This window comes from Mastigoproctus giganteus, chromosome 7, assembly GCF_048544385.1.
Source record: "Mastigoproctus giganteus isolate SK-2022 chromosome 7, ASM4854438v1, whole genome shotgun sequence".
NCBI classification, from domain to species: domain Eukaryota; kingdom Metazoa; phylum Arthropoda; class Arachnida; order Uropygi; family Thelyphonidae; genus Mastigoproctus; species Mastigoproctus giganteus.
Genome location: NC_143581.1, coordinates 11,552,918 through 11,697,096, shown reverse-complemented (window position 1 = coordinate 11,697,096; position 144,179 = coordinate 11,552,918). Strand labels below are relative to the sequence as shown.

The 144,179-nt window shown below is 36.8% G+C and overlaps 1 protein-coding gene across 1 annotated transcript; it reads right to left on the bottom strand.

Annotated features, from left to right (window-relative positions):
* Positions 1–51,181: 51,181 nt before the first annotated feature.
* Positions 51,182–116,702, bottom strand: LOC150082517 (uncharacterized). The gene is made up of 4 exons (XM_090377818.1): positions 116,436–116,702; positions 106,308–106,398; positions 72,330–72,505; positions 51,182–52,099 (listed from the first exon to the last, which is right to left on the bottom strand). The coding sequence occupies exons 1-4, from the start codon at positions 116,700–116,702 to the stop codon at positions 51,539–51,541; spliced, it is 1,095 nt and encodes a 364-aa protein (XP_090233944.1). The 3' UTR covers positions 51,182–51,538.
* Between the last annotated feature and the right edge of the window lie 27,477 nt (positions 116,703–144,179).

Sequence of the window (144,179 nt, the reverse complement as noted above, 5' to 3'; positions counted from 1 at the left end):
CTTGTTTTGTTGTTGTTTTTTTATGAAAACCCCAAACACGAGAGGTATCAGAACCTATAGTGCTTATTACTGTGCTTGGGTTGGAGGGTGAGAAGACAAAAGAAGATATTTGTTGACATTGGACTTGAACTTCTGTAGACTGTAATTTTCAGGAAATACGTATGAAGGAAGGTTGTTCCAGAAAACAGAAGTTGAATGAATAAACGAGGCAGATGAAAAGTTGGTTCTGTGAGTTTGAAGTTGGACAGTAAATGGATGTTGGCTGGTGGAGGCACGTGTTCGGACTGTTTTGAAAGAGAGAGCGGGAATTATAGAAGCCAATTCAGAAGAACAGTGCCCATGGAAGTATCTGTAGAAGAGGCATGCAGCAGAAACAGTACGTCTATGAGAAAGCGAGTGGAGAGACTCTGTTAGAGATGAATCATTAATTAACCTAACTGCCCTCTTCTGAATGGAATCAAGAAGCCTGAGAGAGGTTTTGGGTGCACCGCCCCAGATGTGAAAACAATATTCCATGGTAGGGCAGATTTGCGATTTGTACAGAGTGAGCAGCTGTTTGGAAGAAAAGTAACGCCGAGAGCGAAAGAGAAAACCAAGTTTTTTAGATGCAGAGGAAACAATATTGGTAATGTGCTTGTGCCAAGAGAGATTAGAAGTCAGGGTAATCCCCAAAAGAGATATATCATTTTGCCTAGAAATCGGAGTGTCATTAAAGATAAACATAGCAGACGAAGAATCCTTTTTGCGAGATATAAGACAAGACTCAGTTTTAGAACGGTTGAAATCAACTAAAGTTGTCTTTGCCCCACTGGAAAATTACCTGAAAATCGGCATTTAAGGAATTGGTAGCAGATTTTCGAGAAGTTGAAGCTGATCGAGCAGGACAAGGTTTCTCAAAATGGAAAGTGGAATGCGATGTGCTATCATCGGTAAAACTATGGATATGATTTCCAGTCAATGGAAGAAGGTCATTAATATACAAGAGGAAAAGAGTGGGGGAAAGAACTGAACCTTGGGGGACACCGGCATTAGTGGAGAAGTTAGAAGACAAGGAGCCATCTACCATCACCCTCAGTGAGCGATCAGAGAGAAAACTGGATAACTAATTACAAAAAGCAGATGGCAAACAATAAGATGGAAGCGTGTTTAGAAGACCTTTATGCCAAACACAATCGAAAGCCTTTGAGATATCGAGAGGAACTGCTTGTGTTTCACCGAACTTTTCCATCGAATTTGTCAATAAATGGGTAACATAAGCCAGAATATCACCAGTGGATCGACACTGAAGAAATTTATATTGGCGAACGTTGATCAGACGGAAAGTTTCTAGGTAGTTTAAGAGTTGGCGGTTAATTGATTTCTCCATTACTTTAGAAAGAGTAGAAGTAATTGCAATGGGACGATAATTGGATGGGAGGGATTTGTCACCCTTTTTAGAAACTGGCTGGATATGAGCAAATTTCCAAGCAGAAGGAAAAACATCTTTGGAATAAGAAAGTGAAAAAGACGGCAAAGAATAGGAGTAAGTTCAGGAGCACAGGTTTTGAGAACAAGTGGAGAAAAACCATCAGGACCTGAAGCTTTCTGAGCATCAAGTTTCTCAAAATCCTTTTGGCAGATGACTACAGGAGGCATTGAATGGAGTGTGTTGGGAATGGTGGAAGGTGTTTTACCAAGATCATTAATACATGACTTTGAAGAAAAATCGGACGCTAGCAGGTCAGCTTTATCCTTGGCTGAAGTGACAACAGAACGATATGGTTTGGACAGAGGTGGGAGCAGAGATGGGCAAAAGTTGCGGCCAATAGCTTTGGCAAGAGACCAGAATGCTCGGCTACCATTAGGGCAAGAAGCAAGTTTTCCAGCCTGTTCAAAATCTAGTTTGGACTGATTAATAACTGCTTTACAATTGTTGCAAGCTTTGGGTTTAGGCAGAAAATGAAACTGAAGAATTGGAAACAAGCCAATTAACGTTCTTCTCTTGAACAGCCTTAGCACATCTATTGAAAAACCAAGGTTTAGATAAAGGACGAGATTTTAAAGTTGGGTTTGCAATAAAGGATTCCATTCCTACAAAAATAATTTCACTGACACGATCTGAACAAATATTGACATCAGAAGGTTTGAAACAGTAATCCGACCAAGGAAAAGAAGAAAAGAAATCTCGCTGGTCATTTTGCATCATTGTAATGTCAAACAATACGAGGTTGGGAATAGTCATGAGATAAAGGCTCTATTGGAGAAGAGACAATCACCAAGTTGTGATCTGAGATGCCTAAAGGACCACTCACTTCGACCGTGTACTTAGAAGGGTTGTTTGTGAGAAAAATATCAAGCATGTTGGCTGTATAGTTAGGAATGTCCGGTATACTGGTAGGTAAATGAACAATCTGTGCAAGGTCATTAGTAATTGCAAAAGCCTCAGCATCTCGACCAGCTGGGTCTGCGTGACCAGAAAATGGAAGACAGCTGGAGTTGTGAACATTAAAATCACCAAGAAAAATTAGCTCACTGTTAGAAACGTTGGACTGGAGAAAGTCAAGTTGCAAAGAGAGGAAGTCAAAGAGCTCCAAGTGATTAGTGGAGTTAGGAGAACGGTAGAGAGAACAGATGAATTTGACACAATGAGGTAGAGAGATTTTAAGCCAGAGAAGATCGAAGAGAGGAGATTCCAAATTATCTGGCAGGAATATTGGAACGGACATATATACAAGTACCACTCTTGAGGGGAAAAAAGAATCATACAGCGAATAATTCATAGTATATGGAAATAAGAATGTAGTTGCTAGAATGAGTACAGAGAAGAGTAACAAGATTGGTTAGGGTAACAAAGGGGCACTCTTATCAAGAAATGCTTAAGTTCTGCAAATTGCAGCGTCTGGAGACTAGGCACCTGCGAGGTGATCTGATTGAGGTGCCAAGGCCTTGAATGGTTTGAGCAGGCTCAATGCTGATGGGATTCTTCCTCTTGCTCAGATTATGAACCTGAGGGGGCATAAATTCAAATTGAGAAAAGACAGTTGTGTAATAGATGTGTGGAAATTTGCCTTTAGCCAGCGGGTGATTGATTGCTGGAATATACTTCCATCTGTTGTTGTGGAAGTTGATAGCTTAAATAAATTCAAGAGAGAACTAAACAAATTTTGGAGCAAATGGATGGGTGAAATGGGAAGTTTTTTTTTTTTTTTTTTTTGGCCGATGCTGTATAAGCTTGCTTTCTTGCATCATATGCCTTTACTAATGCTATACTGAAATAAAAACAGAAAATACAGTATAACCTTTTAGAGAATATTGGTGGGGAAATGTGCATGGGATTTTATTTTATTTACAGATTTAAAAAAATGGCAAACCTTCAGGTGACTTGCTAGCAAATTAAGGTTAAATGCAGCCCTATGCTGCCACAGAACTTGTATTTTACTTTATGAGATTACCATCTCCCATACTGTAGTCAAGTCATAACTGGGATGTTAGCTCCTAGAGCTAGATGCCTATTTGCTCATTGATGATGACAATGGTACTTGGGGACTTTGTTCCAGGTGCCCAGCTAAAGGGGATAAAAATTTCTTTTCATTTATTAAAAGAAAATCTTTCATATTTTTGTTAATCTGTCGAAGAATTATTAGTACTAACAGGCAATACTGAATAATCAAGGGATGTTAGGGAAGGTGGCTAAAGCCCATTCCAGATGGATACACTGCAGCTATGAAGAGACACTTGATCAGAAAATTTCTGATAACCTGTGACATCCAAAAGTTGCCCTGCTGGTATGAAGGGAAACTTTTGGATGCCACTGAATCAAGTAGAAACAGTACGTGAACGATTTCCTTCACGTGTGCATCTCAGAAACATTCCTGACACTGTTACATTGCAACAACCATCCTGCACTTTTGTGACTGCATCATAGTATCCAATCAAATTGGTCAGGCAAGACTTTCCCCTAACAAACCATGCTGTGTCCGAGCTGTAACTGAAGTCTTGTCTAGATGATCGTGCAGTGCTTCTTTAACCAGTGCCTCCATTAATTTTCCAGGAACAGAAGTTAAACTCACAGGTCTATAATTACTTGTGTCAGTATTTAATCCTCCTTTGTGAATTGGGGTCAGATTTGCACATCTCCAGTCTATGGGTACCTTCCCTGAGTCCAAAGGAGCTCTCATAATTATGGCTAAGGGTTTGCTTACTTCCTTTGCTGCCTCCTTTAATATAACTGAATAGATCCCATCCACCCCAGGTGCTTTTTTATGTTTATCCTCAACAATTTCTCCTCCACTTTCCTCTCAGTTATTACAAAATCATCTAGCTCACTGCCAGAGTTTACTTCACCTCTGGCATTCCCCTTCCTGAATCCCCTCATGTGTGAAGGTAGATGCAAAATACTCGTTTAGTTTGTTAGCCACCTGAGCAGGATCCTCACCTATTGAACCATCAATATCCAGTGGACCAATCTGATTCATCCCTTTTCTTCTAGAGTTTACATAGGTAAAAAACTCTTTTCTGTTTTTCTTTGCATCCTTTGCCAAGGATTTCTCGTAATCTGCCTTTGCCTGCCTAGTCTCCTTTGTGACTTGGTTACCTACCTATCATAGGCTTCCATGTCACCCATTAATTTATATGTATCCTGTTCCACAGGCTTTCCCGTTATTGTGTGTGTGCTTGCTGGGCAACGCTCAATGAAACGATACGGTTTACGTGCAAGCTTAGACACTAATATAGGTGTCCACGAGAGCAGGGTTTCTCATAATCGACTAGTGGTTTAACATTGTGAGGAGTACAGTCTCGTGTCCTCAAATCTTATCCTGAAACATGGAGGATAGATCCGCGAAAACAAGAAGGCACTGTGATTTCCACTCTGGTCCCTTTTCAGATGATTAGACCCCAGAGCGGCCGCAAATGGTGGTTCTTTTACAATAACTTATTCAGTGACTTATGTGTAACTAGAGAATGGTCAAGAAGCAGGAGTAAACCAACAAAACATGATTTATTAAACATAAACACATATTACACTAAATGAATATAAGGAATGACTTATTGCATCTTCATGTTAAAAGAGTATAACTCTATACCTTCGTCACTATATACTGGAGGTTACACAATGTACTAAGGTTTAAAATATAAATGGTACATGTATATCAGTTGGTCTGCGTTCTTCGCGTGACATTTGTAAACAGCTACTGCTCGTACTCTCAGGAACTGACAAACATCTTGCTGTTCAAATTTTGGGGTGCTAGTGTCTAATTAGCATGTGAGTTCAACAATGATTAACAATATTACATTTAATAATGGGTCGCATTAATAATACATTTTAAGGTTCAAGTGCTATTAAACTCAACATTCGTCATAGTGTATACCCAGGAGGAGAAATGTCTGTTAGGGACTTAATATTTAAGTAAAGTGTAGGACTTGATGTTGGTATGGTATGCGATCAAGCAGCGAGGGACAACTTACCGAAAACCTTCTGCCTCTTATCAGAGATTTTAGATTCCTCACAACGATCCATCGGATATTCCTCTTCTTCTTTCATACAATATGCCTTTCTCTCCCTAAAACTTCGCTACCGCTTTTCCACAACCGCTCTAAGACATCAAAATATGCAGCCAACCACACCCTTTTCTTTGTCTTCCTCAATATTAAATTAAAATTAAATTTTCTGTTTATACTCCGGGACGACCAAACGGTCAGGAGAGTTCACAAGATGACAGAATACAAGAAACAGCATATATATATATATAAGTCCCCCCTTTTCTAATTTTGAATCCTCGTATTGGTCAAAAGGCTAATTCGTGGGGAAAAGCAATTCCCAGAGACTACTGTGCCGGAAATCTGACACAATCAAAATGGAATTCATGAGGGGCATAGGGGAACTTCATATTTGTATCGCGTTGTATCTCTAAACTGTCTAGCGGACACGTAACGGTGGTGTAATGTTTCACGACTCTTTCTCGTGCGGTGTCAATTGTACGAGTGAAAACGTAAAACACAGCCTTCTCCCGATCTTTTACACATACAGCCAGTGACACAAATATGGGGCGTCTGCTCTCACTCTAAAGGTGAACCAAACTAGGTAAAAATGAAGACATTTTCACAATCCCATGCATTTCTTCTCTGCCATATGTCTCATTAGTTCATCTGACATCCATTTAGGCCTAAACCTTGAACAACATTTCTTAGTTGTTATGTAAAGCCTAGTAGCTTCCAAGATAAGTTCTTTGAATGCTTCCCATTTTGAATTTGCTGTTGGTAACATCATCAGTTGGTCCCACTGTATAGAATTTAAATACTGTCTCAGACCATCGTAGTCACCTTTGCGAAAGCAAAAACCCTCCCCTTTACCCCTGATGGTAGTTACCTCTTTGAGTAAATCCCACTTCAGTACACTGTGATCACTGCCACCTAGTGGTTCATTTACCTGCAGATTCTTAATGCATGAAGAATCACTACTGATAATCAAATCAAGAGTATTACTCCCTCTAGTTGCCTCCCGAACATGCTGATGTAGAAAACAATCATCCAATAAATCCACAAATTTCTTGCTAGTGTGTGAGTGACCACCCCACAAATTCCAGTCAATATCTGGGAAATTAAAATACCCCATTACAAGACTGATTTACTGGCCCACTCTATATCCCTGTACAGTTTCTTATTATACTCATCAGAGTCATTAGGCCTATAGCACACTCCTACTCTCAATTTTGATCTCCCAATGCTTATGTCACACCAAACTGACTGGACACTGCACTGTCCAGCGATGTCAACTGGCTTCACTTCCTTGATTTAATGTTTCTTAACTCATAGCATAACCCCTCCTCCCTTCCTATCCTGTCTGTCCTTTCTGTACACATTGTACTCACCAAATTCCAGTTCTGCATTCCTTATATCTGTGTGACACCACGTCTCTGATATCCCAACAATATCTGCCTTTGATGTTTTGAGCAATACCTCAAATTCATCAAATTTATTTACCAAACTCCTAGCATTGGTGTACACGCAAGTATACATGCACCTATTCTTTTTCTTAGCTACCCTAACACAACCCATGTGTTTACTTGTACGACAATGACTCCCAGCAATCTCTGAAATATTCTGCATCTTGTTTTCCAGGCTCCTCATTCCAATAGAAGCAGTGTAAGAATCACTTTCACCTCTGCCAGTTTCTGACCCACCTAACACTGCCTCGATAGCATCAGCAAATATTCTTGCACCCTTTCTATTTAAGTGTATCCCATCCCTGTAGAAGCAGTCTCTCCTGTTAACAAGTCACTGAAAAATTCTACCCCTTGAGCTTTGCACAATCTTTCCAGGACCGAATTGATCGACAAGGCTCTCATCATATTCTCCCTCCTATCGTGTCTGGACAGAATTGCAGACACTTTCAAATTCAACCCTAATTCACGGCTTTTTTTCAACAGTGACCTGTACTTGTTAAGTAATTCAGCCGGTCTCCTATCTTAATATCATTAGTGCCAACGTGTACAACTATATCACCTTTTGTGCCCTAAAAGATTATATCCGCTCTACAACGTCATGAACCCCTGGCAGACATACCACGGTCCTGTTCCACCTATCCTTTTTACAAAGCATGTTCCCCGTTTCCCTGACAGTAGAGTCACCAACAACTACTAGTTCCTGTGGGACCAGCGCATTCTGCCTTGGGGGTTGCCGCTGTGTTGCGTGATGACCAAGTGCAAGCTCTGGCATTGATGTGGGCAGCTGAGAGTTTGATGGGCCCCTCAATTTAGATCCTTCGATCCTTCCACACATACAGCATCCCTACGCATCTGCCAACCTGATATATACTGTGCTGCCACTTTATTAGGTACACCCCTGCTGTGCACACAAATGGGTTGTCCCACAACGTTGCAAGTCACGTGTCTACAGTTGTAGATATAAATGCAGCAGAACCGTTCTAGTATCAGTTTAGCATACAAACGTAGCAAGAATGGGGAAAGGAGACATCTAACGGACTTCGAACGTGGCGTGGTAGCAGGTCCAAGACGTGCTGGACAAAACATCTCTGAAATGAGTTCTCCTGAACTTTTCGTGCACCACCATTTCAAGGGTGTATCGAGAATGGTGCAACGAACAGAAACCATTCTCTCAACGGCACTCCTGTGAAAGAAAATCGGTTGTTGATGAGAGAGATCAGAGGATGGCTAGAATTGTGCAAGCAAACAGATTGGCCACATTGTCGCACATCATGTCAAAATACAACCTTGGTGCGCAGAACTAAAATATCACAACGGACCACTAATCGCACTTTGTCGCGAATGGGCTACAACAGCCGACGGCTACATCGCATACTTTTGTTATCAATGAAGAACAAGAGAGCACACCTCCTGTGGGCACAGCAACACCAGCACTGGACTATCGAGGATTGGAAAACAGTTGCTTGGTCTGACGAGTCGAAGTTCCTCTGGTAACATGTTGATGGTTCAGAATTTGGCGAAAACAACATGAAGCCATGGACCCATCATGTCTGTTGGCTACTGTGCAAGGTGGTGGGGCAGTGTTATGGTGTTGGGAATGTTTTCTTGGCACATGTTGGGTCCATTGATACCATGTCTGATACCATAGATTCATGTCTGAATGCCACATCGTACCTAAACATCATTGCTGACCAAGTGCATCCATTCATGTTGACAGATGGATACTTCAAGCAGGATAATGCGCCAGTGCACAAAGCCTGAATCACTATGGAATGGTTTCAGGAACATGACAATGACTTTACTTTACTACAGTGGCCCGCTCAATCTCTGATTCTCAATCCTATTGAACATCTTCGGGATGAGCTGGAGAGGGCTGTTCGCTGCAGGACTACACCTCCATCGAATCTCAAGGAACTGCGTGACACACTCATGTCTGCACGGTACTCAATTCCTGCGCAATGTTTTCAGCATCTTGTTCAATCCCTGCCTAGACGAATTCAGGCTGTTTTGAAGGCTAAAGGATTCTCAACACGCTACTAGGTAGGTGTATCTAATAAAGTGGCAGCACAGTGTATATTGCATAGTATGAACATGTGATTCACTGAAGTACAGTACTGAAGGAGTGCTCTATTTCATGAGCATTCCATAAAATGGCCATTCATATATGCATCTATGTACAAAGTGATGCTATGTGTGACAGTTGTTCAGTGCCAATTGTTTATGCATATTCCATTTTTGTTTTCTTAATTAGTATACTGTTCTTGTCACCCGGTAATTTCTTACATATACCCATATTTGTGTTTGTAAATTACGTGTATTCTCTGGTCGATTTGCTTGTTTTGCTGGACAAAAAAAAACCCGTTTCTGTGGGAGAAAAAAACCTTGCTATCTACACCTGACACTGACTAACTCAGCCACGGAGTGAAAAAAAGCCCATTAAAGTTCTTCGTGTCATCGATGGGATTTGAATCCGGGCCTTTTCCAACCTATGTTCTTGTAAATTTAATTAAATTTTTACCGTAGTATCAGGTGCAATGGTACTACTTTCTTTAGGATTACACCACTGCTCAAATGGGAAGACCAAAGTAAGACTGGAGCAGAGTTTTCGAAAGTTGGTGTCAGGCTGTGTTCCAAAGGATGTCAATTAATTTTGGCAACATACAGTATTATTTTTACTTTGATACCCTTTTACCGCATATGTCGATGTAACTGACTAAGTAAAATACCAAGTTTTTTATTTATTCAGTAAATAAAAAACTTAAAAACTTATTACATTTGTTTCTCGACATGCTTCACACTTGGTGGCTGGGAGCTCTGAACACATTCTTATTAACTGGTGCAGTCGATTTCTGATCCCCACTTTCTTATTTTTGATTGCTTTTTTGCCTCATAAAATAATTAAAGCAATTTAAAGATATGGAACAAAAGGGGTGGAGTGTCAAATGATTACAACAGGTGCCAAATTATTTTTGGTATATACATAGTAGTAGTAGTAATAGCAAAAGATGCAAGAAAGCAAGCTTATATAGCATTGGCCAAAAAAAAAAAAAAACAGTTCACCTATCTGTACCCTCCAACAATTTGTCTAGTTCTCCCATGAGTTTATTCAACCTATTCACTTCCACAACATATAGAAACCTGTTCCAACAATCAACCACCTGCTGGCTGAAGGCAAACTTCCACACATCTATCCTGCAACTATCCTTCAACTTGAATTTATGCCCCCTTCCATGTCTCTGCAAGTGGAAGAATACCATTAACATTCAGCTTACTCAATCCATTCAAGGCTTTTAAACACCTCAATTAGATCTCCCCACAGGTGCCTGGTCTTGAGACGCTGCAATTTGCAGAACTGAAGCCTTTCTTGGTAAGAGCGCACTTTTGTTTCCTTCACCAATTTGAATGCCCTTCTCTGCACCTGTCCCAGAAGTTCTACATACATCCTAAAGTGAGGTCTGAAGACCTGTATAGAGTACTCAAGATGCAGCCTAACCATGGCCTTATACAAAGGGCCATGGTTAGGGCCTTATACAAAATCCAAAGAAATGGGCTCTAGGATCGTGACCATGCACCTGCACAGGTCCATTTTGATTTGTACAGCTCTCACTAAAGTTTGAAATCAGTGGCATGTTTTGTATAAGCTTGCTTCCTTGTATTATTTAGTAGTACTACTACTAATAATATCATCATATGGTGGTTGCACTGGGTCTAATACAATGCAACGTACATGGCAATATGACATTGATGCTGTGTACAAGAGTGGGTTTCATTATGTAATCAAGTTGTTCCTTGTTATCTATTTATTACTACTGCAAATTACTACTTTTAGAAACAATGCCACAATACAGAAGTGTATTTTTTATAAGAAAATGACAATCTTGAAAGTTTACTTTCGAAACTTTACAGTATTACTGTTTAAAACCAATGATTATTTTCTGAAGAAAAATTTTGCCAAAAATAGTTACCAGCACGGTTTTGTTCACATTTGTAAGGTTAGACAGACGAAGCTGTTGCCTTATACGATTTTTCAGAACTTGAAAAATTGGCTTGTATTATGTAATATATGGCGCCTGTGTAGCCAGGTGGGAAGGAGCAGCAGTGCGTAGGACATGCTTCTTGATTAGACCGGGGTTCGAGCCCGTCACCACCAAATACGGAGGATGCGGAAAGGTCAAGGAATGACCACCGCATATCCCGGAGCAATATGGCCTGAGTTGCTAATGCTCCTAAAATCCAAATAACAAACAAACATGTAATATATATGTATAAAACATGTCAAATATATGATTTTAAGGTATAGGTTTTGTATCCTGCACATAAGTTGGTCTATGGTTTTAGAGGTCATTTTTTGACCTCCAAAGTCAATTTAATACATTGTTTTTTTTCAAAATTGCAAATGATAAGAGGCTACAAATTACCATTGCACACAATGCTGCAAATATTCGCGTTACCCTATTTTGGGGCCAAATTTATGACGGGAAAAGTTAGAGGAATGTGTAGGATCCATAATTTAGCAGGTCCATGACACTCCCTGGTCCAGATTCTATCGCATTAATTACATTACAACAAAGAACCTGCTACAGTCAGTTACACCTTTTTTAAAACAAAAAAAATCTCATATTAGTGTTTCTATTATTTCCATTTGAAAAATACTCCAATCCCCTCTGCAAGTCTCTATACAGCTGTTCAGCTAAGGCCCATCTATGGATATTCTGTCTGTGGTCTATAAATTTATAAATGCATGCCAGGCTGTTAATAACATTACATTTAGAGTTTAGAGAAACCCACAGGAAAGGCCACAGAGCACTGCTTTGCACCCACTGGGGATGCAGTGGATGAAAAAGCAACTGGAACTCAACACAGAAGTGGTTCCTAAATGGTTGTTGTCACAGTTCAGAACCAATTCTGTACCTATACTCATGACACCAAGTGAAAAGCATTTGAAGGAGACCAGAACCACATTAGTTACTGTTCTCACTCATTCTGGTGAAACTTCACAGTAAAATCTGATGCCTTCCAAATTTGTCTATTGTCCGATAGATAAATTGAAAATGTTGCTAAAGGTTGTCAAATACAAATTGGCTTGTTTATTTGGGGGAGGGACATGTATTGTGGCTTATGTGGGGAAACTTCTGAACATTGAACATTAATTCAACTTCGGCATGATATTCTGCAATGACACAGACCAGGCCTATAACAGGCCAGGAATGGGTGTAGTGCATTGTTGTTTAGTTGTTTCTAGCCACTTGTAAGCAGCAAGAAAAAGGTGACCGGTACCCATCCATGCCATGGGGAAGTGGGCCACAACTATGTATGAACCGTCAATATCTGGATAGTACTTTCGGGTAAGGGAAGCGCATAGGATGATAGGTTTAATTTCCTTTTTATTTTATTTATTAATTATTATTATTTAGTTATTTATTTTTTGTTTTTATCATTGTTTTGTTCAGATTTTTTTTTTTTTTTTTTGGCTGGTGCAGCATAAGCCATAGGCTTTCTTGCACCATGCAGCCGTTACTAATACTAATAGGGAGGCAAGTCAGAAATACATGTACTGACCCTTCCCATAAACACTGAAGCAAACACAGAGAATCAATTCATCGCAATAATAGCATGCTTCATTTCACATTATTGAAAGCTGACACTCAAAAACATTCAAATGGAAAGTCGGAACAGCCAACACAGTACAGATCAATTGCCCTATGAATTCTCAGTGTCTGGAGAATTTAATTGAAGTCTGAAGGGTTACAAGTTGAACTCAAATGATGAGGAGAAGGATGCAGTTACGGAAATACTTTCTGCAATGATCAAAATCTTCTGAACAGAGCATGAAAAAGCTGGTGAAAAAAAAAGTTGTATATCATCTGGACAACATCGTTTTTATTTATATTGTGCATATGTATGTGTGCTTAAGTAAATAAAATTCCTAAAAAATGCCAATTTCTTTATTCAGCATGTACAGGGGTATAGACTACAGATAGTATCCCACTCTGCCCACAGATTATTAGCCAGAGGCATTATTAAAAAAAAAAAAAACAAAATGTATGGAATGAAAATCTTCAAGTATGGAACAGGTGGCTGCTCACAGTCACAGTGTCTGTGACTGAAGTGCAACCAGATAGCAAACATGCCCTGTCATTTATTTAATTACAATCATTTTTCTTACTATCCATAAAATTAACAAGCTTCACTAATATATATATATTTTATTGTATTTTTTTTTTCACCAACACCCCTAAACAATAACGAAAACATCTAAGCATTTTTTGATCCATGCAACTAAATTTTTTTTCATATATATATATTTTTTAAATAAACGTAGTAACATGAATTCCTAGTAACTGTACAAAGCTGAGTCCAGTTTTAGGCACAGTTCTATTTTACTATTTAAGAGTGTCAGTAGTGCCCATACATTTTTTTTTATAAACACATTGTTTACCATGTATTTTTTACCATATGAACACCAGATGAATTACAAATTTAAGGTTTATTCCAATCTGTAACAGGCATTTAAACTAACAGTGGAAATGTCTGATTTTCAGAGTATGATGAATAAGAATTTTACAAATGACAATATTTCACAGGAAGCAAATAAATTCACAAAACAATAACTCCTAATTTCGGTTAAAAAAAAAAATGTTGATACGAAAATCAAAGTGAATAGCTTAATACATAAATATATATTTACTATTTAAGTGTTAAGTGGGTTTGCATATACCCACATCAAGGCTGCAGTAATACATGATGCAACTGCCTTCAGGTGCAGTTTTTAGAGGGGCACATTTTTCATACACAAAATAAAGTCTAAAGAGGGTGAGGAGTGCTAAATTCAAGGTTCGTCTTATGTGCCGACATCAGTGCTTCATATATCACTGCAGTTCTGATCCATATACATATTTATAGGTGAAAATAACTGTTACACTCATCAACACAAATTAAGTAACAGTGATTCTATAAAAAATTTAGACCACTACGCCTAAATGCTTCAGGTTCCTTAAAATTAGGCAAGAGGAATAACAAACAAGATAAGCAGATGCTACAGCAAAATATAATGAAAAATGTGATGTGAGAGGCTGATTGATAATACATTATTTATTACTATTTGTAATAAATGTTAACAGGCAAGGGATCGTGCAGAATGCATTCTGCATAAGATGAGATTATCTGTGTTTCTGATGGACATGTAGTACTATTATTTCTCTTTTTTTTTTTTTTTTTGTTTTTTAAATATGAATTTGAGTGGGATAAAATATTACTACACTTGTATTTCTATAAAATAATTCTGTATGCCAGGGTATAAAAACTTTCATGCAGAGTTTATTATTTAATATAATCGGTATGTGAGCTTCCTTATAATTTTGGATACCAACCTAAGCAGAACTGAATTCATTTAGTGAAAGGAAAACTGGCTGCTTTTATTTTAAAAAAGATCTGAAGCAACGAAAAAAATCACAAAGCTTGAATCAAGAGTGGCAGACAGGCTGAAAGATAGTAGAGCTAAAATTTCTTTCAGTGTCACCTCAGGTGGTCAAGTTTTGGTAAATAATATTCCAGAGACCTCCCGACATGTTAATATTTCTATGCAGTTTGGTAGCTGAACTGTTTATATTATTTCTATTACCAATTGACAAAAGTACAAAAGGAGTACTTTGAAGTGCATACATATTGTATATATCCTATTAAAAAGTGCTGCGGATTCAACAAATGTTGAAACTGATAGAGTATGTTTTTATGGAATTACTCTTAAAAAATTTAATGCTTCTCTTTGTGGATGGAAAGTTGGAGGAAACTTGTTGACATACAACTTGAATTTTGGTCATGAGAATGTCATGCTTTGCATTAGCAGGGGCATACGATGCAAGAAAGCAAGCTTATACAGCATCAAAAAAAATATAAAAAACCCCTTCTCATTTCACCCATCCATTCAATCCAAATGTCTATTTCTGCCTTGAATTTATTTAAGCTGTAAACTTCCACAATGACAGATGGAAGTTTGTTCCAGCAATCAACCACACGCTGGCTAAAGGCAAATTTCCGCACATCTATTCTACAACTTTCTGTTTATAGCATATCAAACTTATTTCAGTATTTTAGCCATAATAAACATCTGTAAATTCATTTAAACACATTCTTTGTGAGTGGAAGTAACTTGTAGATAAATGACTATTGTGAAAAAAAATTTTATACACTTTATCTCACACAGGCCTTCAAAAATTTTTTGTTTTTATTTCAATTATCCCTCATCCCTAGCCTTTCTAACAAATATAAAATAAATAAATATACAAATCAGGCCTTATTTATCACTCCTGGCATTACTTTTCTTCTAAACAACAACCCATTCCAAACAAATTTCAAATGTGCCCTACTGTGGAATATTGCATCCATATCTCAAGTTGCTTGACTCCATTCAAAAGAGGGCAGTAAGGTTAATTAATGACCTGCCTCTAACAAAATCTCTCCACTCTGTATCACAGACATTCAGTTTCTGCTGCATGCCTTTTCTGTAGATACTTCCATGGTCACTATTCTGCTTTGGTATCTGTAATACATCTACTGCAACACTTGCTGCAAGCAGTCAGCACCCATTCACTGTCCAACTCAAAACTTGCAGAATCCTCTTCTTTTTCTAGTTCCCAAAAGCTACATTGGTCAGGCGCGCGGGTGCATAAGTACATGTGCCTTGAGTGACCGGGGTTCTAGCCCATGACTGCTGAATACGGTGCTGTTTCTTGTATTCTGGCTATCTTGGAACTCCTCTGACCGTTTGGTCGTCCCGGAGTATAAACAGAAAATTTATTTATTTTAATTTACATTCCAGAAAGCAGATGTAGAAAGGATAATTTTCAGAAACTACATGCCACATGTAGTTCCTGAAAATTACAGTCAACACAAATTTAAATCTAATCTAATTTAAGTCAACAATCTTCCACCTTCTCAGCCTTCAACCCATGCACGGTATTAAGTATTATAGGTTTTAATACTTTCGTGTTTGAGGTTTTTATAAAAAAAAAAGAAAAGGAAAAAAAAGTGGTTTTAACATATTCAAATTAGTCTTTGGTCCCATAAACAGTCTATTCACTTGACAAATTGCTAATTAACCCCAAAGTACAACAGTGATACAATTCATACTGTGATTTTAGTGTTTTGCACCAACCTTGCGTAGAAGTAGAAATAAAACACCAGGGAAACTAAACTTTTGATAACTGTATTTATAATAAATCAAAATACCCGCATCTACAATAAATTTAACTTTATAATAAACTCTACATATAAATTATTACAATCTGCTACATTACAATTAATAAAATGCATAAAATATAGATTAAAACGATAAAAACCCGTAGCTTTCAAAGGCTCAGCCTTCTTCTTCAGCGGTAAATCTTGCTATGCAGTACAACTTTAAATATCAGCAGGCTAACGGAAAAGGTATGTGGATGATACGTTTTCAATCATTCGAAAGGGGAGTGAGGATCAAGTGTTGAACAGCTTAAATGGCTTCTCCCCATTCATACAATTTACATCGGAGGTGGAAGAAGGAGGAGTTTTGCCGTTCCTAGATGTGTTGGTCTGTAGAGAAGGTCGACAGCTGAGGACTAGGGTATATAGGAAGTCCATGTGTAAAGGGCAGTATTCGCATTACAGCTCAGCCCAATCCAACCATCATAGGAACAGTGTGGTAAGAGCTTTAGTTGAGAGAGCAAAATCACATTGCAGTGCCTCCGATGATAGAAAATTAGAGTATGAACGGGTCGCGACGGATCTTGCAAAATGTGGTTACCCCCGGAGGATTATAGAGAAATATGTTAAAGGAAATCAGAGGAGAGGCGAGCCATTTACACCGATAGCCACTGCATACATTCCCTACTATCCGGGTTTGACTGATCATATAGCTAGAATACTAAGAAAGTACCAGACGCGGTGTGTGCAGCTTCCAGGACGGAGGCTGCGCACAATCGTGTCTCAGGTTAAAGACCCCATTGAAAAAGAGAACACTAGTGGGGTCGTATATAGCATTAGATGCCCGGATTGTGGGGAGTGTTATGTAGGGGAAACGAAACGCCGTCTTAAAGATCGTCTGGGGGAACACACTAAGGCAATAAGAAATGCGGAATATGGCAAGTCCGCCGTGGCCGAGCATTTTTGGGAGAAACAACACCAGATCTCTCCGGACGATGCTATCATCACCGATCGGGCGCATAAGTTCTGGGACCGTAAGTGGCTCGAGAGTTTGCGGATTTGTTCTACCATTAACATAAATAGGGATAGAGGTACGCGGATTCATCCCATCTTTGAGTCCACTATCCTCAAAAGGGATGAACGATTCCGTGTGGCTTCCACTCGAGCCACTTCCAGTTCCACAACGCGAGAGAACGAAGCACACGAGAATGGAAACACGTGAGGAGTACCGTTAGCCTGCTGATATTTAAAGTTGTACTGCATAGCAAGATTTACCGCTGAAGAAGAAGGCTGAGCCTTTGAAAGCTACGGGTTTTTATCGTTTTAATCTATATTTTATGCATTTTATTAATTGTAATGTAGCAGATTGTAATAATTTATATGTAGAGTTTATTATAAAGTTAAATTTATTGTAGATGCGGGTATTTTGATTTATTATAAATACAGTTATCAAAAGTTTAGTTTCCCTGGTGTTTTATTTCTACTTCTACGCAAGGTTGGTGCAAAACACTAAAATCACAGTATGGATATACCCAACCTCAGAGGCCTGTTTGAAGAAGTGATACAATTCATTCTGCTTACTCTTTATTATATTTCTTTGGGGATTGAAGGAAAAGTATTAAGTGGATCATTAACTATTCATCACCCTACCGCAAGCAATATTTCTTCAAGGAGAAACATGCTGGTACACAGAAAGCAATTAGTTTAAATTTCCAAGTTGAGTTTATGCCTCTTATGGTTCAATAATGCACATACCATAGGTACAATGATGTGGGTTTCAATTTGTCAAGAAATTAAACGATTGTTGAGAATGTACTGCAAATCACATTAAATATGCTCCTTCCATTTATTTGTACTTTTAACAGTTTGTACTTTCGTCATATGTATGCCACATCACAAAAATTTCTAAAGTTACATTTACTTCAATTTCAATAAAGAAATATCGTTGCTTTATTCATAAACATTTCCATGTGAGGATAAAAACATTAAATAAAAGCAGTCTCAAAGTATTAAAATGCACTATAAGTTAATAAATTTAAAAAGTATTCAGATTTTGTCACTGAATGTGGTTATCCCATACCACATACTTTCCCCCCACCTAATTCTCAATGTGATTTGAGTTATCAAAGGTCCTCAATATGCTCCTATCATGCACAGTGCAGTTTTTGATTACTTTAGTTTTCACTAAAGGTTACTGGCTATGATCATAGCACAAAATGTCTTTGAATTATGAGGCACTGCAGTGTAATTTTTTTATGTGATGCGAGGCTAGCGGTAGCCAACTGTTTCAACTTGTACTTAAAGTTGCATCTGTTAATATAATAATCTACATGCTTGGAATTCCTCCGCTCCAATCGAAAGGTATATAATCAATCAATAAGTGCATACTGTTACTCCTTTGTCTGAAGAGTGCAGTTAGTTTGGCAGTGTAGTTTTTCAATCAAAACAAGCTTTATTCATAATGCCCTTAGTGACACATGAGCATCATTAATACTACAATAAAAAAGACATTTGTCACACAGGATATCTACAGTAAATGTAGCATTGATTTATATCAAAATAGCAGTGAAAGACAGTTCAAAACTGAATGTCTAGAAAGATCAAGCTATTCATACTTTCATATTTTAAGTAGTTCAAAGATTTTGTGATCTATAGGAAAAATAATGAAATTTTAACTCATCTGACAATAGCACATAAAGCCAATCAAATAACAGAAAAATGTATACATATTTATAAACAATTTCCATTTCTATTTATTTCAAATTCATTTTATCTCAACAAGAAACATGATTACTTAAAAAAAATCATGCAATGATTGTAACTAAACAGAAACTCCATGCTATAAAAAACTTAAGGCTACTAAGTTAATTAATCTACTATATGTACTTTATGGGATGATTTTCAATGCTGACATTCAGCAATCGGCACAAATATATAAAGCTGGAACAGCTTCTAGCATTGTTACATCATTTCTAACCGTATTTTGAAAGCAGACTGCTAATGCTAGCAAATGAGTATATGACGACAAGGTTCGGTGTGGAGTGAGATGCGTGGCCCTTACACGGAGCATATTATTTACAGGACAGGGCCAAATATCAGGCAGATCACAGACTAATTGGGGGCAGAGAGTCAGTTCTGTAGACATGACCCTCCATCACTGAAACAACAGGGATGGAACAAAGACCAGTAGCAAGCCACATTATCTATAGTAGCAGACTGGGATCATAATGGAAGAATGTGCAAATTTTGGCATGTTTGAAGACCTCCAAAAACCGGAAAGTCAACTGTGGACCATGTGGATAGGGATCAGTGATGACAATTTTTTTTCTTTTCTTTCTTTTTTATTATAGTTATTATTATTATTATTTTTTTTTGATTCGCACATTTTGGAATTCCCAAACACTCAAAACTATAAACAATGAGATCAAATAATTCTAACAAGTGGCAGCAAAAGAGCCAATTCATCTTGTGTTTCTGACTTATATATTATTACAGCATATTACATCCATTTAGTATTTTGAATATCTTAAACTGTATATCATTATATTTTACAAACAACTTTTTTTATTTTCCCTACACCTAATGTAGGAATAGATTAATTATAATTTCTGCTTAAAGATGGTAGGTAGTCAATTAATGATTAACATTCCCTCCCTCCTCCCAAACTAACCACAAAATTATAGTATACATTCCAATGTAATTTTATTTTTTGACTTAAATTTAAAATGTCTCTAAAATGCAATTTGAGCATGATATGCAAGACTTTAAAATGTTTTAATTTTTTCTTGCTTAATACAGGAAGTTATGTAAAAATACACTAATTACATTTAATAATTTCATAAGGACAGAAAGTTATCTACATGAAGAGAGATGATTTTATAATCTTACAGAGAAAAAAAAAAAAAAACAAGAAAAATGTATATCAAAAATATAAAAGCCATTATAAGATGAATATCTGACGGGGTGTTACTTGAGCATAATATTACAGCAAGTCTAACGTTTAGTGACTTGCAAACGTTTTCAGTTTAAGCATAACATACATTATGGATACCACATCCATTCATGAATGAGCTGTTCTAGTAATTTTACTATTAGATGTTATTGCATTGCAGAAATAAAATCCTTACACATATAGTAAACTCTTGATTTAATGGACAGCATTGAATGAACCAAGCTTTTTGCTAGTACAGGACCCAGCTGACATTACTAACTCTCTGCTAAGTTGGGAGTTAGTTATGTCAGTAAGTTAGCAACAACAACAACAACTCAGGCAACTATATGCATTTCTCTAACAGCCAATCAGATTTAGTGAAAGGCCAAAAATCCAATTGAAAGTCCCCTTAAAAGTCCAATAAAGCAAGGTTTTATTGGATTTTAATAATATTCAGAGGTTGAAGTTACTTGGTTTAATTGTTTTAACTTTTAATTTACCAAAGAATGCCAATCTAATATAGATACATGAAAACCACACACACACAAGGTGTTAAATAATTAGATTTCAGAACAACAGAGGTTCAGTTAGTCCATTCTGAGGTGAATCTGCTGTTCTAGAAGCAGAGGTCCTAGCAATACTAGAAAGATATTTAATAAAACTATCGACTGCAGTATTTCTCAAACTTTTATAACATATCCCACTCAAATGTTACTACTAATGGACAATGCACAATTATTATGGTGATTTTCACCTCACTTAAAATTGTGAGATGTCTTCAGCCCTGACAATTTGAGAAGCATTGGTCTACTGAGCGTACTAGTTCCTAAAATGTTTATTTATCTTTTGTGTTATAACCCTTTAATGAAAGGGAATAATGGCAGTTTACAGGATAAGAAAATCATATATTAATTAATCTTTCTAAAAATTTTACTAATGCTTAAAAAGGGTTGGAGTTTTCCTTTTTTTTGTTGCAAGAGAGAAAACTAAAGAAATAATAAGAATTGGATCCATAAACACAGATTTCTGTGCAACCTTGAAACAGGGGAGGAGGAGGAGGGGAGACAGAAATTATAGCAGATCTTACAATTATTCATTCAATATAAAATTTACTAATATCAAGAAAAACTATTCAAACACTTTATACACCATGATAAATAATTTTAATAAACAAGCAACATGTTACAAACCCTTTACCAGGTCCTTGTTTACATCTCAATGAAAAAGAATATATCTAATTTAAAGATGTGATTAAAGCTAAAATTTATGAATAATAAATTCTTCTTTATAGCTTCTTTCTTATGAGAGCAGAATTTATTGCCTAACAGACAACTGAATGCTAGGTTTTCCCATATAGAAATTACCTATCAAATTATTTTGGATAATAAATAAAATGGTAGAATTACTTTTTAAGATTTTTTTCAAAGGGCTGCCCGTTATACTTATTGAATTCTACAATCAAAAATACAACCCTGCTAGAAAACTGCCTTGAAAATAGCTTTTAATTTACAAAAGAATATATATAGTGTTCTCATTAAACTGTGAATAAAAAATTTAAAAATTCCATCCATCCCCACAAAACTGGTCATTAAAAATGCTTGTTTATATACTATGGAAAAATATTATCAAATGGGATCCAGTAGCAAAATTTAAAAATTTTCATGACGTAAGAAAAAGAAAAAACTAGAAGTTGCAGACTGAATACTCAATGGGTATTCAGTCTGTAATCTTATTCAGTACCATTGCCAAATGGACTAGCCTCATTTGGCATTATTTCAGAATAATGCCAAATACTTACTTTTAATATTTAAACCTAAATAACAACTATGTATTAAAAAATTTAAGAAATAAATGTATTATTTGCTTTTAAATTCAATTGTATTCCTTTCTAAAAAAAAGGGTATAGGGCTGAAAGCCTCAGGCTATGGGGAAATTTACTAAACAAACAAGTTAGTGCAAAGCATCATTTTAATTCGTAGTAAATCACTGAAGTAGGTGAAAATGGCATTACTTTTATTACATCTCATATTGTGAATGTTTCACAGTTACCGTGATATTGCACTATCTCGAATAAGCAATGCTTCGCCAGTAGAGAAGACTAATATTACTTATTCTCAGAGGATACTTATCCTTATTTATTCTCAGTGGTATCTGCCGAGAATAACTGACATTAGTCTTTTCTACTGGCAAAGTGTTGCTTATTAGAGGTAGTGCAATATCACGGCAACTTGTTGTGAAGGCATTCACACTATGAGATGTAACAAAAACGATGTTATTTGACCTACTTTGATGATTTACTACGAACTAAAATGATGCTTTGCACTAACTTGTTCATTTATATTTCTTTCTTATTATAAAACCATTTCTAAATAAGCATAATCTGAACAACATTTTTCTATTTAATGGTATTTATTAAAATTTGTTCAATTATGTATTTGGGGTTTATATACCTGGAACTATGTTGTCTTGATTAAAATGTTTGCATAGGTATAGTCAAATATATATATATATATATATATAACTAATATATATATTTAATAGCATTTTTACACTTTGAAATGCTAATGTGGCAGTTTTTATAACATAAATCTCTCTGGTTGCAAGATTACCCAGAGTATAAAAATGAAATAAATTATATTAAAAACTTTGTACTTTTATAAAGTATCCATAACAAATTGACAATTTATATTAACATTAATATTTCCAGAATTGTTACCTTGAAGTTCGAGCTTTCATATAGACTATATCATCTTGTACTATCACTGTTAAGGTTTCCAGCAACACTGCAATTTGTTTTCTCTATGAATACTCTTCTGAATTTGCCTTAATGAAACTTAATGCATATTTTAACATTTTGACACAAAATCTATCATGTTAGCCAGAACCATCTGTCAAAATGTCTCGCTAATTCAACAGAGAAAATACATATAAATAGATAACAGAAAGATGAATTATTCCTCTATTATAAATTGTAGATGAACATTATATATAGCAAATTCTTAATGTTTTCCTGGTTCAAGTGGGAATTTCTATAAGATATTATTCTTTGTGTGTGTTCTGTGGTCCCAAAATATACCAGCATTATGAAATCGGAATAATTTTCTGCAATTTTGGGATTAAAAAAAGTATCATAATGTACTGTGTGGAAATAATGACAGGTTTCTGAGTATAATTCTGTTTCATGGTAAGGCTTGTTGCATAAGAATTGAGAGATAATCAGAGAGGTTTTCAAATAAAACCCTTGCTTCATTTTCAGGTTAATTTGTTATGTGATATTTTCTATGTATATTTTTATGTTGCATTATTGTAAAATGGCACAAAGTGAATAGAAAATTTTTGTTTCTGGCACCATATAAAGGGTTAGAAACAAACAGAAGCATATCAGAGGTGTATCTGCCAAGACCACAATAATCAAGACAAAGAGTGACTTACAGAAAACAGCACAGGAGATTGTTAATATTCTAACGCACAAAAATTACCACGACAAAACTCAAATCTAATTTTTAGTGGGTGCACAAAAAACCATAATAGCAGGCACATGGTGCCTGCTGTTATGGTTTTTTCTTATTACCCCCCACCCCAAAAATCAGTCGGGGTGGGGGGGAGGGGGTAATAAGATAAAAAAAAAAAAAAAAAAAAAAAAAAACAGCCCTGTCACCAAAAACAAAACAAATAAAAAAAATTACTGAACAAATCTAGGGATGGTAGAAAGAGGTCAAATAAAGAAACTGAAAATCTGTGGAAATTTATCATAGTAACAGTGGTTAATGATGGATATCAAAGGTGAATATCATGCTGGAAGAAGAATAAACTTCATAATGATGTAATTCTTTTAACAGATATTTAAATTTATTAAGTTTCATTGATTTTGGTATATCAAATACACGCCCAAAGCATGCCAGCTAGATAAATGGAGATTTTAGCAATGCATTTAAAGCCAAAGCATGATTTCTGATTATAATAATTCAATTATTCATTCGAATAATTGTGTGGTACATATTATGTGGAGAGACAACTTCCTTTAAACTCTGACTGAATCAATTTAATAATGAAAAGTACACATGCCATAATTAATTATCAGCCTAAAAATTTACAATGTAATTTTAAATGGTTAATTTGAAACTTAATTTAGCCTTTCTCATATAGATTTACTGTAACTTCAAACAGAATTTTTTAGATACATTTTCCATGTTATCTGTTAACAGCCAATTGTTAATCTTTCCCAAATTCTTGTTCACTTTAAATCATTTTGTACACATCCAGTATTTCCAAAATACTGTTTTCTTTTCAGTACTAACTTTTATTCATCCGTGGAATGAATAAATGTTAAAATTTGTTCAAATGCTAATTTTTTTATATCCTGTTCAAGCAAGCAACAGAACTTCTTAATACAGCAGATGGATGTTGTTATGCAGTTGTAGCCCAAACATCTGCAACACTTGATTGGACTACAATTAGGGGCAGTCCCATGATTTTCTAAAGAGGGAGGGTTTTAAAGCAGTGTTCTGATGAATCATTAAACTGTAATCATCATGTAGCAGCAAAAAAAAAAAAAAAAAATCCATCCACATTACTTTGATCATTATGGAGGGAGGGGCTATAGAAAAATCACATGTATTCACATAAACTGGTCATTCTTTGGGTTGGGTAAAATATTCCTTTTGTCATATAGTGTATTCACTTCAAATTTAAGCCACAAAACAATTTTTCTACTAGACTCAAGGAATTATAAAATTAGCACTCAACTGCAGAGCAGAAGTAGATGACAAAATACTGAAATTATGATCCAAAACAAAAAAAAAAAAAAAGGTGATGTTTTAGCACATCTCTGCCAGTAATCAACAGTAAAACGATTTTAGGTTGGTCTTAAAATCAGTTCTTTGTACAGATCACATGTGAATGTTTTAACTCAGCAGTGGTGGCAGGACACCCCTCCAAAATAATTTTCCCATGATCAATGATAAAAATTTGAATTTTTTTTTCTACCTTCCTAAATGTAATCAAACTTTTACTACAGCAGTTTCTGAAGTGATTTTCTTGCAAACTTGAGTGCAAGAACCTATCAGGTTCCTGTCATCACTATTGGAACTATTTGGATTTTGTTTGAAGAATGGAATGGTGCCAGAGAAGCTAATGCTGTGTTTGTTTAAAGTTTCAGGTTACTTGTTTTTCCTCTTCCACTAGGCCAATAAACATCTACCATTTAAACTAGTTCTTTTTGAAAGAACTATTATTGTTTTCACAGCATAAAGATAATAACACAAAACCTGTATCCTGTCAAAATGGCTGCTACTTTTTTTTGGAAGCAATATATGTAATTTCAAATTTTGTGTGCTATGAAGAGTGGCAAATTTTAAATAAATTTTGAAATAATCCTCCGAAATGGAAGTAACTGATAGTATTGAATATAGATACGTTTTTTATATATATATTTTAATGATATTTATAAATGTACAAATCAGAAATATATTTGTAAGAGCAGTATGAAATTTCATGCATTTAAGTCTTTGATAATTGGAAAATGGAAGAGACTACACAAAAAGCATTGCAATCCATTAAGAAAAGTTGAAATAATGGTATTGTTCAAGCAGAAATTTAAAAAAATGGGCACTTGTTAGGTACTAACAAGTGCCCATTAACAGTACCATACTACTGTTTTTACTAAAAATGGAGGGCATCACTACTGCTGGGGTAAGATCATATATCTCAAAACATAAAATCTGTTTTGCTTCATAATATCAGACCTTAGTCTGATTTTATGAAGAAAAAGAAGTATGTTGCTATTTATTTGTAAATGAGCACCATTACTCAGATAGCCATTTGGTGCTTACTGTCACCTCATTAGTGGGTAATAGGCACAGTTAGTACGGCATTTGACAATGGTCATGTAGATAAATGGATTATGTAAGCAGTAACAGCAATAAATAAAAATAAAATAAATTTCTGCATATTTCTGTGATAAAGTATGCACATCCAGTGAGTATAGGCTTGGCACACCCAGGGTCTGAGCTGGACATCATTTTTCTCTTTCTTGGTGATTCCCTTCTGCCTCTTGTTTTCTTTCTTTTTCTCTCTCTCTTTCTCTCACACTCACTCACTCAAAAGCCTCAGGCTTCTTTGCACCATGTGGCTAATAATAATAATAATAATAATAACTATAGCCAGAATAGTTTATATATTGTACCATATTAATGGCAACAACGATTTTCTGTTGCTAGAATCCACAATGAGTCATGCAATATTCATGGCCAGCATATGGGTTTGAACCCACAGCCTGCTTACTTGTGGCATGCGTGCTAATCATTGGACTGTGGCTAACCCATGGTCCAGTCGATGATAATTATAAGTTAGTTTAATTAATGAACAGTTAATTCCAAAACAAACTAGTTTTTCAATGCAGAGAAGTACAGTATTTTTTCATTATACATTAGCTTACCAAATCATGCCCTTTATGACTATATTAAAAAAACAGCAGTAAGCAAACTTGATTGTTTGTTTATTATTTGGTTTTTAGGAGCATTAGCAACTAAGGCCATATTGCTCTGGGGATATGCAATGGTCATTCCCTGACCTTTCCGCATCCTCCGTATTTGGTGGTCACAGGCTTGAACCCCGATCCAATCAAGAAGCGTGTACTATGCAATGCTGCTCCTGCCCACCTGGCTACAGAGGTGCCTAAGCAAACTTGAAGTCAGTCCTATAGTTATTTCGAATTTTGGCAATTGGAATTATGATATTTTCATCCTTGCTTAACCCAGCAGTCATGATACAAACCACAGCTGCAAAGACAGTGTATTTGGTGGTCACAGGCTTGAACCCCGATCCAATCAAGAAGCGTGTACTATGCAATGCTGCTCCTGCCCACCTGGCTACAGAGGTGCCTAAGCAAACTTGAAGTCAGTCCTATAGTTATTTCGAATTTTGGCAATTGGAATTATGATATTTTCATCCTTGCTTAACCCAGCAGTCATGATACAAACCACAGCTGCAAAGACAGTGACATGGCACCTGACAGGCACTGATTTTTCTTTTTAATTTCTGGAAAACATTTTGGGTTGCCTTGACATTACCAATACTTCATCTTTTCTGAAAGGTCTGCAATACTTATTGTATGTAACATTTTTCATTTTTTTTAATAAAAAATTAAATATTTAATAAATGCTGTTTTTATTGTTATTTTCAAAAAATATTAATTCTACTGAAAATTAAAAAAAAAGGAAGCATTTTAGATAAAATATAAACATGAATCTAGCAGTCCTATTTTCCAGTTGAAAAGATTAATAAGTGCCTGAAATTTTAAACAGGTGCATGCATGTGCACATATATTTCTGCTTATATCTACAAATACTTCTAAAATAAATGTAAAAATATGTGTATATATTAGATACACTTCTCAAAAGAAGTGAATACTTTTATTCACTTTTTTAAAATTTTATTTCAAATTTATGCCAAATTGAAACGCAAACTATTGCCTTTCTTTGCTGAATATTGTGTATTTAATTTTACTGTCTTTATTTATGCAAAAGCAATAACAAATCTTTCAATGATGAAGCATGGGAAACTGTAGATGTCTACTTAACTCACAGAATGCAGTAACCTTAGACTGTGAGCAAACATGTAATTTGAAACTTCACTTCATAGTTATGTTGGCATCTATCAAGTCCCCCATTAAGAAAATAGTTTCAAGAAAACAATTGCAAAAACAGTGGTGTGACACCTGACAAGCAACAGCATTTATCTACTGTGCGACAAACCATAAAAACAAAAAAATTCAGGTACTTTTGCGTAAAAGTTTGCCTATATTTAGGAAGCCAGAAAAAATTAATAAGGAGAAACACAAGTACATTATTTTTGAAAGGCATCTATCAGATCCCATGCCACCACTGCAGGATTAAAGATGTGCTTCCTCTGTAAGCAAGCAATATGAAATAACTTAGTGATCAATGAATGTATGTAGCAGAACAATATAAATCATATAGTTTTGTATGATGCATCTTACAGTTTATGAACTGTCACAACATAACTGAACATTAATTACAGACTATAATTACAAAGATACATATACCATAAAAGCCTTTTTTTATTTTTTTAATAAATCCTGTCTACTTACCTACCTAAAAAGGCCAAGATGAAAATTTCATCTATTTCTAAATAAGATTATACCCTGATCTGTGGGTATACCCACTGATGAGGAGCCAATAAGCTCCGAAATGGTGCCATATGGGTGATGGTATCCACTGAGAATAAGTAATAATAGTCTACTATAGTGAAGCGTTACTTATTCGAGGTAGTGCAATATCATGGCAACTCGTTGTGAAGGTATTCACAATATGAGATATACTTAATGATGCCAATTTATAACTACTTAAGTAGTTGGCTATGTACTGAAACGATGTAATTGCACTAACTTATACATTATACTCTGCTTAATACTTATACTAAAACATAGAGGAAACAATGCCTACTAATAATACAAATGCTGAAATTCTTTTTTCAATGCACGCGGAAGGCACTGTTGTAATTATTACTTACCATTATAAACTATTTACAATACTAATATATGGATAGATTACAATAATGTGTTATGAGAACATGAAAAAGAGTTACATATATAAAAAAGGTACTTTATTTCTGAATCAAGATTTCAAATCCTAACAATGAACACAATTTTTGTTGTAAAGTCATTAAATGTCAGTTATCCTATCTATTATTTAACAAAAAAAATCACAAAAGTGAAATTTTTTAACAAAAAACAGTGTACTGAATGTGAGTTTTTTTTAAAACCTCTGACTTTGAACTTTGCATTTTAATACAAATTTTTATATTAATTTTAATAAAATTTTGTAACCGTAAGGAAATGATGTAACTATTAACTGCCTTTATATCCAGTAGACAGTAAGAAAGGAATAAATCTATACTATTTTTGATTTTCTGAATAAGTAGTTTAGATTTTACATTATGATGGATATGAGGGAGTATTGAAAAGTTTGTAGATTCATACAGAAGTAATGACAACAACACTGTAAACAATCCTGTTACATTATGGTCCTTCATGTAAACAAATGCAAAAATAGATTCCGATTTAATGTTCTGTTGGAGATTTCACTAAACTAAATGCCATCGTAAGAGTACCTGTGGAAGAAGAGTTTAATGCCAAAAGAAATCCATGATGCTCCATCATATGCCAAGGTGAGAAAACAGGCAGTAGAATGCAAACATTGGAGGGATGGGGGCATCAGAGATGACACTCACAGTAAAAATACACAATATTATGATGACAGACAAGTCATTATCAATACACAAAATAGTGCAGACTATAAGGTATCTAACATGAACAAGTAAGAAATTTGATAAACCTGGTTTCTGACAAGAAATTAGGTTTATCAAAAGTTTCTGCAAGATGGAACCCACAGCTTCTGACCTGATTAAAAATATGGTCAGCACAAGTCTTCTGCAGAATTGTTTGTGCATTAAAAAGCAGAACTGGAAATTTTTTTTGGCAAGATGAGTAACTGTGGATGGAATTAATGGAAATATTTTGAGTTTTTCACTTCAAAAAAGGGCAAAAACAGTTTCTAGTGGTTGGAAAGGCAATAACCTTTTTGGATTCCAAACAAATAATAATGGTGGACTGTGTTCTAACAGGTAAAACTGTAAAAAGAATATACTATGGTAATCTGTTACACCAATAACAAGGTGATATCAAGTCTGAAAGAAAAGGAATTCTGATATAAAGGTTTTGTTTCACTAAGACAATGCTCCAGCTCACACATCAGCAATAGCAACGCCCAAAATAAATCAGTGAGTACAAATTACTACCATGCCCACCTTATTCATCAGATCTAGCCCCATCAGCCTTCCTTCTGTTTTGTAAATAATAAATGATTTAAATTTCACTTGGATGGATAAATTTCAAAAAAATTAAGTGGTTACATCAGCTGTGGAGTCATATTTTTCAGGCTCTGACATATAATTCTACAGAGTTGGATTACAGCACTGCTGGAATATATTGAAAAGTGGTGCAAATCCAGTGCTTTCAGAGAAGCTATGAACTTTTCAGTTACTCCCTCCCCCATCCAAAGTATTTTTTTCAATGGAATTACAGAAATGTGTCTAATTTTTCCTTAACCTTCAAAATCCTAGCATAATGAGTTTTGCAGAGCAAATTATAGTTAAGTAAAGTTTGTAGCTGAAAACACGTTTTTTTATATATGAGATTAAAAACATAAATGGGTAAACATATGTACCTTTTATGAAATGCAGCCAATATTCAAACCCACACTTTGGAATTACTGATAAATTAGAGCCATAAATAAATAGAATGATTATCACAATAAATTAATAATCACTACAGGTTATCTGGTTACTCCCAATTACACCAAAATTATTTGGACAATTGATAATAATAAAAACTCAATGTGTAAATTTACGATTTCTTCAATTAATTTATACAGCATACATAAACTGCATTAGAATAACCAATAAACAGTACATTCTCAAAAAGAATGTTGAATCTCCCTCCCCATCTTTAGCTAGGGAAGCAAGTAGAAATAAAAGTGTTATAGTATAAAAGTACAAGTTTCAAAGAACACTGAAATATCAGCAGTAGCCAATATGAATCATGTATAAAGTTTATGGAGTTTCAAAAAAGTCTGATTGTCCAATGCCATACCAGTCATTTGTCACTATATGTTACTGTAATTTAAATGAACTGTCAAGTAAAATGCAATCGAGCGAGAGATGATATAACAGTCACGAAATAATCTGGTAGACACCAAGAAAACCTATGAAGGCAATTCCTGAAAAGGGGGAGGCTGTATCATTCCAATAACTGTCTGTGTAAACAATAAAGTCCAACACATCAACAGAGGTAGTTGTGAATGTATCTAGGATGCAGAATAGCCTTAGTTTCCAGAGTAGAACTACAGCACAACAATAATACCAATGAAAGGATACCAACTGGACTGATGAAAAATTTGTTATTCTTTGACTTGAAATGATGGAAAGAGGTCCAATCAAGAAACAAGTCACATGAGAGAGAAAGACACTATTCAGGTCATACAGCCAAGTGTTCTAGAGAGAGAGAAAGAACATTATTTACCAGGATGCATCATACCAATATCGAAAACTGGAGGAGGAGGTATGATTATATAATGCTGCTTGTTTGGATTAAAGCCATTGGTTACAGTACCTAGAAATCTCATGGCCATGTCCAAAATTGCTCTTCATAGTATACTGATACTATGGCAATCCTGTGTAAATTAATTCTTTATGCACTAAATAATAATGTTCTGGACCAGTGTGGTTTCTGGTTTGAGAAAACAAAGGTTGTAGAATATGGTTAGTGGGCAGAGTCCCAACTTGGATCCTATGAATATTTTTGAGATGAATGTAAATAGTGGAATAACCAATTCAGCTCCCCCCCCCCCATCTTTGACTATGCACAACTGATTACTGTTTGGAATTGGGAATAAAGCAAAATATTAGCTGCCAACTACAAGCAAACTGATTTCGATATTCCTGGAAGGCCTAAGGCTGTCAGTGGTACCAAATATGGGTGCACATATTGATTTCCTGGATGAACTTTCATTTTCTTTAAAAATGCTGTTATTCAGATACTATTCAGCCTTATTAGTTGAGAAAAACAACTTATACTATTGCATTTAAAAATTCTAAACTACAAGGAAAGTTTCATTTTTCAACATTTATTAAATCAGATGCAAGTTGTAAGGGAGGCCCTCCTTTTTCCCCTCCCCAAAGTTCACTGTACAGTGGCACAGATTTGCACTGCAATTTTAATATTTTCCAAAACTATATTAATATTATGGATAACCTTAAGTTCTGAGGCTGAAATGACAACAGTGATTTTGTATAGTGAAACCTTTATGACGTGCATTGAGTAAGGTGCACTTTCCTCTGTGCAATTTAATTTTAAAAAGTTTTTAATACCCACACCTCTTTTTAATTAATTTCATTCATCGACATACAAGCAGCTGGGAGGTAAGTTCCGAAAATTTAAGTATTCCGATTCTTTTTACTTGTATTTTCCTAAATAAAATTCCTGGAATTGATACAATGCAACAATATTTCAAAATGATATCAGGTATACAGCCACACTAAAACAATCATGATATTTAACCATCACGTACCAATCAAAGAGTAAGTATATTATGTGTATCTCTTGCAACATAGCAGAGCCAACATTTAACAACAAAACTGAATCATTATCTCTTGAGCCAAGTTTTATACTCAGCACTTCAAAAGTAACACTTTTTTTTGTGTGATCACCAATAAATACAGATATTGTTTTATACCTCATGTAATATTTTGTTAGATTAATTCAATTTTAATTTTTGTGCTAACCTTTGAACCAATCCAACCCCACTTTAAAAAATGCCTGTGTCCTCCTTGAATTTCTCATACTGTACATATAGAGGAGATGCCAATGGCCACTTTGAAAAATAAAATACTAATATATATATATACACTGGTGATAACAAAATCCAAAACAGGAATGAATATGGTTCACAAACAGAAAAGCTCTGGAATAAAATGTCTAAATAATAACTATTGAAAGGTACAACTAAGTACAAAAGAAAATATTATTTACTATCTCAAGGGCAACGAAAATTCAAAGCCCTAGATAAAGTGACACAGTCATCTTTGATGAGCGGTATTACTAAGCACCTACAGACTTGCACAAGTACCTCTGAATAATAACATTAACAAAGAATTGAATAAAGCTTGTAGCTAGTTTTGATTTTTTTGAAACATATTCTCCATAAAATCAATTCTGTGGTACTTCCATAATAGAACCTGCTCATTTTATAAAATATGATGTGCAGCGAGCAAGCCACAACTTGCATAAAAAAGGGATGAAAAACACAAGTCTAATAGATTTTTTTTTTTTTCTCAAACCATGGAGTTCAAAATAGGTTCACTAATTTAAATGATCCACACTTAACATTTGTTAATATGGAAAAGCAGAGATATATAGTGTTTAACATTCCATCACTCATGCTCTCAATTTAACAAGGACGTTTGGGTGGCATCTGTGAGATGTCCCTTTTTGTTTTAATCATATAAAATCAATTTTTATTTGTTCCCCTTCTCCCCAATTCAAAATGGCAATTATTAATTATAATCTGCTAAACTCACTTAAAAAAACATCAAATAAAAATAAACAAGGAAACGAATAATAATAAAAAAAGGTTATATTTTTTTAGAATTTGTCACGCTCATCCAGCCATCCCTCCCTAATTGAAACACAAATGCTCACATGGCATCTGGCAGATGCAACGTGATATCTGTATTTTTGTCAGCTGTTCACATTTACCCAGTAAAACCAAAGCTCTATGATAAGATTAAACACCTGTTGCTGGTGGTGTCTCATAGATGCCACATGGGAAGAGAAGTCGCTTGGAAGAGAGATAGATGCTTTGCTCACCTGGCATCAGTTAAACACCAAAAAAAATTTAATGTCTTGTAATTCATAGTATATCGAAATTAAGCAGAAAATATTGTATAATCCAATTAGAGAATGTTGGTGGGCAAAGGCACAGGGGAGGATTTGATTTCATTTACAAATTTAAAAAAATAACAGAAACATTTAAAAAATGTTGTTTGTAGGACATCATACTAGAAGCGGAAAGTTAAAATAAAAAAATGAAATTTATATGAACAGTGGTTTAATCCATCCCACTTTGCCATTTTTTTTTTTTTTTTTACAGGGTTAAAATAGTAGAGGAATGGAAAAATCCTGCTATTACCCTTGAATTCATACTCTTTATTTATTTTCATTGGCGGTATTTCAAGTCGAAATATGAAATAGCATCAGTTAAGTTGGCTTTTCTTAAAAATTGTGAAAGACCACAAATTTGTGGTAATTTGATATTTCACAAGTTGTATGTAAGGAAGATAACACAAAATTAAGAAAAATATTGACTATACTAGAAGAATTTGCATATAATAAACTGACTTCTACCTTCAAATTTTGATAAATAAAGAGCAAGCACATGTTAACATTCCTGCTGTACCAATAAATGATTCACTGGTAATATAAGCTGTATGTAGGAACAAAAAAGGAAAAACACAAGTCCAACAACCCATTTTTTTCTTTAAATATGGAGTTCAAAACAAGTTTACCGACTTAGGTGTAAGGCAAAGACACTGATAATCATTTTTTTCATGTAAATCCTTTCACATTCTATTATTTTAAGTTTTATATCTTTTCTATACATAATTTTACAGAATGTATACTATGAAAATAATGAATGCACAACTGCTTGTAAAATAAAAGTCTTTGATCATTTGAATTTAAAACAATTCTATATCACTAAAACTGAAGTTCACCCCATCTTTTAAAATAATTCTTATCCTTTATGAAAACCTCTTATTTTTTTAAACAGTAGCAATCTTCATATTTAGGGTTTTGAGCAGGTGAATGAATAAATAATTTTGCATCAGGCAGATAAAATTTCTGTGTGTAATATCCGAAGTTAAAACAAAGTTTTATAGCATGAAAACCAAAACACTTTCAGTGGATGTAACTGCCTATATAAAAGCATTTATATCCACTAGAAAACTTTTGCCTTGCAGTGTTAAAAGTTCAGAAAACATTTTAATCTAGCTAATATACGGAGCAAAAACATTTTTGTTCAGATGTACACAATTTGGCAAACTCCAGCATTATTAATGATCAATATCACACATTGAATACACTACTCTGCATTTTGAAAAAAAAATTCACTGATGTTTTCTGAGAAAAGGGTGTTTCTGAAACATTTTCTAATGCTGATTTCAAAAATGACCCATTTGTTTCCATCACGTCTGGTTTCTTCAAAAATCACAAAAGAAAATTTGATTTTTCACAAGTTTTTATTAATTTTGGCAGAATTTGTAGACTGAAATTATAACTAAATGCTATTTTTACCAGACTTTTATATTTAAATATATGTTTAAAACACTATTAAAAAGGATAGTGTGGTAAAACGTCCACTAAACATTCACCTTAACATTTTAAAAACTGATCTAAGATGGGTCAAATTTTTTTCTTTGATTTTCTTGCAGATACTTTACAGTCCCTCTTCATCATCCAGCAATAATCAGCCATCCTGCTGACATTTCACCTCCCTTGGTACCTCATCTCCATGTCTTTAACATCCTGGTGAAACCTCTTGCCCTGTTCTTCAGGGTGAGAGGTTTCACCGGGTAAAGCTTCCTAGACTTTCTGAGAAGTAGTCAATGTGGGATTGTAAGAAATTTACCTTGACACTCATGTTGCAGCCCAGCTTCTTGAAGTTTGCCAACATATTTTTTAACTATATTCTTGTAGTCTGGATCCTTGTTGTTCCCTAAGAAGACCTTCCCTAACCTTCCCTTGTTGCTCCCTAACAACAGACTTGCAGCTAATCCATGCTTGTTTATCTTTCTCTTTTATTTACCGTTCCCTCAATTAGTATATAAATTTGAGGTCCAAAAATACCTTGTTTTAGCTTCTCTTGTGTAATCAATGGAAATTTAATATAAAGGCAGTTGAAGCAGAAATCTTCCTGAGGTAAAGCTTTTACAAACTGTTTTATCAAACACAGTCTGATAAAGTGCAAGGAGGACAGTTTTGGGGTCTACCAGTGGTTTATGAACTATGTTCTTTGATCCAGGCAACAACCTGCTCCTCTTTGGCCAGACCTCTACATCCCAGCGCTTACTCCTTGTCCAACTGTCCCACTTGCACAAAAAGCAAGGCATTTTTATGTAGCCAGATTGCTGTCCAAGTAACATGCCTATCACTTTAAAGTCAGCAAAGACCAACCAACCATGTTCTTTATACTTAATATTTGTCAACAACTTCTTCAAGTTCTCATATGTTTCTTTCAAATGCACAGAGTGAGTTTTCCCCATTTTTATTTCCATTGTAGAGCAACACACCTTTGAGACTACTCTTTGATGAGTCAATAAAAAGTTTCCACTGTGTAGGATTGTAACTAATCCCAGAACAGTTCATTAAGCCATTTATATTACTGCAAGAAACCATAGAACTGCCCTCAGAAAAGTAGGGGACTAGTTCCCATTCTCAGTCTGTATCACGAGGAAACCATTCCAAGTGTTATAAGATTTTTTGACTTAAGTTTAGAACCAAGGAGTTCTACAGATTCCTTTGGTAAATTTAAATCACTTACCAGACTGTTCAGTTCGTGCTGTGAAAACAGTTGAGGGCTGGACTCATATTTAATGTCTCCAAGCGTGTAGACTTCAGTTTCATCTTCAGAAGCTTCACTTTCAGCACTCTCTGCTGCTACGTTCTCCAATATAAGTGGAGGGCATGGAATTGGCAGGATATTTCCATGTGGCATTAGTGCAATGGCAGATGGAATATTAGGATACACAATACCCTTCTTACTCTTTGCATTGTATCCCTCTACATTAACTAAGCAAAAGTAAGTCATCACAGTACTTTGTACACTCCAGCCAAATCCTTGGAATCGATCATGGCATAGCCTTCTTTTTACAATTCTTCCACAATCTCAATGCTTCAACACAGGTTCGGCAAACTTTATGTGGAGCCCATTGTTTATCTTGGTCACTGAGTTTACAATACACATTTTCTACAAAAGTCTGTTATGGCTTGTCTTTCTTTAGGGCTACATAACTTCCACAAATATAACAAAATAAGTTTGGACTGGTCTTCACTTGTGTGAAGACATTTTACTCACATTTCAGCACAAGTTACAATAACCTCAAAAATAAACTGAGTTCACACTGATAAACACTGCTGAATGGAGCTCCCAAATAACTGAAGGCAGTGTTGCCAAAATGTGAAGATTTAGTTTACAAATTCCCAGCATTTACTCCTAACTTAATACATTCTATGATCCAACTCATGGCATCAACTTAAGTGATTTGTGGAAAAAAAAAAGAAAAAAAGAGAATCAAATTTCTGAAATCAGCATATAAAATTGAGTTAAAAATAACTATTAGTTTACAAACATCGAAAACCATGCAGAGTGGTGTAATCAGTAAGATCATTATGATAAAAAAATTGCCTGCAAATTTCACTTCCATGCTTTGACATAAGATTTTCATGTAAATTTACACCCAAAGTGGAAAGCTTTTAGAATAGTAAATTATTATTAGTGTTTCATCTGAAAGATGATTTCATCATGTAGACAGAAGCCTCAAGAATTTGGCTCTAAAATCACATTGTAAGAAAGGGTCTCATTCTGGGAAGTGCAAGGTAAAAATTAATCATACTGATAAAATGTCAGGAATGTGACAGAGTACTTATTAAACTGAGAGCTTAATTCAAACCTATGTATGAGGGCATCAATACAATGTTTTCCTTTTTTTTAATTCCAAAATTCTTCACTTGTCTAATAAAAAAAAAAAAAAAAAAATCAAAACTAGCTACCTCTTTTACTCTGTAATCATCCTGAATGAGATATATTTGAAACTAAAATAAGTAGACTGTAGAGGGAAAGCAACTCTGGTACTGCTATCCATTTATACATGATTACCCTGGAATCTCTGATATCACAAATGTTAAGTGTCATATGATAAGCAATCTAAATAAATATTGAACACATCCATAAAATAGCTACTTAACCAGGCAACAGTGGCGGGGCACCCCACAAGTGCCCCTCAAAAATAATGTTCCCACATTAACTGTTGATTAATCAATGGTTAAAAATCTGAAACTTTTTTTACCTTCCTAAATAGAGTCAAACTTTTACTGCAGTAGTTTCTGAAGTAATTTTCCTATGGTTTTCGGGAAATTGGGCATGAGAACCTGTCAGGTTTCCTGCCACTGCTTTTACAACTATTGTATTTTGCTTGAAAAGCACAGTTCTGAACAAGTGCCAATGCTGCATTTGTTTAAAGTTTTTCCTCTCCCACTAAGTCAATACACATCTACAGTTTTACCCTAGTTGTTTTTGAAAGCATTACTATTGTTTTTACAGCATAAAAATGATAACCTGAAATCCAGTATGCTCTCAAAATGGCTGCTACTCTGTGGGAAGCAACATATATAATTTCGATCATAGATGATACCATTCACGCGTGAATGGTATCTTCTAAAAAAAATCTGAAAGAAGTTGAAAATGGAGAAGTAGCAAATAGTATCAATTGTACATAACAAATTTAAAAAAATATAATAATAATTTAATATTTATTTACACAATAAAAAGAAATGTATGTGTATGTGCAATTTGAAATTTCACACGATTACCAGGTTTTTAAATTGGAAAATAAAAGAGGCTGATGCTTCTACTTTATGTCTAATATGTTTTTTTGGAATTTTAAGAAAAAATTATTTTTTTTTAAAACTTAAACGGTTACGAATCATAAGCATTGCAATTCATTATGAAAAGACGAAATATTGCAACTGTTTCAAGCAGTATTCAAAAAAATCCCAAAATGTCTTTCAAAAATTAAAAAAGAACTGTGTCCTGCCACTGTTTTTGCTACAAATGGGGTGTCACCAATGCTCGGTTAAGAGAAATATTTACTATTTTTCTATGATTAAAATTTCGATTTGATTAAATATCACATGAAATAAAGATATTTCCTTATTTTCTAAAGTTTTACTCAACATCTACACCAATATGAATTTTGACTTCAAATGAAGCAAATTACTTTAATGTACTATTCTTGTACAAAGGCATATTTAATGAAATGCTTGCCTAATTCTGAGGATTAAAGCTTTGACATGCACTGTTTCATGGCTTTATCATTTGTCTGTTGAATTAACCTTACGATTTCTACCAATCAAAATGGACGCTCAAGTGTTTTGATAACTAAAAACAGAGTTCAAGAAGCTAAATAATATTAACCTACTAAATAGGACAAAATATGAAAATTTACCCATAAATCATTGATGATTAAAAGAACCAAGATAATGAATTATCTCAACAGAAAATAAAGATGGTTCCCAATTTTCTAAAAGTTTTACTGTAAAAGCTATATATGCAAGCATTACTGTTTTAAGAACATTCCAGCTGTCCTCTCCTCAGTTATGGCATATGCAAACCCCAATTTTTTTCTCTTTTAGCTTAATAACTATTATTTGCTTTTGTAGACTAGCAAAACGTGGAATACAGATCAAAATAAAATTACTAGATAATGTACTCTAAGTAAATAACATGGCTATCTCCGAATGCACTAAATATACATGCATATATAAACATATGTGCCTTGACTTATAAATATCAAATTAAACTGTCTGAGCATATGTAACACATTTACCAATTCTTGGTAAAGTTTGTTATTAACTTTCTTTAGTGGCAGTGAATATCTAATGAACAGCATATTGAACAAATAACCATATAAAATTAGTTTTGTCTATTTTGGAGAACAAGGGGATCATCTTGATGACTGGGATGTTACTATATTGCATGGTCACAAATTATTTGGAAATTTGAAAAGGGGATGGAGAAAAGACCTCATATAAATAATCGACTAAACTGGGAGTCTGCTTATATTTGTTAAGAAATTTAAATGTTGTGGTGTCTGTGAGTAATGCTAACAGATACTAATTATCCAGACCTAATTCTAATATATATGTATTTTTTTTATTACCAGAAGTATGACTAAATGTGAAATAATTATAATTTTGGAAGCCCAATTTAGAGTTGACCTAATGGTGAAATACAATTATGATAAACATATACATGAGCACCACTGAAAATACTAATACATCTACATTAGGGAAGAAGTCTTCAGTCTGCTAATCACAGTTTACCAGCTGATGATGGAAATGTATCGTAAAGTATATAATTTCTACAATTATTTTATTTTACAACTCATAAGAACTTGATATTAAAACTGTTAATAAATTGAGATAACAAAAAGACTGATGATTTGGTTCTGAGATTAGACTTTTCTTACAGAATCCTAGAATTTCTTAGATGAGTCTTAGGAATATTCATCATCTTAACCAACATACACAATACTATTGTTAGGTGAATTTTTGAGGAATTAACTGCCATAAATGATTGAAATGGTGAAACATTAGTCTGTATATTTAGTACCAGAAAATCAAAAGGTTGGAACTTCCCAATACATGCCAAATTATCATTTTGTACAAATACTGCTTATATATTGGGGGGGGGGGGGAAATCAAATCATAATAACTAGCTGTAATTCACAGATGTAACTACATTATTGTAATTTCAAACAAATACAACAACATATGATAGCATTTAACAAAACTGTTCTTGATTTTTTCCCCCTATTTCTCACTATTTGACAGAGGTACTAATATAAAACAACTCACCCAAGCATTACAAATACAACAAAATATCCAAAATATTTATAGGGAGGGTTTTTCTTGAGGTCTACACAAAGAGCCAACTATGTTCTGGAGGCAGGTGACTGTGCTCAGTCAGCTCCAGAGATAGTGCAATGCAGGCTAGGCAAAATTTTTGCAGTTAAAAGAAGACAGTAATGCCAACTGACATTACTGTCTTCTTTTAACTGCAAATTAGAAAAAACTTCATTAACTTAGTCCCATTTTTCTAAACTAACCAGATGTAACAGTTTCATTTATATAATGAAGGAAAATGGACAACTCTGTGGCAACATCAGTAGTGAAAATCAGGTGTCTGCCAGGTCCTTTGGAAAATTCAGTACAGAGTCTAGCTTTCTTTAATATTATTTTTGTTTGATAAAAATGTGTTTGCAACAGTATTGAAGCTAGGCAGAGTGTATGTTATTGCTATTCCTCCCATTTTAACTCAAATGGGAATAATAGATTGCCACTTATTGCTAGTTTCACAACTAATGGTAAACTCAGCATCCTGGAACTTCATTTTCATATATAATTTGTGATCCCCCCCCCCCCGATATTAAGAAGCATCCTTTTGGCAAGAGTTTCAAATATGTTCTAAAAGCCACTGACTGAACTCCCTATTCATATTCAGAGCCAGATCATCAACTTTCAGCAAGCTGTATATATTCTTTTTGAATATGCAGCTAAAAGAGGCAACTCCCAACTGTCAATCACAATTAATGAATACCAATGGATGCTAAAATCAGCTATAACCAATCACATGAGTGCCAGTAGCTATGTAAGAAGCTTTTTACCATAAAAGAAGGTAAACACATCTCATATCTTGCCAGATCTAAGTGTGTGTGTGTGTGTGTGTGTGTGCGCGCGCGCACACACACATACAAAAAGCCTGCCCTGTATGATAGTAATATGTATGCAAATGCAATATAGTAATTTTTTTATATGAAGGGGAGCCCGTGTGTGTGTGTGTGTGTGTGTGTGTGTGTGTGTGTGTGTGTGTGTGTGTGTTATTATTTGATACAGCTGAACTGAGTTAAATGAAATCAATTTTCTACAGGAAATATCACCACTATATATATCCTTTTTAAAAATTAGAAAAAAAACAAATGATTCACTACTCACTTAACCAGTTAAAAACCAACTACTGTGGAGAAATTTCAAAACAACCCTCACTAGCCCTTCTTTAAAAATAATAAAAGTAAAATCCTCTTCTTTTCCATTAATACAATGAGTTCTAGAGTGATAGATTTCATCATCTGCAGATCAGACAATACACAATTGTCATCAGTTTGCAACAAAGTTGCTAGTGTGATAATACTGATATAGTGAATAGTAACATACAATAGAATGTAATCTAGATTGTTCTTAGTCAGCAAGTTTGACAGATTAAAATTTGGAAACATATTTTTCAGGTAGGTCTAAACCACCTATGACTTTCATACTAACAACACAAGAGTAATGATTACAAGTTTTTATTATAATAAATTCTAGATGTTCAAGAATACATGCAGTTTCGGGCACAAAATAATGATGCCTCACAGCCATAGTTTAAATATATACGAACTTTTTAAATAGTTTTTTTTTAGTTTAGATTTGTTAAATATTAATTAATTTGAATTAATATTTAACTATTTCCTGTTGAGTAATGTATCTCACTATAAGTGAGAAGGTAAGCGAATCTCTCCCCCTCCATTTCTTAGAAGCTATTTTTCATCAATATTTTGGTAGACAATATTGATTTTTATAATACTGATTGATTTTTAAACGTTTTTTTTATTCCCACATGTACAAAAGCTGTTTACAAATGTACTATGCTTACTTTTTTGAAGTCAATCATTCTGTGCTTAAAAAGAATAAAAATTTTTAAAAAAATATTTTATTAAATTAAACATATTTTGGCTATTACTGTATAAATGTGACAAACGAAGTATTAATATAACAATAAAGCTATATTTAATGAAATTTATTGATGCCATACTGAACACATACACACACAAAAGACAATTACTGAACCAGCAAGGAAAGCAGACACGCAATGCTGAATTTAAAAAAGCTAAGGAAAGTGTTCAAAGGTAATGATGAATAGCTAGACACTAAGTTGTAAAGAGTAACCTATCTATCTTCAAAGCTTCGAGTTAAATAGGAAATAAATGTCACTGGCACCAGGAATGACTTGTACAAAGTAAACAAAACTGCACAATTAATGATTCCTAGAATTTAATCTCTATCAATCTTCTCCCAAAGTAAAAAATCTGGAGATTTGTTCTCCGAGATCACCAAAACATGTATTTCCTGATACTCTGTTTAAAATAAATAAATAAATAAAATAACAGCAGGCATGCCTTTTCTTAAGTGTTACAAGTATGTTTCGAGAGGCAGATTAAATGACAGTATTAGACAATAGCCAACTAATCCAAGAGAATTTGTGAGCATTTAAGTTTAATAGCATTAGTTTAAATAGTTAATAATCTCTAGCCATCTTAAAAAAGCAGAGAGTGATTTTTAAAGATGAGGTTTATTCAGATATAAATACTATAAAATATCTGGTGTATTACTAACCTAAACATAAATCAAAGCTATTATAAAATAGCTTATCATCCAGGTACTGGATTGTACTTTCCTTTTGTTTTCAAACAAAATATACAGACCAATGTTTAACTGCACTCCAATCAATACTAAAATGGTTAAAAGCTCTACTATATAAAAATAAATTTAAAAATTATTTGTTTATGTAATTTCAATCATTGCATGAAATGATACTACAAAAAATAATAATAAAAAAGACAAATTGTAGGTTTAAAAATTCCAATAAATTTGATTTCAGCAAAAAATCATCTTCATTTGCTCAAGGGCTGAAAGTTGTGTTTCTTCTTTTAAACAGAAATTATCTTCGGCTACGATTATTTCGACACATACAGCAGTACTTTGTAAATATACTATCCAGAGGGAGGCTTTGCCATTTGTTTAGTGAGCAACAAGGTTTGTAGCCACAAGGGGTGAAATGTACATGGGGGAAAAAGGACAAGGGAAATTAAGGAAAACAATATGACTTGCATTCAAAATTTTGTGGCTTTTTTTTTTTTTTTTTTTCTTTGCAAAAATATTTACAAATCTATGGTATCACTGTCACATTTCTTGTAATTTACAAGCTATACATTATGGAATTTCAATAAACTATCAAACGTCTTAAATAGTATGTATATATATATTGATATATATATATATATATTTATTTATATATATTTTTTCCTTTATGGCTTACTCTCAACACTGTGAAAAGCTATAGTAAAGGCTAACGTAAAACATTTGATATCTTTATAGTTTGAATTGGTATATACAGTGAAAACTTGTTATTCTGACAAGTTTTTGGATGCAAAAATTAACACAAAAAGCTGGAAGGGTAGGGGGAACTAAAGTTAATTTTTCACCAAATAATAAAATAATTCCTCTGCATATTAAGATGCAACAAAAATATTATATTACATTATTATTAAAATAACTAGAAATAATTCAAGTTTTTTTAGATTTTTCAACAAGTTGGCAAAGTCACCAATTCTGAATCCTTCTATGAATGCAGAGGTTCCCAACAGTCAATCCAATGGAAAATAAATCATAATTATAAAAAGGTGATTATATGTTATTAGGCAGAGATACAGAAACCCACAGCAAGTATAAATTAGCTTGCATTCTAGTCATGAAGAGGATTGGGCTAGCTAAGGCAGATTACGAGAAGTCTATGGCAAAGAAAAGTACTTTTCTTTGCATTCTTTCTAGTTAACACTAGAAGGAAAGGGATGAATCACATTGGTCCACCAGATATTATTATTATTATTATTATTAGCCATGTGGTGCAAGGAAGCCTAAGGCTTTTGCTGCACCAGCCAAAAAAAAAAAAAAAATTTCTGAGTTACCCCCTGAGAAAGAGAGAGAGACAGAGTCAGAAATAGAAGGAAATCACCAAGAAAGAGAAGAATGATGATATCCAGCTCAGGACCCTGGGTGTGCCAAGCCCATACTCACCAGATGTGAGCCTCTGGGAGGGTAAACTGAGATTCCCTTCAGACAGGAATGCTAGACAGGTATCAAACTAACAGGGAGCTAAATGATTCTGTGATAACTGAGCAGAAAGTGGAAAAGAAATTGTTGAAGCTGAAAGTAAATAAGGCACCCGGGCAGATGAGATATATCCAATTATATTAGGAGATGCTATAAAAGAGGTAAGCAAACCTTTAGTCATAATTATGAGGGCATTGTTGGATTCAAGGATGGGGGAAGGTCCTTATGAACTGGAGATGTACAAATGTCTCTCCAATTAACAAAGGAGATCAAAGAGTGAAGTAAGTAATTACAGATCTGTAAACTTGACTTTTGTTTCAGGGAAAATAATGGTGTCCGTGATTAAAGAAGTAATTCAAGACCATCTAGACAAGACTTCAGTTATAGCTCAGACATAGCATGGTTTTGTTAAGGGGAAGTCTTGCTTGACCAACTTGATTGGATACTATGATGCAGTCACAAAAGAACTGGATGCAGGGAATAACTTTGATATTATATACTTGGATCTTAGAAAAGCTTTTGATACTGTTGCACATGGAAGACTGCTACACAAATTGGAGCAGTGTGACATTGGAGGCAAATTGCTGCTATGGATGAAGGGGTGGTTGAGGGGGAGAAGACAGAGAGTGGTAATCAATGGACACTGCTCATCGTGGACTGATGTTATTAGTGGAGTCCCTCAGGGCTCAGTGTTGGGTCCATTATTGTTTTCTGTATTTTTATAAATGATATTGATGATGGTATAGCGGGCTTAATGTCCAAGTTTGCAGACGATACAAAGGTTGGCAGGGTTGTCAAGGACACTACTGACACTATGCTGCTGCAACAGGATCTGGAAAGGTTGAGCAGATGGGCTGAGAGGTGGCAAATGAAGTTTAACATTGACAAATGTAAAGTTCTACACATGGGAAACAGCAACCCCAGAGCAACGTATCAACTCTGTGGTACTACACTGACAGTGGTAGAGAATGAAAGGGACTTGGGGGTGGTTGTGCAGGCAGATATGAAGTTCTCTGAGCAGTGCAGACGGGCTGCAAGAGTAGCTCATGGAGTATTGTCAATGATATACAGGAATTTTTCCAGCAGGGATAAGGAGGTGATTATTCCATTGTATAAGGCGATGGTCAGGCCACACCTAGAGTACTGTATACAGGTCTGGAGCCCTCATTTCAAGGATGTAGAGCTGCTGGAACGAGTACAGAGAAGGGCAACAAGATTGGTGAATGGAACAAAGGGGTGCTCTTACGAAGAAAGGCTTAAGTTTTGCAAATTACAGTGTCTGTAGACTAGGCACCAGTGAGGTGATCTGATAGAGGTGTATAAAGCCTTGAATGGTTTAAGCATGCTCAATGCTGATGGGATTCTTCCTCTAGCTCAGAAAAATCACCTGAGAGGGCATAAATTCAAATTGAGGAAAGACAGATGTAGGATAGACGTGCGGAAATTTGCCTTTAGCCAGCGGATGGTTGGTTGGTGGAACAGACTTCCATCCCTTGTGGTGGAGGTTGATAGCCTAAATAAGTTTAAGGCTCAGCTGGACAGGTATTTTGAACGAACAGAGGGGTGAAGTGGAAGTGGGTTTTTTTTTTTTTTTGGCTGATGCTGCATAAGCTTGTTTTCTTGCATCAAATGCCTCTACTAATGCTAATGCTAAAAATAATGGTGTCCGTGATTAAAGAAGTAATTGAAGACCATCTAGATAGGAATGCAATTATATAGCAATTACAGCATGGGGAGATCTTGTCTGACCACTCTGATGTAGCAAAGGAACTGGATGCAAAAAATAATTCTGATATTATATAATTCAATAAAGCTTTTGATACTGTTCCACATGAGAGACTACTATACAAAGTGGAGCAACATGGCATTAGGGGCAAGTTACTACTATGGATAAAGGGATGGTTAAGTGAAAGAAGGCATAAGGTGGTTATAAATGGGCACTGCTCTTCTTGGTCTTATGGTATGAGTGGAATCCCTTAGGGTTCACTGCTAGATCCCTTACTGTTTTCAATATTTATTAATGATGCTGATGAAGGCATATCAAGTTTAACGTTGCAGTCTGGTGATGATACAAAGGTTGGTATGGTGACTGATGGCAGGAATCAGGATATGTTCCTGCAAGGAGACCTACAGAAATTAGAAACATGGACTGAGAGTGGCAATTCGTTTTAACAACTGGGTTGCAATAATCACAGAATAACATACCAATTGGGTGGTACACTTATGGTAGCAGAAAAAAGTTTTGGCGATAATTGTATAGTTTTACATGACACTCACTGAGCAGTGCAGAATGGCTGGTCAGACAGCATACGGTTCTATCCATGATATATAAGAATTTTTCCAGTGGGGTCAAAAAAGTGATTATCCCATTGTACAAGGCAACAGTTAGGCTACATCTTGAGTACTGCAAACATCTGGAAGCCTCATTTTAGAAAGGATGTCAATCTGTGCAACAAAAAGTGTAAAGTGCAACAAGAGTAGTCATAGGCATAAATTGTATTCTTAGCAATAAAGATTTGATAACTGCAGAAGTTGAAAACTCTTTACCTAAGAAGAGATTTAACTGAAGTGTTTAATGCTTTAAACAGACTGAGTAAACTACATACTGATAACAATCCTTACTCTTTCTTGGATGAAACATATATAAGGGGACATAAATTACAATTGAAAAAGAATGGCTGCAGGACAGATATGTAAAAATTTGCTTTCGGCTGGAGAGTAACCAACTGTCAGAACAAATTCCCAAGTGGTGTTGTGGAAGTGGGTAGTGCTAATAAATTTAAAGGATCAGATAAATTATTAGTGCAGATTTGCAAATGTGGGTTTTGTTGGATGATACTGTATAAGCTTGCTTCCTCTCATTATTTGTTGCTACTAATAATAAACAGTCTACCGATTTTAATAAAATGCTCCAATAACCATATCAAAAGAAAGTTCACCACGTGAAAAAGCAATCAAAAAGGAACTCAGTTTTAAAAGTAGTCTATCATGGGTGAAACTATTTAATTCATAAAAAATAAACATTAAATACGCTGAAATGAATCTCAACCCTCTTATCTTTTTATAATACAGCTCAATAATGAAATTTCACATAAAACCTATTTGTGTTCATATAGGCTTTATGTGAAAGCATTAGCCTTATCAAGATGACTCATCTTTTTCACAATGGATAAACTACCCAGAAAGATTGAAAATTGTTTCATGTTATAAGTTTTAACTACAAATTATAGCATTCATTCATTTTAACTAATTTTTCACAATGGTGAAGGTCATAAAGTTTTCCTACAGTTATAGCAACTCATCCTGTACAGTTCAATACATTCAATTTACACAGCAAAATATAATTTAAGAAATTATATCATTTAGCATCCGTTTGTATTAGAGAGAGAGAATCACCAAAAGAGAGAAGAATGATGATATCCAGCTCATGTTGTCTGAGCTCATACTTTGATAACCGTTTTGGAATATGCCTTCAGCACATTGAAATAAGAAATATTTTTGCTTCTAGTAACATCCTGATACAAGTTGATGTTCACAGTTAATTTGAGCACTGTGATGATTGCCACATACTGAGGCTTTTTTAACAGTTGGCATTCACAGAGAGCAGACATGTCTCTCAAAGTTCTATCATTTGGTGGATTATATTCTAGAGGATCATAAGTTTGGGTAACGAATTCAATAAATTAATTTTTTGCTTTTCCTTAATATCTTGTAAATTTAATTTTTGTAATTTTATAAACATAATATTTTGCAATTTTTTAAATTATTTTCTGTGATATTTTATAAACTTAATTCTTATCGCAATAATGGTTAGTTGCTAGAAGATCCACTTCGAACACTTCATTTGAAGATGTCATGATTCAGGTGGGAATAGCTGTGGGTGTTTCACATGTGGGTGAGAAGTTCATGAATTGTATAGCCCGTGGCATATGTATTCCAAGGTCAATCTAATCCTAGCTCAATGATCATTCTTTTCTTTATTCCTGATATAAGGAATGTACTATTCCTAAATTACAATTTGGTGCATTACTAGATGAAATTCTGTCACTGAAGAAATGGGCAGTGCCTTGGGCCATATAAAACTGGGGCCTTGTTGGGGACTGAAATGCCTGGTGACTTGACAGGTGATGCTACTCTGCCTTCCCCAATTCAGCCCTCAGAACAGCATACTACTCTGGTTCAAGAGGATTTAGTTTTATTGCAAGATTCCCTTGTCATTGAAATGGGTTATTTTATTATTTTTTTTTTTTTGCAATAAGACCAAAGTATGTTTGCCACAAGCAACAATTTGACCAAAAGAATGTCAACTTTTAAGATGGATAAAGAGAGCATTATTATTCATGTGGGGACTAATGATATTAAACGTACACAAATTGATGTGCCAATGATCAGCACCAAGCAAAACTTCAGGATGACTTAGACAGGATTAAAGGATTGTCAGAAAAGTGGCAGCTACGTTTGATGCAGCAAAATGCAGGATCTTACACTTGGAGAATATCAACCCCAAAATAATTAGAGAACCTTAGAGGATCTGTAACTGAGGCCAATAAGTCTCCAAGAGAATATATTAAAATGAATGAAGGTAAATTTTCACTGTTATAAATGATTCCAGAAGTAAAGGTCAAATTCAAAGCATCTTATGGAAGAGGTTCAAGTGGACTGTAAGAAGTTTTATTTTAGCCAGTGAGTTGTTAATTATTGGAATAAGTTACTTCTGTTAGTAGTTGAGACTAATAGCTTGAAGAAATTTAAAGGTCAGCTGGATAGGTACATATGTGAGGAGGGAGAAACACATGGGTAGTTTTTTTATTTTTATTTATTATTTATTTTTGGCTGGTGTAACAAAAGCCTGTGGCTTCCTTGCACCTTATGGCTATTATTAATAATGAAGTCAGATTTCCCCAATTATTATGATTTTACAAGGAGATGGCAAATAATTTTAAACCTGTTTTACACCATTCCTATTTTTAAGAGGGCTATCCTCTCCTTGACCTCACAAAATCCTAAACACCAAGAAACAAAAAGTAAATAACCTGAGGGCAATAAAATCTTAAACAAATGATAAAATTATATTGCTCATCGAGAAAGCACTCTTCATAACCCCCGTTTTTTACTACATTTATCTATATTCTTTTTCACACTCCTTCACATGATGTTTTCAAAATTTTGTTTTAAAATACGATTCATCAAATAACTGATTTTATGCATTTTACTAGCTGATTTATCTCGCTTCTTCCTCCTTATGCAGCTGTTAACTTTATTTCAAAATTTTTGTTTAATCCAATGAAGAAGTGGGAGACTATACCACTAAAATCACCAAAATTAATTTATAGCACCCAATTTTATGATAACAAGTTTTCACTGTATATATTTTAATTTACCACACTTGGCAGAGATGCTTTAATATTAAATTACCATATGAAACTTCTCTGATACAATGCATGATTTCTAAATATATCATCACAATATACAATTCAGATTATCTATAAGCACCATTGCTCTCTCTATCTTCGTGTGTATGTTTATGTGTATAGTGAATTATGTCAAAATACCAAACAAACATCCTACCACACGAGCAGCAAGGTAAGAATTCAAATTTACATAAAAGATATTATTTAAAATATAATTTAAGTTTGAAAATACTAGAAGCTAAAGGGCAAAAAAAAAAAAAAAAAAAAAAAAAAAAAAAAATTTTTTTTTTGTTTTTTTTTTTTTTAAATGTGCATCACACTAAAATGATCTAGCAAACTACAAATATAAAAATTATGAAAAAATATGGATTGTTCACAGGAGTTGCAAGCATCTTCACATTGCACTGGCCACATTTAACTTTATAATTCACTGAAACACTATGAATAAATGAATAAAGTTCATTGAGACTAAGTGGTTTGCCTAACAGTTATGAAACATTCACCACTATTAAACTGTGGTTCCAAACATTTTGGATGCCATTATCACAACTTGAAATAATACTTTAAAATTCCCTTTTAAAATTAATCTATGGAAATTTATATAATCTACAGTCATAAATGAAATAAAGACTTCTTGATTTCATTTATGACCAATTTATTTCATAATATACAGTTAAAATATCAAAACAACTATATTTGCATATATGGGACAAATTAAACTGATTTCATTCATTTTATGACATTTAAACATTTCCATGATCTTAACTGTTTATGACTGTAACCCTGTTATCAAATTACTGGGAATCAAATTACATATTTGCTATGTTTAAAGCCACATGTAACTAAGGAATTTCGAATATAGCATATTAGCAGATTATATGAATGTTTTCATTCAAAAGCATTAATACTTAGCAATAAATTTTCATGGTGAATTTTAGAATTTTTTTTAAAATTAATTTAAAGTAACATATAAATCATATTTTCTATATATAAATATAAAACTAAATATGCAAATTTTATGAAGCCATACTGCTGCATGTGGCTAAGCAATGCAAAAAAATTTTAAAAAATCTTTCAATTAAAAACAGGGCAGACAGTTTTTTAAACTAGGATAAAAAAAGTTATCTTAACATAAAATTTTTAAATTGAAATTTAACATATTAACTTCTTTACCATGAAATATATAAAAGAAACAGCTGTAAAGTATGATTCTAAATAAATAAATTTCTATAATTTTATAGAGACTGATTTAACTATTGAAATTCAAAAATAGTCACTCCTTTTGGTTCTTTATAGCCAAGAACAAAAAGAGCAAGCCGTTACATAAATGAGATCTTGTCACACTCTGAAATGAGTTCTTACCCATCATTGACTATAATCTCCCTCAAGGCCCAAGTTACACTTTTATTTATGTCCAGATATCACAAGTGTCTTTGACACTAGGGCTGCAAACAAAACACACAGGGAAGCAGACAGAAATTATCACAGGCTCCAAGTACATCCAGACTGATGGCAGCTCAAACTGATATATAAAACATCATCAAACAAACCAATCACATATAAACAGGTATTTGCAACAAATTCCGAGGCACTGTGATCATGGGCCACCCATGCCTAGATCACTACCACCATTAACACGACTAGGTGGGAGCATAACTTTTTAAAGTGGCACCAGCACCTGCCCCTCTCATACCAAGGGTTATCACAATCCATCTAGAAGGAAGTGAAAGACATTTGTTAGCTGAAGTGCTAGTCAAACTCCACTATGATGTCCATTCTCTGCAACAGCAGCAACGTCTCTACCACGGATTACATCATCATATGGAGGAGGCGGTTCATAATGGTTGATTTTACTATCAGACACTTTTGGCAGTCTACCTGATGTTCCTTTGCAGTTGACAGATAGGAGAGGAGTAGAGTGGGGAGGTAGAACACACTGGGAAGAGCTTGTGCTATGTGATCGAATGACTAGTGGAGCGCCATCAGAGGTCCGCACAAAACTGAGTGGTGTGTAAGGTTTATGAAGCAGATCTGAAGATCCAGATCTGTATGGGATAGGTGCCTCCCATTTAAGAACTGTCCGGTTTGGAGGTGGTTTAATGCAAGCCCGGCAAATTTCATTTTCTTGATCTGAATTCCTCAAATGAACAGCCTTCATACTTCCATATGGTTGCTCTTCACCATCTGGTAATGTAACAGATGCTGGGAGACCCAATTCTAGGTCCCTCTGAACAGAATGCATTCTTACTTGTCGATCGTGATAAGCAACTGCTTCTAACCTCTGCCACTGCACACTTGAAGGAGTGTATAATGCCTGTTAAAAGAAGAAAAACATAGCATTTATAAACTACTTAAGTTAAAATGGAGAGAACTCCATTTAACAAATTAGTTAATGTTTGTTACATTTCAGATACATTAGCAAATAGTAATAATAGTAATTTTATTTTTACATATCTGCCATATTACTCATTCATTCCTCCAATCAGCACACAGCAACAAACAATATCCAGTGCTCCAGCTACAATCTAAGGGTTATATATGAAAAAAAAATAATAATTTCCACATTCCTATTGGCCCAATTTTTTACCAGTGAAATTTGGAAAGGTTTGACAAATTTCTAATAGCACCAAATATAAAATCACTACTGAGAATTTAGCTATTGCACAGATGGAGGGAAAAAGAAATAATAATTGCCAGATTTGTACTGATCCAATTTCTGATGAAATTTGGGATCATTTGGCAAGTCTGTTTAAGAGAGCTAAATGTAAAATTTCATCAAAATGCATCTACTGGGTGTCGAGTTATTATATGCAGATGGACAGATAAAGAATAATAATTGCTGAATTTCTATCTGTCTGGTTTCAATAAAAATTGGGATGCCTCAACAAATCTTTCTTCACCAAATATAGAATTTTATGAAAATCAATCCATTAGGAGTTGGGTTATTACACATGGGTGAGTGGACAGAAAAACATGCAGTCTGCCAGTATAGCAAATGGTATTTCCCATATTTTATCTCTGATGTAGAGGAATTTTGCTGGCGGGGGGAAGTAATTGTTTCATTATATAAAGGCACTGGCTTGGCCAGTTTGAAAGGCACTGGCCAAACCAGTGCCTTTCAAACTGTTTTTTTTTTCCCATGGAACCCTTCTGCAAATATAAATCTTCCACAGAACCCTTTCGCAAATCATAATCTTCCATAGAACCCATTTGCAATTCCCTTTCCTCCTTCCAACATTCACATATGTGATAAACTCTTTATTTTATAAAGCACAGTAAAATGATATAAGGAAGAAAGGAAGAAAAAGAATAGGTGTCTGGAATATTTCCTTATACTAAAGGAAAAATTCCAGACACCTATTCTAACAATTATCCTATTTCAATACAAATCTATGTCTCCCTGTTTACATCACATGACTACGCATAAAGATGCCCTCAGTGTTTAGTTTACTCGATCCCTTTAAAGGCCTCAACATTTCAATCAGATTGCCTCAGTTTCCAAACACTGTTACTTATAGCAGCGAAGTCTCTTTTGATAAGAACACCTCTTCATGCCCTTAACCAACCTTGCTACTTTCTATGTATCTTTTCTAAGCCCATGTCTTTCCAAAATGGGATTTTTAAAGCTTGTATGCAATATTTAAGATGTGGACTAACCACTCCTTTATGTAACGGAATGAGATGGAATTCCAAGAATTAATCTATCATCAAGATGTATTTGTCAAAGTTTTTATTGTCTCCTAATAATTTACACTCATTTGATGCAGCTTTCTTTTCTGCTACTAACTTCTTCAGTTCGGTGATCATCCACTCTGATCTAGTCCTTGAAGAATAACTTAACCTGTTAAAAAGGTATAAATAGACCCTCAGCTTCTAAAATGATTTCTTTCAAGATTTCTCATGCAGCACGGTACTTGTTTGATTCACAAAGCATTCTGATTAAACAGAACTCAATGTCTTAGGATAATAATAATAATAATAATAAAGAAAAGATCAGGTAAGCAAAGAGGTGTGGCATATGCAACAAATAATGACCATCCCGATCATCATGTTAATCACTGGTATGGTGCCAAAGACCCTACATAGCAGCAATAGGTCTCCCAGGGAACACCTACAAGAAACTTCAGAAAGTTGCAATCTGGAACACCTGCAGAATAGTCAGAGAGTTCCTCGACCAACAGTAACACCAGACATAACTGCATGGTTGGAAGAGGCTGACATAATTACCTATGGGAGGAGGGAAACGCATAGGTTATTTATTTCCTTTTCTCTTATAAATTATTTATTATTTTATTTTTTTATTGTTTTACTCTTTTTTGGCTGGTGCATCACAAGCCATAGGCTTCCTTGCACCATGTGGCCATTGCTAATACTAATACTACCCTGTGCATTTGGTAGCAGTACCGGTCACAGGGTGGAACCCCCCCCCCCACAAGGGAGAAATAATATTATAATAATAATAACAATTGTCAAAAAGAACCTGATAGCTCCTGCAATCTTGGAAAAAAATCAAACAGGATGTGAGTGACCAACTACAAAAAATAACAAATACAGACACAATGGAACCTAAACTAGAGGAGGAACAGCAAGTACAAGAACTACACCCGGAGCAGCTGATGTGGAAACAGATAAGACTGCAATATCCAGAAGAGAAGAGAGGAAGACAGCCCTAGCAGAATTCGAGGGAATGGACCCCCATGAAGGCAAACACCATACCGAAGTAGAGACTCAACAGAATCCTGCAGCAAGTTAGGCCACTTCAATAAGAGAATAATACCAGATTATCTCAACAACAGCAAAGTAACACTAGACACTATCTGCACAGCCACTTACTGTGCTCCTGTAGCAGCCAGCAGGATTAATGGAAGGAAAAACCAGAGACCAACATAACACAAAATGGAAAGACAAGGAACCACCAGCCTGGGAAAGAAGGCTACAGCAGAAGATAGAAGAGAGGCCAACTGACCCAACACCAATGGGGTAACAGAAGTAAGAAGCTGATCAGAAAAGTGAAGGCCATTCTCAAGAAAGACAACACCCATGGCAAACACAAGACCTATAATCAGAGGATCAAAGAATATCTTGACACCCTCAAGCAGAAACTCCTGGCACTCAGCAAGAGACTTCGCTGTTATAGGGAGTATGCCCAGAGGAAAACAGACAACAGGGCATTTGATGAAAACCAGAGGGCCTTCTACAGGAAAATTGGGCAAGAGGAGAAGGAAAGCAATGGATCCCCCCCCCCCAACCAGAAGGAACTCGAGGAGTTCTGGGGTGAAGTGAAGTGAAGAAGTGAAGTTAGCCATAACGACCATGCTTCCTGGATGGATCTAGAAAGGGAGAAAATCAAGAATGTACAAGAGATGGAAGAATGGGAGGGATATGTACAACAGTTGATCAGGAACTCCCACAATTGGCAAACCCCAGGAATAGATTACATCCACAACGACTAGTGCAAGAAGTTCAGTTGCACACAGAGGCACATAGCAGAGCAGTTCATCCAGATAATAATGCACCCTGACACAATCCCTGAGTCTCTGACTCAAGGAATCACCTACGTGAAGGCTAAGGACAGAGGCAACACAAGCCCAGCAAAGCAAAAACCAATCACCTGTCTGCCAACAATGTATAAGATCCTGACAAACTGCATAACTAAGAAGATATCAGAACTCTTGGAGAGCCAGGACACCATGGCCGAGTAGCAGAAGGGATGTAAGCAGATGAGCTGAGGATAAAAAGAGCAATTGACCACTGATGCTGCAGTTATGGAGCACACCTACAATAAGCACCGCAACCTGTAAAAAGCCTACATTGACTGCCGCAAGGTCTTCGACTCCATAGCTGGTTGATAGAGACACTGAAGATCTACAAAGTCAATCCAATGTTGACACACTTCCTAGAAGCAACCATGGCAAAACAAAGGGCCACCATCAAGTTCAAAAACATCATAACAAGACCAATGCCCATCAGAAAAGGTATCTTCCAGGTAGATGCCCCGAGCCCACATGGTTATGTCTAGCACTCAGCCCACTGTCTACCATGCTCAATAACAGCAAGTACAGATATACCCTAAAATAAGGGAGGAAGAACCTGTACACCCTCTCTCTCACTTGATGTACATGGATGACATCAAACTCTATGCTGCAACCGATAATCAACTCCATCAGCTACTCTGGATCACTGAAGAGTTCAGAGCACACATCAGGATGCAATTCGGCCTAAACAAATGCAAGACCCATGGACTGCATAGAGGACATCCAGCGGAATGAAACTACCAGCTGAATACCAGTGAAGAGATTGAAGCCATGACAGAGGGAGAGAGACATACAAATATCAGGGAATGATGATGCAGGCCCACCAGTTAGAACACAAGGAGATCAAACCCCTTCTCACTGAGAAATACTTAAGAGACTAGAAAACCCACTAAAATTAAAGCAGAATGGCAGGAACATGGTCACAGCCATAAACACTTATGTAGACCCAGTACTAACGTACTCCTTGGAATCATAGATTGGACCAACAGTGAGCTGGAGCTGATTATGAGATTGACCAGGATAATGATGACCAAGAGGCACCAACACCACCCAAAGTCAGTTATTGAGAGACCAACCACAGCCCATAAAGAAGGAGGAAGAGAATTGACTGACCTCACTGAACAAGAAAAGAAGGTGATTAAGAATCTGTGGGATTACTTCCAGGAAAATGCAGGACCAATCTACCAACCCATAAAAAAGATAGACAAATGCCACAATACAACCTAAACAAGGGGACTACACTCACACAGAAGAAACAAAGAAAGAAAGAGAGGCAAAGAAGACACTACATGGCAGACACTACAATGACCTTCATCAAGACTAAGTAGATAAGATGACTTTCAACATCCAAGAGCAGGTAATCAACAGAAGGAACTACATCACCAGAGGCCCCAGAGTAACAGATGACACATGTCAATGATGCCACCTAGCCCCAGAAAAAATCCAGTACATCAGCGCAGGATGCAGTGTGATCACCCAGACAGTGTACACTCACAGATCCGACCAGATGGCCAGGATAATACATCAGAAGCTAGCTCAAAAATACCAGCTAATCTGATCAAAGAAAGTTTACTATATTATAAGTACAAGACTCAAGCCACACTAGAGACTTCTACTCATAGACTATACTGGGATCGTGCCATCATAACGGACAAGATGATCCCTCACAATAGACCAGACATAACCCTCATTGAAAAGAATGAAATGGCTACCTATCTGATTGATAGCAGTGCCCAACACTAGCAACTTTCAGAAAACATATGAGGAAGAGACCAAGAAGTACTCAGACCTAAGACAGGAAGTCAAAGATATGTGGCATATGAAACAAGTAATAACCATCCTGATCATCGTGACAACCGACGAAATGGTGCCAAAGAGCCTCCATAAGAACCTAGCAACAATAGACGTCCCAGAGAACACTTATATGGAACTATAGAAAGCCACGATCCTGAGCACTTGTAGGATAGTAAGAGAGTTTCTGTAACAATAGTAACAATAATAATAATCAGACTCAACCACCCCATGCACTCAATCCATCATGCGGCAGAAAAATCCCATAAAAAGGAGAACGGGTTTTTTTTTTTTTTTTTTTAAATAATAATAATTACAAGTAAGAACCTTAACCATACTAGAGACCCCTACTCACAAATTATACTGGGACCAAGTCTTAATAATGGACAAGGTGATCTGCACAACAGACCAGACAATCTTCATTGACAAGGAACCTACCTACCTGATCAACATAGTGCTGCCCAACACCAGACTTGCAGAAAACCAATGAGAAAAAGATCAGGAAGTCAAAGAAATATAGCATATGGAAGAAGTAATAATGATCATCCTAATCACCATGGCAACCACCGGCATGGTGCTAAAGGGACTCCACAAGTACCTAGCAGCAATTGCCTCTCAGAGAACACATGGAACTCCAGAAAGTTGTGATCCTGAAATCTGTAGGTTAATAAGAGAGTTCCCTGACCAACAGTAATAATAATAATAGTAACTGGACACAACTAGCCACCCCCCTGGTAGCAGGACTTGCCACATGGTGGAAAAAGTCCCATAAAGGAGAAAAAAGTTAAATAATGATATTAATAATATAATAAAATGTTGATTTTTTGTTTGTTTTAAATCATAAATGTAAGGCTATGGAGCAGATAATGCATAAAATATAACCCCCATTTCTAAATAATTAAAACAAGATTTATTATATGGATATAGATAATTAGCATTAGCAAAGGCACATGATGCAAGAAAGCAAGCTTATATAGCATCAGCCAAACACACACACACGGTGCCTCCGTAGCCAGGAGCAGCAGTGCGTAGCACACGCTTCTTGATTAGACCGGGTTTGGGCCCGTCACCACCAAATACGGAAAGGTCAGGAAATGACCACCGCATATCCCAGAGCAATATGGCCTTGGTTGCTAATGCTCCTAAAAACCAAATAACTAACTAAATAACACTCACTCACTCTCTCTCCCCCCCCCCACCCATCCACTTGCTCCAAATGTTTGTTTAGTTCTGCCTTCAATCTATTTAAGACAGACGGAGGTTTGTTCCAGCAATCAATCACCTGCTGGCTAAAGGCAAACTTCTGCACATCTATCCTACAACTGCCTTTCCTCAATTTGAGTTTATGTCCTCCCAGGCAATTATACTGAGCAAGAGGAAGAATCCCATTAGCACTGAGCATGCTCAAACCATTCAAGGCTTTATACACCTCAATCAGATCACCTTGCAGGTGCCTAGTCTCCAGACACGGTAATTTGCAAAACTGAAGCCTTTCTTCATAAGATCAACCCTTTGTTCCATTCACTAATCTTGTTGCCCTTCTTTGTACTTGTTCCAACAGCTCTATGTCCTTCCTAAAATGAGGCTTCCAGACCTGTATACAGTACTCAAGGTGTGGCCTGACCATTACCTTATACAAGGGGATAATCACCTCCTTATCCCTGCTAGAAAAATTCCTGTATATCATTGACAAGACACCATGAGCTACTACTCTTGCAGATCGTCTGCACTGCCAGAAAACTTCATATCTGCCTGCACAATTACCCCCAGGTCCTTTCAATATCTACTACTGTCAGTGTAGTACCACACAGTTGAAATGTTACTCTGAGGTTACTGCTGTACTTTACATTTGTCAATGTTAAACTTCAGTTGCCACTTCTCAGCCCACCTGCTCAACTTTTCTAGATCCTGGTGCAGCAGCATACTGTCATAAGTGTTGTTAACAACCCTGCTGACCTTCGTATCATCTGCAAACTTGGACATTAAGCCTGATATACCATCATCAATAAATACAGAAAACAACAATGGATCCAACACTGAACCCTGGGGGACTCCACTAATAAAATTAGTCCACGAAGAGCAGTGTCCATTGATTACCACTCTCTGTCTTCTCTCACTCAACCATCTCTTTATCCATAGTAGCAATTTGCCTCCAATGCCACACTGCTCCAATTTGTGCAGCAGTCTTCCATGTGCAACAGTATCAAAAGCCTTAAGATCCAAATATATGATATTAAAATTATTCTTTGCATCCAGTTCCATTGTGACCACATCATAGTATCCAATCAAATTGGTCAGACAAGACTTCCCCTTAACAAACCCATGCTGTGTCCAAGCTATAACTGAAGTCTTGTCTACATGATCCTGCAATACTTCTTTAACCAGTGCCTCCATTAATTTCCCTGGAACAGAAGTTAAACTAACAGGTGTGTAATTACTTGTGTCTCCCTTTGATCCTCCTTTGTGGATTGGGGTCACATTTGCACATCTCCAGTCCATGGGTATCTCCCCCGAGTCCAAGGAAGCTCTCGTAATTATAGCTAAGGGTTTGCTTACTTTATTTGCTGCCTCCTTTAATATAACTGATAGACCAGGCACCTTTCTTATGTTTATCTTCAACAATTTCTCCTCCACTTTACTCTGTTATTACAAGATTATCTAGCTTACTGTCAGAGTTTAATACACCTCTGGCATTGCCCTCCCTGAATAATTCCTCATGTGTGAATGAAGATGCAAAATACTCATTTAGTTTGTTAGCCACCTGAGCAGGATCATCAGCAGTTGAACAACTGATATCAAGTGGACCAATCTGATTCAACCCCTTCCTTCTAGAATTTACAGAAGTCTTTACATAAGTAAAAACTCTTTGCTGTTTTTCTTTGCATCCTTTGCAAAGATTCTCATAATCTGCCTAACCTTCTTTGTGACTTGATTACGGACCAGCTTAAATCTATTACAGGCTAATGTGTCACATGTTAATTTATATGTATCCCATGCATTTTCTTCTCTGCTACATGTCTAATTAGTTAATCTGACATCCATTTAGGCCTAAAACTTGAACAATATTTCTTAGTTGGTATGAAAAGCCTAGTAGCTTCCAAGATTAATTCTTTGAATGCTTTCCATATTGAATTTGCTGTTGGTAACATCATCAGTTGGTCCCACCATATAGAATTTAAATACTGTCTCAGACACCGTAGTCACGTTTACAAGCAAAAACTGTTGCCTTTACCCCTGATGTTAGTTACCTCTTTGAGTAAATTCCACTTCAGCACACTGTGATCACTGCCACCTAGTTGTTCCTTTATCTGCAGATTCTTAATGCATGAAGAATCACTACTGATAATCAGATCAAGAGTATTACTCCCTCTAGTTGCCTCCCGAACATGCTGCTGTAAAAAAACAATCATCCAATAAATCCACAAAAGTCTTGCTAGTGTGCGAGTGACCAACCCACAAATTCCAGTCAATATCTGGGAAATTATTGGTTTTTTTTTTTAGGAGCATTAGCAACTAAGGCTATATTGCTCCGGGAATATGCGGTGGTCATTCCCTGACCTTTCCGCATCCTCCATATTTGGTGGTGATGGGCTCAAACCCCGGTCTAATCAAGAAGCGTGTGCTATGCACTGCTGCTCCTTCCCACCTGGCTATGGAGGTGTGCAGATCTGGGAAATTAAAATCCCAAATTATAAGACACTCTGATTTACTGGCCCACTCTATTTCTCTGTACAGTTGTTTATTATACTCATCACTGTTATTAGGCCTATAATACACTCCTACTTTCAATTTTGCTTTCGCAGTGCTTATGTCACACCAAACTGACTCGACATTGCACTGTCCAGCCATGTCGACTGGCTGTACTTCCTTGGATTTTATGTTTCTTAACCTCTCCTCCCTTCCTATCCTGTCTATCCTTTCTGTGCAAATTGTACTCTCCAAATTCCAGTTCTGCATTCCTTATATCTGTGCGATACCACGTCTCTGTTATCCCAACAATATTGCCTTTGAAGTTTTGACCAGCATCTCAAATTCATCAAATTTTTGTTCACCAAACTCCTAGCATTGGTACCACAAGTATACATGCACCTGTTGCTATTCTTAGCTATTCTAACACAGCCCATCTATTTACTTGTTCCGCAATGACTCCCAGCAGTCTCTGGAATCCCCTGCACCTTGTTTTCCAGACTGTTGCTCATTTGAATAGAAGCAGTGCAAGAATCACTTTCACCTCTGCCAGTAGCTACTGTTAACCTATTAGTCCGTGTATCCCCCCCCCCAAATCTAGCAGTTTTCTGACCCACTAACTCTGCCTCGATAGCATCAGCAAATATTCTTGCACCCCTTCTATTTAAGTGTATCCCATCCCTGTAGAAGCAGTCTCTCCTGTTAACAAGCACAGACCAGGCTGAGAAAAATTCTACCCCTTGAGCCTTGCACAATCTCTCAAGGGCCGAATTGATTGACAAGGCTCACATGATATATTCCCCCCTATCATGTCTGGGCAGAATTGCAGACACTTTCAAATTCTACCCCTTGAGCCTTGCACAATCTCTCAAGGGCCGAATTGATTGACAAGGCTCTCATGATATATTCCCCCCTATCATGTCTGGGCAGAATTGCAGACACTTTCAAATTCAACCCTAACTCACGGCTTTTTTTCAACATTGACCTGTACTTGTTAAGTAAATCTGCCGGTCTCCAACTCTTAATATCATTACTGTCAACGTGTACAACAATACCACCTTTTGTGCCTTTAAAAGATGATATCTGCTCTACAATATTATCAACCTTTGCCTCTTGCAGATATATCCTGGTCCTGTTTCACCTATCCTTTTTGCTGGCCCCAAAGGAACTAACCGTTGTCGGTGACAATAGAGTCAACGACAACAATTAGTTCCTTTGGGACCAGTATATTCTGCCTTTGGGGGGTTGCCACTGTGTTGCGTGATGTTCGAGTGCAAGTTCTGGCATTGATGTGAGCAGCTGAGAGCTTGATGGGCCCTTAATTTAAATCCTTTGAGGGCATTCACCCTGTCCTTCAAGCTCTCATATAGGCCCATAACAACGCCGAGTTGGCACCTGATTTCCTCCGTTTTCTGCTTGATGCAGATAATGCTCAAATGCACTATCTATATCCATACTAATAAATAAATAAAGATAAATAAAAACAGTAATTACTTTACTGTTCATTGAAAGAATTACAAATGAGAAAAATAAACTTGCTGAGAAAGAAAATTTTTAACCCCAACCAAGCGCATGGGATCATCGGTATCTAGCACGATTTCAGTGATGTCATGCTTGTCTTAGTAAAATGAATGAAATCAGAATTTCCACTGCTATAAAGAATTCCAGAACTAGGGGCCATAAATTCAAATTACAGGGGAAGAGGTTTTAGAAGTAGATTGTAGAAAGTTTTCTTTTAGCCAGTGAGTTGTTGGTTACTGAAATAAGCTGCCTTTGCAGGTAGTTGAGGCCGACAGTTTGAAGAAATTCATATGGTCAGCTGGACAGTTACCTATGAGAGAACAGAGGTGTATAATTTGAATTGTCTTATCTACTTCTTTTTTTTTTTTTTTTTTTGCCATTGCAGCAAAAGCTATATGGCTAATGTATTAGCATTAGCCACTATATGGCTAATGCTAATACTAATGTACTCAGTCCACACAACAGTCCAACACAACTCCCAACAGCTTTCTTTAATTTCTCATTTAAAATTCCAGAAATCGGATAGGTATCATGAAGCAAGAAAAAATTCAGGATGAAGTTAAGCTTAATTATATGCACATATATAAGTGTTGAGTGGCACTCAACACTTATATATAATTAATAAACAATAATCAAAGCATGCTGGCTCTTGCAACCAGTTATTAAAACATGCGCCGGCTTCGCGATAGATGGCAGCACCTCCAAATACTTGGCTCTACCTCTGTGATATTGAAATGTCTGGCTGTTGTCCAATGGTCGAACTGTGTGAAGTGGCTTCAACTGTTACACTCTCTGAAGCTTCTGTGTTACTGACTGACTCTATCCAGTTGTTGAAGCTTGCATGTTTTTCAATTTCCCTTTTACTTGCCAACGGGTCTAAAATGTGGCAGAAGGGGGTTATAATTTCAAAAAATAATTAAAAATATATATTTATTTAATATAAAAAATAGATTTCTTACATTTGCATTCATAATAGATTGAATAACAAAGGTGGCACATCAAAACACTGAAAAATTTTGAATTATTTCTTGCTGATTTTTAAAACTGCATGTGCAATGGTCACTTAGATCCTTGTGCCTAGAGGAGTAACAATTCTTTGCAGAATTGATTACAGATCAACTATTACCAACAATACCAGAATTTTGGGATAACGTAGTTTCACTTTATCTTTCACAAAGATCACAGTTGCTATTGTGGCAAACAATTAAAGATCATCAAGAAGCACAATCTATATATTAAAATCTAGTTGTATCTAATCAGTTCAATCTCTTATCTTTTTCCTTCTAACCACCATTTCAACACAGCTTTTGAGACAGCTCTTGTACATACATGTAAGAAATTAATTTAGGATCATGTATACTGATGTAAACACAACATAACTGTATCTGGTCTACTGAATAACTTAATATGTTTAGCTTACTGTCAACAACAGTAAATAAAATTGAATTATGAGAGAATAAGTGTGCTGCAAATACCATAAACTCAAAGTTCCTCCTTTAAGAAAATAATGTTAGTAAATGGTAAAAATATGGACTGGTAGCTTTATGCATTTATTAACAGTTGTACAACTATATTCTTAATATGATGTTAATATTCTTAATGAGTAAATACATATTAAATAAATCTATATATATATAATTTTAGGACAATCCTACATGTTCGGTATATGTAACCCATTGTGTGTGTAGTATCTCGTATCCCAGAATGTAAATAGCATCCTCCTGACACAGACATCCTGCGGTGGTTTCATTATGAGCACAAATGATTATCAGTAATTTTCCTTGTGATAATTAAGACTCTTGCCTTCATCTGAAAACAAATATCACCTTAGAGTCAGGGTGTTTCATAACATGTGAGCTGAACTATCGAGATTAATTCAGGACTTGAAAATGATGAAAACAATTTACATAAACATATCATGGAAACTGATTTCTTTCTTGCAACGTTTCTTTGCTGTGATCTTCCTACCCAGAAACCAATACAGGCATTTTTTACTGGACAATTTCAGCAACACAAAGAAGGCTACAATTTGGAAACAAAATGATTTCAGCCAGAGCCGGACAAAAGTATTTCTGTGCCTCATTGTTCTTCTGTTTTTGGCACCCCTTAAAGAATGGTGCCCTGCTAACTTGTACCTTAATCCGGCACTGATTTCAGCCATATGTTTACATAAACTTTTTTCACTGTTTTCGGGACTTGAACTGATCCTGAAAGCACACAAGTTGAAACACCCTTTATATCTCACATAACAATTGCTACCTCAATGGTTCCTTAGTCCATTTTGAATTTTCGGCTTTTTATACTGTGTATATACACTCAGTGATCACTGAATTGTGACCAGCCCATCTGTAATGAACTATGCTGCATAGTACACAGGATAAAAAGACAAACAGCTTCCTATGCTAGAGCAGTGGTAATTTACATCTGGTTGTGCAAGTCAAAGTGATAAAGGCAGTTATAGGATGTAGTAAAGATATCATGGAGTTTCAAAAGGGCATGACTGTGAGAACTCAGTGCTGGGTGCTTCCATACTGGAAGAAGCAAGCCTTGTCGGGTGCTCGTGGCCTAGTGTGGTTAAGGTGTACAAAGAGTGGTGTCAAATGGGTCAAACCACCTCTCGCCAACAAAACCGTAAAGGATTGCGCAAGGCGGATGTTCATGTTAAGCAAAGGGTGTAGCATGTGGGCTCAAACAGCAGGTCACTGTGCAACAATTGACAACAATCACAATAGAACACAATATAATTATTATTATTATTAGCTATATGGTGCAAGGAAGCCCAAGGCTTATTTTTTTTTTATTTTTTTTTTTTTTATGAGAACCCCAAACACGAGAGGTATTAGAACCTATAGTACTTAGTACCGTGCTTGGGTTGGAGGTTGAGAAGACGAAAGACGATATTTGTTGATATTGGACTTGAACTTCTGTAGATTGTAATTTTCAGGAAATACGTATGAAGGAAGGTTGTTCCAGAAAACGGCAGTTGAATGAATAAATGAGGAAGATGAAAAGTTGGTTCTGTGGGTTTGAAGTTGGACAGTAAATGGATGTTGGCTGGTGGCGGCACGTGTTCGGACTGTTTTGAAAGAGAGAGCGGGAATTATAGAAGCCAATTCAGAAGAACAGTGCCCATGGAAGTATCTGTAGAAGAGGCATGCAGCAGAAACAGTGCGTCTATGAGAAAGCGAGTGGAGAGACTCTGTTAGAGATGAATCATTAATTAACCTAACTGCCCTCTTCTGAATGGAATCAAGAAGCCTGAGAGAGGTTTTGGGGGCACCACCCCAGATGTGGGAACAATATTCCATGGCAGGGCGGATTTGTGATTTATACAGAGTGAGCAGCTGTTTGGAAGAAAAGTAACGCCAAGAGTGAAAGAGAAAACCAAGTTTTTTAGATGCAGAGGAAGCAATATTTGTAATGTGCTTGTGCCAAGGGAGATTAGAAGTCAGGGTAATCCCCAAAAGAGATATATCATTTTGCCTAGAAATCGAAGTGTCACTAAAGATAAGCATAGGAGCAGAAGAATCCTTTTTGCAAGATATAAGACAAGACTTGAGTTTTAGAAGGGTTGAAATCAACTAAGTTGTCTTTGCCCCACTGGAGAATTACCTGAAGATCGGCATTTAAGGAATTCGCAGCAGATTTTCGAGAACTTGAAGCTGATTGAGCTGGACAAGGTTTCTCAAAATGGAAAGTTGAATGCAATGTGCTATCATCGGCAAAACTATGGATAGGATTTCCAGTCAATGGAAGAAGGTCATTGATATTCAAGAGGAAAAGAGTGGGGGAAAGAACTGAACCTTGGGGGACTCCGGCATTAGTGGAGAAGTTAGAAGACAGAGAGCCATCTACCATCACCCTCAGTGAGCGATCAGAGAGAAAACTGGATAACCAATTACTAAAAACAGTTGGCAAACCATAAGATGGAAGCTTGTTTAGAAGATCTTTATGCCAAACACGATCAAAAGCCTTTGAGATGTCAAGGGCAACTACTTGTGTTTCACCGAACCTTTCCATTGAATTAGTCCATAAATGGGTAACATAAGCCAGAATATCACCAGTGGATCGACACTGACGGAATCCATACTGGCAATCGTTGATCAGACGGAAGGTTTCTAGGTAGTTTAAGAGTTGGCGGTTAATTGATTTCTCCATTACTTTAGAAAGAGTAGAAGTAATTGCAATGGGACGATAATTGGATGGGAGGGATTTGTCACCCTTTTTAGGAACTGGCTGGATATGAGCAAATTTCCAAGCAGAAGAAAAAACACCTTTGGAATAAGAAAGTGAAAAAAGGCGGCAAAGAATAGGAATAAGTTCAGGAGCACAGGTTTTGAGAACAAGTGGAGAAATACCATCAGGACCTGGAGCTTTCTTAGCATCAAGATTCATCAAAATCCTTCTGATATCCTTTTGACGGAAGACCACAGGAGGCATTGAATGGAGCGTGTTAGGAATGGTGGGAGGTGTTTTACCAAGATCATTAATACATGAGCTGGAAGAAAAATGGGATGCTAGCAGGTCAGCTTTATCCTTGGCTGAAGTGACAATAGAACCATCTGGTTTGGACAGAGGTGGGAGCAGAGATGGGCAAAAGTTGCGGCCAATAGGTTTTTTGGCAAGAGACCAGAATGCTCGGCTACCATTAGGGCAAGAAGCAAGTTTTCTACTCTTAGCCTGTTCAAACTCTAGTTTGGACTGATTAATAACTGCTTTACAATTGTTGCGAGCTTTGGTGTAGGCAGAAAATGAAACTGAAGAATTAGAAACAAGCCAATTACGATATGCAACATTCTTCTCTTGGACAGCCTTAGCACATTTATTGGAAAACCAAGGTTTAGATAAAGGACGAGATTTTAAAGTTGGGTTTGCAATAAAGGATTCCATTCCTGCAAGAATAATTTCACTGACACGATCTGAGCAAATGTTGACATCAGAAGTTTTGAAACAGTAATCAGACCAAGGAAAAGAAGAAAAGAAGTCTCGCAGGTCATCCCATTTTGCATTCTTGTAATGCCAAACAATACGAGGTTGGGAATAGCCATGAGATAAAGGTTCCATTGGAGAAGAGACAATCACCAAGTTGTGATCTGAAGTGCCTAAAGGACCTCTCACTTCAACCTTGTACTTAGAAGGGTTGTTTGTGAGAAAAAGATCAAGCGTATTGGCTGTATGATTAGGATTGTCCGGTATTCTTGTAGGTAAATGAACAATCTGTGCTAGGTCATTAATAATTGCAAAAGCCTCAGCATCTCGACCTGCTGGGTCGGTGTGACTAGAAAACGGAAGCCAGCTGGAGTTGTGAACGTTAAAATCACCAAGGAAAATTACCTCACTGTTAGGAAAGCTGGACTGGAGAAAGTCAAGTTGCAAAGAGAGGAAGTCAAAGAGCTCCAAGTGATTAGTGGAGTTGGGAGAACGGTAGAGACAACAGATGAATTTTACACAATGAGGTAGAGAGATTTTAAGCCAGAGAAGATCAAAGAGAGGAGATTCCAAATTGCCAAGTCTCTGACAGGAAATATCAGAACGGACATATGCACAAGTACCACCTTTGAGGCGAAAGGAATCATACAGCAAATAATTTGGACATCTGAGATGAGCAGTAGTTGAATCAACTGATGACTGAGATTCAGTCAGAAAAAGTACATGGGGTTTGGAAGACTGCAAGTGGAAATGAACATCGTTGAGATTGGAATTGAGACCACGTATATTTGTGAAATGAATTAGGAAGTCCTTGGGAGGTTTAGATCTTTTCGCAGATAAGCTTGCTCTATTATTTTGACAATTCATGGTGTATTCAATAGTAAGAAAAAGTGGGTGGGACATGCTGTATGAAGTAATGAAATTTTTGGATATGGCATACATGTGGTAAGAATATACCCAGATCCTTGACATAACGTGGCCTCAACAATGCTCCCCGCATACACACTACTCGGACTCCCTCCAGTCACTATCTGGCAGAGTAGAGGTAGCAAGATTATACACTAGCTGATCCGGAAGCCTCCTAGAGAGTTACCAAAAGGTTTGGTCCGGTGTACTATCTAGCGGCCGGCCTGTGAACACCGTTTTAGAGCTGTACCCTCGAAATGTAAGGAATATTGGATCTCGCCAAGACATTCATCATAACCTCAAAAATCCTCAATCATACTGCATGATGGAAGAGATAGGGAAGGGTTGGCCGGAACTTAGCTCTAGAGACTAAACATGGGTTCCACCACTTCAAGCCTCCAATGCTGCACCAGCCAAAAAAAAATTCCCAAGTTACCCTGAGAGAGAGAGAGAGAGAGAGAGTCAAAATTAGAAGGGAACCACCAAGAAAGAGAATAAGGAATGCAAGAACAATTTCCCAAATGACAATGTACTGCACACTCAGAAGTATGAGACTCCATGGCAGACAACCAAAGAGACTCTTTTCTCAATGCTGATCATTGTTAGCATTAGTAGAGGCATATGATGAAAGAAAGCAAGCTTATGCAGCATCAGCCAATAAAAAAAAAAAAAAAAAAAAAAAAAACACATTCCCATTTCATCCCTCCATTCCAAGTACCTGTCCAGCTCAGCCTTAAATTCAGTGAGGCTATCAACTTCCACAACAAAGGATGGAAGTCTGTTCCACCAACCAACCACCCGCTGGCTAAAGGCAAACTTCCGCACGTCTATCCTACATCTGTCTTTCCCCAATTTGAATTTATGCCCTATCAAATGATAATTCTGAGCAATCGGAAGAATTCCATCAGCATTGAGCATGCTCAAGCCATTTAAGGCTTTATACACCTCAAATCAGATCACACCTTGCAGGTGACTAAGTCTCCAGACAATGTAATTTGCAAAACCTAAGCCTTTCTTCATAAGAGCAACCCTTTGTTCCATTCACTAATCTTGTTGCCCTTCTCTGTACTCGTTCCAACAGCTCTATGTCCTTCCAGACCTGTATACAGTACTCAAGGTGTGACCTGACCATTACCTTATACAAGAGGATAATCACCGCCTTATCCCTGCTAGAAAAATTCCTGTATATCATTGACAAGACACCACGAGCTACTCTTGCAGACCATCTGCACTGCTCAGAAAACTTCATATCTGCCTGCATAATTACTCCCAGGTCCTTTTCATTCTCTACCACTGTCAGTGTAGTACCACAGAGTTGATACATTACTCTGGGGTTACTGTTTCCCGTATGTAGTACAGTGGATTCCGGTTATTTGGGCCACCGGTTAATCGGGGCAGCAGTTTATTTGGGGCAAATCTTAAAAAACAGAAACCAATCGAGAAAATAGCCAGGGTTTACTTCACTTAATTGGGACAGCATGCCGTTTAATCGGGGCAGGAAACTGCAGCACTGGAGATTACCCTACGATTGTCTCCGATGGTACCATGTGGTTCGGTCGAAATTCTGGAGGTCACAACCATAAAACAATAAAAACAATTAGCAGTCACCTGTTTATTGGGCTTCTCTGTTAGTGAAATCTATCATAAACAGACAGTAAACTTGATCTTATTGAATTTGCGATAATACCGACAACTGGAATTCTGTGGATTATTATGGTGAAATGTGTTTACACTTCCATGAAATCTTCAATCACATAAAAAAATTAATTTTCAGCTCTTCTCTTCATTCCTAATTTTAAAGCTTTGTAACTCGTTACTCCGTTCTCACTTGCGCGTATCGTGTTACTTGCAATTTGTGTGTGCCATGTTCTTTGTTATTGATTGCTCATCTTTTTACTGTTTTAAATTTTAACCCCCACTCACAAATGTCAGTGAACAGAAATGTCAACTAGTTCGTATGTACATATTACAGTACATATTAATTATTCCAATTATCACGTATCATTTAATTTTTTTAATTGGCAACGTAATAAAGGGTAAATTTGTGCTTAATATATCTTTGCTTTTATAGCCTGTGGATAATATTTCTCCTATTTTTGCTAATTAGAATTGCTGTTTAATAGAATTAAAATTCAATTCACAAACGTGATCACAATGACCGGCGCTTACTGCACATCGTATAGTGAACGGTACTTTACTATGTTGAGTTCGTCATAACGTGATTTGATTGTACAGTGAACCAATTGTAAAGGGGGGATACATTGTATTTTTAACTATTTACGTGAAACTTCGGATAATTGAGGCAGCCACTTAATCGGGCCACTAGTCCCGATGTGTCCCAAATAACCGGAATGGACTGTACTTTACATTTGTCACTGTTAAACTTCATTTGCACTCTCAGCCCATCTGCTCAACTTTTCTAGATCCTGTTGCAGCAGCGTACTGTCATTAGTATCCTTAACAACCCTGCCAACCTTTGTATTGTCTGCAAACTTGGACATTAAGCCTGATATACCATCATCAATATCATTTATAAATACTGAAAACAACAATGGACCCAACACTGAATACTGAGGGACTCCACTAATAACATTCGTCCACAAAGAGCAGTGTCCATTGATTACTACTCTCTGTCTTCTCCCACTCAACCATCTCTTTTCAAAACATTTCAAATAATGTTTCAAAGTACATTATAAATCTTTGAGTAACTGCTTCTTTTTCCTATCTGTGTTTCTAATTGTAGACATGATTACAATGGATGGCAGAATGAAAATTTGTAGGTGGTAGATGACTTTCATCAACTGGTAAAATACCACCACTTTGCTTATTGGAGGCTTGAAGTGGTGAAACCCATTTTAGTCTCTAGAGCAAAGTTTCTGGCATCTCCCCCTCCCCCATACTTCTCCTTCAACCCATGCACGGTACTAAGTACTATAGGTTTTGATACCTTTCGTGTTTGGGGTTTTCATAAAAAAAAAAAAAAAAAAAAAATTAGATTTTGAAATCACAGGAAGAAATTGTGCTTGTTGGCTATTGTTGTCCAATTTTAGCATACAAAAGCCAAGATTTTTCTAGAATTCAGATCCAGAAGTTGATGAAATTGAATCAAATAATACATAAATAGATATGAAAGATTGTATTACATTAAAAAAAAGAGGCAAATTATGCCCATATATGGTTGTAATTTTATTTGAATTTAAAAATGTATTTGTGTAAGCTCCTTAGCTTACAAGCACCAGCATATTTAAATTTTACAAGTCCCGAGCACAACCACAAGTTGCCTAGGTCATAATCCAACTTTGAATTAGAGAAAATGATGTAACAGCAAGGACTCAGCTTGCTTCCAAGAAAGTTCCAAGATTCAAAATAAAATATTGATTTTCAGAAGACAACCTGAAAAAATTAAATAAGTGTGTATGACTGAAGTTGCTAGGAAAATTCAAGCTATTTCACCTTATGTTTTTCCTATTAATTTTGGTTACAGTCATTGAAGGATCAGTGAACTCATTTATAGAACCTCTTACAGCACGTTGTTGTTTTTTGGAGCATTAGCAACTAAGGCCATATTGCGCCGGGATATACGGTGGTAATTCCCTGACCTTTCCGCATCCTCCGTATTTGGTGGTGACGGGCTCGAACCCCGGTCTAATCAAGAAGCGTGTGCTACGCACTGCTGCTCCTTCCCACCTGGCTACGGAGGCGCCTCCTCTTACAGCAAATCAAACACTCCATTCAGTCATTCTGATGATGGTATTCCATATTATGATCCAAAAATTGTGTGCAGTAAAGTTTATATGTATCCAACGTAGTGTATATTGTTTTATCAGTTCTTATATTATGTTATTAAGAATTTACATCAAATTTATTGAATATTTATTGAAATATTCTCAATGAAAATATTAAACCTTTAACTTTTCAAAAATAAAAAATAAAAAATAATATATATATATATATATATATATATATATATATATATAAAATTTATCTTTACTCCAAAATGTAAATTATACAGCTTACATAATTTTCCATAGCTTGAAGTTTTTGCTCTAAAATGCATAGGATATAAATTATAGTAAGCTATTAATAAATAGAAACATTTCAATTAAATTGTAGAGAAAAAAAAACGCTGTTTTTATGAATAACAGATACAGTTCTATTTCTAACAATCTTACTTACTGACGCTGCATTCGGAGAACCACGTGTTGGGTGCAAACTGGAGGGTTGAGGGAGAGGCCTGCTCCGCCGCTCACTCCAAGATCGCGCTCCCATCTTATAGTGACTTATAACACACGTGATCAAACCCAGTGTTAATACAATTGCTATGGCAATAATGATGAGGTGTACACCAGACACTAAAAAGAAACAAACAACAATGGTTTCAAGCATTTAAAATAAGATAACATAACACAATAATCAATTTTATTGTGAAGCTGAAGTAATTTGGCAGATTATGTCAACTGGTTGAAGAAATCATATAAGATGTGTCACATCGTTTTAATTTAAGAGCTTTCACATTTTTTTTTTTTTTTTTTTTTTATTGTTAATAAGACAGATCTAGTTCTATAACTTAGTTCTAAATTCTAAATATTTAACGATTTTGAAAACTGCACGCAAGTTTTATTCATACAGGAACAAACTTTTATGCATAGAAGGATATACAGATAGCAATGCCTCACCCTAGGAAAATACCGAAAATTTCCAAAAAAAAATTATTGGGTCCTTATTCATGTAGTATTTCACTACTGAAAAGTCAGTTTCATCCACAAAATATTTATTACTTTTTAAACAGCCCTTAATGATGACTGCAAAAGAAAATGAATACAAAGATTCGATTCCTTTTTTTTTAAATTTAGTATTTTTTCTGTCATTTTATGATGAATTCTAAGATAGTATTTTCATAATACGCTACTTTATTTATTACTAATCATGATAAATATGATTAAGATGAAGCTATTAACACATTTGATGCTAGTTACACTGGCAGCGAGTGTTTAATGAATTGAACAGCCTATGTGAACTGAATTCAAAAATTACAAGATTGGGTCAATCTGGATTGGGAAGGCAGGGAATTAGTCAGCCACTGCCGAAAGCTGCTTAACATCCAGTTTTTCTTTGATCAAATCATGAAGGATAGATATGTGTAAGTTTTATTTTTGCACATCTATTCAGCCAGTGGATGGTTGATTGTTAGAAAAACTTCTGCCACTTGTTGTGGAAGTGGATAGTTTATCTAGTTCAAGGAAGAACTAGATAAACTATTGGAATAGATGGACAGGTAATGTGAGAAGTTGCTTTAAATTTTTTTGGCTGATGCTGTATTAGATAAAAAAAAAAAAAAAAAAAACCCTTTCTTTGCAACATTTTCCACTACTAATACTAAACCAGAAGAAAATGGTTCTTAAAGTCAGGTGGATTTTCATTCAATTGGATTAAAAATACCTTTGTGCATGTATGTGTCAACACGCAGCTAATGTGTTAATTGTGGTTTTGAAATTTCTTGATCTGAAAAATAAAGTTTTACTGTGTATGAGAATTTTATTTAATAAAAGTCATGAATGAACTTCAAAGGATTGCAGCTCTCACTGTTAACTAAGCTTGGCTGCTCCTATTCCATAATAATATTAATAATAAACCCTCTGTTTTCCCAAGTTGCAGCGCAGTTTTATTGGGCAGGCTTGATCTTACTTTTACAGCTAACAATACAGGGTGATTCACTACCAGTGCGACAAACTTGCAGGTGTAGGGGGCACAAAAACAAATCGGAATTACATAGCATTGCAGGGTCTGAAATGCCTTCGTCATGCAGTAGAGGACGTTGAACGGGAGGTCACATGATAGCGATCCCGCTGGAAGTCAGCATTTGCGAACCAGTTCCCGAGGCAGTAGGATGGACGGGTATTCAAACGTTGAACTGGCCGACATGCACCTCGCGTATGGAGCTGCGGACTGTAACAGGCGCGCCGCTCTGCACTTGTACCAGGAACGTTTCCCGCACAGGCGTGCTCCTCATCGCACGATTTTCGCGCGGGTGCACAGAAGGTTACTTGAGGCTGGTTGTTTCACGAGAGGTACCATGAATCGAGAGCGAACGACGAGGATGCCAGACAATGAGGAGAATGTCCTACGTCTTGCAGAAGGCAATCCGAGTACAAGTACTCGAGCGATAGGCCAACGATTGGGTATTTCCTAATCCACTGTATGGAGGATACTGTCAACAAACCAAATGAGTTCATACCATCTGCAACGCGTCCAATCATTGGAGCCTGCGGATTATCCACTCCGGAGGACTTTTGCTACTTGGTTTCTTCAACAGAAACGGTTCGCAAATGCTGACTTCAAGCGGGATCGCTGTTCACGCGACCTCCCGTTTAACGTCCTCTACTGCATGACAAAGGCATTTCGGACCCTGCAATGCTATGTGATTCCGATTCGTCTTTGTGCCCCCTACACCTCCTGCAAGTTTGTCGCACTGGTAGTGAATCACCCTGTATAACCAAATACTAATTCTTGCTCCTACTACTAACGATATAACCAAATTTAACATTTTCTGTAACCTTGAATTACAGAAAAGGATGGACGAGTGGTAAATAGTGGTCTTAGATGGATACCTCAACTTAACTGGCTACATTCAGGGCTCAGTGACTATCTTCAGTGACTGTAAAAGAAGCAATATGCATTCAGGTAAGCAATTGTGAAAGTTTTTCATACAAAATAAATATTTTTAAGATTACTGTCTAACTAAAAATTAATTTGTTAAAATGTTGTTCATTAGCAAAATTACTAAGAAGACTCCGTGATAAATATTTGTATAGATTCTAATTTCTTGTTTACGCCCTTAGCAAAGTCCAAGTTTTAAAAGGGAGTTGTTTTTTATAATAAAATATAATAATTCTACAACTAACACATTTTATTTAAATAGAGACACATTTATTTTAAAAATTTATGATCGGTCAGTCTCATAATCTTTATAGTGGAAAAGCTTGCAAAGCTGGTTTAAAACATAGTAAATAATACAAATACCAGATAGTTTTATAAGTTATATACCAGATGCCAGACATGGACAAACTTAGTAACCCTCAACAGCTGCACAAGATAATTTTCAAAGATTAGAGAGGCTGCAAGCTTTCAAAGTGTGTAGGTCAGTTTAAATAAATAAAATTCAAGTAGGCAGAAAAACTTTTCATTTCAGATCAAAATTGGTTAATTTCTTCATTTTAACTACATAATATGTTCATTAATGAATAAAGTAAAAAAAAAATTTTTCATATAACCTGCTGTAAAATTATGGAAAAAATACAGCAAAAAAAACAGAAACTGGAGTTGAATTATTATGATTAATTTCATATCTTAAGATCTGTTTAAAATGTAGGTTAACTGATGTTTCAGAGGCAAAACCTGTGTCTTTCCCAATAGCGAAATGGTATATGAATAGACCCAGCTGCCTATTTATTTTTGTATGAATAAAAGTTACAAAGTACATCAATTTCTTAAAAATTAATAACTGGTATTAAAATTATAAAATATTTGGTTGCTACCCACAAGGTATTTTTTTTAATATAATTTCCTGTTAATCAAGGTATTAAGTATTTTTAGTATTTTTTGAGTATTTCAAGGTATTTCTGAGACATGAATTTTCCGTTATTATTATTGTTGTTAGCCATATGGTGCAAGGAAGCCTGAGGCTTATGATGCACCAGCCAAAAGAAAAAAAAAAAAAATAATAATAATTCTGAATTACCCCAGAGAGAAAACAAGAGTCAGAAGTAGAAGGGAATCACCAAGAAAGAGAAGAATGATGATATCCAGCTCAGGACCCTTAATTTCCTGGGAGCCACAGTTCAAGTGTCACAGAGCCACATCTGTCATACAAGATGTGTCAATAAAGTTCCTGGACTGTTGTTGTCATGTTTGATGAGTTTAAAAATAAAAATATAATAATAAATAAATAAAAAATGGTATGTTGTAGTTCAAACTTCCTCCCAGATGGTGATACAAAGATCCAGTAAGATGACAGATTGGATGTAACGACCAGTTTCATTAGTGTTAACGTTCCATGTCACAGTTTTGCAATGGAGCAACAAACGAATTTCAAATTATGTTTTAAACTGGAAATATCTGCAGCAAAAACATATGAAATGTTAAAAAAATGTTTATGGTGATGAAGCATTAAGTTGCACCAGAGTGTCTGAATGATATAACTGGTTCAAAGACAGATATGAGGATGTTCGTGATGACCCAAGAAGAGGGTGCGGTGTCTGTCAAACTCTCAAAATAAGAACAGAGTTGCAAAATTAGGAAATTGTGGAAAGAGATTGTCTTTTGACTTGCAGAATGATGGCTGGTGAGTTGGATATGAATGAGGAAACATTTTGTCAAATTCTGCATGAAGATTTAGTGAAAAGGAAGGTATGTGCAAAATTTGTGCCACACAGCTTCACGGAGAGCAGAAACAACAAAGAGTGTCATCATGCAAAAACTTCATCTAAACTTGTCAAGACAACCCTAATTTCCTCAACTGTATTGTCACTGGTGATGAGCCTTGGGTATTTGATAGGACCCAGAGACAAAGCACCAGAGCATGCACCATACTTCAAAATCATAACCATGGCCTGAAAAGTTTAATTTACAGGAGTCCAGGATTAAAATAATGCTGATTGTGTTTTTTGAAAAACAGGGTGTGATTCAAAAGGAATTTGTATCTGAAGGGGAGAGAGGCAATACAAGTGCTTCATAGACTACTGAAGTGCATTTCCTGGGTGAGGCGGCAACTTCGAGAGAAAGGCAGTTGGTTCTTGTCGCATGACAACGTCCCTGCCCATTCTGTACTTGTTTTGAAGACATTTCTGATTAAACATGGCATTGAAGAGATCATCCATCCACCCTACTCCCCCAATTTAGCACCAGTGGACTTCTTCCTCTTTCCCAAAATAAAATTGTCCTTGAAAGAAAGGAATTTCAGGTTGTTGAGGACATAAAGAAAAATGTAACTGCAAAACTGAATAAGATCTCTTTGGACACCTTCACTGACTCTTTTCAGAAACTTACAGAATGGTGTAATACATGCATTCAATCAGTTGGCAATTACTTTGAATAAATATAAAACCAGTTTTGAGTTCGAGCTCCAAGAAATCATGCTCCAAGAATCTCAAGCTCCAAGAAATCATGTTTTTTTGCCATTTTATTTACTTAATTATCATATTATATCGTACTTTATAAGTAGCTTTATAGTCCAGTTGGGATCGTTATTTTTAATTTTAAAAATAACAAGTTAACAATTTAGATAGAGATTTTGTAGGCTGCTACTTAATATATGTAAAACCGTTGTTTCGTTCGAATCTTGTCGCCATTGTTATAATATAGAGTGGGAGATTATAGTGGGAGGTAATTCAAATATTTAATTGTGGTAAATAAGTAGCTCTAACGTAAAACTAGATAGCGTAATAGGCATCACTGCATTTAGGAATCTATTAGATAGTGTAGTATTAATAATTAATTAATTAAATTTATTAATTTTCATTGTTAATCAATCAATAGTATTCAATTGGATATCATGCCCCAGACTAGAGCAGCAAAGCAATGGGCACAAAGTAACAGAAGTGCTGTGACTCAGGGAAATCGCAACAAACCTGCTACTGAAAGATCCACAAATGTCTGCGGATCTTTCTGGAACAGCACATGAACTAGCCAAGGAGGATGTCTTTGTGTAGTAATAATAGTGGCATGTGATGCAAGAAAGCAAGTGTATGAGCTTATGCAGCATCAGCCAAAAAAAAAAAAATTTGCAAATAAAGGAACCACTAGGTGGCAGTTATCACGGTGTACTGATGTGGGGTTTACTTAAAGATATAACTAACATTAGGGGTAAAGGGAAGTGTTTTTGTGTTCCGTAAAGTTGACTATAGTGATCTCAGACAGTTTTTAAATTCTATACAGTGGGACCAACTGATGATGTTAACAACAGCAAATTATAAATGGGAAGCATTCAAGGAATTAATGGAAGCTACTAGGCTTTTCGTACCAATTAAGATATACTGTTCAGGGTTTAGGCCTAAATGGATATCATACGAACTAATGAGACTCGTGGAAGAGAAGAAAAATGCATAGGATGCATATAAATTGCCAGGTGACTGATAGATATAAGCTAGTCTGTAATCAAGTCCCAAAGGAGGTTAGGCAAGCAAAGGCAGATTACAAGAAATCATTGGCAAAGGATGCTAAGAAAAACAGCAAGGACTTCTTTAGTTATATAAAGTCTAAAAGGAAGGGGATGAATCAGATTGGTCCACTTGATATCCTTGGTTCGACTGTTGATGATCTTGCTCAGATAGCTGATAATCTTAATGAATATTTTGCATCTACATTCACACATGGACTTATTAAGGAAGCAAAATGCCAGAAATTTATCAAACTCTAACAGGGTACTTAATGATTTTGTAATAACTGAGAGCAAGGTGGAGGAGAAATTGTTGAAGTTAGACATAAGAAGGGCACCTGGGGTGGTGGATGGAATCTATCCAGTTATATTAAAATATGCAGCAAAGGAAGTAAGCAAACTCTTAGCTATTATGAGAGCATTCGAGGACTCAGGGGAAGTCCCCACAGACTGGAGATGTGCAAATGTATCCCCAATTCACAAAGTGGGATCAAAGGGTGACAAGTATTTACAGACCTGTTAGTTTAACTTCTGTTCCAGGTAAAATAATGGAGTCACTGGTTAAAGACCATTGCAGAATCATGTAGACAAGACTGCAATAATAATTCAGACACAGCATGGGTTTGTTAACAGAAAGTTTGTCTCACAAATTTTATTGGATATTATGATTTGGTGACAAAGGAACTGGATGAAAAAATAATTTTGATATCATATACTTGGATTTCAGGAAAGCTTTCGATACTGTTGGGCAAAGAAGACTACTGTACAAACTGGAGCAGTATGGTATTATGGGCAAGTTGCTACAATGGATAAAAGGATGGTTGAGTAGAAGAAGACAAAGAGTGGTAATCAACAGACACTGCTCTTTGTGGATTAATGTTATTAGTGGAGTCCTCAAAGGTTCGAAGTTGGGCTCACTGTTGTTTTGTATATTTATCAATGATATTAATGAAGGTATATCAGGCTTAATGTCTAAATATGCAGATGATACAAAGTTTGGCAGGATTGTTAATGGCAGTGTGCTATTGCAATGGCATTGTAATGTCATAGTGCTATTGTAACAGGATCTAGAAAAGTTGGGCAGATGGGCTGAGAAGTGGCAACTGAAGTTTAACATTGACAAATGCAAAGTACTGCATATGGGTAGGAAGTAACCCCAGAGAAACATACCAACTATGTGGTACTAAACTTAGGGTGGCAGAAAATGAAAAAGAACTGGGAGTAATTGTGCAGTCAGATATGAAGTTTACTCAGCAGTGCAGACAGGCAGCCAGAGCTGGTCATGGGATATTGTCAATGATATACAGGAATTTTGCTAGTAGGGAAATGGAGGTGATTATCCCTTTGTATAGGGTAATGGTCAGGCCATGACTTGAGCACTGTGTACATGTCTGGAGGCCTCATTTTAGGAAGGGTGTAGAGCTGCTGGAACGAGTACAGAAAAGGGCAACAAGATTGGTGAGTAGAACGAAGGGTTGCTCTTACCAAGAAAGGCTAAGTTCTGCAAATTGCAGCAACTGATGACTAGGCACCTGCGAAGTGATCTGATTGAGGTGTATAATGCCTTGAATGGGTTGAGCAGGCTCAATACTGATGGAATTCTTCCTCTTGCTCCAATTACGAACCTGAGGGGACATACATTCAAATTGAGGAAAGACAGTTGCAGAATAGATGGGAAGAAATTTGCCGTTAGCCAGCAGGTAGGTGATTGCTGGAACAAACTTCCATCTGTCATTGTGGAAGTTGATAACTTAAATAAATCCAAGGAGGAACTGGACAAACTTTTAGAGGGAATGGATGAGTGAAATGGATTTTGATTTTTTTTTTTTGGCTGATGCTACATAAGCTTGCTGTCTTGCAACGCATGCCTCTACTACTACTATTTTTTTGCCATACATCATTACATTCTAAAAATAACATATAATATTATACTGACAAGAAAACAGGAAGGAAATTTTACTTTTTTTCCCCCTACCATTCCATGTGGAGAAATAATAACCATACCTAGGGCCCCCAAACACAGCATGCTTTAACCCAAAGACTTTCAATGAAACTCAGAAAGAGAGAAGTGACAAATCTAATTATGTCCCTGACTTTGCTGTGTGTGTGTGAGAGAGAGAACGGTAAACTACATCCAATGACTGTTATTAAGAGTAGTGCTGTTTGCTTATATATTCAAATAATAAAGTTTGTTTGTTTATTTATATCATATTAAATGTTTTTGCATCAAATTAGACATTAACAAATTTCAGGATGCTAAAATGCAACAAACTTTAACAAAGTTCTTACTGTGTAAAATGAACTACAAGGTTTGTTTGTTTGGGGATTTATTAAGCACATCTGCAACTATGGCCATAGTGCACCAAACTACAAGGCCATGGCCTTATATCACAGTTTATTTTATACAATCAGATAAGATTCAGTTAAGTAAGCTGGCAGAGTTGCTCTTTCAAAATTATGTTTTAAACACAGAATTTTTAAACATTACCTATCCCTATCAGGATCAAATGTTTATGCACAGAATATGAGATAACATTTATTTTGAATGTCAGACAATGACAAAATTCATTTCAAGTAGGCAGACACAACAGTCAAAGTCCAATACTGCTGATAAATAAACATTTGATAGATGAAAGTTGTACTATTGTGAAACACACAGAATGCCCAGTCAGTCAGATAGGGATAAATGTGAATGGTGATGGCTGCTGCTAAATATTAAAAGATATTTAAAGGAGTATAAAAACTGCATAGAAAATATAACTTATTCTGGTCTTTTCACTTCATTTCTGCCTTGCTATCTGTTTTAAATCAAATAATCAAATATAAGACTGACTATGGCAAAAACATTCTTACTCAGAGCTTTAATTTTGATGAATGACTTGCAACTAGATCCTTCAATAAATTTCCCAAATTTCATTCAAACTATAAAACTACAACTTAGTAATTTGAAATTAGCCTTAATTTCAGAATAATGAAATAACTACCATCTTTTTGCCGTGTTTATTAATCAACTAAATGCTTTCATTAATTGTTCATTTGTGTATTTCTAAACAGATGAACAATAAAAGAATAATATATACAGATGTATATATTATTCTTTTAAATGAACTGCATTATTTAAATTTCCCGGTATATAACACTGTGTAATTATACAAATAGGCCAAATACAAAGAGCCCAGTGGTTCCCACCGGTGTGATGTGACCCTTTAAAGTATGCCACGAGATTAGGAAAAATCACATTAAGTTCGATGGTAATCACTATTTCTGTGTACCGTTAATATTCGTCTTTTAACTTAAAGTGTGACAAAAGATTGGGAACCACTGCTCTAGCCAAAAAATGTCTTTTATATCAGAGGAGTCCATAAGATAGAGAATACAAGAATATGATACCATATTTAGTGGTCATGTGGGCTTGAACCATGGTCACTTAACACGCGTGCACAGTTTCACTTGTCAGCTACAGAGACTATTAAAGATGCTGATGTAGTCATATCAAGCTCAATGTACAAGTTTTCTGATGATATCAACAAAGGTGAGTAGAGTGATAAATGACTGTTCCGTTGGATAGTCATTTGGATAAATTCAACAGATGAGCTGAAAAGTGGCAATTGAATAAATGCAAGGTTTGGGTATCAATCATTCCAGAATAACATCATTTGGGTGGTATCAAACTCATTCTGTATTTAGTCACCAACCTTGTCCCAGCCAAAAAAGGCAAGACAGGTTCAGTCAAATGTGAAAACAATGTTTTTTTTTGTTTTTTTTTTGACATTCAGGGTATTGTTCCTTTTTAAAATTTATTCAGAATGGTCAGCTGGTACACCAGATATATAATAAAGAGTATAATTGGGAAAGGACCTTATTTTACCATATAATAAAGGGGTTCTCAAATTGAAGCTGAAATGATGAAGGTCTATTGCCATTCAACTACTCAAAATAATGTGGCAGCACAACTCAACCAGTTTACAGTTATTATTATTATTATTAGCCATATGATGCAAGGAAGCCTGAGGCTTATGCTGCACCAGCCAAAAAAAAAAAAAAAAAATCCCAAGTTACCCTGAGAGAGAGAAAATCAGAAGTAGAAAGGAATCGCCAAGAAAGAGAAAGAATGATGATATCCAGCTCAGGACTCTGGGTTTGCCAAGCCCATACTCACCAGATGTGAGCCCCTGGGGTGGGTTGAAGACTTCCAGAATGTTTGGATATTTGCACATCATCAGGGGGAAACTACGTACTTTAAAGAGGACAGCAATATAAAAATGTTGTACAGTACATACTAATTTTTTTTTTTTTTTTTTTTTAGAAAAACAAAGTCAGAATTTTTTTGATCAGACTTTGTATACAATAGGACTGACAATAAGCCAAATACTGTACTCATTAAGTACAAAAAGAGGCAACTTACATGCAAGAGAACTAGCCTTCATATTATATTATAACTGATTTTTTACATTATTATTTATGATAGATGTTTTAAATGTGGGTGTGAAATCCTCTGATAGCTCTTCTAAAAACAAAACTACTGGTTTCACCTTCAATAAAGAGAATATTATAGTGCTGGTAATGTGCCTTTTCCACTTTTCCTTAAATAAAAATAAGTTTGTATGTCTGGGAGGGGGGAGGAATAGGGGGAGACGATGTTTACCTACTGAATAAAAAAAAAACTTGACAAAGGGTGTGAATAATTTGTGGAGTGTGGGACGACCAAGGTAAAATTCTAGCGGTCGGCGGAAGCTGTGTCTAGATATAACGTTTTGTCATAATAGTCTATTGATCTTTTTATGTTTCATGCCAGGCGGTTGATTTAATACCCTAAGATGATGCACAACAGGCATCTTTCCTCCTCAGACAGTATAATGATAACACTTAGACAATAATACAGTGAGTTAAAGATGGCATGCGCGCGCACTCACAGACCACATACAATAGCAAAAGAATGCCTGACGGCTAGGTAATTTGGCACGACGGCAAAACCGAGCCCATGTTCATCGAAGGTCATCTTTATACTCAGAGAACGTCTCGTCTTCAGTTACACCGTCTGTCCTTCAGAAAAGTAAGCAACTCGTGTTTTAAAGTAGTTGGCGAGACTTCCCACATTGCAGGAGTCTGAGTGACTTTCAACAGGTTTGATGGATCCGATTGTTATCGATGGGAGATGCTCCCGCGTCCACAAATCTCATTCCCCCTCCCCTCCCCTACAATAAAGTAGGCCTATTATACAATCAAATAAACTATCCTATTAATGGAAATCAGTCTGAACATCGGGTAATGTATACTCTTATAAATGAATTCGTTACTGTACAAGTAGTGGGTGTTAGGAGATCCTAGATACCGAGGTCTCAACTACATTATATTAAAATGCCCTTGCGCTAAATCTTTCTTTTTTTTTTTTTTTTCATATAGAAATTCGAAAGCATTTCTATAAATTTAGTTTCGAACTCAAGCACTAATTTACTCGAAATACGAACATTGATGACACTATTAGATTTTAATAACAGAAAATGCCGAGGAAAGAAGTTGTCTTAGAAATCTGTGTTTAAAAATAAGTTTGTAAAATTTTGTGGCTGGAATAAAATCGTTCAATTCTATTTTGATTTTATTTTTTCGGGTCCCCACTTTTTTTCGTAAGCCCTAGGCACAGTGCCTAATGGAAAAGACTGTCCTGGATGTTCAAAATGCAAAGCAGCAACTTCATGCATAGGATAAAAAAATAATAATAAAATAAAATAATGTACCAAACAATCGCTGTCCAATGGGTTTCTTTAGAAATGTATTTACAGCATACAGTTAAGTATTAATATTACAATGGCTGAATTATACGAGCAAACTTCCCTGTATAAAAAAACAAACAAACAAAAAACTCAATTACTCATTTTTTCCCATCGTAAAATAGTAACATCCCATTCCCCTTTGAATTCTACCAAGCTCTTAACACCGGCCACTTAACAGGTAATTTATTACGTTGCTGACTACAACACCATGACCGAAGGTAAACTTCACGAAATCCAGCCTGTTGTTAATCCCTAATATTTTATATTTTTGCTCCCTGGTTTTTCCATATGGAAGTTCTTACAACTGATAGCATTAAACATTAGCTACTATTTTCCATATCACATTTATAACTGGTACAAATCTCTTTTAAGAAACACAGCCTAATTCTGGTCGTTAACCACCCTCCCTACCTTCAAATCGTCAGCAAACATTGACAGCTACTGTACTACTTCTCCCTTATTTCTAATCTTTATTAATGAAGAAACAATAGTGATCTAAGCATCGATCCCTGAGGAACTCCATTTTCTGCAACTGACTTGAATTCCCATTCGTGAGTAAACTCTTGTCTTTTAAGTTAGCTCAAGATCGCACAGATTCAGAGGCTAGCTGAAGGACAACAGGAGAATTGTAGGATATTCCCTAAAATGTAGCTCATTCCAGTTTATAAAATAATCTCTCGTGGGGAACTGTATCAAAATCTTAATTAAAAACTACGCATCACAACGTCAGTTATTTCTTGCATCCCACTGTTTTATGATCGAGTTATAATAATTAACCAGACTAGTCACAGAAAACTTCCCTGCACGAACCTATGCTATAGTCTTTTAAGGATTCCATTCTTATCATGCGCTGAACCATAAACTCTATACTTTGCCGACCAAGACCAAGGAAGTCAAACTCACGGTTTGTAGTTTTCCATCGCCATTTTAAATTCTTTATGGACTGAATAAATATTTAGCGCTTCCCTAGTCAAGGATCACCTCCGGGTCTAATGATTTCATTAACATTATTAACGGTTTAAACATACTCAGGCGCCGCTTTTTTCTTATGACGATGCACAGCCATTTTCGAACCACATCTTAACCTAGCTGTGGACGTCACAGTTGGTTAAACCATAATACTGTACCATTTCGATTTTTAACAAATTCCAATTTAAAAATCATCCGTAATTAAACCTTTTATGACATCTATAACAACATTTCCACCGTTGCATTTTATAGCTTCACACTTCGAAGGAAGTCTGACATGTTTACAACCCCTCCTCCTCTAACCTGGACACCAACGACCTACTGATACAGTACAATCATCCTTTACTTGGTGATTAACAAAAACAGACAACTCTAGAGTTAAGATAATTATGCTCAAGGATGTTCGTTTTGTTAACTACGAAATCCCTTTTGAGTTGTTAAAAATTCTTGTTCAAAACAATCTTTATAAATTGGACAAACAAAGTTAGTTTGTTGTTGAATTACTGCTGACTCATATGTTACTTGCGGGTCTTCTTTTGGCATACCTCACGTCAGTTACGATAAGAAATCATTGCATCTTTAAGCACTGAAAAGATGTCTTTGATTACTTTTTCAAGTTGCGAAACAACATTCAATATCCGACAACATAACCTTTTAAAACTCAAATCAAATAAATAGCAGGCGTGCACTTCTGTAACTATGAAACTAGAGAAAGGGGGTATTGGGTTGTGAGGGGTTCTCCGCTGCAGACACAGGATGACGCCACTTCCCATTCTAGATAAAGGAAGGCAAGTTCCGGAAAACAGACATGCTCAGATTCTATGAATGTCAAACAATCAATATCGTCTGCAGAGAGGCTGCCTGGAAAAGTGGATTGCCAGACACCTCGGGATCCGCGCTGCTAATCTCGTCTGCCACGTGGCATCATTTGCAGAAGGGGAAAAAAAAAAAAAAAAAATCGAAAGAGAGAGAGAAAGAAAGAAAGAAAAAAATAAAAAAGAAGCTTTCCATCTTTCTAGGAATATCGTAATATCGAGCAAATAAAAAAGAAAAATGCTTTATGTTCTATTTTTGCAATACACAAAAAATTAACTAATTGCTCACTTGTTCTGATTTTTAATCTTACCCCAACACCATAGCAAAACTTTATTAGTGACACCGTTTATTACATTGGTAGTTGATCATAAAATTATATCCAATGAATTGTACTGATTACTTTTATTCCAATAATACGTTAGGATAATAAACACTCGGTTGCCAATTTATTAGAATTATTACAACAGAACTGAGCACGGTCTTCCGAGCACCGATTCATCTTTGATGCAGAACCCACTGGTTCTGCATCAAATTAGTAGTACTGGTAGTGGCAAATGATGGAAGGAAGCAAGCATATATAGCATTGGCAAAAAAAAAAAAAAAAAAAAAAAAAACTCCACCGACCACATCTGTCCATACCCTCTAATAATTTCTCTAATTAATCCTGAAATTTGTTCAAGGAATAATTTTAATTAACTGACTAAATGATTGCTGGAACAAACTACCATGTGACGTCTACCAACTTCAGATGGTAGTTTGTTCCAGCAATCATTTACTCTCTGGCTGAAAGCAAATTTTACGGATCTACAAACTTCCTAAAATGAGGCTTCCGGACTTGTATGCAGTACTCCAGATGTGAGTCTAACCACTGCTTTATACAAATAGAATAATCTCCATGTCCCTGCTAGCAAAGTTCTTATATTATCAAAAGAAATTTTGTCAGCAGGGACAAGGAGGTGATTATCCCAACTGACTAATCAACCTTAAAATTGTAAAACATCAATTCATTGTTTGGGATCCAATCTCTGTGTGAGAAAGTATGGAAAAAAATCACTACCAAGTTTCTTGAAAACCCTCCTGTACAATGCAAGCCCGATGGCACGGAACATGATCATACAGGAAGTAGTTACAAGAGAAAGAATTACCATTAATGATGAGATGAGTCTTATGGTCTTAGACGATTTTTAAATTAGCTCTACCATTTAATTCATGGACAACAGCAGGCCCAGTGGGTTGCTGGTTTTTTCCCATAATCCAACCGTGCCAACCCGAGACTGCAAATTTAGAAGATTTCTCCACATAGACAACAAACTTTTTCCTGTCCTACAGTTCAAGTGAGTGGTCCATTTCCTTCTGTTAGGTGAAGATGGGAAGTATGAAGCAGTGTTCTGATTCAGGCACTGAAATAGTCCACATAATACCATATCCAAAGCTGCACTGAAATGCTATTTAGAGCACAGCAACCCATCTGTACCTGTACAATCCTGACCAACTATGCCTTAGAACACTGATCACTCTTTCCACACACATGAGCTGAGTGCTTTCTTTGGCCCAATCTACCATTCGAAAGTATACCATAATAAGCAACACAATATCGGCAGGTATGGGTGTATTTTTCTCGGAGAGAAACTGTTTGTAATAAACTGCTCACTGAGTGTACCAACTAATTTCATCGCGGTGTTATTTCTGAGTTTAAATGGATTGAGAAGAGAACAACTTTCCTGTTATTGACGAGCTGGCACAGTCTGGTGGGGAAAGTGCTTCTGTGAATGACGGGGCTCCTGTTTCTCCCAGTATACCTTTTTCTAGTGGCTAGACTTTCCACCTCAGCGATAAATTTAATTCCATAGTTGTGTTTTGTGAAGTGTAGAAAATAGGACGCCAGAAAGGGAACAAAAACTTTTTGTTTCGTTTTCTTGGATATCGCCAACATAACTTAAAGGTGGATAAAGCAAAATACAAATATATACATGTATTATATATGAAGTAAATTAAATACAGATCTTTGGTACAAAACTGGATCAATGCTTAAGTTGCGTTTTTATAAACTATTAATTTCAGCTTGTTCTGAACGTAGTGTACTTGAAGATGATCTATATAAAGAGTATTGCTCCTTGATAATGTGCATTGCATTATAAACAAAATCTTACAGCTCCTTTTCTATTTTATGAGTTACACAAGAGAGGTACTGCAAGACAGATCCGATGACAGAACCAGAGACACTGGGGCAAAATGCTGTATATTACTCATTCTCCACGTGATACTCCATCTAGTAGAGACAATTACAAGGGAAGAAAGAGAATCCAGAAAGAGCAACACCCCAAAATAACATCCAATTAACGTATTTTTCGGAGTATAAGACGCATCCAGGAAATTCAGAAGAAAATAAAGGGGGGGGGGGTATGTTCACTAAATATACTGGTCTGCATCACTACTAATACACACAACACTTACCATGTATCATACATAAATTGATTCTGACCAGAAATTTCCAGTCAATTTATGCCTATATTTTAATTTCAGAACGAAAAGCTCAACTTATTTTATAAGAATTTTTAATTCTTAATAAATAAAACTTAGGGTGGGGAGAGCCTGAAGAAAAACATATTTTCAAGAAAAACGTGTATTTTGTATTCTAAAATTTCATTAAAAAAAAAGTCTTCCGCCTAGAGCATACCAGAAACTCCACGGGAATTATGTGCGTTTACTCCTAGCAACATTCCACTGAATGCATATGCTGGAAATATCATCATTTATATAACCAGGGAAAGATTTGGACACGATGAGACCTTACACCAAAGCATGCGAAGGAAGCTCCAAAATATGTAATTGTACATTTTTATCTTCACCAAAGGAAAAGAGGTAGTACCCCCCCCCCCCCCAAGCATTGGGTAATTTTGTAAACTAATTATTTCGCTGTTGAAAATCAAACATGAAGAACAAAACGTTCTGCGACTCATTTTAGATTCACAAAACGTGATTTAATTGGTACCTGTCATATCACGCTGTATATCTCATCAGTCACATGAGAAACTACAATGTAACACTCCAAATAGGAATGATCCGTACCCCACACAACACTCAAAAATTAACATATGTCCAGAATATAAAACTGCACCTCTACGAACAAAGAATTTTTCAAGTATAGCTGAGGACTGGCTATGATTGAAAATAAGTGACTCAAAGAACATAATAAACCAGGATAGTGTGGATATCTTGTTTTGCAAGCCACGATCAAGTAAGTGATAGGAGAAATGCTTAAAATTGCAGCGAGTCCAGGAAAACAGAGACGAACACCGATTTTCAGGAGAGAGAGGCGTCGGTCAATAGTGTGGTGGCATTCTACAGGGGTGTTCACCTTCACTGAAAAGTAGTCAAGCTAGTTTAACAGCACTACCAATCTGGCTGAGTCAATATGAACCAGACAGTGGGAGACGATAGGGGAAGGAAGTCCCTGTAAAGGATAAAAAGGAAGTTTGAACACATACACCAAGGTTGAGGAGCAATTCTACTCAACAGGACATTCCTCTGGTGCTTGCATATTACAACGCATGCGTTTTACATACGCACATAAAGAATGGAAGAGAGGGGGAAAGATTTTTCCCCCTCTTTCGGCTACGAATTATCATGTCTATTAAATGACTTAAGAATCGTTTATATAATGAACGAGGATCACCAGAACAGTAGATCCAGCCCAGAGCATCGGTATAGTTCCATAATTATAAATTTTATACGAAATAAAACGTTCTGAGAAACTTGATTTGCAACAAAAAATCTTATCACTACAAAACCTTTTGAATTCCAGATGTTTAATAAAACTTGACTGTGAAAAGGTTGGTGACCTTTGATCTAAACCCTGCCGAAGTCTGACTTCAGCGACCCAACAGTAGATTCCAAGACTTATTCGTGGTAAAGAGTAGACATTTATTGCAATTTCTACTCTGTGCAATTAACCGGTTATATACTTTCCATATCATTTGCATAATAGGCCAAATATAAGGTCGGAATTTACAACGAAACTGTGCAGAATTACTGAAAAAATATAAAAACCTCTAAAAATCTTACTGCTACAAAACCAGTAGTGTTACTAGAATTTTTTTCTATGAAAATTATGAATTCCACATGTTTATGAATTTTAAATTCCAGACTCTAAAGTCCAGCGCATTTCACAAAAAACAATATTACATAATCCGCAAATCCAGTATTCGTATTAACTTTAGGCATTTGACTTTAAGAATCTACGCAAAAAAGAGAGATATTTCTTCCTTTATAAGATGCCTGCGATATTATCCCTTCGTTTAATCTTTTTTTGCAGCCATCAGGATTTAAATGCACAGATAATGCAATGGTCTTAATTCTCACAAGAATAAACTTATCTTTGCAACGAGTTGCTCTGATATTGCATTACTTTCAAAGAGATGGCTTCACCTAAAGGTTAATTGGGCATTTCTTTAAAAGACTTCTATGACAGCCTTTTTCGAAAATAACTGGTCCCTCATCAGATTGCTGGTAGTCTCTGTTGAAAGTAGTGCAATACCAGGGTAACTCATTACAAAGCAAGTTTGTTCTACTGTGGGAATTAAGACCATTCCCTTATCTATGCAGTATAAATGACGTTGTCCGAAAAATCAAATGAAAGGACAAGACAACCATTATAAAAGTTTACAGTTGCTAATTAACTTCAGTCGTGTGTTCAACATTTATTGAAACTGGGCTCACTAAAACCTGAAACTTAGAAAGGTATAAGTAGTGATCCTCGGCGGGAGGAATAAGCAGGATGCGGCAATATTTCAAACTCACGAATGTGGGTTTGAAAAAACACACAGTTCACTGCAGCATGTGAGGAATGCGCAGGGTCATTATCGTGGAGAAGACCACACACCTTTTGACAGTTTTTCCCATCTTTTTTCTTTTATAGCAGCACATAGCTTTATGAGGAGGTTGGAATAATGCCTCACCGTCCTAGTACAGCTCTTCTGAAGGTAATTTGTTAGTATTACACCATGCTGATCCCAAAAAAACTGACAGCATCACCTTGCCAGTACTTGGTTGCACCTTTATCTTTTTGAAGGATGGTGATTCTGCATGCTTCCATTGTTCTGACATTTGTTTAGTTTCGGGATCATAGTGATGGATCCAAGTTTCATCCATGGTGACCAGCCCTGAGGAAAAAAAAAAAAAAAACTCCTCTCGCTTTTCCTGGCACATCGAAAACATGTCATGTGCCCAGCGTGCCCTTTTCTTCTTCTGGTAAGGGGTCAGAAGTCTGTGAACATACCCAGCAGACACTTTAATCATATGCAACTGTTAATGGACGATGTTCTCCACAGACCCTACACTACTGGAGCTCTGCAACTAGTTCTTTGATGCTAATACAGCGATCATTCAGGTTTAATGACCCAATTTTTGCAACACTCTCTTCTGTTATAGCGGTTGGTGGACGTCCTTGGGATTTCTTCAACACGCACTGAGGTTCTTCCATATTTTAATTGATTAAGAGCAATGTGCAGCAAAACTGTAACCTGGGTAGTCTTCTCCATAAACAGGGACCATTTCTTCGTGGATTGTTTTCGGTTTTTTCCCTTGAAGAAAGAGGAACCGAATCACTCAGCTGTATTCCATTTTATCCATTATGACACCACTACACTCAGCGTTGCAAAGAAAAAAAATTGTCAGATCGAAACCAAAATCTGTATGGTTGCTATAGAAATTTAAAGGTATCAAACAAACAAAAAAAAAAAAAAAATCATCCTTTTATCACAACTACTGGAAAACACAAATCTTTTTTTTTTTTTTTTTCTGAACCCTTTCCTCCTCACACAAGATGGAAAAGAGCTGAGTTTGAGTCCCGTCGATGACATGAAGACCGGCAGAGTTAGTCGGTCTCAGGCGAGAGTAGACTGGTTTTTTTCTCCCGGAAACTCGGGTTTTTCGTCCAGCAAACATAAAACCGACCACAGAACACACGCAATTTACAAACAGTATACACGGAGCAATATAGAACTAGTTGCTGATGCTTCTAAAACCCTAAAACAACAACCAAATGTAAGGTCAGTAAAAGAATTTACAATGATGCAGAAGAATTACTAAAATAAAGCAAAAATAAATAAAAAAAAAAACGGACGCTGCTTTGGGTTGAATAATCTGTTGGTAAACAGACTTTCGATTTTTTATTGATCTGTTCATAATGCCTTTCCCTCTTAAGTTTCTCACAACAAAAATAATGGTAATAGCCAGAAAAATTAAAGTTATAGGGAACAAGCACCTGAGATATTCTTAATGAAGAGCAGAATCAATGCAGGCGTCGGGAAGGAGCAAACATGTAGTGTATAAGCATTCGGTAAGTAGGGCAACGGAAGAGGGGCAGACAGACAAGAGATGCGGTCACTGACCACGTGTGGCCAATACCAAATGCTTCCTGTTCCAGCGCAATGCAAAAACACGCTTCACTACATATATATAGCATTTGCACATATTCTACCAGTTCTAAGCAGCAGAGCATGAAATCATAGCCACCTGAACAAAGACCAGACGCCAGTGCCTATAAGTACCGCTTAAGAAAAATAAAACTTTCTAATGCAAAAAAGAAACAAAACCACAGATGTTTAATAGAAAAACCAGTGTATGAAAGAAACAGTATTACTTCCACACACTACCTTTCCCTCGAATGTAAATCCTATTTATTAAAAATAGCTTCGATGTGCGAGAACCTGCATCGGTGATGTCGCACGAATGGAGACCACAGGAAGGGAGAAAATAAAATAAAAAAAATAATATACTAATTTTAAAGAGCTATACTAATTAGCCAATATACTTCTATTCATATTTAAATATTTACTTAATGCACACGGGGTTATAAAGTAACAGTAAACGTAAACACTTTGATCAAAAAGTTTGGTGAATTCTGCAGAAAAATTAATTTCATTCAATTGTTGTTGTTGAGTTTTAGGTGCATCAGCGACTTCGTGTATACTACCTGTGGTCAATTTTCTGTTAGGTGAAAAACCATGCTACCTTCGCCTTAGACCGACTAACTCGGCCACGTTGTGAAGAAGGTCCATAAAAATTCCTCTCGTCGTGGACGGGACTCAAACTCAGGTCTTTTACACCCGGTGTGAGGAGGAGAGCAATTCTACCAACTGTGCTACCCACGAGGGAAAGTTTATTCAATGATAAATTATATTTTCAATATTATTCAATACAATCTACTTCTGCAACTGCACATTTGTTTGTATCTGTCAATGATGAAAACATTTTTTGGAGGGCTTCTTTTGTGAATGCTTTTAGGCAGCTCATTGTGTTTGATTGGGGGTTTGTTCAATCGACTCTGGTCGTTTTTCTCTTACGTCCTGTTTTAATTTTAGGTATAGCCAAAAGTCGCATGGTGCCATATCAGAGAATAAGGTGGGTGCCACAAGATTGGAATGTTTTTGTCGGTAAAAATTTGAAGGATGGAAATGAGACTGTGAATCTTGTATCGCGGAATATGATTGGAAAGTATTTTAGCGGATAGTCGAATAATGGGGACGACTGACCAGTAAGTGGTTGAGTTAGACAGTCTCAGGCGAGGATAGCATGGCCTTTCCTCCCAGAAACTCGGACTTTTTATCCAGCAAAGAGCAAATCGACCATAGGACATACGTATTTACATACATAGTATATAGGGTGCAATGTGCACTGGGGAGAATTTTCACCCAATAGTAGAAAACGGTATGTAAGATGTCTTTGTTCAAATTGTTAGTCAGTATAAGTCAGGTGATAATGTAACTGTGGGGCAAGAGGTTGTTTAGAAGCAATTTGGCACAGTCATTTCCCGGAATGCCGCAATAGTGTGGTATCCAGCAAAATATCACTATCTGATTGGACTCATCACAGGAGAGTAATTGAGAGGGAATGATTTTTGGTGTAAGATGAGAGGAAGAGAAATCCTTTACGGAGGAGACTACACTGAGAGAGTCAGTGTAAATTAGGTCAGGTGAGATGGAAAGATAAATAATCTGGTCCACTGAAAATTTTATGGCGTACAGTTCGGCAATGAAGATAAGGAAGGAAGGAAAAACTGAAGGAGCACCTACCAGGGTGTTAATTTACGATCCATCAGTATATCAGGATGTGTAACATTCTCTCCCCAGTCGTGAAAATGGTCATCATAAGAGGCAGTAGCATACATCCAAGTTATTGTTGTAGTAGGGTTTCAGGAGTATCAGCGACTAAGGCCATATTGATCTGTGTATATTGTCTGTAAATTGTGTGTGCTCTGTGGTCGATTTTCTGTTTGCTGGACGAAAAACCCGAGTTTTTCGTCCAGCAAACACCCTAAAAAAAAACCATTCAACCCTTGCCTGAAACCAACTAACTCAGCCAAGTTGTGAAAAAGTCCCATAAAAATTCCCGTCATCGACGAACACGAACTCAGGTCTTTTTAACCGATATGGGGAGGACGGCGATCCTACCAAATGCCTTATCCAAGAGGGCTCATTCATCCAAAGCGGAACGGATAGAGTTGTGTTCTGGAAAATTTTACTTAGATTAATATTCCAAATTTGAATCGGTTTTTCAAGCATAAGAGAAGCAGATCGGTCTCCATTTCAATTGCTGACGTAAACGAAATCCCACTGAGTATTATAGAGGTACTTCCAACAAGGGTACGATGGAAGATTCTGGAATTTTGCAGCATGCGGAAACAGTACTGATTTCTTATGAAGGTGAAATGGAGGTTCACGGACCTCGACATAAAGATTTTGGATTACAGAAATGCTGAAAGCTTTCAGGGTTTCTCGCGAGAAACATAGCGCATATAAACACAGTCCTCGCCACACACAGGGTGTAAAAGGCCCAAGTTCGAATCCTGTCAATGACGCAAGGAAATTTAGAACGATTCTGCTAGTGCTTTAGCAACTTTTTCAGGTACAGACAGGTCATTTCCAGTGGAGTACTGAAGAGGGTGGTCGGAATTATTTCTATTTGGCGCTTGTATTCTTCTCCAGATGGTTCATGAGTTAGTGCCCAAACGCAATCCAAGATCACGTGTTCCCTTTCGCTTGAATTGTTTTATAAACAATTAGTTTACTGGTTGTTGTTTTTGCAGTAAGGTTTTAGGAGCATTAGCTACTAAGGCCATATTTCTACGTGTACTGTCTGTAAATTTCGCGTGTTCTATGGTCGATTTTCTGTTTGCGAGACGAAAAAAAACCATGCTATCCTCTCCTGAGACCGACTAACTGAGCCATGGTGTGAGAAAAGTCCATTAAAATTCCTCCCGTCATCGACGGGACTCGAACTCGTCTTTTCCACCCGGTGTGGGAAAGATGGCCATTCTATAACTGCGCTATCCACGATACTTGGGGCTTGCACAAACTGTTCAATATATTTCTTCCAACAGAAACATTTCTGGAAGTCATATTCTGTAAGCCCTTTTAACACTTCTAAATGTTTTAAAAATTTAGGGAAGACAAAAGAGTCACAAGGGATAGGGATTTGGTTTGTTTTTTTTTTGTCCAAAAACTGGCGAACAGAGAGCGCATTGTGTGCTGGAGCACTGTCATGATGGAGCATCCACCCATCTTTCCACAATTCCGGAAAGATGAAAAAATCCGGATTCTTTCACGCAAGCTTGCCAGAAATTCAGTGTAATATGTTTGATTGACAGTTCTGATTTGGTGTGAGGTATTCAGCCATAATAGTTCCTTTAATATCGAAGAAAACAAGAAGCATTGTTTTCATTTTTGATTTTGACATCCTTGCTTTTTTGGCTCGGGGGATTTTTTTGTGTTCAACTGCACTGACTGTCTTTTTGTTTGTGAGTCGTACTGGAACACCCAGCTTTCATTATCAAAAAGAATTACAGTACTCAGAAAGTATGGACCCTCTTCAAATTTTAAAAAACATCTTCACAAACTTGGAATCTTCTCATTCTTTGATCTACATTCAAAATTTTTCTCGTCATCTAGAACAAACTTATGTCATCCTAAATTTTCAGTTAAAATTTGTCTAACCGTTCTTTGCCCATATTGAGTTATGATGCAACCATTCTAATGCTTAAATGGCTATCACTTCTAATCAATGTCCTTATTATCCATGAAAACTGATTTTAATTAGTTTTCATGGATACCAGACGGCAAGGTCGTTCATCGTCTTCACCGTTCTCTCTTCCTTCTAAAAATCAATTATGGCATTCAAACACACGAGCTTTTAACATAATACCTTCCCAATAAATTTGATAACAACCCATAACTTTCAGTTGGTGTTTTCATTAGTTTTGTTAAAAATTTGAGGTTGATTCTTTGTTTGACTCTTTTGTCTGTAATTTTTCCGGGAAACTGCAAAAACATAAGGTAATGAAAACCTATCTCACTGCAGAGCGAATAAGGGTGTTGGAACGTTATTTGGCAGGCAACTAGGTAAAGGTTCAAGGTCAGATGTGGTGCTTTTGTTTTACAGGTGGAGCTTAGTGTGTAGTGGCTGCTCCAGCAGTCTCATTATTTAATAGCCACACCATGCACTGATGTGGCAAGAACCTTATTTGTGTATGTAGCTATTTACTTGAAATCAGGGCCGGTCCTTAAGAGTCCAACAGGTGTAATACATGGAGAACCTCGACTGAGAAAGGTCCAAAATCAAAACATAATGGTATATCTGTCACTCCCAAAAAGCAGGACCAAGCAAGCGAAATGTTAATTCCTTCAACATTTCTTTGCTGTGCTTTAAATGATGTTATTTTGCATTTTATATCTTTGGGCCACTGAAATATTGGATGTTCCTTAATAATGGTCCCACTAAGAGAGTCTATTCTTCCATCGAAAATAAGTAAAATAGGTTATATGAATAAACATGAGTTCGCGCGTTTCATTACTGAGATACGGCCCTTTTATATACCATTCCCGGATATTTTGCAAAGCCAACAACATTGCATAACAACAATTTTATTTTAGTTTTCAAATCACAAAAGATGTTGCCACATTGCTACAACAGTAAATTCAGTGTGAACATGTCATCAATAAATTATAGGAAATTGAATAATCTAATTAATATTCAGTTTCTGTTATGGAGTTTATTTCAATTGCGAGGTGGAAGTGAGTCATGCAACATATATCACACACTCCTCGTCGAATTTCTAAACCAAAACATTTAACCCTCATTAACAAATAAAAGACAGGTTCAATCACCTGGCAATTTAGACATGGAAGAGGAAACTATCCCACCTAAGTGGCGAAGAATATCTTGAACTCAGCGGAAAAAGATGTCTGAAACTAGAGCTGGAATTTAGGCAATCGATAAGATTCCAGTACTTCACTGATGCAGCAGTGTACATTCATTGGCCACTTTATTAGATACATATACACTGTGGCCTAAAAGTTTGGATCACGTTTCATTCTTCGTTTTCAAAGTTCTTATTAAAATAGGACCAACTTGTTTACCAATTTTTATTAAAATATTGTATATTATGTACAAATATCAAAACACTTAAATAACAATTTAAGAAAATTCTAGAATATTCGAGAATATTTCAGACGTAAGAACACTACCTGAATGTGGTAGAACACTGTAGAAGATTCCTAAAAGTTGCAGATAACTCTAGAAAGTGGGAGTATTGTTTCAATATTACAAAAGTTGTTTTATGATTCTAGAGAATTATGCAATAACAAACTAAAACACTTTTAGGACTTAAGCCTCTTTTAGTCTGATTCACTTCATACACCATCAGGCATCGCTCATATTGAGGAGTTATACTTCATAAATGAATTGCCATCATTGCATCACCAGGGTACTTATCCACCAATCGAAGATAGGCCAAATAGCCTTGAAACGGTGCTGTCTCGGTGGTATCCGCTGAGAATAAGTAACAACAGTCTTCTCCATTGGTGAAGCGTTACTTATTCGAAGTAGTGCAATTCATGGAAATTCGTAGTGAAGACTCACAATATGATGCCGCCCTCGGCTATTTTAGAGTTTGCTGCGTACTAACGTGATGATATTGCACAAACTTGTAGGGCAATAGCATAAATTGAGGAGTAAGGGATCTAACTTATAAAATGGAACACCCGTCATTCAGAAGACTGTTTTGTGTAAGTTTTGCGTGTTTCTTGATAAACATGACAAGAAATAAGAAACTGAGTGTTGAAGAGAGATGTGCTATGATAAGTCTGAATAAAGAAAGTTATTCCATGAGAAGTATTGGCAAGAAACTGGGTGTTTCATTTAAGGGAGTACAAAACACCATTCGACAATTTAAGGGGACTAGCTAAGAGCCATCAACATTGGAGAACTGAAGAATGGAAAAAACACTGTTGACAGATCAGTCCAAATTTGAAAAATTTGGACTGATCTGTCAACCAAGCCTACGGTTAATGTGAGATGACTAACTGCAGAAAAAATGGTGCCTCATTGTTTAGGGCCTACAGTAGTCATGACCTGGAGTTGCTTCTATTTTTCTGGAGTGAATTCAATTAAAATTCCCTCAATTCTGAAAGAATTGAAGGAATTTTAAGAAAAGAAGGCTATAAAACATTCTTGAAGATAATGTAATATCCTTTGGACTTTGACTTTGTGGAAGAAATTTTATATTACAAGACAATAACCCGAAACATAGCTCTATGGTGTGCAAGAACTTTCTAGCAACTACACAACAGGATGGAGTATTGCAAATTATGGTGTAGTCACCCCATCGCTAGACTTAAACCCAACAGAACTTTTATGGGATCATTTAGACCGTGAAGTCTGCCCATCTTCACAAAATTTATGGGAAACTTTGCAGATCGCTTGGAATAATGTTATTTAAGACACTATTATACTCATAAAATTATTTGCCAGAATGCCACGTCTCTGAAAGGCAGTAATAAAATGTCGTGGAGGACATTTTGGTGAAAAATCACCAAAATGTATAGTCGTTAATATACATAGTATAGTAACGACTTAGTATAGTCGTTAATATTAATAATTTTTTGCTGTAAATTTTGCAATGCTTAATAAAAAATCTTATAATACTTTGCACTGTGTTGTTGTTTTTAAATTAAAACTTACGCTGCCATAGCTAATACCTTTCTGTTACCCTGCACAAGTCATGTCAGCCTCCATTGACCTATTGCCTCAATCAACTGTTTCCGACCACGAAATCGCCATTGGCTGGATGTTATTTTTTTACTGGTCCAATCTCAATATACTCAAGACACAGTGGTATAAGAAAACCCCAGCAGAGTTGAAGTTTCCGAGATACTCATACCACCAACATGCCACGTTCAAAGTCATTGAACTTTTCATGAAAAGGGTAGGTGTACCTAATAAAGTGGCCACCCAGTGTGATGTAATTCAAGAATGCTGTTGTAGTAGGGTTTTAGTGGCATCAGCGACTAAGGCTATATTTCGCCGTGTATACTTTCTGTAAATTGCGTGTGTTCTGTGGTCGATTTTCTGTTTGGTGGATGAAAAACCCGAGTTTCCGGGAGAAAAACCATACTACCCTCGCATGAGACCGACTAACTCAGCCACGTTGTGAAAACGGTCCAAAAAATTCCTCACGTCACCGAGGGGACTCGAACTGAGGTCTCTTCCACCCAGTGAAGGGAGGAAGGCGATTCTACCAACTGTGCTACTACGGATAATTCACGAATGATTATGCATTGGTATATTCATAGTGTTTACAGTACTGAAAATGAATCATGAAAATTACTAATAAATAACATTATTTTAAGGTTCTGCATAATACCTACGTCCGGTCCTATCTGATCTGGATTGGTTATGTTGAAAAACACAACTAAATATCCTAAATGTTTACTTCAAATGGTTTCTTGTAAACAGGGATTATAGGAAGACTCCCTCTGATTAATCCAGTTATGAATCGCGATTTGCATATATATATATATATATATATATATATATATATATAAATCGACTTAGAAAATAATCAGAAATTTGAGCTTTGACACTCATATCAAAATTAAAAGAAAAAACATTAAAAATGTATTTATAATAAATTCATTATTGCATATTTATGAGGGAAAAAAAATTCCGATTGGATGAATAGTAAGTTCGAACCACATTAATATTTGCATTTTTATTTATTTCCATTTCAAAATAAATAAAAAACTATCAGCAAATATACAATGCACTGAAATCAGATAATTTTTTCAAGTCTTACAAAATGCATATTGATTTATTTATTTTTTCTGAATCGATCTTTGGATATGGCTGAAGCAATTCACATTTGACTAAAACTTGACTCACACTGAGGAAACCCCGAAATGACGTCACCTAAACCAGAAGTCGACCTCGACCCAAGAACATTTCCAGACGATTACAGGTCTCCGTGTCGTAAATGTTACCATGACGCAATCTCTGTTTTCACAAGGTTGCAGATAAGGAAGTAGCGAACAGAAATGTAATGATTGCGTTGGAAAACAACTATTGCCGGGGCAGATTGAGATTAAGCAACGCTTTAAAAGAGAGAAATATTGGGCAACAGGAACAGAAAAGTAAGATAAAAATTCTAATTCTTCAAATAATGAAAGAAAGGTGCATGGACGTTTACAGGACTTTAAAGCCAGTGAATTTCCAAAACATAGCGCGCAGAGTAACGCAATTAAATATATAAATAAACAAAAAGTAAATAAATAGAAATTCGTCTGCTACTTTCTTTCTGATATTTCTTGCATCTATGAATGCTGGATTCCGTACATCTTTACCAGAATAGGAAGCAGCCATACAGGGCCAAAGACGCTTACAACTACAGAATTTATTGTTAGCGCAACATACACATCGGTATCAGTAAGCTAACCGGTTGTTTATGGACGATCTGAATACTGAAAACCACTATGGCAATCGAATTATTAATTCTCCATGTGACAATTAATACTCGTGAGCCAAATGTTATTAGTGGAGTCCTTCAGGGTTCAGTGTTGGGTCCATTATTGTTTTCTGTATTTATAAATAATATTGATGATGGTATATCAAGCTATGTATATAAAGTGCTTAGCATCATAATACACAGCCATTTCTGAATAAACAGAAAATTTTTAAGGTGGCATCGTTTTAGGTTATATCTCATATTGTGAATGCCTTCACAACGAGTTGCCATGATATTGCACTACTTTGAATAAGTAACGCTTCACCTAAGGAGAAGACTAGTGTTACTTATTCTCAGATAGGTACCACCACCCAGACAGCACTGTTTCAGGGCTATTTGGCCCTTCGTCAGTGAGTGGGTAGGTACCCAAGTGATGCAATGATGGCAAAAACAGTTATGAAGTATAACTCCACAATATGAGAGATGCCTGATGGTGTATGATGTATTTAGACTAAAACGATGCCACCTTAAAAATTTTCTGTTTATTCAGAAATGGCTGTGTATTATGATGCTAAGCACTTTATATACATAGTCTAAATTTGTTCGCAGCTTGAGGCTCTAGCCCTAAATGCGCCTTAGTCTAAATACATCATACACCATCAGGCATCTCTCATATTGTGGAGTTATACTTCATAACTGTTTTTGCCATCATTGCATCACTTGGGTACCTACCCACTCACTGACGAAGGGCCAAATAGCCCTGAAACAGTGCTGTCTGGGTGGTGGTACCTATCTGAGAATAAGTAACACTAGTCTTCTCCTTAGGTGAAGCGTTACTTATTCGAAGTAGTGCAATATCATGGCAACTCGTTGTGAAGGCATTCACAATATGAGATATAACCTAAAACGATGCCACCTTAAAAATTTTCTGTTTATTCAGAAATGGCTGTGTATTATGATGCTAAGCACTTTATATACATAGTCTAAATTTGTTCGCAGCTTGAGGCTCTAGCCCTAAATGCGCCTTGGTATATCAAGCTTAATGTCCAAGTTTGCAGTGGTAGAGAATGAAAAGGACCTGGGGTAATTATGCAGGCAGACATGAAGTTCTCTGAGCAGTGCAGACGGGCTGCAAGAGTAGCTCATGATGTCTTGTCAATGATATACAGCAATTTTTCTAGCAGGGATAAGGAGATCATTATTCCCTTGTATAAGGCAATGGTCAGGCCACACCTTGAGTACTGTATACAGGTCTGGAGGCCTCATTTTAAGAAGGATGTAGAGCTGCTGGAACGAGTACAGAGAAGGGCAACAAGATTAGTAAATGGAACAAAGGGGTGCTCTTACGAAGAAAGGCTTAAGTTTTGCAAATTACAGTGTCTGGAGACTAGGCACCGGCGAGGTGATCTGATAGAGGTGTATAAAGCCTTGAATGGTTTGAGCATGCTCAATGCTGATGGGATTCTTCCTCTTGCTCAGAATAATCATTTGGGAGGGCATAAATTCAAATTTATGAAAGACAGATGTAGGATAGATGTGCGGAAATTTGCCTTTAGCCAGCGGGTAGTTGGTTGGTAGAACAGACTTCCATCCCTTGTTGTGGAAGTTGATAGCCTAAATAAATTTAAGGCTCAGCTGGACAGGTATTTCGAACGAACGGAGGGGTGAAGTGGAAGTTTTTTTTGGCTGATGCTGCATAAGCTTGCTTTCTTGCATCATATGCCTCTACTAATACTAATGCTAATGCTAAAAGATTATGATTCCCTAATATAGTTTTGGGTCGCATATCACCGTGACAACCGTTGGCACCGGCGTGGCATCGACTCCACGAGATCGTGGAAGGTATCCTCAAGTATCATAGACCAGCAGGACTGAAGGACGTCTCTGAGTTTGGCAACGGAGCGAGGCACTGCCGTGGACTGGCGAATATTACGTTGCACCGCATGCATCCCTTAATGTTGGATGGGATTGATATTGGGGGAATTTGGCGGCTTTGGAAGCAAATGCAATGCTTGCATCGGCGATCATGTGCAAAAAATTATTCAAATAAATAAATAAAATTGAATAATTTTTTGGACATGATTGCCGAACCATTCCAGCAGAATGCGATCCTTGTGACACAGGGAGTTGTAATTCAAGGACCACTGCCATCTAGACACAGTCACCATGTAAGGCAAAAGTTAGTCCTAAACAATGCCGAGATACACATGTATAGGATCTTATGTAAAGCTGCTCCAGAAAGTTATTTCAACTCTTCCGTGGTACATGATGACACAGAACTCTTCAAACCGACCAGAAACGTGTGTGCAATGTATGTTTGTGCTGTACCAACTGCCGTTCACCTAGGCTGTCAACCAGTGGTAGTCTCTACTTCCCGGAACGTTTGGTGGGTGTGTTCATTTTCGGGCCATTCCTTCCACAACTCACTATGGCAACCCTCGAACAACCGATAATGCCTGTGGTTGATAATAAATAAAATATATTTTGTTTATACTTTGGGACAACCACATGGTCAGAGGAGTTGAAATGCTAGTCTCCGTCTTCCTAACGCAGCATATAATTTCATGTTCAAACTCGTGTCTATCTATCTGTTCTTCGATGGCCCCAAGACTCTCGTCCAAATCCACCTTGTAGTTTTGTCTTTAATACACTCTGTGTAGAAGCCTGAATGTATGTTGTGTAGTATACATGTTAGTATATGTTGTGTATCTTGTAATCAGGCCACTTTGCCACCAGGAAGCAGCGAACACCGAGCTGCTTCCTGGTACTTGTCCCTGGCACGTGGAGGGAGCCGGACCTGGGTCTACTATAGATATTATTGTGCATATTAGCACTAATCTGTACTGTCTGTACTGCTGGACGAAAAACCCCAATTTCTGGGAGAAAAAAACCTTGCTATCTATGCCTGAGACCGACTAACTCGGCGAGGAGTGAAAAAAGCCCATGAAAGTTCCTCGCGCCATCGATGGGATTCGAACCCGGGCCTTTTCACCCGGTGTGGGGAGGACGGTAACGATACCACTGTGCTACCGCGCAGACACTCTCGTACTCGGTCCGCTCCTTCCCTTTGTACATAGCACGGGCTTTGTACTGACGAAGTAACAAGCACTAGTCGTGCCATCACTCTACATGCTTCGCCAATCAATAACGTCATTCGTGGGTTCTGTGGGATGCGTTCCTCCTGGAGACAGGGACGGTCATAATGTTTTAGCTTATGAGAGTGCTCAAAGCCGGCATATCAATAAATGGATTCGAGATTAATGCATATTTTCAACGACAGATTTCATCTTGTCAACAGTGTAATCTAATTCTTGAGTAATACTAGTCACATACAAAACATGTATTCTACATCAGCTAGTTCTGACCTTGTTCCTTGTGATACTGTTGCCAACAATGAAATGGTAGGTTCAAGAGTTGCTCTCGTGGATATCACAGTTGGTAGAATCGCCGTCCTTCCCACACCGGGTAGAAAAGACCTGAGTTGAGTCCCGTCGATGACGTTAGGAATCTTTATGGGCCTTTTTCAAAACGTGGCTGAGTTGTTCAGTCTCAGGCGAGGTCAGCATGGTTTCTTCTCCCGGAAACTCGGGTTTTTTGTCCAACAAATAGAAAATCGATCGCAGAACCGCGCAATTTATAGACAATATACACGGAGCAACATGGCCTTGGTCGCCGATGTTCCTAAAAAACCCTACTACTACATACATACTACGTAGGTTCAAGATACCGATTGTAGATCGGAGATTTGCCATCCAAGAATTATTGCCAGCATGACACTGAAGAGACGCTGGGATTAGTGCAAAGAAACCCCTATACGTACACTAATCTTTTCACTAACACCAGTGACAGGCTGTGGTGGCTTTAGATAATGTTTTTCTGCTGTACTGAATACTCCATCCACATGTAAAGACTTGCACCTCAGAATCTTTTAATTCCAAACCAGGAGGAAAAGGATTTATAATTTTCCAGGGAGGTTAAAAATATTCACCATGGATATTCAACCTCTCTCAACGGTTCAGGGAGGCACGGCCACTTACAACTTTCGAAATCCCTATCCATCAAAAAAAAAAAAAAAAAAAAAAGTGCAACTGCATTAATATTGAGGAAAAATCTATTTAAAAACACCTTTTGAACTAGAGGCCTAGGCGAAATGGTCCCCATTGGCTCCCTTCTAAGATAGACCTCAGTCACAACTTGAAAGGATTAGCACTACTCCAGAAAAGAATGCCTTTGAAAGCTTGTTGCATTACTTGTCCCTCGTGTTGGTCTAAAAAGAATTTCCAAATTCCGTTTAAAAATCAACATGTAATTATTTTTTGTATTTATTATTAATGTTTACATTTAATAATATATGTAGCTGTAAGGCATTTTGAGGACATGCGCAGAACTGCATCTAACACCACGCTAGCAGTCAGCTTAGGGCAAATCATTAGTTCCATGCCCGAATGTACACTCCCAAGTACGTTAATTAAAGCTACACACAGCGCGTATCATATGGCTACAAGATCTACGACCAGCTGACTTGTAAATGTGTTAAGCAATTTTCATCTTACAGCTCTATCAACAACTGTGTCACTGGGTGACTGTGCTCTACGGCAACCGACCTTCAGCTACACAATCCCTAATGGATGGCTAAAATACCATTTGCTTCCCAGCATACAATAAATTTAAATGGTGTAAGCGGCAATTATAATCGAGTGACGTGATTTTTTCCCCTTTCAGAGCACGCCATGGGTCTTCATCCAATTTTCATGGCCGAATTTATCTGCTGCTAAATAACACATGGCATTTATAAAAACCAACAGACAGTCTCAACATCATTTTCATAAATAATGTTGATATTGTCATATATGGAATATGCTGTGGGTGGCGCCACGGTAGAATTATATACAAGAGCGCTCCCTGGCTTACTGCCTAAAAAGAAAATCTAAACGAAAATTAGTAGTACGAGAATGTCTTTAGTTTTCTCTTTCTTTCTATTTTTGTGTGGGTGAGAACCCACATAAAAACTAATAGAAATATAGCGAAATGCTGCCTACAACAATTATTTATTTTGTAAAAAATAAATGATTTCAAGTGTTCTACGACTGAAAGGAGTAAGACAGAAAAAACATTCATGTTGGTAGACAGCAATAAATTATACAAAGTTCAGGACATGCAACAAAAAAATAGAAAAAGGCAAATGCAGACGAAGGAATGATATCTAATGAACGCTATGGAAGTGTGAAATTTAATTTTTTGGGCGCGTTTCACATTCAAACGATAAACTTAACGTCTGTACTCGTATAGTAAGTCCGCATGCGATAAATCACACGAGCCACATTTTCCTAACTCGTTTAATTTTTGTAAAAGAAACGAGGTCGTACAATCTGGCCCTCAACAGTGCTATTAAAACACCAGGAACAAGTCTCCAACTCTCCCTTGTCTAGATTAAATCTGAATGCTGATATTTTATTTGGTTCCAGACAGACGCGTGGCTCTGATCGGTTACCACGATTAAATCCAGAATTGTGTTTTGTTTTCCATATTCTGTATTTACTCAATTCTCGATTAAATCGTCAACTTACATGCCCACAGATAATAAAGCAAAAGTAGAGCTCAAAACCTAAAAATATCTTAGAATCCGACAGCAGATATTAGCGCCGAACTTTAGCCGCCTTACTAACCTGACCAACTGCTTACATTCGGCACTCCAACGATCACACGGACTGCAGGCTGCGAAAGAGAGACGGAAAGTCCAAACGAGCAGACGATTACCTACGGATCTCGATAGCATCAAAGCCATGTGCCAGTCAACAGTGAGGTGAAAATTCCCACTACAGCGTATTACCCCCATACGGCCTGTCGAGACAAAACACGGAAGTTAGCTTGTCTTGGGTTGCCTTCAAGGTCAAGCCACAGCTTGTCCGCCCACAGTACGCGTGGCTGGGCTAACTGTCACCAGCAACGATGACGGTATGTCTATTGGGGGGTGAGGCACGCAGCAAGCTGGAGAGAGAGAGAGAGAGAGAGCGAGCGAGCGAGAGAGAGAGAGAGAGAGCGAGCGAGCGAGAGAGAGTGATTAAGTACCACAGAACTTAAGCGCTTTACTGTCCAACTAGGGAAATTATCTTTTATGAACTGTTACTGAGTCGTAAACAGTTTTCCCGTGTGGCGTAAAATGACTTCCTTACGCCACAGAAGAATGCCACTCAGAGACTGGAACCTACTAGGCTGCCATTTACTGAGAATGTCTATTCTTGCGAATTATATTCGGAATTTTGCTTACAATTAATTTACCAGCGTGTCGGGATTGCTATCAAGTTGGTGTCCCGTTCAACTTTTAAATTTTGAGATAAAATAGTTGTTTCATTTACGCATTAGAATGCTAATTATTCTATTCATCACAACAAACTGTTTTTTTTTTTTTTATATATTTCATCCATTTAACCATCAAACTGTCAGCCATTTTTGGCATATTATTCGTGATGTCAATTAGAATCGGGGGGGGGGGGGGGGAAATAGACGAAGAATTAAAAAAAAAAAAAACATTTTGCAATGGAAAGGGAAAGAATGACTGAAAATAATAGTCTATTCATATCATACATTGCGCGCACGCGACAGAAATGTATTCCATTAAGCAAAAATAGCATAACACAACATTATATATTAGTGTTAAAATACGCGCTGCATATAATTTTACAAATTCCAAACAAAATAGACCGAAATGGCCAAAACATTCAAATTAAAGAAACCAATTTAAAAAAAAAAAAAAAAACAGACTGCGAACTCGGGTCATTTTCTAGCAATGAAGCCATCAACATTTTTTAGGTACCACTTATACAAGAAAATACAAAATCGTATATAACTACTGTTGTACATTTACAATCTTTTTTTTTTTTTTTTTTTGTAAAATGAAGGTTATGGGTCTGGTTCTGATTTCCTGTTCATTCATAAGTCGCCGGAAACTAAATATCGAAAGAATGGAGTTGTGGAAAACCATTAGACCTAAATCCCATCGCATACACTACATTACCAGAAGTGGCCGAACACCTGCATGTTCCAAAAAAAAAATCTTTTATTGAAACACTATTTCGTAATCTATAGGCCTATCGTAATAATTTTTATCATATACTTGGATTTCAGGAAAGCTTTTGACATTGTTACGCATGGAACACTATGTACAAATTGGAGCAGAATGGTATTAAGGGTAAGTTGCTACAATCGATAAAAAGGTAGTTGAGCGGGAGAAGACAGAGGGTGGTATCAATGGAAGCTGCTCTTCCTGGACTAACGTTATTAGCGGAGTCCCACCGGGTTCGGTGTTGGGCCTACTGTTGTTTTGTATATTTATCAATGACATTGATGAAGATATATCACGCTTAGTGTCGAAGTTTGCAGATGATACAAAGGTTGGCAGGGTTGTTAATGACAGTAATGGCAGTATGCTACAGCAGCAGGATCTAGAAAATTTGGACAGATGGGCTGAGAAGTGGCAACTGAAGTTTAACGTTGACAAATGCGAAGTACTGCATATGGGTAGAAGTAACCCCAGAGGAACGTACCAACTATGTGGTACTATACTTAGGGTGGTAGAAAATGAAAAAGACCTGGGAGTAATTGTGCAGTCAGATATGAAGTTTTCTCAGCAAAGCCGACAGGCTGCAAGAGTAGGTCGTAGAGTTTTGTCAATGATATACAGGAATTTTGCTAGCAGGGAAAAGGAGGTGATTATCTCTTTGTAGAAGGCAATGGTCAGGCCACGCCTTGAGTACTGCGTACAGGTCTAGAGGCCTCATTTTAGGAAGGATGTAGATTTGTTGAGCGTGTACAGAGAAGGGCAACAAGATTGGTGAGGGGAATGAAGGGATCCTCTTACCAAGAGAGGCTTAAGTTCTGCAAATTGCAGCGGCTGGAGACTAGGCACTTGCGAGGTGATCTGACTGAGGTGTATAAGGCCTTAGTTGCTCACGCTGAATTCTGATGGGATTCTTCCACTTGCTCAGATTACGAACCTAAGGGGGCACAAATTCAAATTGAGGAATGACAGTTGTAGAATAGTTGTGCGGAAATTTGCCTTTAGCCAGCAGGTGGTTAATTGCTGGAACAAACTTCCATCTGTCGTTGTGGAAGTTGATATCATAAATAAATTCAAGGAGGAACTGGTCAAAGTTTTAGAGGGAATGGTTGTGTGATGTTTTTTTATTTATTTTTGTAATTATTTATTATTATTATTATTATTTATTTTTATTATATATATACAGTATATATATATATTTTGGCTGATGCTACATAAGCTCATACGCTTCCTTTCTTGCATCACATGCCACTATTACTATATTGGTGTGCAAAACTTAAGGACCAACACTATTTCTAAAGGTTACAACCACAAAATCTTTACTTAAGGTACTCTTTACTGACGAGAGTAGATTCAGTCTCAGCAGCGATTCTGGACGTCAGCTAATCTGGCGAGAGGTTGGCACACGGTATCACCCCGCAAACATCACTGAAAGGGATCGATATGGGAGTCGAGGTGTTCTCGTCTGGGAGGCGTTATCTTGGAAGGACGTACACAACTCCAGATACTGGAAGGGAGGACTGTAACTGGTGCACGCTACTGTACTGAGGTAATCCTTCCCCGTGTGCGTCTATTCCGAAGTGCCATTGGCGCCGAGTTCGTGTTTATGGAGGATAACGTCACACCCCATTGCACTGCAGCTGTGATATGCTTTTGGAAAGTGAGGACATTGTTCGTATGGATTGGCCTGCCCGTTCCACCAATTTAAATCCCATCAAACACTTGTGAGACGCTCTGCGGAGACGGTGGCACGTCCACACCCACTAGAAAATGTTCACCAGCTGAAGATGGCGCTGACAGAGGAATGGACGATGTTACTACAAGAACTTATCAACAACATTGTTCTAAGTATGGACAGGCGGTGCAAAGCCTGCATCGACATTAGGGGTGGCCAAACCTCCTACTGAGGACCACCTCTTCCCTTTGTTCCATATTTGGCAGTGATGTATCTGTATCATGGCAGCCAGTGCTATGTTGCCATTTTTGAATAAAGTCCCTCTGTACAGTTTTGTTTCCGTTGTTGTGTCGGTGTTGTTTCCTTCATCATTTTTGTACCTCACGAGGTTCCTTTGGTATACTTTTCCCATATCCAGGCCACTCCTATGAGAAGCTACAGGTAAAACCTGACTGGTCCTTAAATTTTGCATACCAGTGCAAAACCAGCTTTCCAATATTACGGAGACCAATTACGATGGGATGTGCATTGTTTGCTGTAATGTTTGTTTCGTGTGCTGCGACTTTTTCGTAAAATCGGATATATCCTACATATCAGTTGTGATTTCTCTTAACTCCTGGTTAACAATTTTCAATGGGGACTAACGGGATACATGAACCACACTTCTGAGCGCAGTCTGGTATCTTCCATCAATTTCTGCGGTCTATCCCCAATGTTTCCCAGCTAGAGTAACACCATGAAATTTACGTTTAGTGATTACATCGGCCGCGGATGATACGGGGTTGGTTGTTATAGAGTTTTAGGCGCATCAGCGACTTAAACCATACAATGTCTGTAAACTGCGTGTGTTCTCTGGTCGATTTTCTGTTTTCTGGAAGAAAAACCGGAGTTTCCAGGATATTTCCAAAACCCATGCTGTTCTCGCCTGATACCGACTAACTCAGCCATGTTGTGAAAAATTGTTCGCATTATTGACGGAATTCGAACTCGGGTCTTTTCCGCCCGGTGTGGGGAGGACCAGTAATTATATCAACTATGCTACCCACAAGGAGGGAGGGGGAGAGGTTACAATTTTACTCAAATGACGCGAACAGACAAGTCGGTAATGTGGCATCCTGTGATAGTTCCCTGTTTGAAATTAAGCTCAACGCCATGTAAAGGGCCGGTATTTTGGAATATTCCTGAAGTATCCAGAGACTGTTTGCAATACACTGTATATGGCTAGACGAACTGTATGCAGGTGTCTATATTTTCAAAAGCGCTTCATGAGTCAGAAATGAGGTAATTTATTTGTGACTCATGGGGAACATAATGATCAGAGGTAATTACATTCCATTATCTGGGAGTTAAAATAAGGGCATATATGAACTTTTCTGAACAATTTAAATAGGCAGCCAGGAAAGCCCATGGTGTACCATCAATGATTTATCGAACGCTATCCTGTAGAGATATGGAGGTCATAATCCCACTGTATAAAGCAACTGTAAGATCACATTCGGAATACTGTGTTCAAGTATAGAGACTTCATCTGAAAAAAGATATCGAGCTTCTTCAAAGGATCCAAAGAAGGATACTTGAAATGGTGAGATCAGCAGGACAACCGTATGAGGAAAGACTCCGATTATGTGGGCTACAGAGTTTGGTAACCAGGCACCCCAGAGGTGACCCGATAGAGGTTTACAAGGCTCTGAGAGGGATTAGTAAAATGAATGAAGGTAGAATACTCATTATTCTAAACAATTCCAGAACTAGGCGTATAAATTCAAATTACAGGAGGCTGAGGTTTAGATTAGATTGTAGGAAGACTACATGTTTTGTGCTTTCCTTTTTTTTTTTTTTTTTTTTTTTTTTTTGTAGAATTATCGATAATCATACTTTGTATTCTCTGTAAAAAAAAATCTATAATTTACATAAGTTAGAGAACAAAAAAAAAAATAATAATAAATTATCTACGTTGCATGAGAAACATTTGTTAAAGGTAATCATTATTACAAATCACAGCTAGGAAACCATTTTTACAAACAGGAAGGAAAGTAGCTCGACAGAGGCAAACAAGTACATAACAACCAAGGTCACAAGAAAAATAGGATTACGTTAGAATTAAACCATGAATAAAGCAAGTGAAATTATGCTAGGCAGGTGAGCCATGTTACAGTAAACTGCTGTTTAATGATGTTACGATATTATTACAGCAGAATCGTTGAATAATTGCTCGTTTCGCAATCAATAAGGACAACCGAGGTTGAGAAGGATAAAATTATCACACAGGTTGAGCTACACTGCTCGACAAAATTCACAGAACACACAGGGTGACCAGATAAATGAGCACATGAAAAAAAGCCCATACGAAAAATACCCACACAGACTCACATTATTTTTAGTTTACTAAAAACAAATTATTTCATATTTCAAAACGCAACAAAATGTTCAATTTATATATTTTATTTATAGTTCTATACTCTGGAAATAAAATGCAAAAATAAATTAATTTTTCCTCTGTCTTACAAAGTGAACTGTCAACAGTTTTTAGTTTTTTATCAACAAACAACTAATTCAGACATATTTCAGTGATTTATTTATTTCTCAGGGATCTGAATAGAATTTTCATTACTGTAAGTTAGACAATCTCTGCAAGTATTTCAGTTTGTCTTCTACCTGCTCATATTCCTGCACAAAAGTGGCAACAAAGTCATGCAGTGCATCATATCTTCTATTTTTCACCTCTAGACAGACCTGACTGTGCATTAGCCAGTGTCAGTCTGTGGCAAGCCAGGTTTCCTCTTCAGTCCATCAAACAAAAACCACATTCTGGGATGACTGCAGTGGAATAGGGAATTAAGTGCATTGTGAAATCCCTCACAGCAGTTTGTAGTTTTAGGCGATCGTTAAAGAGCTGTATCATGATGATTCCATATTCTTATTGGAAACTTCTTCAGTCTATCAAACAAAAACCACACGCTGGGATGACTGCAGTGGAACAGCATTAGCATATTAGAATTAGCATTACTTGAGGCATATGATGCAAAAAAGCAAACATAAAGAGATTCAGCCAAAAAAAACCCCTTCCCATTTCAACCATCCGGTTACTCCAAATGTTTGTTTAGTTCAGCCTTAAATTTATTTAAGCTATCAACTTCCACAATAGATGAAAGTCTGTTCCAGCAATAAACTACCCGCTGGCAAAAGGCAAACTTCAGCACATCTATTCTACAGCTGTCTTTCCTCAATTTCAATCTATGCCCCCTCAGGTTCTTAATTTCAGCTAGTGGAAGTATTCCATCAGCACTGAGCCTGCTCAAACCATTCAAGGTTTTGTACACCTCAATCAGATCGCCTCACAGGTGCCTAGTCTCCAGATGCCGCAATTCAGAGAATTTAAGCCTCTCCTGGTAAGAGAACTTTATTCATCTCACCAATCTTGTTGCCCTTCTCTGTACCCGTTCTAGCAACTCTACGTCCTTTCTAAAATGAGGCCTCCAGACCTGTACGCAGTACTCAAGGTGTGGTCTGACCATTGCCTTATACAAAGGAATAATCACCTCCTTGTTGTCTCTGCTAGCAAAATTCCTATATATCATTGACAAAACTCCATGAAACGCTTTGGCAGCCCGTCTGCACTGCTGAGAGAACTTCATATCCGACTGCACAATTACCCACAGATCTTTTTCATTCTCCACCTCCCGAGTGTAGTACCACATAGTTGGTACGTTTCTCTTTGGTCACTGCTACCCATAGGCAGTAATTTACAGTTGTCAATATTATACTTCAGTTGCCACTTCTCAGTCCATCTACCTAACTTTTCTAGATCCCGTTGCAGTAGCATACTGTCTTTACTATCATTAACAACCCTGCCAACCTTTGTATCATCTGCAGACTTTACACATTTAAGCCTGATATACCTTCATCGATATCATTAATAAATATACAAAACAACAATGGGCCCAGCACCGAACCCTCGGGTACTCTACCAATAACATCAGTCCACGTAGAGCAGTGTCCATTGATTACCATTCTCTGCAGTCGCCCACTCAACCATCCCTTTATCCATTACAGCAACTTGCCCTTAATGCCATACCGCTCCAATTTGTAAAGCTGTCTTCCATTTGCAACAGTATCAAAAACTTTTCTGAGATCCAAGTATATGATATCAAAATTATTTTTTGCATCCAGTTCCTTTGTGACCACATCGTAGTATCCAATCAAACTGGTCAGACAAGACTTCCCCTTAACAAACCCATGCTATGTCTGAACTATTACTGCAGTCTTGTCTAGGTGATCCTGCATCACTTCTTTAACCAGTGACTCCATTATTTTCCCCAGAACAGAAGTTAAACTAACAGGTCTATAATTACTTGCGTCACCCCTATGAACCCTCTTTGTGAATTGGGGATATTTTTGCACATCTCCAGTCCATGGGGACCTTCCCTGAATCTAAGAACGCTCTCATAATCATGGCCAAAGGTTTGTTTACTTCCTTAGCTGCCTCCTTCAATAAAACTGGATAGATTCCATCCACCTCAATTGCCTTTTTTATATTTAACTTCAACAATTTCTCCTCCACTTTTCTCTCCGTCATTACAAAATCATTTAGCTCCCTGTCAGAGTTTAGTAAACATCTGTCCTCCCCTTTCTTACAGAATTTCTCATATGTGAATGTAGATGTAAAATACTCATTCAGTTTGTCAGCTATCTGAGCAGGATCAACAACAGTCGAACCACAACATCAAGTGGACCAATCTGATTCATCCTATGCCTTCTAGAGTTTACATAAATGAAAAAATCTTTGTTGTTTTTCTTTCCATCCTTTGGCAAGGATTTCTCATAATCAGCCTTCGCTTGCCTAACCTCCTTTGTGACTTGATTACAGACTAGCTTATATCTGCCGTAGGCTTCTGTGTAACCTGCTAATTTATATGTATCCCACGCATTTTATTGCACATTAGTTCATCTGACATCCATTTAGGCCTAAATCTTGAACAGTATTTCTTAGTTGGTATGAAAAGCCTAGTAGTTTCCAAGATTAATTCCCTGAAGGCCCCCTATTTAGAATTCTCTGCTTTTAACATCATCAGTTAATCCCACTGTACAAATTCAAAAAATTGCCTGAGACCACTGTAGTCACCTTTACGAAAACAAAAATCTTTCCCTTTCCCGATAGCATCAGCAAATTTACCCTTGATGGTAATTACATCTTTAAGAAAATCCCACATCAGTACACTGTGATCACTGACACCTCGTGGTTCCTTTCTCTGCAAATTCTTAATGCATGAGTTATCACTGCTGATAATCAGATCAACAGTTTTTATCCTCTCTTGTCCCTCGAACATGTTGCTGTAGAAAACAATCCTCCAATAAATCCACAAAAGTGTTGCTAGCGTGCGAGTGACCAACCCAAAAATTACTCTCAATATCTGGAAAGTTAAAATCCCCCATTACAAGACATTCTGATTTACTGGCCTACTCTGCTGCACAATTGTTCGTTGTACTCATCGGAGTCATTAGACCAAACTTACTCAACATTGCACTGTCAACCCATGTCAACTGGATGAACTCCGTTATATTTTATGTGTTTCTTAACTAACAGCATAACCCCACCTCCCTTCCTATTCTTGTCTACCCTTTCTGTACACATTGTACTCCCCAAATTCCAATTCTGCACTGTTTATATCTGTGTGACACCGTGTCTCTGATATCCCAACAATATCTGCCTTTGATGCGTTGATCAGCACTTCAAATTCAACAAATTTATTTAGTTCTTTTATTTATTTACTATTTACTATACTTCTAGCATTGGTGTACATGCAAGTATACATGCACCTGTTCTTAATCTTACCTACCCTAACACAGCCCATGTATTTATTTGTTCCATAATGACCCCCAGCAGCTCCTGAAGCCCCCAGCAACTTGCTCTCTAGGCTGCTGCTCGTTACAATAGAAGCAGTGCAAGAATCGCTTTCGCCTCTGCCTGCGGCTACTGTTAAACTTTTAGTCTGAATCCCTCCCCCAAAGCTAGCAGTTTTCCGACCCACCTAACACTGCCTCGATAGCATCAGCAAATATTCTTGCACTCTTTCTGTTTAAGTGTATCCCATCCCTGTAGAAGCAGTCTCTCTTGTTAACAAGCACAGACCACGCTGGAAAAAATTCTACCCCTTGAGCCTTGCACAATCTCTCCAGGGCCGAATTGATTGACAAAGCTCTCATCATATACTCCCTCCTATCGTTCTGGGCAGAATTGCAGACTTTAAAATTCAACCCTAGGTCGCGACTTTTTTTCAACATTGACCTGTACTTGTTAAGCAAATCTGCAGATCTCTTACTTTTAAGGTCAATAGTGCCAACGTGTACAACAATATCACCTTTTGTGTCCTTAACAGATGATATCTGCTCTACAACATCATCAAATTTTATCTCTGGCAGACATACCCTGGTCCTGTTCCACCTATCCTTTTTGCATAATATATTCCCCGTCTCCCTGACAATAGTCACCAACAATAACTAGTTCCTGTGGGGCCAGCATTAGGGAATTAAGTGCATTGTGAAATCCCTCACAGCAATTTGTAGTTTTAGGTGACCGTTCAAGAGCTGCATCATGATGATTCCATATTCTTATTGGAACCTGGGATCTCTATCTGCTGCACCCTCAATGTATGTGGAAAAGAAGTACGTGAGCATCTCATTATAGCTATCTTCGTCTGGAAATGTGACGGCAAGCTCATCAAAGACACTCTTCACATCAAGGAATGGGACAAAGGTTAATGTAGCAAGAGACTTCTTCAGATTCAGTTTTATATTTATATCAATTTCAAATTCAGTCTTCAAGCCAACATTGCTGAGTTTCCTGATGAGACTCTGACACAGATGGAAACAGCACCCTTTGACCTCAGCGTGTGGAAAGGCAATCCTCACTGCATTCATGCAAGCCTTCTCAAAATCCACAAAAACCTTTTGAGGCACCAGATTTGGAACCAACAGCTTCATGGTTTCAAACATTCTATTATAAGTATCCAAGTTCTTTTTCTGTAACAAAATGTAAATACAAGGCGGATATCAGTTACCCACCTTGGCATGCCACGTATACAGTTGGCAAAACATGTTTGGAACTTTCTCAAAGGTGCCATCTCCATAAATTGTATCTTTGTTCAATTCAACCAAGAGTTCTTTATCACCTAAAACCAGAATTCTGTATGGATCATCCACACCTGAATCATGAAGTATCAGTTGACGGTACTTCTCAGGAATGTCAAAATTTATTGTTGTTGGATTAGGCAAATGATCGTCTTTTCTGTGATTGAAAAGATTTCTCGAAAGGGATGATTGTTTGGGCATATGGGCCAGTACATCGTTACTCAACTCTGACACACATTCCCCATCACATTGCGTGGAGTAGAACTAACTACTCTCATGTATTGCCTCATTTTGCTTCTGGAAACGTTGGCTTCTGCTTTTTGAGGACAGGAATCATGACAACTGAGGGTGCAGCAGGTAGAGATCCCAAGTTTCCAATAGGAATATGGAATCATCATGATACAGCTCTTTAACGATCGCCTAAAACTACAAACTGCTGTGAGGGATTTCACAATGCACTTAATTCCCTATTCCACTGCAGTCATCCCAGAATGTGGTTTTTGTTTGATGGACTGAAGAGGGGACCTGGCTTGCCACAGGCTAATGCACAGGCAGGTCTGTCTAGAGGTGAAAAAGAGAAGATATGATGCACTATATGACTTGGTTGCCACTTTTTTGCAGGAATATCAGCAGGTAGAAGACAAACTGAAATACTTGCAGAGATTGTCTAACTTACAGTAATGAAAATTCTATTCAAATCCTTGACAAATAAATAAATCACTGAAATATGTCTGAATTAGTTGTTTGTTGATAAAAACCCAAAAAGTGTTGACTGTTCACTTTGTATGACAGAGAAAAAATTATTTATTTTTATAAATAAAATTAAAGGCTTTAGTTGCAATAAAACCAGAACATTTTATTTCCTGTAATTTCCCTTACATTTACATTCAAATATTCTACTTTACGTTAAAATATAAATAAAATATATAAATTCAACATTTTGTTGCATTTCGAAATATGGAATAATTGGTTTTTTGTAAACTAAAAATAATGTGAGCATTCTTCCGTGTGAGCATTTATGACAGTGGGATTATTTCTGTGCGAATTTTCATGTGGGCTTTTGTCAGGGAACGAACACACAGAAAACGTGTAACTCGTGCAGCTTGCGATGAAGCAGGACAAAATTTGGTATGGTGGTGTACCATTAAATAACGATGAAATGGGAAGACAGCAAGAAACTTCGGACAGGTATAAGGAATTACCAAAAAAGTCACATTACAGAAGTCGATATAAGATGCTCGAAAAAAATGGACACATGACATCGGTACATCTGTAAGTTCAATCTTACAGAGAACCTCTAGGATGAATTGGATTTTAGGCTGCGGGTGAGTAGAGACTGCCTAAAAACACAGAGCTGAACTGGTGCTTTGAAGGCCGAATGGAGGACAAATTCAATGAAAAAGTTTGGTGAAACTCTAGCAGTTGCTCTTGACATTTCAAAGGGCTTTTGATCATGTTTGGCATAAAGGTCTTCTAAATAAGCTTCCATCTTACGGTTTGCCACCTGTTTTTTGTAATTGGGTATTCAGTTTTCTCTCTGATCACTCACAGCAGTGATGGTAGATGGCTCTCGTATATTAATGACCTTCTTCCATTGACCGGAAACCCCATCCATAGTTTTGCTGATGATAATGCATTGCGTTCAGCCTTCCAGTTTGAGAAGCCTTGCCCAGCATAAACAGCTTCACTACCAATATCCACTACCAATTCCTTAAATGCTGATTTCCGGGTAATTTTCCAGTGTGGCAAAGATAACTTAGTTGGTTTCAATCCTTCCAAAAGTCAGACCAGTCTTATATCTCACAACAAGGATTCCTCTGCTCCTATGCTTGATGACACTCAGATTTTTAGGCAAGATCATATATCTGTATTGGGGATTACACTGACTTCTAATCGATCTTGGCATGAGCACATTAGAAATATTGCTTCCTCTGCATCTAAAAAACTGAATTTTCTCTTTCGTTCTCGGCGTTACTTTTCTTCCAAACTGTTGTTCATTCTGTACAAATTGCAAATCTACCCCAAGGTAATCATTGAATACTCTTCAAACCATGGAATACTGTTCCAACATGTGGGCCGGTGCCCCCGAAACCTGCCATGCCGCTAGATTCCATTCAAAAGAGGGCAATTAGGTTAATTAATGACTCATCTTTAACAGACTCTCCAATCTATATCTCAAAGACGTTCTGTTTCTGCTGCATACCTTCTCTATAGCACTGTTCTTCTGAACATGCTTCTATAATTCTCGTTCTCTCTTCCAACGTATATATAAAAGGCTTCCAAAATGACGACCTGTTTGGCGAGATCTGCACAAGAGCACCCATATGAGGAACATCGAGTTTGGCAACCAGTAAACTTACAGCGTACCTAATTGAGACCTAAGAGGGAATATTAAAATAAATGAAGGAGAAATTTTCGCTATTGTGATTCCAGGAAGATGGGACATAAGTTCAAATTACGGGAAAGGAGATTGCGATTGCACCGCATGAAAATTTCCTTTAACCACCGAGTTGTTAATTCCTGGAATAAGTTATCTTTGTGGACATTACGGCTGACAACATGGGAATATTCCAAATTTACCTGGATAGTTGAGTAGCAGTTGGTATAATCACCGTCCTCCCAACAGCGGGTGGAAAAGACCTGAGTTTGAATTGCGTCAATGACGCGAGGAATTTTTACGGATCTTTTTCACAGCGTGCTGAGTTAGTCGGGTTCGGGTAGCATGGTTTCTTTTTTTCTCAGACACTCGGGTTTTTCGTCCAGCAAACAACAAATCGACCGCAACACACACTCAATTTACAGATATATTACAAAGAGCGCAACATGGCAAAAGCTGCTGATGCGCATAAAATCCTACGACAACCAACAACAAACAAGGATGATTACGTCAGTGAGAAGGGAACCTTATAGTTATTTTTATTATTTTATCCATTTATTTTTTTATTTCGGGTTCAGCAAAAGATTGTGGCTTCTTTGCACTATATATTTAAAATCAATATTAAATACAGAGGACAGCATATTTACAGTCTGTTAGTAACTTAAAACCTGGAAAAGTAAGCAGGGTTATTATTATTATTAGTAGTAGTAGTGGCAAATGATGCAAGAAAGCAAGCTTATACAACACTTGCAAGCAATTATCCTTCCTAAATTCAAATTTATGCCCTTAATATATGTAGTCTGAGCAAGAGAAAGGATTCCATTAGTATTGAGCTTACTCAATCCATTCAAAACCTTAAATACTTCAATCAAATCTCCGCTCTTAGGTTCCTAGTCTGTAAACGCTGAAATTTGCAAAATTTGCAGTTGTTTCTGTGCACCTTTTCTTCCACTCACCAGTCTTGTTGCTCCTCTTTGGGCGCATTCCAACTAAACAGATTCACGTTCTTCCTAAAATGAGACTTCCAGACCTGTAAGATTTGTATAAGCATCAGAACTTAGACTACACAGCGCTGTATATAATATGTCTGTATGCATGTGTTATGGTTGATTTGCTGTTTTCTAGAAGAAAATGCAGTTTCCGGGATAAAACCATCCTACCAGCCCTGGTGGGTAGCACAGTTCGTAGGATCGCCATGCCATGTGGAAAAGACCTAAATTCGAGCCCCGTCGATAAGGAGGGATTTTTAAGAGCCTTTTTCACAACGTGGCTGAGTTAGTCGGCATCAGGGGAGGATAGCAATTTTTTTTTCTCAAGCTCGGGTTTTTCGTCTAGAAAACCGACCACAGAACATACGTAATTTACAGACAGTATATAGGAAGCAATATGGCCTCAGTCGTTGATGCTCCCAAAACGCTACTACAACAACCATCCGACCATCGCCTGAAACCGACTAACTCAGCCATGTTGTTAAAAAAGCCTATAAAAATTTCTGGTGTCACTGACAGGATTCGAACTCAGGTCCAGATCTGTATACAATACTCAAGATGAGGCATAACTATTGTTTTATACAATGGGACAATCACCTCCTTATCCCTGCTATCGAAATTTCTGTATATCATTCGCTGATGCACCAATAAAACCTAAAACAACCAACCAACCTGTATATCATTGACAAAACTCTTATGAGCTCTTACTCTTATATTTCTGCATTGCCCAGAGAACTTCATATCACGTCTTTTTCATTCTCCACAGCCCCGAGTATGCAACCACACTGCTGTTACATTAATCTGGGCTTGCTGCTCCCCATGTGAAGTAACTTGCATTTGTTTAATATTAAAATTCAATTTTTTTTTTTTCGGGTAGCTCCATTAAGAATATTCTTCAAATTCTCTTGCATTCCTTAATGGTAGCCGAAGAGACATATATCATTTAAGCATTTGTCCAATCCTCTTCTTTAAATTTACATACACTTTTCAGTTACAACACGAGGATTAGATGGAAGTTTATTCCAGTAGCGAATTACTCTTGGGGTAAAGACAGATTTTCTTGCATCGTCTGAAAACGTCTTAAAGTTTATCTGTATTCCCTTGTGCATGTTGTCCAAGAAAGAAGCGATACATGCATTTTTGAGCTTACTTGAATCCTTCTAAAGCATTACATACTGTAATTACATCACCACAAGATACATGACTGTATAACACTCAATGAATATTTGAACTCTTCTAGTCTCAGCCATCTAATGTTTATAATAATAAACTGCAATTTATTTATTTGTTTGTTAGTGGTTCTGAGTCCTGTAATATTGCACATGAGGGACAAAATAAGATGTATGGTTAGGTTCTTCGTTTACGCAACACGATAGGTAACCAAATGGAAGGAATTCTAGTCTTTCCTTAATCCTGTGGTTCTCAACTTTTGCAATATCTTATAAAACAACAAATGAATTCGTGAGATGCTGTAGCTCCTCATAAATAAAGCTAATGATTTAATTTGGGTTTAAGTTTTGCAAGATATAAATATACGCCCTTGTGGTAGCACAGTCGGTAGGATCACCATCCTTCCCATACAGGGTGAAAAAGACCTGAGTTCGAATCCCGTCGATGATGGAAGAATTTTTATGTACCTTTTCCACAACGTGGCTGCTTTAGTCGGTCTCAGGCGAGGTAAGATGTTTTTTCCTCCCGGAAACTCTGGTTTTTCATCCAGAATACAGCAAATCAGCGGCAGGACACACGCAATTTACAGACAGTATACACGGAGCAATATGGTTTTAGTCGCTGATGCTCCTAAAACCTTACAACAATAGGATGACTGGGAAGATTCCAAATGAATAAGGGCTGGCTAAGTGATCACTCGTAATAAATGGGCATTAATTACCAGTGATCACTTAGCGGCCTATTGTAGCGAGCGTGTTCTCTCAATGTGAAACCCCTGTTTCTGATTTTCCTTGATACTGATGATTTCGGTTTCACATATAGTCTAGATAAACAATATCTAAATATTTTCCAGCTTCTAAATACTTTATGACTTCATCATAAAATTAAGCATATTTTTCCATACAAGACTTTCCCTTCACAAAGCAGCGCTGTGATCCCTTTAGGACTACACGAAGATGTTTCTGTATTACATCCATAATCACAGATTCCATCATCTTACCAACTACAGAAATCAAACTCATCGGTCCATTTTCAAGTTAGCCTCTCCCTTATTAAACGGGCGAGACATTTACAATTCTCCAGAAAACAAGGAATCGCCCATAGCGATTCAGAAATAAAAAGCTGAAATATTGCCTTAAATAAGAACCTAGATTTCTCAAAGATGTGACACGTGGAGAAACAACTATACTGTCGCGAAGGTCACAAATCTGTAAGTAAACATGGTGAATCACAGGATATGTGCATGACTTCAGCATGTGATTACTGAAGTCATTCCGAGTAAAAAAAAAAAAAAAAGATATCAACAAGAGTCCGATACCAAATGGCTATGGACTATGGCTGTTAAAATTTGAACAGAAAGCGTTTAGAATGCTATAAAATAATGCAATACGCTGCACCTGGTTTGTTTGTTGTAGGGTTTCAGGCGCATCGGCCATATTTATTATGTCTGTAAATTGCGTGCGTTCTGTGGTTGATTTGCCTGTTTACTGGACGAAAAACACAAGTTTCCAGAGGGGGGGGGGAGGAACCATGCTCTCCTCACCTTAGACCAACAACACTCGCAGGTAGCATGGTGGTAAAAATCACCATCCTCCCTGACCTGTGGAAAAGACGTGGGTTTGAATCCCGTCAATGAGGCAAGGAATTTTTATGGGAACTTTTCACAAAGTTAGATGATCTCTCAGGCGAGGATGGCATGTTTTTTCCCTCCCTCCCAGTAACCCGTTTTTTTCTTCCAGCAAACCGACCGAAGAACGTAGTTAATTACACACATAATACATGGACGCCTCGTTGCTTAACACATACTTAACCTAACTTCTTAGCTAATTAAAAATAAATATTCTTTAATGGCCGCAGCAACAGAATTAACAAAATGGAATGCACTAAAAACTGTTCTAAACCCTTTACTAACGTTGCACTGCACGAATGGGAGAGCAATATTCTGCAACAGAAAAAGTGATAGATAGAGCAATCAACATTCGAGAAAAACTGGGTATTCAGTAACCAACTACAATGAAAGACATGCCTATCGCCATCTTGGATACCACAGTTGATAAGATAGCCGTCCTCCCCACACTGGGTGGGAAAGACCAGAGTTCGAGTCCCGTCGATGACGTTAGGAATTTTTATGGGCCTTTTTCACAATGTGGCTGAGTTAGGCGATCTCAGACGAGGGTAGCATGTTTTTTCTCCCACCAAATAGAAAATCGATCACAGAACACAAGCAATTTACAGACACTATATACTGCGCAATATGGCTTTGGTCGCTGATGCTCCTAAAACCCAACAACAACATGCTAATTAAAATAAGTACAAAGAACACCATCAAATATTTCGAACTATGTATCCCAAAACATGGCAGTTTATTTGTTAAAGGTAGAGAAACCTGGAAGAATTATTAGCTAGCTCTATACTCTCCCGATTATCCGGAGGCGGTTTAACAGGGTTGAGGATCAACTGGAGACGGAAAAAAAAAACTGATTTAATGTCTTAAAAAATCAATTACAGTACCTACTTACAATAATTTGTTTTTAAATTATTTTTTTTTTTTAAATAATATGATAGGAACATTTTTGTAAAATATTTGCCACCAAATGTGACATCGCTAATACAACCGATAGACCAAGAGGTGAATCAAATTTTAAAGAAATTTATATTAAAAAAATTGTTACATAAATCAATCAAAGAATGTAATCCAAAAGTGCCTTGTCATTTTGGAAACATACGACAGTTGTTGTAGTAGGGTTTTAAAAGCATCCTCGACTAAGGCCATATGGTTCCGTCTATATTGTCTGTACATTGTGTGTATGTTCTGTGGTCGAAAAATCCGAGTTTCCGGGGGAGGAAATCATGCTACCCTCGCCTGAGAACGATTAACTCAGCCAGGTCTTGAAAAAGGCCCATACAAATCTCTCACGTCATCGACGGAACTCGAACTCAGGTCCTTTCCACCCGGTGTGGGAAGGACAGAGATTCTACCAACTGTGCTACCCAGGGCCTGACGTAGCCCAGTGGTCAGGAGCGAGAGTGCATAGCACGCGTTCCTTGAGTGGACCGGGGTTCAAGCCCGTGACTACTAAATACGATAAATATTTGTATTGACGATTTATTGTAAACTCTACTGACTTGGTTGTCGTGCCGGAGTATAAACAGAGAAACTGTGCTACCCACGATGGAACAAATGACAGTATTGGTTGCAATTTATGCAATTTCAATATTGTGGACATTGATGGAAAGCAAAACATTACAAAAATCTTTTCGGGAAAATATTACATGTACCTACAAAAGACGAAGTTCTTAGTGATGAGATATATTATATGATTTAAGACAGACTGAAGATTTTGTACTTTCAGATGAAGAAGCAGTTGTTGAGTGGTATAATTCAGATAAAAGTTTAATCTGTCATGAAATGTTATGTGACGACGAAATAGCACGTAGGGTTTTGAATGAAGGAGAACTAAACAGACTCGGAGGACACTGAAGAAAATCTATTGCCAACAAATAAAATCTCGCATAGTACTGCGAGATTGTCTCAAGTGGATGGAGGCTCTGCTTGACTATGCACAGTAAGAAGACGTTGTTCTGGCCGACAAGATGCTGTTGCGTAATTTATGTTCTACCATTCTTAGGAAGGTCAGTAATGTAAAGAAATAAACTTCTTTCCTTTCCTTTTTCGATAAATAATAGAACATATCAATTTATATCTATGTACAATTTAGTTTTTTTTTTTTTTTTAAATATATTAAACGCATATTATTTTATTATTATTTTTTTTTTTTTGTATTGGCAAATGATGCAAGAAAACAAGCTTATAACAGCATTAGCCAAAAACAAAAATCCGCTCCAATAGTTTGTCTAGTTCTTCCTTGAATTTATTCAAACTACCAACTTCAACAACAGATGGAAGTTTGTTTTAACAATCTACAAACCGCTGGGTGAAGGTAAACTTCCGCATATAATATATCCTGCAACCATCCTTCCTCAATCTGAATTATGCTGAAGAATGCAAAACTAAAGCTTAACTGGTAAGGACACCCATTTGCTCACTTCACAACCCTTCTCTGCATCCGTTCCAGCAGATCCACACATCTTTCTTAAAATGAGGCCTCCAGACATGTATGTAGTATTCAAGATGCGGCTTAATCATTGCTGTGTACAAGGAGACAATCACCTTCTTATCTCTGCTAGCAAAGTTAGTGTATATCATTGACAAAACCCCATGAGCTGTCCTGGCAAGTGGCAACCTGTGCGCACTGCTCAGAGAACTTCATATCTGGCAGCACAGTTCGCATTATGATTTGCTAAATCCAGTTAAAAATATCGAACGAAAATAAAGGTGAGAAACCAATACTAACGTTTTACTCGTTTTTTTTTTTTTTAATTTATTTTTTTAAGAATTTACGGTCACTGGCCCGCCATATTGAAACTCAGATGTTTGCAGATGCAACGTGAATGTCTGTGTAATCGGCTGTTTACGTTCTGTCGGTGAAATCAAAGCATTTAGGGCAAGATTTAGATACCTGTATCTGGCGTCTCACAGACACCACTTGGGAAGTGCAAAAGCCTAGGAAAAAGGTATACTTTTTTGTTCATCTGGCGTCAGTTAAGCACCAAACAAAAATTTAATGTCTCATTATTCACAGTATACCGAAAATAAAACAGAAAAATACTATAACCAGTTAGAGAATATTAGTGTGGTAAGGTACAAGGGAGGATATGAGTTTATTTCCAGATTTAAAAAAAAAATAACCGAAAAACTTTAAAACATGGAGTGTGTTAGATGCCACACTAGCAGATGAAGATTAAACATCCATTTTATGAAATAACAGCATGCAAACCTCTTATTGACATTCTGTTATTAAAATAAATTAAAAACGCAACTAGTTAGCTTGGTTTAGCGTCAGTAGTAGGATTGGCACACGATGAAAGAAAACCAGTTTATACATCAGTAAGTTGGGTTTTTTTTTGTTTTTTTTTCTGGCTATAACAAGCATAGCAAAAAAAAAAAAAAAAAACCCTACACACTTAACCCATCTATACCCTGCAAGAACTTGTCTAGTTCTTCCTTGAATTTATTCAAGCTATCCGCTTCCATAACAGATGGAAGCCTGTTTCAACAATCGACCACCCGCTGGCTGAAGGCAAACTTCCGCACATCTATCCTGTAACTAACCTTCCTCAACTTAAATTTATGCTCCCCAATGTGTGTAGCCTCATTAAAATTCAGCTTAATCAATCCATTCGAGGCTTTAAACACTTCAATCAGCTCACCCCGCAGGTGCCTTGTCTCCAGACGCTGCAGTTTGCAGAACTGAAAACTTTCTAGGTAAGAGCACACTTTTGTTCCCCTAACCAATCCTTGCCCTTCTCTGCACCCGTTCCAGCAGATTTACATCCTTCCTAAAATGAGGCTTTCAGACCTATATACAATACTAAAGACGCGGCCTTACCATGGCGTAGTACAAAAAGATAATCACCTCCTTATTCCTACTAGCAAAATAGGAACTTGGCTAGTATATCTTTGACAAAACCTCATGGGCTATCCTAGCAGCATGTCTGCACTGCTCAGAGAATTTCATATCTGATTGTACAATTACCATCAAGGTCTTTTTTAATTTTCCACTATGTACCCTAAGTGTAGTACCACACAGTTGATAAATTACTCTGGGATTACTGCTACCCATATGCAGTACCTTGCATTTGTCAATGTTAAACTTCAACTATCATTTCTCAGCCCATCGATCCTATTTTCCTAGATCCTGTTGCACTAGCTCACCTTGATTACTGTCGTTAACCAACACTGCCAACCTTTGTAACTCTATAAACTGGAGTTACATTCGCACATATCCAGTCTATAGGGACCTCCCCTAAATGCAAGGATTCAGTGTTAGCTAAGGAAGAAGCCACAAGCTTTTGCTGCACTGGCCAAAAAAAAAAAAAAAAAAACAATAATTAGTATACCACTTATTCGACGTCGCGTAGTTAGCTATTCAGCTGAGTTTTGAATTCCCCAGCTGTCACCGCAACGACCCCATGGGGGAAACTTATTCCAATGATTAACAATTAAATAATCAAATAAAAAATATATATATATATATATTAAAAGAAAACAAACAACCTATATTTCCCTACCGCCCCCCCCCCCCATGCTGGCAACCTACCCATCAAGCTGCCTACCTCAACCATTCGTTCTAACAATCAACAATTCGCCAGCCAAAATAACCCCTCCTCCAACCAGCTCTGTCCTCTGTCTCATAACAGCGAAAATCCCGCCTTCATACATCCCACTATACCACCCACGGGCCTGCAGAGAGGGGCCTATTCATGGGCCCTCCCTACGCTCAAAGAACCTCAAATCAGTTGAAATTTCAAAATTAAGATAAATTTTCAGTTAACGCTGAACGCAAGAAACATCATAATAATAAAGGAAATCTTATTGCGCTGCATGGCTGGGAAAGCAATCCTGAAACAGAGCAAAAATAAATAAATAAAGCCCTTAAACTTTTCTGTTTTTTAAAGTGCAAATACTTACTGCACTACGCAAATCCATTATTCATGGTTAATTGTGCGTGTTTCCTAATAAAAGTTCCCACATTTATCAAATGCATCTTTTTTCTTTTTTTTTTCAAAAAAGAAAAAATGTCAGAGTACTTTAGCCTTATTAAGGGATCAGCAGTCATTTCTTCCGTCAAACTTTATTATTCAAAAAAACAAACAAAAAAAAAAAAAACTAATAGAAAAATTACAAACAGTCGTTATCAATACGAAATCTGGTGTCTGCAAGGTACAGACAAAGAGAGCATTCAGTAACAGTCCAATTATCTCGCCCGACAGGTTGTCCTGTTTTCCTTTCCCTTGCAACAGCGTTCTTAACCATGACGACACGTGGCAAGCGAGTCGTCTGCGGTAAGCCGACGCACTACAAAGCCAGACGATGCCTGCCAATCGTTAGTCTGCAGATATCGACAGATTTCGTGTAATCGGGGAAATTAATTCCCTCTTATACTTTAAATAAACTCTCAAGGTCACAGGCTCTTCAGACAGACTTTCCTTTTATGCTGGTTTGTTGTTCACACATGGCAAGAAAATTCTTTGGCAACCTATCTTGAATGTCGATGAGAAACGTTGCGTGAAATATTTTCTACAAAATTCTACGTATTTTTTGCGCAATAACAAAAGTTTAGTGTAAGATCCGTTTTCCTATTAGTTTCTTCTTAAGGTCACACTAACATTGAAGTTAGATGCAAAACAACTGACAAAAGCAGTTTTGAAAGCAAGGTTAATGTCCAACACTTTCTCGATAGACAACAAAAACCCACTAGCTCGGAACGTTAATATATCATGATTCAATGCCCTAACTAGCCTGTGTCCTCCGAAATATGCTCCTTGAAATCAAATTTAAAGTGAAAATTAAAGCAGAATTCATGTTATTACTTGTCATTTCGTGTCAAAAAAAAAATCCCAGAAAATTATAAAAAATATATTTTATTTATTTAACAAAACTACGTCTGTCTAGAAGCACGTCACACACGGCTTTTGACTGATTGACGTATTGATTCGTCTTCTGTCTGTCTGTATATCGATTCTGTATTCTTAAATTATGACTTCATATTTACAGATTTATTTATTTTAAATTTTTTATACAAAAAGTCTTCGTATAATTTTATAAAAATCCACCAACGCATTTTTTTTCGCGTCGTCTGCAAACTGCACTGTTTGCAGACGACGCCAAGAAGTACTGTAATGATTAATTTTTTAACGATGATTTTATTTCTGGTTTTTTAACCTTTAGATACACCATAGACTTTGAATCTGCTAACCAAAATATCAACTTATTTTATATGGCGTTCGAACCAAAGGCTTATAACCAATGCTTTTAAATGTCATCCGTGCGTTCATTTCACTGACTTGTTAGCTAACATCTGCTTTGCATTCGAAATACAGTTAAATTTGACTGTTTCCAAATGATACACCAAAATCCCTGCATAACGATCCCTTAGCATGTTTATTTTAGATCGGATAAATCAATATCTTTGCATTAGTTACTACTTGGCGGCTGCGGTACAGTAAATGCACCAGAGAAGGGGAACTTTTCCAAAAGTTCAGTTACAACAGAATTTTTGTCTTTTTGACCTTTGAAGAAGCTAAATCACCGAAGGTGATTTAGCTTCTTCAAAAGTCAAAAAGACGGAATTCAATCGAACCAGTAGGTACCACCATTTTAAAACAAGAAAAGGTGCATCTGTTATTAATCTTACCATGTATTACTAAATCAACCGAATAATGAGACGAAAATTTTTGTGTTATGACTGGCAGCCTCCCAGTTTCGGATCGCTGATTATCATTTCCATAAGAAGACTTTCCAGATTTCAGCTCACTCTGCTATCACCCAGTACGAAAATCAGTAAAATGTGGGTCCATTAAAGTTACTTTCAAGAGTTTTGGTAGCCTCTAAGATCTGTACCTTGGTTCACTCTAATGGCATTCTGACTACGATAAAATTCATTTTAACAGCTAAATGAAATGAAAAAGTCCAGCTTGACTGAGAATTGTTGAAATACTTTGAAATTATTTGAATCAGCTGCAAAGGAACTCATCATCGATATATTCTGTTTGTAAATTGTTATGTGTTCCATGTCGGTGTGTCTGTGTGCAGGATGAAATATTTGTGTCTATGGATATCAAGTAATTCAACCCATCTTAAAAGAGGTCCTCAATAAATTCTTAGTGGTGTAAGCACTCTTGAAACCCAGGCCTATCCAAACGTGCGGCAAAAGGTAGCCATTACTGACAATTAATGTGGCAACATTTTATATACAAGTATACTCTCTCTCTGATAATAAATTACAGGACACTTGTTTGGTAAGAGCGAAAATGCTGTTCAGTCATGATCATAAGATGAGAAGGGTTTCCGATTAAATTAAACCTGACTGGGGGGATAATTTTGTGACTAACTCTGAATGATCCCTGAAAGAGGAGGTGGGAAAAAATCAAAACCTTAAATTCTAGGTTAAGTCTGTCAGTGAAAAAAGGGATATCCATCATCCACACGAAAGACCGACTAATTACGTTGACAACTCAAGGCTTCTAATACGAAGTGATTGATCGAGTTTCAATACCGGATTTTGTATGCTACGAGTCAACTGGTATAAGAGTATGTGAACTGTCTGACAGGCAGGCGCAACCCAATGTAGTTCGTATACACAATTGAAGTCGACTCAGCATTTAGAGGTTAGAAGGGAAAAAAATTGCAAACCAGTTCCATGAAAGCTGAAGGAAGACAAAAACGTTTGTTACGTTAATTACACATATCTTTAAAAACATCAGTCGGACTAGAGTAATTAAGATGATATTTATCTGCCATTAAAGATTCGGTAGCCAAAAAATATCTTAAGTACTTCTTTTTTCAGCTCGACACAAATTTTTTTTTTAGAATCCTTATCTGAATATTAAATGATTAAGTTTATGTTACAGGCCATTTTTTATGCAACAGCCCCCCCGGCACTGAGAACCCAAGAGGTCCCATTGACAATGTTGATACAAAGAGAACAAACAACAAGTCTACTTTTTTAGGCCTCTTACCATCGGAGAAAGGGCATGTGTAACACGTTTATCCGATTGCCATTTCTTCCTTTTAGTCACATCTAAAAGGAAGTCAATCAGACTGAAGATCCTATTTTCCACATATAACCCAAGGGTGTACACAAAACGGTTTCAGAATATGCAGCTTTATTGAAAATTATCTACATTGTAGATAATTTTCCATAAATAAATGAGGCATAACTGTTTTCTTAAGTCTGCTATGATTTCAAACTTTTAATGATCGCCAATGCAGGAACTGAAGAAAAAACGAATCTTTAGAAAAAAATTGTAAGTGGATAGAGAGATTTCAAACCAAAGGTAAAAGAAAGAGAAGAGTCCAGTCAGGTAATCTCTGCTATGGCATTTTCAGAGTAAACAAATGCCCAAATACCAACTTTAAAGCAGGAGAAATCATAGAGTGAAGAATGAGAACAAATGAAACGAGTATTGGTGAAGAAATGGATATGAAAATAAATTTCTCTAGGACAATCAACTAAGTTGAATTAGTTTGACATTTCATGATTCTTTAAAATAAAAAAAAAAATAAATAAAAAATAAAAATTGGTCACGAAGCGACAATGTTTTTAGGGCGAAAATGCTCCCAACGAAGTCCTTCGAATAAAAATCCGATTTAAAGTTGCATACAACGAAATGGATATTACAAATGGATACTGGATAAAAGATATAAATCATGGTATATAGAAGAAGGTTCGTAGAAAAGAAAAGGCTAAACATTTGGAGTACTTACATAGCTTGGGTCGATTCAGGAATCCAATAAGAAATACAGTGGTGTCACACTGAGCAATGAAAACCTACTGCCTAATATTTGCCGTCAGCCTGATACCACCAAAACTCGGTGGTACCAGGCTATTCGGATTATATTTCTCCCCTACTTCCTTTTGGCAAACACTTGGGTGATCTTTTCTATCATACTAGAAACTGACAGCTTAACGCCTTTCGTCTGGTGGATATAATCATGGTTACTGACAGTCCACCAGCGAGAAAGTATAAGTAGAGGATCAGGTTTCTGCAGATCGACCGGACTTAGTTGAAATTCCGTACAAACAACTCGAATACTGGTGTAATCTAAATATGACTCCATCAGCGATTCACTCTTCCAAGAGAGAATCCATTCGGCATGCCCACACACACACACCTCCCTGGCAGTGTCAGAAAATTATCCATGACTCCTTCGAAATCCAATACATAAAACTTCCAGTAATTTTGAAATTTAAATCCTAAAATCACTTAAAGCTCTTGGGAGCAACAAGTTTTAATGAATTATTAAAACTCAGCAAAAAAAAAAAGAAAAAAAGATTTGTTTAGTTCATCCTCCCTTAAATAAAAAACACATTTCACGAGTATTTTCACAAGAGTAGAGTGGATGTCTAAAGAAGTTTTAATGCAAGCACTTGGCTTATTTATTTATTTTTCTTTTTAATAAAACCTCGTTCCTGATAACAGCGCCTCTCACGGCTTTCTAATAATACTAACAAATAAAAGTAAATCGGTACACGATTTAGAAATCCATAACGAAATCCCAATCGAACAAACTGAAAACTGAAATATGAAAACACAATTAAAATCTTAACTGTTTTTAGAAATTAATCTTTAATCTGATTTTCTTGTTGAAAGTGAACAAAGTAAAAATAATAAAGCTTACAACTCAAGCGAATACATTAGCAAAACTATTTTGCACTTAAAATCGAGGATTAAATTCGATCAAAGAAAAACACTAAAAGCCATATTGGATAGAAGGGAAATTCGAAATGCTTCATAATACTAAATGTATATAACAGAAATGGCCTATGCACATATCGTATTCTTAAAAGAAAAGTAAAGTAATTAAGGACATTGATACTAAGAATATTTCAAATTTACAAACAGCCAATAAATAATCAGCAGAAGAACTTCTCATAAATTAGTGAAAATTAACAGTAATTTTTCTTTAAATTAATGTAATATTTAGCATAATATTAATTTAAAGATAAATTTTGGTATAAAAAAATACTTAATGCTAATTACGAAAAACCAGGGTTAAATTGCCAGGTGGTATGAAAATTATGATCATAACAAGGCAATTTCCTTTTTCTTTTAAAATTGGGAAATCGCAATCACTTAACTACATTATAGGTGACTGATATTAAAAAGCAGCAGCAAGAGAGAGACAGAGAAAGAGCGAAAGAGAGAAATCAGGAACTCACCATATTTAACAGCCAGTCCTCACAAATCACTTTTTCCGGAGACAGCACACTTTGACGTCTAAGATGGTCGAAAGAGAGTATGAAGCATCACCCATCAGTAAAATTCTGCCTTCAGATTTGGTTGGTGTGTGCATAGATACAAATTACAACGCTGGGTTGCTAGAAATGTGCACTAGCTGTTTAATAAAACGCGAATTTGTTTTAATAATTCTATTTAGTCTGACTACAAGGCAACAGAGAGGGAAGTAATGGAAGCTGTCACCAGCAATCGTGTATGATCCATCATTTCCTGGCATGGGTGACAGAAATGCCTAATCGAGTGTAATCTGGATGCCTGACCCAGGTGGTTGCGAGGACTAATTCAATGCAAAACAGATGTGTTGACCATTGAGAGTCCCCAACACTTTTTCTCGGAAATCTAGCTATCTTCATCCTCCGAAGTCCATACGTTGACTAACAAACACACCGCTGTGGTCTTCGGCAGCACTAGCCCGTGCCGCAGCCAGACAGAGACAGGTGGTACGACCTCCGCACACTCTCGTGACACACAACAGCCGGGATCAATACGGCCGTCTGGGCTGCTGACGACCAGCTACTCCAGACAGCATGACGTTGCCTCCACCATACACCAGTCAATCTTTGCCAAGCAAAAATTTAATTATTAAACTCGATGCTGTGGCACCATTCCCAACGTGTGCGGTGCTTGGGAATGCAATATAGGTCGTGTTCATTAAGGATTAAAAGGTGCTTAAAAAGGCAAACAGCTGATGAGGTTGCATCTTTAAGGCAAAGATCTTCGATCGTTAAACACTGTTGTTATGGAGACAGGCGATACCTGACGGAAAAGCCCTGCCTAAGTAGAAGGTTTCATTCTGCTGTACCGAATGGGTTACCCAGGTGACGTCCAACCTCGGCATCGGATCAAGGCCGTGGCGAGCCCGGAACACTCAGCTTTGTGTTTCTAACGTGCGCGCGTGCTGCCAGCAAGTACAGGAAGAGAAGCAGACGACGGGAAGTGTCTAGGCTCGACACGCACGCACGCCTCGTGTCTTCCCTCCCCCCCTTCTCCCTGTCTGGTAGACAGCGCAAACGCCGACATAATAATGACGTCATTGACGGCAAACAATTACACCCCGCAGCTGGGATTCCGCTACCCTTGAAGGACGACTGATGAAATACACGATTGGGGGAAGAGGAGACATTGGGTGGGAAATTTTGCCGTCTGCCCATCACTGTTAGAAAATCCGTTACACGCCACCTGTATCTTAAGTGTAGTCAAAAAGAAATCAGAGATTTAACGTGTAGAAAGAAGTGTCATCGAAATGCCAAACTGTCATGTAGAAGGATATGTAAACACCAGCCAAGAAAAAAGGTTGGTATATTTTAATATTAAACTACTATAATGAAAATTCGCCACCGATTCTTGATTACACAGCATACCTTTTATTTTATTTTTTCTGATAATTTATTCCCAGAATTCTGCGGTATCTGCCCATGGTGATTGCAAACTGAGGTTTACAACCGGATATCCTTACCAAAACCAACTCCGGATAACTTCGGGTGTAATTAAATACACGCAGTGTTTTTTTTTTTTTTTTTTTCTTTCTCTCTATCTCTTTTAATGATATACAGTATAAAGACACGCACCTTTCTTTATTAAGGTATTACTTATATCATAAAACAAATAAGCAGTTTAAAAAACAAACTTATGAAATTATACAAGAATTTGCCTTTTCATTCAAGACATCAAAAGACGAGTCTAATAAAAAATAAAATAAAATCAACACCCAGCCCGAAATCGAACATAGCTTTTTATTTATTTATTTGTATGAGTAAGAATATATAAATCCCGAAAAAAAACAAAGTTACTGTCATGGTCAAAAAATTAACGTTGTCCTTAGCAAATATTTCTATAAAAATAATTCAGTGAAAACTGAATTACGATTCTTCGACATGGAGATCGAATGACATGGTATGGTAGATTCGCCAGTGTTGGTAAACATGCGAACTGCACTAGAAGTACTCTTCAAGAATAAACAAGGGGACGAACTGCCTCACCCGGTTTAGTAGACAGCCAATTACTTCAATACTAACAGCAGTAGTAGCGTTTTAGGAGCATCAGTGACTAAGACTATATTGCTCAGTATATACTGTCTGTAAATTGTGTGTGTTCTGTGGTCGATTTTCTGTTTGCTGGATGAAAAACTCGCATTTCAGGGAGAAAAAAACCACTCTACCCTCGCCTGAGACCGACTAACTCAACGAGATTCAAACTCAGGTCTACTCCACCCGGTGTGGGGAGGACGATGATTATACCAACTATGCAACCCATGAGGGCCCTCGCCATTGGCTAGATAATTTATGTGTATCTTCGCACAAAGTACCCCCACTTTCTACCCACAGCTGTTTCAACATAAAAAAATACAGATGCAGGTAGAATGAAATGCAAAAACTCGAGAAATTTATATAATTTTGCACATCCATCGTCATCTGCAGAATCATGACAGTCCAATCCCTTCTAAAAGTGCAATTCAAAAATTCTTGTGCAATTATTTTATTAAAGGATTCAATACCAGATCTTACAACTGGATTAGCAGTGCAATTTGACAAACACCTTTGGGAAAAATATTACTTTCTCTTAAGACATACACTGCCCTGCCAATAATATCCAGACACCCCAATGTTCGTAGATGGTCACATCGTATCCAAGCACTATATGTCAGAAACTATAAATATGCTCATAGACCTACGAGGAGACAGTAGTACGATTGTAAACGCAATCATTCTACACGTGACATTTCAATGACACTGAAGATCCCTAGGTCGACTAATCGTAATGCGAGCATCAGTTTTAGCCCCGACTGGGGCTTAAAACGACCTGGAAAACCCCTGAAGCTGATAGAAAGTGACAGGAGAGCCCTACAAAATATCGTATGCTCGGAAAGTAGGTCGTCGTTGTAGCACACACACAGCATTCAGTACGACTAATGAGATACATGCTGCATGATTCAGGTTACCACAGTCGTCTACATGGCAATAATCCATCCCAACTAATGCCACCAGACACCGTCTGGCTCGGCGTAAGACCCACTTGGACCATTCTTGGACCCTAGACCAATGGAAAGATGCGCTTTGGAGTGACGAGTTACAGTACATGGTCTGCCACTGTGAAGGTCATGCTTGTGAGTGAGGTATGCCACAAGAAAGCTACCTGCCAGACTATATCCTCCCGATAGTGAAGTTTGACGAAGGCAGCGTGATAGTCTTGGGCAATTTATTCATGGTTAGGCCAGGGACCATTGGCTGTTTTGAGCAAAACTATAAGCACTGAGATGTATATTGACGTCCTGGGTAATAAACGTTACCTAAGTTGTGGGAGCCCGTCTGGGAAGGCTCATACCTGTATCAGCAGAGCAACACTGCATGTCATACCGTTCGCGTTGTGACGGACTGGAGTGATGCAGAAGCGTCGAAAAGTGGAATTGGCCAGCCCAGAATCCTAACCTCTGGGATGAAATTGATTGTTGAATGCGTGTGAGGAAAGAACGCCCCAAAAAACATAACTGAAATGGTCGCTACTTTGTAGTAGTAGTGGCATGTGATGCAAGAAAGCAAGTGCATGAGCTTATGAAGCATCAGCCAAAAAAAAAAAAAAAAAAAATTCACACCATTCCCTCCTTAAATTTATTTAACCTATCAACTTCCACAACGACAGATGGAAGTTTGTTCCAGCAATTAACCACCCGCTGGCTAAAGGCAAATTTCCGCACATCTATTCTACATCTGTCTTTTCTTAATTTGAATTTATGCCCCCTTAGGTTCGTAATCTGAACAAGTGGAAGAATGGCGGTAAATATCAGAGGACCTTTACAACAACAACAACGGAAAAAAAAATAATAAAAATTGGTCAAGTGTATTCCATGGAGACTAGAGGTTGTCACAGAACTACTGATAATAGACAACCAGTTAATTTTTCTAGCTAGTTTGCTTACTGAACTATAACATCTTATTTTAGTTTAGCTGTTTCGGGGCGGGTGGCCTTTTCTATTACCTCAGGCCTGATAACGGAGCCCTCAATCGGGATCGGAAACGCGGTCATAGCAGCAAGTTGGTAGAGTATTGATCATATCTGTTGTTGAGAATATAGCTTTGTACTATAAAAATTTGCATAAATAAGTTGCGTGAAATGGCTTTTACCATATTTTCCGGACCATAAAATGCACATTTCTTCCTAGAAAATGTTGAATAAATTTCCCCTGTGTCTTATGGTCCGAAGGCATACTAAGTGCCATTAAGTGGGATTTTTATTTTTGGATCAGATTATATCTTTTTCTTGCCTAGGGTATGCGAGTGAGAATTTACTCATGTCTCACAAGAACGTTCTTTTATTTCTAAGATCAATAAAACCCTACTTCCTTCTAAAAACCGAAATCCTTCAAGAAATGTAGCATCAGCAATGCCTTATTAGTACTTAGGATGCATCCTCTTTGAAAAAAGTAAGAATTCAGGTAGCAGCATCGATAATGAAGAGCGTGATAGAGAATTTTTTGATTATACGAGGTATGGAAATAAAGTTCCCGGGCTGGTGCAATAAAAAGAAAGTAAAGAAGCTCAAAAATGGTTTTATTTTTTATTCAAAGTAATCACCACTTGACTGAATGCACTTATTACACCGTTCTAAAAGTTTCTGAAAAGAGTCAGCAAAGGCATGCAAAGCGATGGCATCAAAAATTTTTCTTTATGTTGTCAACATCCTGAAATCTTTCCTTTGAGGGCAGTTTCACCTTGGGAATGAGGAAGAAGTCCGTTGGTGCTAGATCGGAGAGAGCAGGGTGGATGGTTGAACTGTACAACGCCATGTTTTGTAAAGAAATGTCTTCAGAATAAGTGTGGAATTGACGGGAACATTGTCGTGTAACAAGAACAATCTACCTTTCTCTTGAAATTGTGGTCTAACCCGGAAAATGAACTTGAAGAATCTTTGAAGCACCTGTATGTAGAACAAAGCAACGAATCTCTCCCCTTCAGGTACAAATTCCTTGCGAATCGCGCCCTGTTCGTCAAAAAACATGATCAGCATCCTCTTGATCCTGGACTTCTATAAACAAAACTTTGGCATTGCTGATGATTTTGAAGTCCATTCATGCTGGGACGCTTCCTATCTGTGTCTTATTGAAACACCCAACACTCATCGCCAGTGAAAATAAAGTCGAGGATATTAGGATTATCTAGAGAAGTCTAGATGAAGTCTTTGCATGATGACGCTCTTCATTGCTTCTGCTCATCCATGAAGCTGTACAGCACAAATTTTGCACAGATCTTCCTTTTCCCTTAATTTCCTTGCAAAAATTGACGAATCGTGTCTCTTTATACAACTCATTAGCCATCATTTTGAGGGTCAAACGACGATCTCGGCTACAATTTTCCGAACTTCTGCAACTGTCCTCATTTCGAGTTTGATGGAGGCACACTTCTTAGGTCATCACGAAAATCCTCACGTTCGTCTTTGAAATCGTTTATACCATTCAAACACTGGTACGACTTAATGTTTCATCACCACAGACAGTTTGTAACATTTCATACGTTTCTGTTGCAGATTTTCCCAGTTAAAAGCAAAATTTGATATTCGTTTGTTGCTTCATTGAAATGCTGCTAACGAAACTAGTTCGTTACTGGATAATCTCTGCACCACCATCTGTTGGAGGAAGTTTGAACTACAACATACCATTTCCATTTATTTTCAAACTCATCAAAGAACTTGACCGCAACAACACTAGTCCAGGAACTTTATCGCTATACCTTGTGTAAAGAGTAAATTTTAATACTGGTATTTTATGTGCGATAAAATATTTATTTTATTTATATTTACAACTTGGCCTTCTGAAACATGAGTGCGTCTTATAGTCTGGAAAATGCGGTATTTTAATTTGATATTATGGCAACTATCTCTTCGTATGCAATCAAGAAAGGAAAGCAAACAAAAGCTTTAAAATTGCATTCCATGCAACGAATATTTTCTTAGTCTTGCATAAAGATTTATATTCGAACATTCTGCTGAAAGCAATGTGTCTGACCCTTAACATAATTACAAGAGGTATATCTTAAAATTATATCTGTTCAGTGTAATCACAGGATAATTTGAACTGACTCTGTTAACGTATTTTTCTTCTTCTACTTCTCAATCTTAGGAGGAAGAAAAAAGAATGGAGGGATCGCATTACGAGAAATGCTATACCGAGACAATTGTTTTTGGTTATCGCAAATGAAAAATAGGCTGGTCTCACTTTGCAGCTCAGTGGTTGATATATGATAGTCAAGGCTTGTGACGTAATTTTCCAGAGCGTGTTTTTCATCTAATTAAAGAATAAATGTTCTCAGTATCTTACAAATGAATGGCTATACATCCACAGCACAAATTGGAGAAAAATTATTTCAAATTTATCAATCAAAAGATTGCGTGTCGATTCATTCGCATAATGTTCATACCCTTGTCATATCATTATTGCAATATCTTGGTTTACTCTAAAATTTACTGTTATGGGAGATTTAAACACTGATTAAAACTTTGTAACTCGCATTCAACATGTATTTCTGTGCAGTTAGCTCATATCCCATCAGATTTTCATAACGGATTCGGATGCTGTTTGCTCAATAATATCCATATTTAAAAATAAAACGAGACTTATTTGAGGAAGTTGCAACTGTTTCCCGGTTAGGGTTAGTTAAAATAAAATGCATTTGAATTCCTTACAGGAAATACTTTGAAGGCCAGGGATGGTCCAGTAATTATGCGGTATAATAAACGCATATCTCAGCCATGACCTTTTATAATCAATAAAGACAATCCGGATGAACGGCAGACATGTAATAATAATAATAAAAAAAATCATGCAATTGCACTGTCTGCTGTGTTCTCCTGAACTGGTCGAGGACTATAAATCAACGTTCTTTTAAAATGCATAAATTAAAATGCGCATATAAATGGCAAGCTCATAAACAATTCTAATGGGGTGAAGTTGGATAGCTATATAATTATACGATTATGACTTATATCGGCTGTAGCTGAGAGTAACTTATCGAGCCAAATCCTGTGCAGGGACTATTCTCAGAGGGGAAGTAACAGACCCTTATCCCATAATTTATCTTAAGATGAACCCACTATTCTATCTTGCACCCAAACCGGCTCATTCCTGGTGACATTGCAGCCCTGAACTACTCTCATTCTGGTGATATTGCAGCCTTGAATTATAATGTATACGTAGGGGATAGACTCCTTCAGTACACCATCACTAAAATGCAACTAATCTGTACTACTTTTATTTGGCATTTTAATGCAGTATACGGTATTACAAGGTGATAATTTTAAATACGAATCCATGAAAAAGGCGAATAAAAACTTCGAGTAAAAGACTGCTAGAGACACGAAATTTAGTTGTACCTAAAACTCCAAATGCACAGAGCAAATTGTAAAATGAACGCGGAGGTTGGTTTTAAAGGAGCATGTGTTCATGGTGGAACATTACATCAAAACAGAGTTGTTTAAAACTATTCAAGTAATCTAAGAAGCAATTTCGATGTCCCCATCGATACCCGCTATATAGAAGCTGGTGAAAATGTTCGGGGAGACAGAATGAGTATGTCTGAGTTGCGTTCGTACATCAACTGTATTGACTGAGGAAAGTTTAGCAGAGGTTAGGGAGGAACCAGACGGCATGTCCACGTGTCACTACAGAGGTGAATATCTTTATGGTAGCGTATGTCATACAGCAACTTTTGCCACCCGACTGTGCAACACGAAGCAATTACTGTGGATGGTTTCTAGAAAAGTAAATGAAGCCCCTCAGATGTCAGACCTCATTTTGGGTGTATTTGCAATGAACGCCTTATGACTGTTGTGCCCATCTTATATACAGAAACTATAACTACCAGTGGTACATTTACACAGTCCATAAATTACTGCGACATCTAACAGAGGAGGAGATTGTTAAAGTTTGGGGGCTGAACTAATATTTGGAAAATAATGATGCTTACTGGCTTCTACGATGGATCTCCTTCAAAGTAAAACTATTCAATTTTTTTTTTTTTTTTTTCCCCCATTCTCCTTAACGTTATATACAGTGATTCCAATGCTTATGCAACTTCTGGAAGAATTCCTGATAGGCTTCCTTTCGAACTGCTAATAGTTCTTTATCGCATTCTGAGTAATTTTCTCAGTTGTTGCAAATGTGTGACATTTCAGAGAGCTTTAAGCTTGGTAAGCGAAACAAAAAAAAAAAAAAAAGAAGAAGAAATCACAGGGAGTTAAACCTTGTGAGTATGGTGGATAGGGATCAAAATGACGAAGTGCTCTGAAGGAAATTCCTGAACAGAAAGCAGCGCCGATTCCTGACGTCTCCCTTCTGGCCATTTTCTCTAACTCAGCATTGTACGTTGCCAAAGAACTGCGTTTGTAATTCAAATACTGTTTTGTGGTAATCTAGGTTCATTATTTGACTACAGGGCAACGTCATAAAGAACAATGCCCTGTGAGCAAAGTTCGTTTTTTTTTTTTTTTTTTTTTTTTTTTTTGGGCCTTGGAGAAGACTTCCAGTGGAGAACTGGACCTTTATTTGAGGGTCATAGCCATACACTCATGACTTGTGGGTTTAAGCATAGGTCAGCAGCAAGCATGATGACTAAGATTCTGACATGCAAGAACTTGCCACTCTCTGTGATCATCAGTGAAGATGAGTCACAAACTCTGTTGAAACATGTGGCATTCCCAAATCTTGTCTTAAATTTGATTGACATGTCCCATAAGAAATACCAATTTCTATAACTTTGCAGATAGTAAAATGTCAATCATGTGTGACTCAATCATTAGTTGAAGGCAGTGTGGAGGAACCAGAGTGAAGTTCATCTTTGCAGTCCTCTTGAAACTTTGGAACCAATGAAAAGTCTGAATAACAGAGAGCGTCTTCTCTGTAAGCAGTTCACCACTCTCTAATTTGAAAGAAAATTTTATGAAAATTCACTATTCAATAAAATCACTTATTTTAAAATTTAACAAAAAACACCTTCATTACGTCTAGATTACTCGCCAAACATTTTGCAACAAGATGCAACTCACAATTCGGTAGCAATTTCAAGATATTATTCAGTCGCTGAACATTCTGATTACAACTCATACAAGACAAAGAGTGGGAGAAAGATGTGAGCCATGGGGAACACCAGCATTAGTTGAGAAATCAAAGAACCATCTGTCAGTGAGCAGACAGACAGAAAACTGGCTACCCAACTGTGAAAAAAGCAGACAGCAATCCATAAGATGGAATCTTGTTTAGAACACCTTTATGGCAAACACGAACAACTGAATTACTGGTGTTTGAAGTTTGCCTTGGAAATTTCCAGAGTTTGGTTTTGTTGAATTTATCCAGAGATGAGTAACATAGCCAATACATCACCAGTGGATTTAAACTGGTGAAATCCATATTTGTAATCATTGATGAGATGAAAGGTTTCAAGACATTTTAAGAGTTGACAATTGACAGATTGCTCCATTACTTTGTAAAGCGCAATAATAAGTGCAATGGGATGACAACTGGAAGGGAGGAATTTGTCACACTTTTTAGAAACTAGCTGGATGTAAACAAATTTCCACGCAGAAATAAAAACACTAAAGGAAAGTATAAAAAGGCAACACAAAACAGGGACAAGCTCTGGAACAGAGGGGGGGGAATATTTGGTATGGTAGGTGATTTACGAAGATCACTGATGCAAGCATTAGAGAAAAAGTAGGATGCTAATAAGACAGCTGAGGATGGAGCACAACCAACCTCAGGACCGAAGTTGCAGCCAATAGCTTTGCCCAGAGACTAGAACACTTGACTATCACTTGGCAAGAAGCAAGTTTCCTCTGCTTGGTCCCTTTAAAATCAAGTTTGGATTGATTAATACAACTGCTGCAAGCTTTAAATATTGTCAAAAAATGAAGATGGAGATTTGTATACAACCATTTATGATGTGTTATGTTCTTATCTTGAACAATCATAGCACAATTATTGAAAAATCAAAGTTTAGATAAAGAATGAGATTTTAGGATGGAAAAAAAGATTCTTGACTGTAAAAATAACTTCACGGACAAGATCTGAACAAATAATTAGGTCAGAAGATCCAACCAAGGAAAGGAGGAATCATGCGGTCCTCATCGTTTCATATTCTTTTAATGTCAAATGAGACAAGACATATTAAAAATATGCTGCAGCAGATCTTGTAGAGTATTGTGCTAATCTGCACCACAATTCCAAATTTTCCATGTCTATATTGCATTCTATGAAAGAGAAGGAGAAGACTAATCATGCACATTCTGTACTGAATACTATTGGAATTAATGGTGCTGTTGTAACGTGTACCTTCCCTCCTTTTGATTTGAATATTCCAGAGCTTTAAAATCATAATCTGGTGTCACATGTATATATATGTTGTTAAATGACTCTTGGGATTGTGATATCACATTGTGTTTTGCAAACAAACATTTTCTACAAATATTAGTTTTGAAAAGGAGTTTTATATTAAATCGTGAATAACTGTTTTCATTTCTGCAAATGTAGTAATTTTCATTTTGAAAAAAAAAAATTACAAAATTAATTTTTTTTTTTGTATTACAAAATCACAATCTATCGACATAAAAAATTTTACTACTTAAATTACATCATGTAATTTAAAACCGATAGCATTAAGCAGGAAAAAAACAAAACAGAAAAAAAAAAAAAAAAAAAGAAGCCTACTGGTATTTTTTTGCACCCTCTGCAGATTCCCATTATTATTTCTTCTCTCCTGCCTCTTTTTTAGTGTTTTTTACTTGACTCCTTCTGACTTTTGTCTTCTATCATTCTTAACCTGTATCTTTTGGTCTTTTCATTTCATTATTTCAATGATGGAATATGATCTAAGTCACTGATGTGCCAAAAATCTAATAATGACATTATTTACTTCACTAGTATATTATGACGACAATAAAATAAAGCTTCTTACATTCTCTCTTGTGTTTTTCATAATTTAAAAATTATTCTTTGTCTTCTACGATAGAGGTTGGGACATTGTTACTTGCCATCTTAAGTTTTCCGACTTTTGTAGTCTTGCACTGTTGTGATGATTTTGCTCTTATTCAGTTCTGTCTTCTCAGTGCATAAAGGCCACAGCTGTGAAAATTAGTTTAGTTGCTTTGATGTATTGCTTATTCTTGACTGGCTGCTGCCTTTGCAGAGGAGATATCAACTGTGAAGAATAATTTGCATAACTATCGAAATGCAGTGATTCTAGTGATCATGTTGAATTTGTGTCCTTCTGATATTATGGAATCAGGTGTCTGTCTTTA

Coding starts and splice junctions, on each gene's coding strand:
- LOC150082517 (XM_090377818.1), bottom strand. CDS start 116,702: ATGCCCAAACAATCATCCCTTTCGAGAAATCTTTTCAATCACAGAAAA. Junction 106,399..116,435: donor TGTATACGTGGCATGCCAAG/GTGGGTAACTGA, acceptor CGAGATCCGTAG/GTAATCGTCTGCTCGTTTGG. Junction 52,100..72,329: donor GTTCTCCGAATGCAGCGTCA/GTAAGTAAGATT, acceptor TTCTTTTAACAG/GCATTATACACTCCTTCAAG.